Raw genomic sequence first — 138,279 nt, forward strand, 5'->3', positions numbered from 1 at the left:
AATAATTGACTGATGAATAATGCCATTTGATGGTGATAATAGTTGTTTATATGTGATCATGTGAATGCAACATAGAGAGAATCGTCGTTTTTCCTCCGGAAAATGTATAGGTTTTTCGTTTTTGTTTTTTTTTTTTATTTCTACAAAGTAACTTTGAAATGAAAATGAATCATTTTGAATTTAACAAAAAAAAATCAGTAAATAAAACGAGTTTACCTTGATCTTTTCTGGATGTTGAAAAAGCTATCATTACATGATGATGACGATGATGTTTAACTGGACATTAATGAATGAGTTTTGATGATTAAGTGCAAATGCGAGAGAGAGAGAGAGAAAGAAAATGAGAGAGAAAATGAAAGAAAGAGAAACAGACATAAAAAAAATCAGGTAAAGGTTTTTCCAGTACAAAATACTTATGATATATATCTAATTGAAGATTTTTTTTGGGCGAACAAAAAAAATGATAATCTCTTTTGTTGTTTTTGTTTTTTTTCATGGTTTTTAATTGTAAATGTAAATCAATCTGATTGATTATTATTATTATGTCATTAATATTTTCATCATCATTTTTTTTTTTGATGACCTTTATCGATAAAGTAAAAATTTGTTCCTTGTATCCATTTTTTTTCGTTGTAGTAGCTGTTGTTGTTGTTGTTGTTGTTGTTCAACAATGTGTTAAAGGTGATCATCATTAAAATCTCTGTAAATCTTGAGCTATTTTTTTTGTTCCTTTTCGAATGATAAATCCATTCGTTTTTTGTTTTCTATATTACATAACGAAACCCGTTATTTCAGCAACAACAACAACAACATTTCGTTCCATCATCAGCATTATTTTTTTTTGTTCATAAAATTCAAGAGCAGCAGAAAAAAAGTTTGAAGATTTTATTTTATTTTTTTTTACATTATATATCGATATTTATTATGGATTTTTATGAGTTTGTGTGTGTGAAGAAGATTTCATCACCAAATTAGTACTAAAAACCACAAAACGCACGGATGAACATTGATTTTTTTTTTTTTGGTTTATGCATGATCTCGAAAAAAAGATCAATATTGTTGTGGAAGAAGAAGAAGAAAAAAAAATCATCAAATCTGATGATGATTGGTACAATAAATTGTATCGTTTCATTTCATTTTTTCAATTATCATCCGCCGCCATCTTCATCATATGACTTTTTACATATTTAGAAATACGTATATAGTAGTAATGATGATGATGATGGTGATGATTAGGTGTGTGAATTTGATTGATTTATATATCGATAAAATAATGATGTAAATGTTGTAATTTTTTATTTTGTCCTTTACTTTCTTACATTGATGATTATGACGAGGATGATGATGAAATTTGATCACTATTCATTTTTTTTTTGCTTTTGCTTTGATACAATCACTTGAGTATAAAAATCATCAAATCAATTCAATTTAATTTTGATCGATAATTTGATACACATTCAATATAAATTTTTTTTTTTTTGGTATTGATTGTCATCGAGTTATTTATTGTATGCAGTGTATATAAACATCGCATACTCGTGTTCCAAATGTACCTGATGATGATGGATGATGATTAATATTTTGTGTGTGTGTGTGTATGGTGTATCCATCATCATTGAATGTCGTCATCATCATCAACAACATCATTCTGTTTGTTTGTGACTTTTGTCATGCAAATTTTTTTTTCTTGATTCTTTTAATATCATCATTTCTCATTGAGAGAGAGAGATAGAGAGAAAGTTGTTATTTTCAGCTTCTACAACAGCATTTAGTACCATATAATTTGGAACTAAACATTAGACAAACCGTCAACAACAATAGACAGTAAATTCATTCATTCCGGTTGTAATATAATGACTATTTTTATTTTTATTTTTATTTTTTCATTTATTTTCTTGCTTTGAATATAAAAATTGACAAAATAGTCAAATGTATCTGTACTCGTAAATCGATTTGCCAGCGGTTCATTCATTTATTTTTTTTTCTTTCGTTGCCATTTGTTGTTGTCGATTTATGTTCAATAATAATAATAGTTATTAATCGACAAAAAAATTAACCAAAAATTACATTATGACAAATTTATGTCAACTAATTCCAATAATCATCATCATCATCATAATAACAGATCGATCGATTGATTGACTTGGTTTTTTTTTTGCTTTTCATTTCGGAGGAAGGTTTTCTCTCTTTCTTTTGTTGTTTGAAGAAGAATTTGGCATCCATTTTTTTAGTCTGTTTAGTTTGATTCAGTATAATCGTACTTGAACAATGACAACAACAACAGCAACAACAAAAACCATGATTATTTTGATAACGTCATCATCATGAAAATGTTGGTTCGTTTGTTTGTTTGTTGTTTGTTTGTATTGTATTGTATTCCATTTTGCTTGATAATCGTGATTTATAATGTTTTTTTTCCGGTGTACGATAAAAATACCCAACTAATTGAAGCATTAGTATTGTACTATAGCAATATCTCATCATACATATATATATAGCAACGAAACCAAAATCTGTATATTTTTTTTTGGTGTTCGTTTTTCTTTTTTTTCTGTAGTCCTAATATGATTATGATTGTGATGATGATGAACAATAAATAATTTTATTCATTTACAGTAAAACCTTGGTTTTTTTTGGCTATAATTGCTTTCATACTTGATGGTTAATTGTCTTTTTGTTGTTGTTGGAATGTTTTATACCGGTATCTTTCCGTATACACACACGCACACACATTCAACATAATAATGACAGCAGGTTTTGTTTTGTTTTCTCTCTCTTTTTTTTCATTCATACCCCGTTTACGTCATTCATTTGTATTTTGTTCATTATGAAAATTTTTATGACCAGGACAGCTGTGTGTCAGTTGCTTTTAAATTCAAACATTTAATCATTCATGCATGCATATACACGTACCCATTATTGTGCTTGTTGTCATATTTTTTTATTCATTTAATTTAATAATGTGTCCGGCTGAAATAGAAATTGTTTTGTTTTTTTTGACAGAGAAAATCGCCTCAAATTAACTCTGAAGACAATGGTTTTGCCCATTTTCTTTTCTTTTTTTTTGATCAAATTGAATTTCTGTTTATTTCATTTGATAAACTCTATTTTTGTTGCTGTTTTTATTTTTTTCGGTTCTAATTTGAAATTCCATTTGGTATTGCTATTTGGTTTTGGCTAAAAATTTCACATGTTGGTTCATTTCGTTTGGCCAATATGAATGTTTTCACTTATGTGACAATTAGAACGTGAAAAATTTTCTAAAAGGTGAAATCATCATCATCATCATAATGTTTATTTGTCCCATTTGGATTTATCATTAGGATTTTTAAAGAGATCAAAGATAAAACACGGTAGATTTATTCAATGGGAAAAAAACAGCAAGAAGGAAACTATCTTGTTTTCCTTAAAATCGTTTTCTTTTGCTTTTCAAAAAAGTTGTTTTCTTAGCTTCAAATATCTCTAATACATGAACCATGCTAAAAACACATGAACACACACACAGAGACAATTGTGATTCAATAATAAATCATCAAACTACGATGATGACGACACTACTTTTCTCTTTATTTATATCATTCAATAATAATGATTTTTGGAACAGTTTTTTTTCGCTTCTGCTGTTGTTGTTGTTGAAAAATCGTTATCATGATTTACCTTGAACTAGTTTCATTTTTTTTGTTGTTTCTATTTCTTGTTTGTATCTGTTATTTTGACATTCATTTCATTATTTGATGATGATGTTTGTGAACATTTTCAGAATTAACAAACAAACGAGAAAAGCAAAATGTGTACGTGTACATAATGTACGTGCCATATGCTAATGATGACAATAATTTATTTTTAAAGGAAAAGAATTATGACAGATTTTGTTTTGTTTTTTTTCACAAATAAAAATTATGATGAGAATATTTTATTTATCATCAGTTGATGGTCATTTTTTTTTTTTTTTTTTGAAGAAAAAATTTTCTTTTTTTGGTCATTTCAAAAAAAAAACGAGATTCATTTTGATTATGAAACCACAAATGAATGAATGATTGATTTCAATTTCAAAGAAAAAAAAACTTAATCAATCAAATCATAACCCGATCGTTTTGCTGTTTATTTTTTTTTTATCATTTAAAATTTTTTTTAAAACATCATAATCATCGTAATGATGAGAAAATAGAATTTAAAAAATTCACATTTTTCATGTTCAAAAATCAATCAATCGATTATCATCATTATAATAATGTTGTTGTTTTTTTTCTATTTCATTTTCAAAAAAGCAGATTTTTTTTAACTTACTCACACGCACAATACACACACAGACATAGTGGCATCATCATCATCGATCGATCGATATATAAAAATAAAAAATAAATGTGAAAAAGAAAAATGTCAAAAAACGATAACAATAATTATAAAAATCAACACCATAATAATAGCGATGATCATCGTGGCCATAACAATCTAATGACTAATGTAATTGAAGTGGTGCGAAATATTAATAATAATAATAATACTGTTCCAAATAATCATCATCATTCACATCAATCAATGATTATGAAATCATCATCGATGAATAAAAGCGAAACTTCATCATTAAATCATGGCCTATTTGTTAATAGTAACAACAACAATAATAATAATTACAATAGTACTTCAACATCATTAACAATGGCACAAGTTGTTTCTACAAATCCAACAACAAAAACATCATCATCAACGTTATGTGGAAATACATCTAATATCAATGTGAATACAACAACAACGACAACAACAACAACAAGTAATAATAAAAAACATAATATTGGATTTCGTCTTCGGCGATTATTTTTTGGAACAAATTTACCGAATGGACCAGCAACAACAATTTCATCGAAATCGAAAATTTCGAAAGATTCAGGTAGTGGCGGTGGTAATGATTCTAATGAAAATAAGGTAGGTTTATTTAACAGGAAAAATGTTTGTAATCATTTGTTAATTTAACATTTTCTTTTATGTTTTTTTCTGCTTTATGCTGAAAATAGAATTTTATTCGACACAATCCTTCGTTACATTCGAATTCAAGCGAATCATCTTATGAACATCGTGCCATTGATTCACGACGTAAAAGGAATACATTGACACCGAAAAAAACGGATAATTGGCCATTTCATTCAATCAGCAACAACAACACTAGTCATTCGATGAAACAGCAAAATTCATATGAATGTCCAATATGTCTGTTAGAGCAACCATTATTTCAATTTCCCGAGCTTAAAACATGCCAACATCGAGCTTGTTTCAATTGTTTACGACAATATTTACGAATAGAAATTTATGAATCTCGTATCAACATCACTTGTTTACAATGTCAAGAATTGATGCATCCAAATGACATCAAAACACTTTTACATAATGATAATGTTACTATTGAAAAATATGAATCATTCATGGTTCGAAGAACATTAATAACCGATCCTGATGCAAGATGGTGTCCAGCTCCTGATTGTGACTATTGTGTAATAGCAACTGGTTGTGCCAGCTGTCCAATGTTAAAATGTGAAAAACCTGGATGTGAAACATTGTTCTGTTATCATTGTAAACAGGAATGGCACCCAAGTCAGACTTGTGATCAAGCACGTGCTCAACGAGGTCTCATCAATAGTAAATCAGTATTCATTAGTTCTCCGAATCCAACTAAATCAAATGTTACGTTCACATCACGTGGTAATGATTTGTTTAGTCAGGCTCATGCTTCTACATCGATGGATTCGTTTGTACCCAGAGAAGACATTAAACCTTGTCCATGTTGTAAAGTACTCATCATCAAAATGAATGATGGTTCCTGTAATCATATGACATGTAGTGTTTGTGGTACGGAATTCTGTTGGCTTTGTATGCAAAAAATATCCGATTTACATTATCTTTCACCATCGGGCTGTACGTTTTGGGGCAAAAAACCATGGAGCCGAAAGAAGAAAATTATGTGGCAGCTTGGCATGTTGGTTGGAGCACCCGTTGGCATCGCATTGATTGCTGGTATAGCTGTTCCGGCCATCATTATCGGAATACCTGTATGGGTTGGTCGTAAATTGTATTCTCGTTTTGAACGAAACCACATGTCTCGTCATAAAAGTAATTTCTTTGTCACCACTGGCGTATTGGCTTCAATATTTGTTTCACCGATATTGGCCGCTGTTGCCGTTGGAATCGGTGTACCATTATTGTTAGCATATGTTTATGGTGTTGTTCCGATTTCTCTTTGCCGTTCAGGTGGCTGTGGTGTTTCTACCTCTTCTTCAGGTGTTCGTATAGAACTTGATGAAGATGAAATTCCTGCTCCAGGTTTGTTTTCTGTTTGATCGAATTGATATGATTGATATCTAAATAATTATTTGTTCAATTTTAGCAGATGGTGTTAGCGTAGATACAGCACTTAGTGGCCGAGCAGTTACAAATCCAAGCATTGGTGAAGTTTCATTAGGAATGTCGGCAAGTTTAAGTATTGGTTCAAGTAGTCATTTAGATCGAGTTGTACTTGATATTCAACCGGATCGTGAAAGTTCATCGATTGTAGCCTGTGCTGGCAGTATAACAAGCAATTATATTAATAACAATAATAATGTTACCAACAATAACCAGCAAAATCATGGTAATAATATCATTGGTGGACAAATGAAATTAGAAACATTGGCCGATATCAATTCCAATAACAGTTTAAGTAGCCAGAATGTTGATTCATCGTCGGTAACATTAAGTTTTGGTGATCGATCTGTCAATACGAATGCATCATTGATTGATGAGGCTAGTAGTTTAAAAGCACATGCAGGATCATTACTTGAAGCTCCTACTAATATTCTATCCATTTCAAATAATGGAACACAATTATCATTATCTCCAGTTGAAGTTCATGTTATAAATGATAGTTTGGAAAATGACAAAAGTTTCACAACAACCAAGAAACATCAACCGAATCTGTTGACAAAAACATCAGCAGCACCTGAAACAACAACAACAACAATTCAAAATGTACAAGTACCAGTGAATCTTATTCTCAACAAATTTGAATCACGTTCATTGGAATATTTATCGAACAATTATTGCAATATTTGCCATAAATCGCACAAGCCATGCTGTCCAAATTTTCAACATCCAAACAATAAATCAATCAAACTTGATTTGAATAAAAAATTACAGCAACAGAAACCTATCACATTTGTTGTGGGTGAAACATCAAAAAATGATTGCTCATCATCGATTGTTGGTAATAATGATGGTGATGGTGATGGTGATAATCTGGCCAAACATTTGAAACCAATCAAAATCGATGATAATGAACGATTGAAAAAATCTATTGGAAAAAATACTGATATAAATCATGTTGATGAAAAAAATTCAACTGAACAGCAGAATGTGAATATTCAATTGGACAATAACAGTGTATCATCATATTCTTATCATCATCATTATAATCATCAAAATCGTGGCCCAACACCAACATTGACGAAAAAAGCAATGAGCCAAATATTTTATCCATCAAATTTTAATCAATACAATAATAATAATAATAATAATAACAACAACAACAACAATAATAATAATAATAATCATCATGACAATAATGAAAAAATTTCCAAATCAAATTTATCACATTCAAAAAAATTTTACAGCATACAATAACCAATTCATGAATTTATGTTTTGTTTTTTTTCATTCATTCAGTCATTCAAAAAGAATTTTTTTTTGTGAAACAAAGAATCGTAAGAATAATAATTTGCAAAACAAAACAAAAAAACATACATAAACCAATTGTGATACCTTTTTCATTTTTCTTTTTTTTTTCTTTTTGTTCTTTTTCATTTAAATGAGCCCCACACACATTTCGTTATCACAACATTTTTGTCAGACGATCTTTTTTTTTTCTCTCTCTCCCTCTCTCTCTCTCTTATATATGCGTTTGTGTGTGTGTGCGTGTGTGATCAGGGATCATTCAGCAATTATCAATTTCTAATAATTGAATAAAAAAAAAATTTTTTTTTTGTCCATTTCTTTTTTAGTCTTTGATTAATTTTTTGACATTGTCCTTCTTACTTTTTTTTTGTCTTCTTCCCCCCATCGCCATCGCCATCACATAAACATATTACACATGTATGTGCACACACACACCGTCATCATCATAATCCTTTTTTTTCTCTTTCTTTCTTTTTTTTTGGATATTGTATACAAATTTAATCAAATTTTATGATGATGATGATATATAACACCCAAAACCTCGCCTGATAATCTTTTTCTGACCATTTTTTTTTTTCGATGATAATGATTTGCTCTAATTTTATTCTTTAAAAATAATAATAATAAATTTATCTATATTATAAATGAGATTTAGATCCTGGAAAAAACCAAGTAATAATTTATTGAACCTTAATGTCAAATGCAATGTGAATTTTATGTGTGTGTGTGTCATTTTGCTGCTTGCTGATTACTTTTGGTGGTTGATTATGATGATAAGCAAAAAAAAAAATGATGATTTTTTATGATTTTCAACTGGTTTATATATATAGATTTTATGAAGAGAACAATTTGGCTGTAAAAAAAAACAAATTTCTCATCATCATTATCATTTGATTTGATAATTGTCTATTCAATTTTCATTAATATATGATGATTAATGAACGATAATATAATATATAAATATCGAATACTGATTCATTGTCACTTTCACTCTATTTATATATTTAATAGTAGCGCGTTAAACCATCGTGTTAAAATTGAAAATAAAAATTCGATTTTTTTTTCTTATTCAGTGAAATTTTAATCAATTTTTTCAACTGTAAATTAAAAATGGCAAATTTTGAATTGACAACTTCGATGAAAGAAAATATTAAAACTTTTCCAAAACAATTACAGGATAAAGTTTTCGAATGGCTTGAATGGGATAAGGTATATTTGTTGTTGTTTCAATTACCTTTCAATGATTAAATTTTTTTTTTCCTTATATATTCAAATAGGACGTTCAAACTTGGAATGAAATTGCCAAATTAATCGATTCCAATCAAGTGGAACGTTTAACCAAATTATTACTTGAACGACAATGTTTTGGTACGGCTGGTATACGTGGTATTATGGAAACGGGTTTTAATGGCCTAAATAATTTGGTCATCATACAAACATCACAAGGTTTGGCAAAATATGTAAAACAATTGCCCACTACTGCTAAGGAATTATTGGTGGTAATCGGCTATGATGGTCGCCATCATTCATTGGATTTTGCACGACTTACAACGAATGTTTTTCGCAATGCTGGATTTAAAGTGGCATTATTTTCGAAAATTGTACCGACGCCATTCGTTGCATTTGCGACAAAATTATTGAACGCTTCCACAGGCATTATGATTACATCATCACATAATCCTAAAGTTTATAATGGCTATAAAGTTTTTGGCAATAATGGTGCACAAATTTTATCGCCACATGATTCAAATATACAAATTTCTATATTGGCAAATCTAAAACCTTGGAATGATCAAATATGGGACATTTCCAATAATAATTTCAATTATGATGGTATTCAATTATTTGATCCATTACAACAAGTATCTGAACAATATTATAAACATTTAATGAATTGTTCTACACGCCATGATTTGGTAAGCAAATCGGATTTGAAAATAACCTATACATCATTACATGGTGTTGCCCATGAATATTTGGAAAAAATGTTCCAAGAATTTGGTTTTAAAAATCATTTTGCCGTTGAATCACAAAAAATGCCTGATCCTGAATTTCCTACCGTTCATTTTCCTAATCCTGAAGAAGGACAAGGTGTTTTTGTAAGTAATAATCATCATAAATCATTATAATTCAGAGTAGTTCATCTTTGGCATTTTTAATTAGGATGAATCATACAAGACTGCCGAAAAAACTGGAAGTTCATTGATATTTGCTGTCGATCCTGATTCAGATCGTTTTTGTATGGGAGAAAAACATGATGAATGTTGGCGTATATTTAATGGTAATGAAATAGGCGCATTACTTGGCTGGTGGATATGGAATGAATTTTGTTCATTGAAAAAAAATTGTGACAATAATTTTAAAAAATCTGATTGCTACATGATTTCATCGGCTGTTTCATCGAAAATTTTACAAACATTTTCAAAACAAGAAGGATTCAATTTTCTTGAAACATTGACTGGATTCAAATGGATGGCTAATGTTGCATTCGATTTAGAAAAAGAAGGAAAACAAGTTCTGTTCTGTTTTGAAGAAGCAATTGGATTCATGGTATATTTGTGTATAATAAATTAATTTATTATTTCCATGGTCTAGCTGTTTATTTATTTGTTCATTTTTTCTTTTTGTTTGTTTCATTTTATTAGGTTGGCACAAATGTTTACGATAAAGATGGAATTTCCGCTATGGCCACTATGCTACAATTTGCAGCATATTTACATTCGAAAGGGCAAACATTTTTGGACAAATTGAATGAAATCTATCGCACATACGGTTTTCATTATAGTCTCAATTCCTATTATCAATGCTATGATGGTGATAAAATTCGACAAATTTTCAATCGTATGGCCAATATTGATGGCCCTAATTCGGTAATTTTTGTTTTTTTGTTTTATTGACCAGTCATTTATGATTATTTATTTATCGATTTATTGATTTATAGTATATAAAACAAGTCAATGGAATCAAATGTGTTCGTGTTCGTGATCTAATCCGTGGTTTTGATTCATCAGCTATAGATCAAAAGGCAACATTGCCACCGAATTATATGATAACATTGTTTTTTGAAAATGGTTCCGTAATCACTTTACGAACCAGTGGTACGGAACCAAAAATTAAATATTATTCCGAAATTGTTGCTCAACCAGTGGAAAGGTAAATCAAGTTGTCAAGTTATTATTAATCTGAAAAAAAAAAAAATTTTCACTTTCATATAATTGCAGTGATTGGGAAAAAATCAAAAACAATCATCGAGAATTGATCGAAACAACCGTACAATTGTTACTACAACCCGATCTAAATGGTCTGATTGCTAAAAAGGATTGAAAACTTTTCAAACGTTTTTTTTTTCATTAAAAATTCTTTTATTTTTGTTTTGTTTTAAACATTGGAAAAAAATAATAATAATATAATATAACCACCAACATTGTTATTTTCCAAAACCGGTAAAAGAACATTGAGAAATAAGAAAAAAAATTCTTTCATAGAATAATGATTTGTAGAAAAATAGAAAAAAAAATTGTTGGATTATCAAATCCAAATTGAATAATTATATCATTGTTGTGTTGGTATTGTTGGTAATGTTGACTAATCATTATTTCAAATTGATGAGAATCCTTTTTTGTTGTTGTTGTTGCTGTAATGAGTGTAATTTTTTTCGCCCCTCTCCAATATAACAAAATAAATCTGATTTTGTTAATTTTCTTCATTCACAAAATCATTGTTAAGCGATGAAATACAATTTCGAATCAATTGAACTTGTGACTTGAATTTGGAAAAGAAAGAGAAAAAATCAGATCAGATCAGATTAGATTATTATTACAAATAAATCATTGTAAACAAACCTTTGCATGTTTTATCTCCAATTCGGTCAATTCGACCAGATACTTTCTGAATGCAACAACACGACGTTTTTTGAAATCATTTAGCTCTTGTTTGGCCAATTTGGAAATGTTTTCAAATTTTTCACATGCTTGTTGCTGTTGATTTTCAGCCTGATGTACATCACGATTTTTTGCTCGTGCACGTTCCAGATTACGATTAGCAGTTTCATAATTTGCCAAACAACGAAGACGACGATTCAATAGCTCTTTAGCGGCTGCTGTATCGCGCATATAATATCTATAGAGGTCAGATAATTTTAAATCTTCATCCGAAGCGACACGATTTTCCGTTTTACGAAGCTTTTCCAATGCATCGGCAATACGTAGATAAAATTTTGTCAATTCAGGCGTTGGTGTACATTCCGGTGAGTTAGCCATCTGTACTAATGGTGTTACGATTTTAATATATGAATCGGCCACAGCTAAAAAATTATTGCAGAATAAAATTAATCATTTAACCCAACCCCAAACAAACAAACAATCACATACCTTTATGTGATTTGACCATAGTATCAGCTTTCATTGTTTGATTTTTAATATTATTATAATAATCAGATAGCTGAACTCGTTGTCCTTCGAAAAATTCATCAATATCTTTCTGCGTAGTATTCAACACTAAACCATCGGTTGAAGAACGAATGTTGGAAAATAGACCGACTAATCGTTCTTTTTTATTTTTTCCTCTTACACTAAGCTGTGGAAAAAAAAAATTTTTGGTTTAATTAAAAAAAAATTCTTCTTTTCAAAGTTCTCTATTCTTACGTCATTTTCATATTCCAAAAATATACGAAAATTAGCATCATTACGAAAACAAGGATGATTGGCCAAACGTTGAAGAAAAACTTCATGCATTGCAACGGTTTTTTTGAAAGTAGCCAAATATTCAGCTTCTAATTCTTGTTTCATTTTAGTGAATTCTTCTTTGGTCATTGTTCCTTCACCTTCACCTAGTTTTTGTAATTTTTCACGTGATGCATCAAAATCTGGACGTGGTGGTGCCGGTGGTATTATATAACCAGCATAATCTTCATTTTCAACCAGACTATTGTGTAACCAAATGAATTCTTCATGCTGTCTGACCACTGAGAATTCATTCTTTTTAAATTCAGGTAATGTTGTCTGTACGAAAGAAAAAAATTTTCATTTATTCAGCTGCTTATGTTTTTTAAAAAATAAATACCTTTGTATGGACAGTGAATTTAACTTTATCACGTTCACTGAGTGCATCCGATATGTCCACCAACAATGATGTATCCGAAAGATCAATCGTTTCACTTCGTGGCTGTTTGAAACGGGAAAAAAATTCAAAATTAGAAAAAAATTTTATTCAAAATCAGCAAAAAAACCTTGACAAAATTTTCATCTAAATTTGAACATGAAAATTTAACTAAATCCATAATGATTTCTATCCAATATTGATGTCTATAGATTAGTCATTGAAAATCAAATGATTTTTTTTGACTTTTGATGTTTCATTTTGGCGGTAACTCCCCGAAATTACAATAATAATGAAAAATGTCATGATATTGGGTTCGAAGAACTTACTTTTATATTATTGGAATTATTTGTCGTTTCCAATGTGGCTGGTTGTTGTTGTTGTTGCTGATTTGGGATCACCATTTGATCTTCAGTTTCTGTCATCATGTCTTTTTTCTGTTCTTTTCTTCTAAATTGCTGACAAATTGGTTAGTTTTTTCTTCCACTTGATGAATGAATTGTTTTCTATTTCTGGTTTCACCGGAATTGAATATTTTCTTCTGTTTTTTTTTTTGTTCAATTTAATTTCAATTTAAAAATCAAGACCAACTACAAAATAAAAATCAAACAACAAAATAAATAAAAGGGGAGTTGATGGCCAATCATTGATTATTCATATGTGGTGGGCACATAAAAATGTCGAATGGTTGTTTTTCTTCCTCTTATTATAATTGAAATGAATGATGAATGAACATAAATATAACCGATTGCATTGATAAAAATGGTTGTAAATGACTTTGTCACACTCACTCATACACACACACATGTATTTTATCGTTTTTTTTGAAAAATGACAAAAAAAATTGATAAAATCAACTGGTTGCTCGGTGCAATATTGCTTGTTGTTCGATGAATGGGCGAGTTTTTTTTTGTTGTTGTTGAAAATATAAACACAACAATGACAATGATAAATTTTTACCCCGATGACGATGACAATACCGGATTTTTTTTTTGATTTAATGAAATTTATTATGAATTACTTGTGTTCTTCGAATCATCAAATAAATGAATAAAAGAATTTTTGATTTCTTTTTGATTTTAAAATGGAATGTTTGTCTGGGCGTTCAGAATTACGTTAATTGCCTTTATGGACCAAGAATCCTAATAAGGAAAAAAAATCAAATTTGAAAATGAACATGAACATTTTGTGCTTGTATACCAACTTTTTTTTGTGTGAGTTTAAATAATATGATGATCATGCAGAAAATGAAAAATTTTATTTTCGGAAAAAATTTTAAAAAAATTTACAAAATAACAGAAATTACAGGTTGGTAAAAAAAAAATTTTGACATCTATACATGCATTCATTCATGTACAGGTAATGTGTATATGTATATAAACAACATTTGAGCAACATACACACACAAACACAAATCATCAAAATCTCAATGTTTTCGGGGGTGTCAATATTGAGAGACGAGAGAGAGAGAGCAACGTTAAAAATAAAAATTTCAACAAATGTCACGTTCAAAACAATCGTTCGTTTCGTAAAAAAAAAACAATATTGTTTGGTTGGCGTTATAATTAAACAAAAAAAAATCGGTAATCGGTAAGTGGATTTAATTATTCTCAAACAGAAATAAAATTTGTTTTTTTTTCATTCATTCAAGGAAACACAAAAAAGTCATGTCATTAGTTCAACAGATTGAGCAGCATCATCATCATTATGATTGTTCCAATTCTATTGATGAACTTTTATCTGTTTTCAATCAAATGAATACATCAGAATCGATAATTTTTCTTCAACATTGGAATATAGAAATTTTAAAAGAAAAATTATTATTAATCAAATCACTTGAAGAATTGGAACAAATTTGGATTGAACTTTTATCTGCAACTCATATTACATCATTTGTTGTATATCATGAACTATTGTTGAAACTTTTGACTACGGTATTTGATGATGATGATGATGATGATCAATTTGATCGTCACGCAATTATTCTCAAAATTCTTATACCAAAATTGAATAATTATCCTCAAAGCTCATTATGGAAAAGTTTTCATTATTCTAACATATCGGTGGTGGATGAAAATCAATGTCTTTGTAATAGTTTAAAATGTTTGAAGAAAATAATATTCATCATTCATCAACATGATAATGATCAAATTTCTGATTTTTTTGATCAACAATTAGAATCAATATTGGAATCATATCATCAACATAATGTTGATCGAAGATGTTTTGCATATGAATTGTTGAAATTTTCTTCATTCATCGTTACTATCAACAACATCAGAATACCTTGTGTGATAAACAAACTAAAAAACTGGATTCAATCAGATTTTTTATTGAAAAATTATCTGCGATTCTTTAGCCATGCTCGTGATTTTGCAGGCAACATTCTAACCGGTCACCAACGATCATTGCCATCGGATCCAGAATTTAATTATGATTGTCCATTGATTCGTTGTTACATACTATTCGTTTTGAAAATTCTTTCCATAGATCCAACCTGTGAAAGATTCTTACAGATTTTTATCTCATCATCTTAATCAATTGAAATCGCGTATTGAAAACTGTGATAATAATAGTAAACAAAATGAAAAATTTCCCATCAAATGGTTAATTGAAATATTTATTACTGAAGATTCAGAATTATTTGAAATGTTCCATCAGATATTATTACTTTATTCGACAACAAAAAATCCAACAATAATTGATGATAATGAAAGTGAATTTCTTATCCACAGCTGTTTGAATATTTTATAACCAATTCTATTTACAATGATTCATCTGTGTTATTAGATATGCTTTGTACGGATCAAGAAACAGCATCTATTGTTTTGCGATTTCTTATTGCTTATTTAAGAATTTTACCATATCATTGTAAGAATAATTCTCAACCTTGGTTTGCGCCTATCGTTCGATTGTTTCATGAACTTGGACAAAGAATTCAAAAACTGGATGAAAAAAATCTATTTCCATACAGTCCTAAACCATTGTTACGTTTATTGAATAATATTTAAAATTGAAATTTTATTTATTCAATCATCAAAATTTAAGCTCATATTTTACAATTATTTTGTCGATAATTTTGCCATGCAATTTCAGTTTTTTGCCACAATTTTCTTATCAATTGTTCCCAATCTGGTTTGGTACCAATATCACCAATCCAATATGGATTTGGACATATGTGATCATCTGGTTTTCGTAACCATTTACGAAGTGGTCGTACATTATAAATATATAATGAATTCAATGGCACTGGTTGTATTGTCGGTGTTAAAATTTCCATCAATAATCCTGTAATATAAACATCATCAATACTGATAATTGGTATGAATGAGTGGGCATTTTGTGCCGCTTCATAAAGATCAAACGCTATGTCCGGTGTCATTAAGTAACCAACACCTGAACAATATGATGGAAATGTTTCATATGGATATGATTCCAATGATAATGACCATTTGCCGCGACGTTTTGGTTTGGTATTCGGTGGAAATAGACTACATGCAAGTAGATTTTTTGCTCGTAATGTATGTTCAACATTAATTAGATGATTTTTATAATTTACTAATGATTCTATCACAGTATATAAATTTAGATAAGCATCATCATCAAGTTTCATGATGAAATCCATATTATAACAGAATTCTATGGTCCAACGAAGACTGGCAACATGTTTATAAGTAAGATTTTGATAATGGTCCAAAAAATTTGCTTGAACAATATCCTGATAAACATTGGATTCTTCATTCACACGGTTCTGTAGTCGAGTGGAATTTGTAGCTCCTAAAATGAACACATAAATAATGTTGGCTTTCTGTTGTCGATGACCATGATGATGATCGAAATGAATTGAATCAATATGGCCCCAAGTTTCACGTATAATTTGTCGATGACGAAAATTTTGTACAGCCGAATGAATGATGATGACTAGATTTAAAAAACTATTGTTTGCGCTGAAATTTTGGCAACGATTTGAATTTTTCTTAATAAATTGAAAATTATTTAAATTCATTAAATGATAAATGGGAAATTTTTCGATTAAAATTTCATTCAATTTTCTTTCCGAATAAGATGATAATGTAGAATTTCGTTGAAGTTGTTGTTTTTTTGGTCGATCATCATCATCATTTTCTTTATGATGATTAATTCGAATAACATGACCATTTCCATTAATATTTTGACGTAGATTATTATTCAGGATTAACATTGATGATGATGATTTAATTATTTCTGGTTCATTATTCAATGTCGTCGTTGTTGATTGACTATTACTCAACATCCATACTAATATCAATGAAACGGTAAATAAACTGATTAAAAATGTCATCAAACAAGATATGATAATGGCCATTTGATGATTGTCGATGGAATCACATTGATGATGATGATGATGATGAGATGATGTTAAAAATTCAATTTGATCATCATCATCGCCACCACCACCACCACTATCATCATCATTATCATTGTCTTTGAATTTGGTCGTTTTTGTTGAAAACATCATCATCATTTTTTTCAATGAAAATGAAAACATAAAACCATTCACAAGGATGATAATCAAAATTTTTTATTCAATTTTCATTGTTCAAATCCATTTTTGGGAAACTGTTGCGCTGTTGATGATGAAGACTTTCGTTGAAACATTTTCAAATGTTAAATGATCGAACATTTGAAAAACGAATTGAAATGAAAAAAAAACTTGGAAACTTGTCCTATCGCGCGCGTAAAAAATAAAGGAGAAAAAGAAGGTGGTAACATCACCATTATCATCAACAGCGAAAAAGTAGAAAAAAAAACTAAACGAACAACTTTTCTGACTAGATGAAAAAAAAACTTTCAATCACTATATCAACCGTTTGTTTGTTTGCCATTTACTGTAACTTGACAAATATCATTATTATTTTGTCTGTTTCGTTTTGGTGGGTGTTGATCCATATATTTATTGCAGAAACAAAACAAAACAAAACAAAAAAATCCATAACCCTTGTTTGTCCATTTTTTTTCTGTGTTTCTCAAAGAAAACTGAATGTTTTTTTTTATTATTGTTTTTCAATAAATTTTTCCATTATCATCACTTTACTGAAGGGCTTAATATATGATGATAAAACAATGGCCAAAGAAGAAGAATAAGAATAAGAAGATGGATGACAAACAAGAACAAAACCAGAAAAAAATATGGATAGCATCCATATATATCATCCTAAAAAAGCTAATGATTGTTTGTTTTCTGTTTTATTTATTTAGTTATGATGAAGATAAATCATCATCATTGTCCATTATTTTATCAAAAAAAAGGTTATTATTTTTTTTCCTTTGGCATGAAAAACTTGAAAATTTGATTTTTTAGTGGAAAAAAAATGACTTTATGGTCATTTTTCATACACACACACAAATAATTTCAAGCTCGATAGATTTTTTTTTGTTTTGTTTTCCCAAAACCAACAATTCAATAATGAGTTGTTGTTGTCAATTATGGAATAGAATAGGAAATGAATTACATTTCTATAAAGTTTTGACCATTTCAATAATTTGAAAAAAAAATTTTTTTTCTCAGAAATTTAAAAGGCATATATATGAAAGGTTAAATAGTCGAATAATAATCATCATTTTCGAATGTATATATATAATTTGATTATGTTTATGCTGAGAAATGTTTTTAAATTTTTCCATGTTACCACCGCGTCACCACCACTGTTGTTTACAATGATGATGACGATGACCATATCAATGGTTTTATGATTTACTTTTGTCTTTGGAAAATTTATCACCATAATTTCTCATATCCTTTCTTTCTTTCTTTTTTTTAATCATCACAACTTCGAATTTAGTTTATGTTCTTTTTTTTTCTCTACCAAAATTCATTCTTCTTTTTTTATCATCATCATCATTGTTTTTGTTGTTGTTGTTGTTGACGATGTTGCCTAATGAGATTCGTATTATTCGCTGACAGATTAAACAATGATAATATAGCCAACCCATAATTGGTCATATAAAGGGTCATTGTTTTTTTTTTTTGCTATTTTCCCACCAAAGATTGTGTTTTGTATATACAATAATGACATGATGATGGTAATGGTCATTTTGAATGAATGAATGAATGATGGGTGATTGTAAATAATGAACAAAAAAAAATTCTGTTTCGTTTATCTCCAAAATACCAATTTTAATGTTCATGAATTCAATTGTTTGAAATGAAATCAATTCATTTCATCATTTTTTGTATATAAGACACATTGAATTGATGATGATGATGATGATGATGATGATCAATTTCATCAATTTTTTTTTGTTCGAATGAATGAATGAATTAGTTTTTCTTATCAGATGATTGAAATGTTTTTTTTATATTGTTCTTTTTCACATTTTTTTTTTTTGAAAATTGTATTTTATTTTTTACCAATGGAAATGAATGAAGAACAATGAAAATTTTTTAGATCTTGAAAGGTTATTATTACTACAGTTTTTTTTTCGTTGTTGTTGGTGTTCATTTAAATCTATTATATATTTGGTGTAACGTGATATTTTGTTTTGTTTTTCATCATCATCATCATGTTGATGAATATTTTTTTTTTCCAACTTGATAAAACCAAATATCACGAAGATGATGAATGTGTGCGAGTGTGTGTGTGTTTGTGTGTGTCTGTAATTCTTATTTCATCAACCGGGTAAGTAAGTACAAAGAAATATATTTTCAAAATAATAAAAAACCGGTTAAATTGAATCATTTTTTTTGTTGTTGTTGTTGTTGTTCGCTCCGTTTAATTTACACACACACACACGCATATATACCGTTTATAACTCTTCAAGTGATTCAATTCAAAATAGTAAGATTTTTCGATTCATATATATGATGATGATGATGATGATGATAGAATGTTCACATGAGGAAGAAGATATGAAAAAAAAACATTGACAATGTAATACTATAATCAATTTTACATTAACCATTTTCTCTCTCTCTCTCTCTCTCTCTCTCTCTCTCTCTCTCTCTCTCTCTCTCTCTCTCTCTCTCTCTCTCTCTCTCTCTCTCTCTCTCTCTCTCTCTCTCTCTCTCTCTCTCTCTCTCTCTCTCTTTCTCTGTGTCTTTTTGACTAAAATTACATTTCAAACAAAACACAAAACACAAGAGAAAAAAAAATGTTCGAAATCTCTTGTCAATCACAATCAACAACAACAACAACAGCAACAATCATTAATGATGATTTTGTTTTATTTTATTTTGTTATTGTCGTCGTCGTCGTTGTTTTTTTTTTGGCAAAAGCAGCAGTATTACGACACGTTAAATGATGATTGAATGAATGAATGAAATGTAGAATTGTGTAAATCCATTTTGAATGTTTTTTTTTATACATAATATAATAATAACATAGTCAACCTCCTAATGTATACAATGGATGTTTGCATCAATCTATTGATCGTCTATCGGTATTTTTTTTTCGACAAGAAAATAGAAAAATCATTGACATTCTAATTGTATTGAATTGTCGTTGAATGAACCACCGTTGCATGAACCGAATACACACACACAAACAAATGATTAACAAGCTTGTTTTTCTCGTATCGAATTGAATCGATTTTTTTTTCTCTACTCGAAATCGATCGATCTACAGATCGATTGATCGTCATCATCATCATCATTTTTGTTCATCACGGTTGATTTTTTGCTTTGTTTTTTCGGTTGAATGGCTGGTAGTAGTAATAATTGATTCAATACACACACACACAAACACCGTTATCATAATCATTTGATGATGTTCCATGCTTGTCAGTTAATAATAGTTGTTATTTACCACATTTTTTTTTCGTTATAAATATCGACAAGATAATTGATCGATACGATGATGATTCTTTAATAATAACAACAACAACAACAACAACAACAACAATCTAGCAGAATGAAAAAAAAAATGATGGCCAAATATCTAATCCAATATTGTAGGAATAATAATAATAAAAAAACATTGTAATTTTCTGTTTCTTTCGGTTCCGCTTCTTAGTTTTTACACACACACACACACACACACACACACACAAACCCAGCACATATCAAATGTATTTGTTGTTTGACATATGATTGTTTGTCGATCATATTATAACACACACACACACACACGCAAAATTGGATCCTATCGTCCAGATGGTCGCAAATTTTTTTTTCTTGTAAAATCTTCAACACTCCTTCAGGATGATGATGATGAAAATAAATGAAAAAAAAGCAAAGAAGCGCATATGAGATCAATTACACACATGGACACAATATGTTTATATTTTGACCATCACTAAATACGTTCCATGTTTATTTATTTTGCTTGTTGGTTGGTTGGTTGTCCATATGGTCCGAGTATTAAATAACACATGGATTGTTGTCGTTTTGGGTTGGCCATATTTTTTTTTTTTTTTTTTTGGTTGTTGTTTTGGTTTGTTCCAATTGAAAAATTTTCATTTCAATTCTTGACTCTGTTGATTTCTGGTCAGATTTTTCTTTTTTTTCTGGTTTTTGGTTTTTGAATAATAATAAAATATGTTTAATCAACATAATAAATGGACAATTTGGTTTAAATTGTTACACATTTCAGTGATTGTAATCGCATTCGGTAATTTACTCCATTTAATCCATTCATATTGTCATCCATTTTAATCTCAGAAGATTTGTTTCCTTTTTGTATCGACACAGGGCTATTATGTTTACTTGTTGGATATTGGACAGCATTCATAAAATATGTCCGAATCATTGCAACAACGCGTGGATTTCATCATTTACCATATGAACTTTATTTCATCTGTTCCGGTAAGAGTGGTTTTTTTTTGGTTCAATTTTGAATTTTTGTTTTGTTTTTGTTTATGTCAAATATATCCAAATATACTTTAGGAGCTTTGTTTGCCATTATCGGTAGTTTTATTTATACCCGTGTAACACGAACAATTGATCGATTTAATGAACGTTTATCCAATTATATCTTGTTTAATAACCGGTTGCAACCGCAACCGCAACCACAACTGCAACCGCAACCGCAACCAAATAGACAAAATCATCAACATCGAAAACATTATTATCCACATGAACAACAACAGCAACAACAACAAATTTCATCATCAATAAATAATGGTAATCGAGCCATGGTAATCCATATTACACATGATGTTGATAAATCATAAATGAGATGCATATATAAACATTTATATTGAATAAAAAAAGTTTTTTTTATAACAAAAAAAAATTTCTGTTTTTCACCATGGTTATTATTTATACTCCGTTGATAGTTTATCAATGAAGCAATTAATATTTGACATATTGGATGCCAAGGTAACCATTATCATCATCGTCATTCAAAATAATTGCAATCCATCATCAAGATCAATCAGGAATGTTATGTATTTTGTTTGTTTGTTTTGCATGTTCCATGACGACCATGATGATGATGATTTGTTGTTGGCCAAATTATTTATGTTGAAAGTGTGGTTGGAAAACTAAAAAAATTTTTCGTTATATTTCTGAAAACCAAAAAATAATTCATTGATTTAAAATGACCGAAGAAATTTCCAATGGTCAACATCATAATGTTTATCAAAATGATGATGATGATGATGATAATGTTGATAATGAAGATGATGAAATGACTACAAATGAATGTAAAAAAGATTCATTCAATGATGATGATGGAACAAAAAAACGTTCTGAATGGTTCATGAATGCATATATTTCAGTTGTAACAACTATAATTGGTATGTAATAAACTTTGATTGAATTTCCCACAAATTGATTGAATTTTTGATATACTCATCATCAGGAATCATTATAGTTGTGGCTGGTGCAATTGTAACCATGCTAAAACGTATTCGTTTCGTAAGTGGTTGGAATAAAAGTGGTGTTTATCTGGGCAAAGGAATTGCCAAATGGAGCGGTTCGTATATATATACTTGATGATAAATCCGTTCCAATGTGTTTGTGTGTAAATTGAATATTTTTGATTTTTTTTCCCACAGGTGAAATCACAATCATCGTCGGCTTAATTATTGCAATAATTGGTTACATTTGTTATCGGCAATGTTTGAAAAGAATTGATCTTTATATAAAAAATTTACAAGATGAAAATGATGACCAAAGAGTGATGAGAAAACATAATGATCATGATTATGATGAGATTCCAGCATCAAGATCATCAGAAGAGAAGAAACAATTTTTAGATTGACAAATTCTTTTAGAATAAGCCAATATTGTTTGTTGTCGAAATCGAATGATCACCATTTATTATCGGTTGGATTGCGAAAAAAAAGTTGAATTTTTCCATGTTCATTTCCAATAAATTTCCACACTTCATATTTTTAAAATTTTTTGAAGAGTTTTCTGTGTGTGGAATTTCAATATTTTTTTTCATTTCAACTTTGAGATCAAGTTATCATACACACACACACACTTGACACTTGACATTCGATAAGCATGAATGATGATGATGATGATAGCGTCTAGAAATAAAAATGGTTTTTTTAGACAATAATTTTTTAAAATAAATGGAAAAAATACTTGTTTCTTTCTTACACCAAAAAAAATTCAACAAGTGTCATTGATTCGTATGTCGAAATTGCTGTTGTTTTCGTTTTGTCAAACAAATAATAATTGATAAATCGAATAGAATCGAAATTTGGCGGCTCATTGATTACATATAGTTCGTCGGTATACGGTAAATTGATGATTTGATTCTCAGCATTCATTCATTCATTCATGATGGTAGCTTTTTTTCATGTGATTCTCATTCGTGATGATGATTAATCTCATTTTATTATTTCGTTTTTGTTTACTTGCTTTTGTTTTAATCATTGGGAGAATTTTTCCATTTGTTGCAACAATCATCATCTGTTTTGATTTATCAAAAAAAAAAAATTAATGATTCATGATTGATTGATTGATTGATCGATGATGATGATGATCTTGAATTTTCAATTAAATATCCATTCTATTTGACAATCAGCAAAAAAAAGAGATCAATTTAATGATCATCATCATCATCATCATATTACCTGTATGTGTGTGAGAGTTGTATGTAATGTCACCGAAAATAATCATTATGATGATGATGATGATCAAAAAACCGGAATGGAAAAGGCCATAAGCAGATGATTGTGGTGGACTTGTGGAATCCAACATACACTGAACGACCAGTTTTTTCTGCTGTTAAACCAAGAAAATACAAAATAATGATGATGATGAACATTTGAAAAATAAAGTGGAAATATTATCCATCCAACCATAAAATAAATACATACCGAAATCTATTATGGTTTCTTAATTATCATGTTTTTTTTCTTCATTTCTTTGTTTGTTTGGTCATCATTAACCATTGGTCATTGGCCATTCAATGAATCACCATATGAATCTCATATATCATATCAAGCATGATGACAAAGAAAAAAAAATTTGCAAAACTATTTAAATGAACTTGAATGATCAAATCCTGTTCTTCATTAGCCATTAAATGTTTAGATTGTTGAATATTTAATAATGATCAAAAAAAAAGATACAAAATCCGACGACGATGGCCACGACCAACCGATCATTATAATGAATGATCCGGATGATGATCGTTTGTACGTGGATGGTAAAATGAAAAGAAAAAATGAATAATCAAATCAAATGTTAATGTAAATATATGAATAAATACCAATAATCAAAATCACATGAATTGAATTTAAATGAGGTGGCATTTTTTTTTTTTCATCACTCATCGTCGTCGATCAAATAATCCGATTGGAATATATTAACATTCGATTTGATTTTTTTTTTCAAAGTAAAAAATAAAAATGCTACAATGTTATTTTTTGTTCACTGCATTGCCATCTGGCGAGCAAAACAGCAAATTGGTGAGATTTGAAATTTTATTTTCTCAAATTCAAATTCAATAAACAAATCTAATCAATCAATTCATCGATAAATGTATAAATAGTGAAAATAAAATTCATTCAAATGAAAAGCATTTTATTTTATTCTACTATATATATTCAAGTTTTGGTCAGAATTTTTTCAATTATTATTGTTATATTAACGATAAAAAAAAACCTCGACAACAGACAACAAAATATGAGTTCTCAATCAAATGAATCGAATGAAGATGATGATGAACAACAACGGCAGGAAAAAATTTCAAATTTCAATAATAATGATAATGTTAAGGATAATAATCGGAATAAATATCGATCTAAACGGACAAAATTTCAACGAATGAATTCACCACCGATACCTATATTGGAATTGAATTATACAAATCCATTAAACAATGGAATGAAAACAAGTAAATTAACTGTTCGAATGAAAAATTTGACAAATCGTAAGAAAAAAATGGCAAAAAAATATTCATCATTAAATGTTGGCGTTGATGTTGATGATGATAATGATAGTGATGGAGAATCAGTTCGATTTGGTCGTCAGGGACGGCGAAAAGCAAGTCGTCTATCAAGATTATCAAGGAATCGTTTCTATAGTAACAGAAGTATTAGCGGTGGTCGTGGTGGTGGTGGTGGTATGCGTCGAATGGAATCAAAACGTTCAGTATCATTAAGTAAAACAAGTATACAACGTGCACGACAATTATTTGTTAAACATTTGGAACAAATTATTATGGAATCAATGTCAAAATTAATGATAAAACAACAAAGAAAAAATCGTGAACCATCATCATCATTATCATCATCATCATCAGTACGACGTACGAAAACTAGAACAAAAACAATGACACCAATAAAAAATCGTCGAAGATTATTATCAAGAAAAAGTCGAAAAACATTAGTACAAAAAAAACACAATAATCGACCATGGAAAAGTATGACAAAAATTTCATCAAAACAAATGTTGCTTACAAAAACACCTGATGAACGTAAAACAATGATGCCACGTGAAGAGATTGAAAAAATTATTCAAACAATAAAAATATTGAAACCAAAAAGTATTGATGATTTTGATGAAAAAACATTACCATCATTACCACCATCATCATCATCATCATCGTTGTCAACAGCATTATCATCATCAACATTATCAACATCTGAATCATCAACAACACAACAATTATTGCCAGAAAAGAAACAATCGATTATCGATCAAAATAGTGATAATGATAATGATGATCATGATCATGGTAATAAAAATTCAACATCAAAAATATCGAAATTAACAAATGAAAGTAAAATTCAAACGATAATTAAAATTAAAACTGCTAAATTTTCAAACGAATCGAAAAGTATTGACAATGACAGCAACAACAGTAGTAGTAGCAGTAGTGGCAACAAAAAGTGTAACAATGACAATGATGATAAGCCGATTAAATCGAAAAAATTGATTGAAAATTCATCATCAAATATTAATGTCGACAGCAGTGGTAATATGAACATCGATGGGAAAGCCGAAGAATCATCCACTAAGAAAACTAAAATTATTGTGGAGAAAAAATGTGAAAATCAAAAAATTCAATCTTCCAATTTGAGCGATAATAAAGTTATTGATGATGATGATGAAAAAATTTCCAAACAAAACAACAACAAATTATTGGCGATTAAAATGAATGATGATGATGAAAATAGTGGTTGTAAAAAGACACCGACGATGTCGACGACGACGACGACGACTACCACCAAGATGGAAAAAGTTGATGAGAAAAAATAAATTAGTTTTTTTTCAACCGTTGGCGATGATAGATGGCGCCAACAAGTGTGATAATTTTTTTTTCATTTTTGAAAATTAAATTTTTTTTTGTTGAAAAAAAAAATTTTTTTAAAGTTTGTGTGTGAGTGTGAAGGTCAAGTTTAATCCATATGATACAAATGCAATGTTTTGTTGTTGTCGCTGTCGCTGTCGTTGTTGTTGTTGTTGTTCGGTCATGATGATAATGATGACCAGATTCAGACAAATAACCGAAAAAAAACATCATTCCCGGAACACTGAAAAACGTAATAATCCGATATTCAAACATATCTTCTCATCGTAATCGTTGACATGTGACAAAAAAAATGGTGATGATAATTTATGTAAATCTTTGTCTGTTGTTGGTGAAAGGCGTTTATGAACAAACACACCACAAGAATTATTAATTGTTATTTTTTTTTTGTTCGTTCGAATCGAATTGATGAATTGAATTAAAACTTTGAACTTTTTTTTTCTTTCTTTCTCGATTGTAATCAAAATTTATTTCATTCAACGATGATGTGACCAATGGTCAGCAATGTGTGTGTGTGTGATGATGACACGAGTCACAGATTAATGTTCAGGATGAATATATTTTATTTTCATTTCTTTCGTTATTTTTTTTTATTTCGTAAAGATAATCACGTGGTTTTGTCAGTGGGCCTTGTATGTTTTTTTTATTATATTTTGGTTGACCAATGGTCAACGTGTGCGATTTATATTTTAAAAAGAAGAAAAAAAAACGCGTGTCACCGTTTTTTTTTCATTAATCAAACACAACACGAATTATTAAATGATATATTGTATATTGTATTTAAGAGCGTGGGTGAGAGTTTAGTGTCCACCATATTTATTGTTGTTGTTGGTGGTGGCTTTGGTGATGGTGGTGGTCATCAGGATTAATCAATAAAACGATAATCATCATAATCATCATTATCGGATTGATTGATTGAATAAATGTGATATGTATATATAATGTTACAATGACCAGTAACCAGAAAGAAAAAAAAACCACTACCACCAAGATTTTATTTTTTAACATTAGCAATTAATCATCCGAAAATGATGAATGTGAATTTTTCTTCTGATTTTCTTTTCAAATCAGAAGAAAAAATGTGTGAAATATAAAAAAAAACTGAATCCACTGATGTCATTTAACATGTTTTTTTTATTCTGTCTATATATAGATAATCAACATAGAAAAAAAAACAAACGCGTGTCCTTTTCACACACACAAAAAAAAATGTTTTAATGATTGAAATCTATTTTCATTTCTCCCTTGGAAACATTTTTCTGATCTGTTGTTGTTGTTGTTGACCGTGATTTTTTTTTTACTGTTTTGTTTTTTGTTTTTGTTCTTCACATCAGGGAATCTTTTTCAGTGTGATAAAAAAAAAGTTTCAAGTTTCTCTCTCTCTCTCTCACTATCATCATCATCATTGCGAGAATGTCAATGTGAATGTAATTTTTTTTTCTCATTTTGATTTGTAATGAAAAATGAAAAAATCAATACAATTGAATGGAATTGGATTCTATTCAATTCTCAAACATACACACACACACACACACACTTTGTCGCTTTTGTTTTAATGACATTTTAATTGTCTTCAAAATATAAATGTGTTTGACTTGCCATCGTCGTCGTCGTCGTCGTCGTTACCGTCAATCACAGCTATTCATCATCATCAACATGGTCGTTACTATTAATGGAAACATACAACATGATCGCTATCGGATATATATTTATGGATGGTGATAATTCTCACAACACTTGATAGCGATCGATTCTTATCCGCATTCGTTGTTGTTATTGCTCGATAGAATCATTTTCATTGCTATAAATATAAATCACCCAAAAGATGAAAGATTCAAATGAAGAAGTATAAGATGGAAAAAAATTATTTTCAATGATCGATCGATCATCGTGAAGATTGTATCAAAATAGCCAAAAAATATTTTTTTCTATTTTCTGTGTTCGTCAATGTCAAATGTAACGGTTGTGTATTCGTGTATTCCAATTGAAAATCCTCTTATTTTATGTTGTTTTTTTTTACTGATTCAGGCAAATGATCCATATATACATTTATAATACAAACGTGTATTTGGTGACATGTTTTTTCTTTCGTTTTTCTGTGATTGTTGTTATGCTTATGTGACATGTCCAACAACAACAACAACTAATGGGAAATTTGAAAAAAAAGAAAGTGTCGGATTTTACATGTTGGATATAGTTGTTGTTGTTATGTATGTCCATACGCGTGTCCACCATCACCAACACCACCACCACCATCATCATCATAGTCATTGGCAGAAATCTATGAATGAAATGAATTTTTTTTTTGTCAGCAGCCAGAAACAAATGTTATTGTCACATCCGAAAAAAAACCGTCCATAAAATTAGAATCAGAATTTTTTTATTTTATTTTAGATTGATTTGATTTGATGATGTAATCATCATAGAAATAAAATATTTTGACAAACCATAAGTTTTTTTTTTACATCAATCTGCCTTTTACAATGATGATTCAGTAAATTTGATTCTTTTTTTTTTGTTGCTGCTGCTTGTCCTATGGATACACACGCGTACACACACACACACACACACACAAGCATTGATCGATCATGGTCAATTCATTATTGTCATCATCATCAGGTGATTGAAATAGACAGAAGTGACCACAATAACAACAGTTTGCTATACACACACACACACACACTTCATTGACCACACAACATTTTTCTATATATCGATTTTTTTTTTATTATAATCGATGATGATGGCGATTTATTTTTTCCTTTTGGTTGACCACCATAATGATAACAAGATGTTGATGAATGATTTGACAGGTCGTCATCATCATCATCATCTCGTCAATAATAATAATAATGATGATGATGATGATGATGACGAATATCCAATGTCCATATGTTGTTTGTTTGTGGCCGCATCCATGCAAGGTCAAATTTTTTTTTTTTTTTGGAAAATAAAATTTTTTTTTTTGTTTAAAAATATCCGCTTATCGTTGTTGTTTTTAGCTTTAGCTGTCACCATATTTTGTTACGGGACAATGATTCCATTTTATATGGGGGGGTTGTAAATTTGGAGGTTATCGTGTGATGTGTTCTTTTCTCTACAATGATGATGATGATCGTTTGACCAAAAATATGATACAAACAGAAATTATTGTCCACATATATAGGGGATTGTTGTTGTTGTTGTTGTTGTTTTTGGTTTGTTGTCCAATGTCACAAAGTGTCAGCATGTGTGTGTGTGTGTTTGTGTGAGTATTGCCTATTTATGTATCCAATCAAGCGAATGAGATTTTTGTTTTGTTTTGTTACGTTGGCCGAATGTTTTTCTGTTTCATTTTTTTTTTTTTTTTTTTGATATTTATTTTTCAATTGCAAAAAAAATCGAAAATTTTCAATCATAGAAAATGACAATTATTTACCACTTGATTATGTGTGTGTGTGTGTAAAATGTAAAATTTCTTCAAATCGTTCATGATTGAGATGTATAAAAAAAAAATTATAGTCTAACTTGACACTTGGATATGCAAAACAAATCAATTTTCAAGCGGGAAAAAAATTGTTTTAATTCAAAAATTCTGTAGCACTTTTTTTTCATTTGTCTTGGTGGCCACATTTATTGATTGACATTTGACCACAAGTTTGACATTTTGGTTTAGTTTGGCCAGATTTTTTTTTCATTTCCATTTATATATTCAATAATTTGATTAAAATGTATGTATGGATGGCAGTGAAGAAGAAAAAATGAATTCCAAATTCTGGTTGTTCACATTTGTTTGTGGTTTTAGCATTGTAGAATTATTCAGTGTGTGTGTGTTTCATTTCATTTTGATTTGGTCATTGACACACGTGACTATGTAACTCTTTCGAGACTGATTTTTTTTCTTCTTTTGGAACAAACAAACAAACAAACCAAAAATGCCAGATATTTATGTTCAATGATGCAATGAACACAAAAATCTTATATGACAAGTGATGATTTATGTGTAAGTGTGTGTGTGTGTGTGTGTATGTGTGAAATCAAATTGATACTACTCAACTAGTTCAAGTCCAGTAAAGTTTTAGTTCTAGTTGCAAGAAAAAATAAAAAAAAAACTTCTGACCATTTGCAAATCACAAATTTAATTTCTCTAATTGAATTAGTGGTCGTTTTTTGTTTGTTTTCGTTTGTTTGTCTGTTTATTTGCTGGAAAGTTTTCATAATAATGAGCCAGATCCATATAAAGAAAGAAATTTTTTTCAAAATTCATTATCTTGTCCTTGACATTGAATGAAAAAACAAGTTCAAAAAAAATTGAATTCAGTTTGAATTCAGTGAAAGTTTGCGGAAGTTTACCAAACTATTGATTTCATCATCTTCATCATCATTTCAGCATTGTGACAATAATAATGATGATGAACTTTTTTTTGTCATTTTTTTTGTTCATTTTCATTCAATGAATGAATGAATGAAAACATTTTAAACATTCGACAACAAAACCACCACCACCACCACCATGATGATGATGATTGTTTGATGTTTGTCCGATTGATTTTTCGTTTTTGTTGTTGTTGTTGTTGTTGTTGTTGTCGTTCCAGAAACAACATGTCACACAAAACAAGGTTGATGTGTATATGTCACTGAACCTGAATTCATCATCATCAACGATGATGATGATGACCTTTCTGACTATAGTGGCAAATGCAAATTTTTTTTTTCGTTTCGGTTTTTTTTCAATTCAAAAAAATTTTTTTTTCTTTTAAAAACAACTTTTAAAAAAAAATTTCTGTTCCTGAAACCAGATGCTTTTTGGTTTGTTGATCAACTATGGATGGACGGAAAATTAGACAGATGAATTGAATTTAAATTTTAAAAATGAATTCGTGGTGGTGGTGGTCAGGGGCTCAAGTTTCTTGCCTGTGTGTGTGTTTGTGTCGAAAAAAAATGAGAAAAATAATCCTCAAATCATTTAAAATCGAATTCATTTCAAATTGATTGAAATTTTCTTTTTTTTTTGTTCAATACAAAAACCAAAACGCTGTACATCATCATTCAACTTTTTTTTTTCGTTTGTGAGCATCAGAAACAAAACAAAAAAAAATCACAGAAATTTTCTTTTTTTCCAATTTCAAATTACAAATGAAAAAAAAATTTTTCTGATGATGGTCCCTGGACGATTCTTTTTTTTGTTGTTGTTGTTGTTCCAATGTATCTCGCTGTCTTTTGATTTTTTACGTTCGAATCGAATTGAATTGAATTGAATGGAAAACAACATTTTTTTGATTAATGTCAATTTTGCAATCAGATTTTTCAAATTTTTCACAAAAAAAAATCATAGTTTCAATTGATAAATAGCTACCATTAGTTTAATTAGAATGATCATCTTGTTGTTGTTGTTGTTGTTCGTTGGTAGAACAACAACAACAACAACGGCTAAAAATTGAAAAATTTTTGAAAATTCCTGTGAGGTGAATCAGTTTAAATATTTTATATTTTCTCGTTTGAAAACTTTTTATATACCGTAACCGATTTGATGATGATCATTATAATCCATTATCTATGGATCGACGATGGAATCTTCTTGTTTTTTTTCCTGCAGAAAAAAATACCCATTAATATTTGATGATTGTCAACAGGAAATTCTTTTTTCTTTTTTTTTTGATTCTCATGAATTTAAAAAAAAAATTATTCACATGTTTTTTCTCAAATTTCAATCCATAAAGTCATCATTTTTCAATTGCAATAGTAGTAGTGATGTCATTTGTTTACAATCCTGTCATCATCATCATCATCATCATTGGTTGATGATAATCAATTGGTTATTTTGCAATTTCAATTTTTTTTTTTTTTGGATCGATTTCATTTATTCATTTCAATCGTCATCGTCGTCGTCGTCGGTCACGTGTGGTTTATATTTTAAAACCGAACAACATAAAATTGGAGAAAGAAAAAAATTTTGAATCCGATTTTTGAAAATTTTTTTCAACAAAAAAAAACAGGAAACTTTTGAATTTTTATTATAATTTTCATTGAAACTGATCCAAAAATTTTGTTTGTTTGTTTGTTGCCAAGTTTCCAAAAATTGTTCTTAAATGAAATGGAACCACACTCTTTTTCTATCTATAGATGTGTACACGTGAACTTTTGTGTGTGTGTGTGTGTGTGTGTGTGTAGAATCAAGTTTTCAAGTTTTTTTTGTGTGTTTGTTACAAACTTTGTAAAATAAAAAAAAATTAAACTCAACAAAAAAAAATACGAAATTACCCTAGCGATTCAAATTAGGATGAGAAAAAGTGAGAGACGAGATGAATGAAAAAAATAAGGTGATTTATGACTTGTTACCGGGGTGCTTCTACTGCCGCTGCCACTAAATGAATATAAGAAGAAGAAAATGTAGGATGGTGACACGCGTTTACTGTTATTTTTTATTATCATTATATATGTTCCTGGATTAACAACAACAACAACAGAGTGAAACTAGAAAAAAAAACCCTAACCAATTAAAGAACGAACAGCAACAACAACAACAAAAAAAATATGCGATTTAACTGGACGATTTTGTCTGTCTGTGTATGTGTGTGTATGTGACATTTACATTTGGATATTATATTGACTTGAATCGAGGATGTCATTTTACATTTCCTTTATGGCTATTTTTTTTCGTAGTTGTAGTTACTGTTCCAATAATAATAATGGTTTGCCCGTTTGTTTAGTTGGTTGTTGGCTTCCTCAATTTTTCGCCATGATCAATATGTAAAAGGCAAAAAAAAAAAATTGTGGAGACCATGACTTTTTTTCAAACATAACGAATAAACATTTTGACTAGCAATAAAAAAAGATTAAGTCAAATGGGATATTCATTTTTTTTCTTGGTTCCATAAATTTTTCTCTATTTTTTTTTGTTTGAATAATTTTCATTTCATTTCAATCAATTGGATTCAACAGAAAAATAAAACATCTATATATCGTTTGCCATTTACCATCATCAATGATTTGCATATGATCCATTTTATTCATACATACACACACACGCACGCACACATTGATTAAGTCATTGAGTTTGTTTTTTAAATTCTGGAATGAATGAATGATGAACGATAAATAAATATTCATTTGATTATCAGCATTATTATTATTATGGCCATCAACATCATGATGGTGGTGGTGGTGATGGTGATGATGATGATTGTGAATATATCACATGCCGGTCAATTTAATCAGATTGTCATGTGGATGTATTTTATGTTTGTAAATTTTTATATCTATATATCGGATGTGTGTATATGTGTGTATGTAACATTTTGAACATTTTTTTTCTTCATTTGCTACAGCAATGGATTCAATGGCTCAATTTTTGTCAATAATCCTTTTAATGGCTATTGATAATAATCATTTTCATTGTGTATGTGTGTGAGATCGTTAACAGCATTTTTTTTTAATATTTTAAAAGAGAAAAAAAAATGACAAACACACACACACACACACATGACAAATGTACGCAAACACACACATATATAAATGACATTAAAATCATCATATCCTTTCGTCGCGTGTCCACATATTCCATGACAATCGAATTTATTATTTTTTATTAGTTTTTTTTTCGTTTGAAAATATTGAAATTATTTTGTTTTCTGTGAAAAACAAATTGAACGTTTTTTCATGAATATTTGAAAGAATAAAAAAATTTTTATCGTTTAAAATTGGAATTTTGATTTTTATTTCACGATGGAAAAGGACGTGACTAGAAATCGCAAAACAAACAAAAAGCAAAGGGTTCCGTTTCCTATCCGATTTTTTTTCTATGGGTGAAATTGGCCAATGATGGAACCTAATAACATAAAAACATTAATGATGATGATGATTATGATTATCATGTAATTTTTTTTTGTTTTGTTTTTTCTCTTTTTTACTTTCAATAAATACCAGAATATCGGTATATGTGTGTGTATGTGTTGGGTGTCGGTAATATAGCAATATCATTTATTTATTTATATTTATAATCTTACTAATCTGAATGAATGTTTGACACACGCGTTTTTTTTGTGTGTTTGTGTGTGTGTGTGTGATCATTATAATTTTTTTTTTCTCTCTCTCTCTATCACCAAAAAATTCTGTAAAATTCTATTACAGCAAGTTATAAGCCATTTACTTTAACCTCTTTTGTCTCATGTCATGAAGAATGAGTCAATCATCAATTGTTTGTTTGTAATATGATGATCACACGCCAAAGTGCCATATGAAACATTGACGTGTACACACACACACACACTGATGATGATAACAAACTACAAGATACAGAACAAAATTCGTTTGTACATAGAAAAAAAAAATTTCTTTGACTATATACACATATAGTAAGAAACGAAACATAATCTAAGTTTATGTTGACAGTTATGTTTATTTAGGTATCCGTAAAAATGTTCAAATTTTTTTGTTTTGTTTTGTTTTTCAATACTTACTGTGTCCCCAAGGAGAACCGAACAACATACAACAGACAAGGTCCATGTATATAATACTGTCACATAATATAACCGTTATCATCTCATCACCGTAAGGCACTTGATTCATTTTATCAAATTTTTTTTTTCATTCATTCATTCAAATGTAACAAGATAAATCCATGTGTATGCGTGTGCGTATGTGTGTGTATCACACGGGCTAATTTACCGTGGCACGTGGATGTTGTATATTTTTTTTTGTAGTGAAAAAAAAGTTTAAAATTTTGATTTTTTTTTTCATTCTTGTTTGTGCTTGTTTTGTTTGTCACTAGATACACACACACACACACACAACAATGGATGACAATCAATGATGATTACTTCTTTTTCTTCTTCTTCTTCTTCTCCTGATTCTGTGAATTATTTTATTTGAAAAATGTTATGATTATTTTATGATTATGATTATTATTATGGAATTTCATTTTCTTCGAAAGACGTACATACAGCAATGTAGTCACTACTAACTGGAAAGAATCGTGTGTTCGTGTGTGTTAATGTCATACACGTTTTCTCTATAGTGTGAGCTGATTCCAATATATTCCTTAAACCTATATAAAAAAAAACGTCGTCAACATAAATATGGGTAGTCAATGATGATACAATCGTTAGGAATTGTATGAATTTGACTTTTATTTTGGAAATTGGAATACAATTGACTTTTTAACCCCTGGTAACACACACACACACACACACACACACACACACACACAGACAGTTTATCCGTTATTTTTTTTCAAACTTTCTAAATTGATAATAAAACATCAACAGTGTGTGTATGTGTATTAACAATAACCCGATCTAGGCAGAAAAAAAAATCGAGAGCTAGATAGAGATAGAGTTACCCTAGAGACTGTTGGTGAAATTTATATTTATTTTTTTTTCTCATTTTCATCAAGAATTTTCATTGAATTGAATTGCAAATAAAAAAAAACGGTTTCTTGCGCAAGAGGAATTTGTTTTTTGCTTTTTCATTATTATTCCATTGTTGAGTCATTGCTTCATTTTTGTTTTGTCGTAGAAAATTATCCAGGAGTTTATTTATTACCAGTTGTTGTTGTTTTTTTTGCACAAACAAACAGGAATGGCAATTAAAATCAATTTGGTTCATTCGTTTTTTTTTCATCTAAAAATAGAAATTATTTATCGTTCAATTAGCGTGTGTGTGTGCGGATAGTGGCAATTGTCAATAGCCAGTGGTTTACTAACAAGAACGGCAAAAAAAAAACGCAATTTGCATATATAAGTAACCTTTAAAAAACATTTCAAAGATTTCATTTTATTTTTTGCCGCCAATTTGATGGATTTATTTCGATTCAATGGTTTTTTTTCACACACTTACACACAAAAAAATCGACACGTTCTTGGATAACAAAAAAAAACCACCACCACCACCAACAAATTATTGAAGACCAACTACCGATTTTTTACATTTGTATTTGACGAAATTATAAAAATGTGTGTGTGTGTGTGTGTGACTCTTTTCACACACGTCATACGATTATCGATTTCCATTAAGCACATCCACACACACACATTTTTTGTTGTTGTTTGTTTGTTTGTTTGATTATTGATGAAAGTTTTTTTTTTTTTTTTTTTTGACAAAAATTTGTATAAATTTTTTGTTGTTGTTTGAAATTTTTTTATTTTTAATTTACATAAGTGCTTCTATGTGAATAAAAAAAACCATTGAAAATTGATTGATGTGATGATGATGCTGGTTTTTTTTTGGAACCTGCTTTCACTCACACACACACACATACAGAGAGAGAGAGGATGGTTCCGAAACATCAAACAAACAAACAAACAGCCAAATCAATCCAAAAAATGGACCGAATCATCATCATCATCATCATCAACAGCAACTAAAAAGATTCTGAATCCAGATCCATTCAAATGGAAAAAGAGTTGTTGTTGTTTAAATGGAAAAAAAATATCAAACTGCTGCTGCTGTCAAACGAAAAACAAAAATGGCTGGTATTTTTGATGTTTTTTTTGAGTGTTTGTGTGTGTGCGTAGGCGTTCATAGTGGTGTAATAATTCACACACACACACATACTAACACGTTGTAATATGATACATCCATCATCATCATATACATAATGTAATAAACCCGTTAAAAGCCTGTTGTTGTTATTTTTGTTACATTACACGAAAAAAAATACGCTTACCATGCATTTATTTACAAGTCACAAATTATACATGGTTTAATTCACACCAAATATAAAAAAAAACATCGATTTTTTTTTGTACGAAAAAAAACACCGAAAAAAATCCTCCTCTCACTTTCACTATCTACGAATTATTACAACCGGATCAGTACTGCTAGTGGAGAATGTAAAAAAAAATTGAACAATCAAAATGTAAAAATTCTGAAGAATTACCGGTTCAGTTGTAGAAAAAAAATAATCCCATTTTTCAAGTAGAAAATAAGTTATCAATACCCGACACGGGAAACTCATTGAACCGATTTTTTTGGATGATTGTGTGGTGTTGATGCTGGTGGTCATCATCTGGTTTTGATGTTTGATTTTCAAAAAAAAATTTTGTATTCTGAATTTTTTTTAAATTGAAAAAATTCAAATACCGAGTAACCAGGAAACCTGAAACGATTTCCGTTCCTTTTCCCCCTACTGAATACCATACATCATTATTTTGATGATGATGATGAACTCAGCACACACACACACCACACACATACTCAGTATACATAATTAAAAAGTTTTTTTTTCTATTCAATCACAGGAAATTTTGCTGAATTTGATGAATATTGGTCTCTATTGTCATTTGATTGGTGATGATGGTGGTGGTGGTGGTCGTGATCGTCTTTTTTCATTTTTTTTCTCAATATTGATCGCCAGGAAAAAAAAGACACGCGCCATATCATCGTGTTTGTTTCATTTTAATGTTATGAAATGAAGAAGAAAATGGCTGAAAAATTTTTTGTTTCATCCAAAAAAAAAGTTTCATTTTTTATCAACAATAACGACGGATGGCTTGACCTGCTGCTTCTGCTTGTTCTTTTTTTTTTTTTTTTTTTTTGTATTTTTTTTGATTGACTTGAATACTGGCAGTGGTGATGGTGTGACGGTGATTGTGATTCAATCCAATCAAGAATAAAAGGGGGTCCTAGAGAGGATTGACAATCAACACACACGTACCATCAACAATGATCCAACAACAACAACAACAACAATCAGTTCAAACACCGAAAAAAGCCGTAGAGACCAATTGTCATGGATAATTAACAACGACGACGACAAACATTTCAAACTCTCACCATTTTCTCATTACTTTATTATATCCCATCCATTTAATATGTGACAAGCTGTTGTCAAATCTATAGCAGGAGAGAAATATGGAAAATTAATAAAAAAAGGTATCACACACATACACACACACACAAAGTGACCAAAAACGTACAAATGTTAATTGAATTGATTTTAAATATGTAGAATAATAATGTGAGAATGTATCGCATTAATCGATTCAGTTTTTTTTTTTGGATTCGGATTCGGATGATAATACAATCAATTGCAGTGATTGAATAACCGTATCTATAATAGGGAGTGAGTGAGAGAGAGAAATTTTTTTTTTGTTCCACTCCATATATAATATTCAATTACGAGAATTTTTGGAACAAACAAATAGAAAAAAACAACAACAACAACCATGACTAAACAAGTCTCACCATTCTCATCATCATCATTATTATGATGGCCCTTTTTCTGTGCCTCTAATTGACTCTCTCTGTGTGTGTGTGTGTGTGTGTGTATTTTGTCAATTTTGGTTAGTAGGTGGCTGGTTGTTGTTTCTGGATTTTCGCGTGTCAATTACATCATTCATTGTGCGAGTGTTCATTTGATGACAACTAACCAAACTTGGTGAATTTGATTCTTTTAAAAATTAATTTATTGAACAGCCAACAAAAAAACACGATAATGATATTCTCACCAAATTAACGGTGAACAGGAAAAAAATACCGTTTCAAAATTGATTTTATGGGATTTTTTAGGAGCGAATGAAAAAAAAACAACCATTATAATGTTGTGTTGTTTTCCAGGCAGAACACCAGCCAATTCATAATTCATTTTGTCCATATCATTGGTTTTTTTTTCGATGTGCTGCAAAGTTGGATTTTTTTGGACAGTTTTTAACTCAAAAAAATGATTCCAATATATGGAGAATCACCTCAGGGGAAAGATTTAAAATTTTCAAATTCGGACATTTTGACAAATGGATTCAAGTAGATGTAATAATCATTTTTTTAGAAATTTTTTTTTCGTATCTTGAGTTGAATGATGAATAATTTAGAAATTCTGTTTGTTTTTTCTTGGTTAACAAAAATTCCATTTTGGATTATTTCAGTTTTTTTCTTCAAAATGGACCTTTTGGAACAACAACTTTTAAATAATTAAGCAACGCAAACACAGACACACATCTTGTGATGAAACTTGGTCCAAAATCATGTTGTTAAAGTTGAATTTTTGATTTTTTTTTTGATTGTTCAACCAACCATTTTTGGGTGGAAATAGAAAAAATTTAGTTATCTCTCTCTCTCTCTTACTACGATGATGATGATAATGATGATGAGATGGTTGTATCCAGAAAAACAAATAAATTTTAAAAACTTTTTTTTTCTATTTTGGATTGCCCATCCATGATGACCATGTGGTGGTGGTGGTGGTGGCGATGGTGCTGTCCCAATTGGATCGTTTATTTTAGCCGATGATGATGATGATGAGGGGACAGTGTGTCTCTTTTGCCCGTGACTGAATTCGGATTCTGGTAGCTTTTTTTATTTATATTTTTTTTAATAATAAAAAATGGATACAATTTAAAGAATCGTCCATGTGGAAATGGAGTGCGAAATGTTTTTTTTTTTGTTGTCGTTGTCGTTGTCGTTGTCGTCCACGGTTTTCAACTTGTTTAGTATACCAAATGTAAATCATCATCAACATTTGAATGTGGACATTGTTCACAAATGGTCGGTCGGGATCCAATTATCCATTTTTGTGTACGGATATAACAAAGTAGTAGCAGTCAATTGAAGATGAAATAAAAAACGAACAACAACAACTTTATTTGCATCAATTTTTTGAAATGAATGAATTTTTTATTTTTTAAACGAGTCAAGTGTGATAATGATGATGATGATGATGATGATGGTGACCAACAACAACAACAACAACAACAAAAAAACGTCATACGAACTGGAAATATTAGAATATTTGAGTAGAATAAAAAAAAAATTTCCTAAAATGTGTTCATTCACCGTGTGTGTGTGTGTGTGTGTGTGTGTGTGTATGTGTTATGTTTATTCACATTCGCATCCAAAATTCATTCACAATGAATTTGTTGATGATGCTAATTTGCATTCGAATGAATACACATTTTCATTGCTTGGCAGTTTTTGATATAGTTTATATCTAGTTTTATTTTTGCAGAATTAATAAACTCTAATTCTAAGAATCAACTTCATTTTATTTTTTATTTTTTATTTTTGGTCCTGATCATGGTCGAAAGATTATTGTCGTAAATTAGATCGAAAGAGCGAGAATCATATATTCATTCATTCATTCAATTCAATTCAAGTCAACTAACAAGAATAAATTTTCCAGAATTCAAAAAAAACAACAACAACAACAGAATTTAAAGTCATAAAAATTTTTATGATCAAAAAACAAAACAAAACGAAAAAAAAAAACATTTTTCGTGTTTTTGGATCGTTCCACATATATATATTCTGCATTGCTCCAGAAGAAAAAAAAATTTGAACGATAATTACACACACGACTAAACAGATACGGCGGCTGGTTCACTTCATTCGACGATCGACGACATAAACTTTATCGAAATCCGGAATCATATATATATACTGAATAAACAAAACAAAAACGAAACCAAAAAAAAAATCTGCATCAACTTTTTTTTCTGTATATTTTAAATTTCAATTCTTGTTTGTAAAACAGAATCCGGTATTCAAAGGCAAAAGCAAGAGAGAGAGAAAGCGAGAAAAGGATTACCAAACAAAATCATATTGTTCATTCGAGATTCAAAATTCAATGAGCCTTGAATTTGTTGGAACAAGGGAAAAAAACGAGATTTCTGTTCTGTTGTTTTACCGTGTATGTGTGTGTGTGTGATTCATCCAGAATCGGTAGCGAGCAACAAAATTCATTCAGAATTCAATTCGGTAATTATTTCAAAATTAATTTTGTTTTTTTTTCTTGTATTCATCTCTTTGTTATACATCATTATCATTGAATGAATTGAATATTGTGGCTGGTCTGATGATGATGATGATGATGACGATGACTTTGCATCAAACAATCATCATCAACATTTGAATTGTAGTAAAGAGAAACAAAAAAACAAAACAAAAAAAAATTTGTTTGATGCACGTTACTTTTTCTTTTTCTTTTTTACTTTGACACGTGTTTATTTTTTTTATTTTTTTCAACTCAAGAGTTTCATTCAAAAGCATTGGTTTGATCAATTTTGATTGTTTGGTTGGAGTGTTGTTACTGTTGCTGTTGTCGTTTTAATTATTTTGTATTTTTGGTTCAAAAGCATGAAACCTATTTTTTTTTTCGTTACCAAAATAAAAAATCGGATGATGATTATGGACCACAAATTGTCTTTAATGAATGAATGGAACATAAAAGTTGTCGAAAATGTGTGTATGAGTGTGTGTGTGTGTGTGTGTGATTTAAATAATTTGATAATTAATCTTCGAAAATTTTTTCGTTCTTTTGTTCGTTGTCGTTTTTGGAAACGATGAAAGAATGGAAAAATGAAAAAAAAAACGAGAGAATACGACGTTGTTGTTGTTGTTGTTGTTGTTGGTGATGATGATTCGTTTTCGTTCGTTTCAGCAATAATAATAATAATAATAATTGTATATCACAACAGATTTGCCATTTGTTTTCGGTACCAAAGGCTTATGGATCATTTATTCAGACCACAACGATGATGATATGATTAATTGCAATAAATGTAATGTACATCATCATTATCATCATCTCTGATGATCAAAAAAAACCGCAAAATAAAGTCGATTAATCAAATCATCGTTTCCATTCTTCTCCATATATTCAATGATTAATGATGAATCAAAATTTTTTGTTTTGTTTCCACATTTTCATTTTTTTTTCATATGAAAAATTCATTTAATAATTCGTTTCGATTACAAATATGAAAGCATCGATAATGATAATTGTCAATCAATCAATCAATAATATAAATATATAGACATGAAAGAAATGGTCAAAAAAAAATTTGTTTTTTCTATATAAAAAAAAAGTTTTTGGAAAAAAAACTCCATCAATCTATATGATCAATCAATCAATCAAATGATTGGCATAATATTTCTACGTAATAATTTAGCTGCATTACGTAAAGCTAATGAAACATCATTCAGATGGCGCCTCAGTGTTTGTTTCAAACGATTAGTTTGTTGATCAATTCTTGTTAGCTCTTCACGTGTTAAACGGTTAGTTTGTTGTCGTTTTCGTAATTGTTGATCATTAATTTCAGCCATTAAATTATTCATTCCAGGAAATAACAATGTTTGATAGAAATCTTTATTGAATGTTCCATATAAAAGATTTTTTAACTCTTCATTTCCATCCATGGGCAATAATTTTTGAGCAAATGAACGTTCAATCATTATGATTAAATCATTCATACGACGAATGGCTAATGGTTGATCGGTAAAATTGAAATTTTTCATTTGATTTTGCCATTGTTCCGTTGCATTGTCAAATATTTTCATTGATTCACGTAGAAAATTGATTGATTTTTGTTCCTGGCTACCATCCACCGTCAATATATCACGTAATCTTTTATCCATAGATTGCCGTTGATAATCATCAAGAATTTGTCGTGATAAATGGCGAAAATTCACTGGTATAATAGTGGAACATGATAATGAATACAGTAACATGTTTATCAATCGTGTACATGATTGATGTATATGAAAATCTGGATCTATAAATGTTTTGACCATATAAAATGTATCATAATTTGTATGATATGCTGGATAGCCATTAACGGGATATTTTTTCTATATAAAAATCAATCGCGATCAATAATTATAAAATATACAATGAATGCAATTACATACCTGATCATGTTTGAAATGTAAATTTATCGATGGAATACCAAGACCATATGCAAATGGAACATGATCCGAACCAGAACTTAATATTTCTACATGAACATTATCTGTATTTGAATTGGCTAACCAACTATCGTATAATGTTTGATTTGATTCATTATCATTATCATTATCATTGTTGATTTTGTGTGCTGGTATACGTTTAGTTGAATCGATTAAAATCGATGCTAATGATGGTGATGAATCAGCATTTAAATATGGTCCATTAACACAAATATCTGCATTAATATAAGCTACAACTTCACGTTCAAGTAATTGTGCAAATTGTTCAGTCCATTCTGTGGAACCAATCAAACCTAATTCTTCAGCCGCCCAACTGGCCCATATTAATGATCGTCTTGGGCGCCATCCAGTTTCACGATGATATTTGCCAAATATTTTTGCACTTTCCAACATTGATGCACCACCACTGGATGCATCCAATGCACCATAGCTCCATGAATCACGATGATTGCCAATGATAACAAAACGATCCGGTTCAACATCACCATCCAAAATGCCGATTACATTATGGACAATTTTTTCCACCATTTCATTGTTGATTACCATTCGTAATCTAAATGAAAAGTGAAAGAGAAAAAAACGATAAATAAATAAACAAATAAAAGCAAAACGATAAAGAAGGCAAAATAATAATAATAATGATAATGATAAACACAGTAAATTATGATCTTCCATAACTAAATTAAATTATTATTACTAGATGAACAACAACAACAACAACAACAAAAATGAGAAAAAGGGAAAACATCATTTTCTAATTATTATTATGATGATGATGATGATTTGGACCGATGGCTATCTTTATAATCAACCAACCAACCAACCAACCAACCGACCGACCAACACACACACGTGTGATTTTAGTTCTTAAAAAATTATAGTGAATCGACCAGAAACAAAACAAAACAAAAAAAAATTTTTATGATGATGATAATAATAATAACTGTACTGCACACATATAAATTGCCATCAATAAATCACATGGTCCGGGTGAACAAGAAAAAAAAATTTTTTCGGAAAACGAAAAAAAAAATGTTGACAACAACAACAACAACAACAACAACATTGGCCGTTGATTATTATTATTATGAATGAATGTGAATGTGTTATTCATTCTCCTTTTGGTCCTGTTTATTTTTTGGTTCATAGCAGAGAGAGTGAGAGAGTGAAACATATTTTATGGAAAATGCAAATTTTTATTTGCAAACAAAATTTCAAAAACGAAAACGAAAACGAAAATGAGAAAAAAAACAACGAAATATAAACAAACACAAATTGTCAAATCATAAAATTATAGTTATTGCTTCAAACACAATCATCATCATCATCATCATCATCAACTATAGTTTTTATGATTATGGCTCTAATTTTCTTCTCGATTCGATTGTCGATTTTTGTTTCATATGATGATGATGTGTAAAGGGGTTGAATATGATGATGATGATGATGTGTTGTTGTTTATGTTTTCATGAAAAGCAATTTCAAACATTTATTTTTTTTTTTTTTTCGTTGGATGCAAAACCTTTATTTATGGACACACCAGACCAAACCTAACCGAACCAAACCAAACCAAACCAAACCAAATGGGACTCATTTTCATGATATTTTTTTTCTATTTATGGAAAAAATTTCACTGGAACTTTTTTTTTGCATCGTTATTGGTTTGAACTTTTGTTTTGTTTTCTATATTCTATTCTATTGTCTCGATGAAAGGTGTCGATTTGATTCAATCATTCATTCATTCATTGATGAAAATGGAAATTAGTTTTTTTTTTAGATCTGCACGTGAAAAAACAAATTTTTTTCGTGATTGTTTGACGATAAACGTTTTGTGAAGACAAAAAAAATTGTTTTACATAACACAAGTGACCAGATTTTAAACCATGTGGGCGCGTGTTTTTTTTGTGGCTACACAAACAAACATGTTTTCTGTTTGTCAATGATGTTTGTTTGGTTTTGTTTGTTTCAAGGTTTTAATTGGATCACCATTTTGGATCACACACAAGAAAAAAAAATTTGTTTACTTTCAAAAAAAAAAATCTTCATATTTTTTTCTCTTGTAATTTCTAGTAATTAAAATTCAAGCATCTGTGTCCACATTTAAACTTACTCTAAACTTGGTGATTGAAATCCAGGACCTAAACGATAGGTAGTGTTTAATTTGCCAGTCCAATTTTGAAAACTGATATCATCTTCAGTGCTCATTCCGGTCATTTGGCTAAATAATCAATAGAGAAAGGAGAAAAAAAAAAAATTTTTAAAACATTATTTAGCGGTTGAATGGTTTGAATTTTTTTTTTTTTTGGTGAAAAGTTTTAAAACTCAATGATCCATTATAATGGTGGATCATCACAATGAAATTACATTGGCATTGTGTGAATGTGTGTATGTGGCATACAAATAGTATCAATATATATATATGGTCTGGCTACTGTGTGTGTGTGTGTTTATATTCGTTGGCCAAAAAAAAAAATTGATTGTGCCACGAGACTATTTATGTATCCGCTACGAAAAAAAAAATTTTTGATAAAATTCTATGCATCGGCGCGTGTTCTCTAACAATCGATTCAATTCAAAAAAAAAAATCATTGTACTCGATGATGCTGATGATGATAATGAAAGGTAATAATTTATTCTTTCTCTTGGTGTGTGTGTGTCTGTGATTATTATTTATTTATTAAAAACTAACCAAAGAAAGATGATAATGAAAATAAATGTTCTGCTGTGTGTGTATGTGTGTGTGTGTGGGTGTATGTCGGATGTATTGAATTCTTATATTCTTCAAGTGGCAACCGTTCGATCATCATGATGATGATGATGATTATGAATACGTTGCCCGACAACAACAAACAACAACAACATTGTCAATGACACACACACACATACAGTGATCTATGAATCGATTGATCAAATGAATGAATACAATGAGATTTATTAGGCGCAACTAATTGCCCACCATCACTACCCATCGTTTTTTCAACAACAACAACAACAACAAAAAATCGTCCTCAAATGGACAGTACAAAGGTCATATGGTTATTATAATGGACATACACACACACATTTATATCAAATGGACACTATGTAACTATACATGGATCGGACATTATGATGAACAACAATAACACGTGACTCTCTCTCTTTCTCTCTCTCGAGCTTTTTTTTTCTTCATTTAAGAAGCAAGAAAAAAAAATTTTCAAAGACACCACACATACGCACACACGTTCATCCTGTAATATGTTGATGATGATGATGACCAATGGTCATCCATGACGACCATGATGAGAAAAATAAAATTATTACACCGTCTCTCATATCCAAAGTGTGTGTGTGTGTGTGTATAGTGGATAGAATCACAGATTTCTGATTCTATTGCACACACAGACAAACATTGAACAACAACAACAACAAATCGTATTTTTTTCTGTAAAAAGTGTTTTTCAATAAAAGAATGAAAAATCAAATTGAAAATTGTCAAATTATCTGAGATTCAGATGCTGATTATCGTTATTGTTGTTGTTGTTGTTGTTGTCGTTGTAAATTGATAATAAATGTCATCATCATTATCATTCGAAACATTGATTGTTGTTGTAAAATGAGAAAAAAAAGATACGGAGAAATCAGTGATTTATCTTGTCGTTGTCGTTTTGTTTTGTTTTCAATGGACATTGTTTTGGTTACCAAAATATAATCAATGTGACACGATTGACCTCTTTCGTTACTTTGAATTTTTTTTTTTTTTTTTTTGAAACATTCAAAAACACACGCTTATTGTGATTACAATCGATTAGATCAATGTTTTTATGAAAATTTTTTTCAAACCAAAAAAAAAAAAAAACTTACGAAAATATCATTTGTACATCATCATAGCCAATTGGTTGTGCCGGTATACCGGGCAGATGTACACGTTCATTATCATTATGATCTTCACGAAATCCGTCTAGAGATAGAGAATGAGAGAAAAAAAACGTGATACGAAAAAAAAGATAAATCAAATTTTTTTTCAACAGAAAAAAAAATTTTTCAATCATTACCAATAATGGATGGAAATCCCGGTGTTAACGGATCACCCTATCGAATGGATGAATGAAAGGATTTAATATACAAATAGAAATTGAAATCGATCAAATACAAATACAATTGGTCAACACTTACATCGTTTAAACGTATACTACCACTTTGCATTGCTTTACCATTTAACCATATTGAATTTGGATATAATGATTCAGGTTCATTATTATTTGATGATGATATTGATTCTGGATCGGAAAAAAGTATCACCGCTGCACAGCCAAAACGTTCAGCATTTGCAACTTTATTGCCACGAAATGTACGGCCATAACGTATGATGCAGATTTTTCCATTAACATCAATACGAAAATTATCCAATTGAATGAAATCATCGATCAAACCATAATTACAATAAACAGGTTCGGCAATAATATCACCACTTGGTGACCAACCATTATATGATGGTATTATTATACTTTCATCCGGTCTTAATGGTGGTTCTTGATTATCGATAACATAAACAGCATTTGTGGATTTATCATTCAAATAAATTCTATTCGGACGATCAGGATTTGTATATGAAAGTAAAACTTTATATGGAATCAAATGAAAACGATCCAGTCCAGCATCACGAAATGTATTCTTATAGAATTGTGCCAATTCTTCATCACGTTTTGTACCGGCTTGATGTGGTTTTATTGATAATAATCTATTTTGATTTGGTATTTTGGAATCAATCAACCAATCAATTGATTAAAAAAAAATTATCGATAAATAATACATACTGAATATTTTTTCGAATACTATCTGGATCTGGTCCTTGTATCAATGCCCGATAAACAGGATCATCATCATTTTGTGCATCATAATAATTTTTGATTAAACGTTTATATTCATTAACGATTGCTGCATTTTCCGGTGTCATTGTCGGTGGTATTGTATACATTCCTGGTGAAATGAAATGATAAATGTGAAAATTTTTTTGTTGTTGTTGTTGAAACTTGAAAAATCTAACGACTTAATCTAAAAAAAAACACCACCAACAACAACAACAACAACAACGGCTATGATGAAAATAATTAACAAAAAATTATTAATAATAATTCTCCACTGCCACTGATTAGTTGAAAGATCATTAATAATGGTGGCCAATTTTTTTTCAGTGAAAAAAAAAATAAATGGTCGACAACCAGAGAGAGAGAGAGAGATGATAATCATTCATCCATTCATTTATATTTAACAAGCGAATTTTTTTACAGTCTCTATCTGCTAATTAAGCACTAATCATTAACATTATCATCATCATCATCATCATCATTAACCAATGGTCACAAAAAAAATAAACTTGTCTCTCTCACCAGTTTTTTTTGTCCGATGAAAGAATCATTAATCTTTACTCATTATTCTGGATATGTTTTTGCAATTGGATATTCCTAATGCAATGGTCATATTATTCATCATAATTAGTTGGTTTTTTGAATTGGATTTTTTTCCTTTTTTTTTGTTATTCAAAAAATAAAGTTTTCATCATTTATGGACATAATAGTGTGGGTGGTTAGTGATGATGATGATGATGGTAATTAATCTCGATCACACTTTTAGTCATACGAAACAACAACAACAACAACAACGAAACTTACCAATGAAAATGCCCAGAATTAATGCAACAACACCAATGGTTAATACGGCCAACAGTGTTGGTGATACAGCAGCCATGTTTTTATTTTTTTTTCTTGTCTAAATTCGGATTTCACCTAAAACATAGGGGAAAATGATGAAACTCTTTGATTACTAAAAAAAAAGAGTAAAAAAAAGCAAAATAAACACACACATACACACATCCCTAGGGTATACCGAATGAAATTATATTAAAAAAAACCCGTTTGGATGTCAGGAAATGATGATAATGATTAACTATGATTGTGACATGTATGTATGTATGTAACCCGTTCGGTAAGAAGATTACCCATTGTATCCTATTTTCTGATGGTTGGGATTTTTTTTCCTGATATCCGGAGTACGTGTGTGTTTGCGTGTTTGTCGGTTTGTGAATGAATTCCCGTATGATAATAAGTGTGGCTAACCGTAGCAACAACAACAACAACAACAACAAAATAACAGAATGACTATGGTCGGGAATTAGTGATACTCGAACTGAAAAAAATTAAAAAAATCTCGACACATCTGATTATGAGTGCGGTTAGGTGAACGAGACAAGTAATTCATCTTTGTTGTTTCAGAATCAACTAGGCAGAATAAATGAATGAGCAACAAAAAAAAAACTCGAGAATTTCGATTCTGATTCCCAAATCTTGTCTGTTTGGGGTAATGGTATCGATTGTTTATTCTCAAATTCTTTTTTTTGTTTTTTTTTGTTTACATTTCTACTGCAGCTGTGTTGGTTCATTCATTGTGTACATGCTAAAAAAAAAAATTACAAGAATCATGAATTTATCCCCTTTCTCTCTTGCTCTCCATCTATTTATCTATCTATCATTGAGACTAATTAAAAAAAATGTGACAAATGTAAAATCTTTTTTTTTTATTTGGAAAACCAAAGAAAGAAAAAAAAATTCATAATCTAAAATAAACATTGCCAACACACACACACATATAACGTATGTTTTTGTTTTTCATATGTAAAAAAAAAAAAAATATCACATGGTTGATTCATCATTCATGTGAATTTTTTTTTTTTTTGATTGAATAACAAAAAGAGATAATAATAATTAATTAAAAAGTTTGAAAGAAAATTTTGTGATGTAAAATCGTTTTTTTTTTTTGTTTTGTTTGAATGCATGAATATCTTATCTAATTAAAACCAGAAAGATTCAAGCCGAATAAACTGAAAAAATAAACAAAAGAAATTCTAATTATAGAATTTTTTTTTCTGTTTGAATTTGAATTTGAAATTTGGAATCCCCGGTATCCGACGACGACGATGATGATGATGATGATGATAGTGGTAACAATGATCCGGGTATCGGATCTCAGATAACAATGACTACTACTACTATAGCATTTCATATTTGCATTAATTAATCAGAAATGAAGAAAAGCATTTCATATAATAATGAACCCGGGAATGGTTGTATTACAAGAAAAAAACATTTTTCCAAAGCAACCGAATACCGAAAAACCACATTTGTATGCAAAAAAAAAAAAAAAAAAAGATTTCGCATCATTGAATCGGACCAGATGCGGCACGGTATACTGACATTTGTTTTTTTCTTTTGGAGAAAAAAAAAACATCATACAAACGAAACCAGAGAGAGAGAGAGAGAGAGAAAGAAAAAAATCTATCCCGACCGGTCGGGGATCGAACAACAACAACAACAACACTGAATGAATCCGGATACGAAGAAAAAAAAAGCATTCATTCAAGTGAAAAGTGGTGAAATTATCGAACGCAGAACAAATAAGTTTTTTTTCTTTTTCTTTTTCTTTTTTTGGTTTTGGTTTTTCCAAAATCAACTCTAACTAAATACTAATTCTCTCTCTCTCTCTCGTGTGGTTGTTTTTTCATTGTTAATTACGGTATAATTGTACATTAATGAATGGAGTCATGTTGTGTGTGTGTGTGTGTCATATGGATTCTGTAATTTTTTTTTTGTTTAAAACACAACATAACGAATAACGAAATTACACAGAATATACACAGACAGACAGAGAGAGAGAATGCGATTACATATCAAATTTGAATCCATATTTGATTGAAAATGCAAAGCAAAGCAAATTATTTCATTCGTTCATTCATTCATTCATTCATATTTTTGATGGATCTGACTAATTAAGTAAAATTTTGATTTCAATCAAAATCAGAAAAAAAATGAATTTGAAAAAAAACGTTATTTGAGATCAAAATTTTCAAATAAATTCAACATATTGAAATGAAATAAAGGTTTTGTGTTTCGTGTTTTTAAACTAACCTAAATCAACCCGTTCTTTACATTTTTTTTTTCATTTCACAATCTCCTGGGTGGTGATAATGGTGGTGGTGATGGTGGCGGTTACGAAAATTGCATTAATCTAAGAGATTTATAACCACGGACCATATCCATCATTTTGTCATTTGTCTATTTGTGATTTTAGCTTTGACTGTCACATATTGTGTGTGTGTGTGTGTGTGTGAGACCAAAGAGGCACTAAGAATATGTTTTTTTTCTTTGGGTGAGGGGGGGGTTTGGATTTGGTTTCCACGGCAAAAAAAAAATTAACTAACGTAATTAACACACAAAAATGAAAATGAAAATAAAAAATTCTTTGCATCATCATCATGATTATTATTGTTGTTGCTGTTGTTGTCTTGTGTCAGTGTCTATGGAAAATTTCACTAAAATTCATAAATCCAAAAGCAACAGCAACACACATTAACAGTGGCATGTCAAATTTTGAATTAAGAATTTTTTTTTTTAAATTTAATTTACTTTTTCATTAATTCGATTAATTAAGAAATTTCGTTTTTTTTTGAGAGCGAGAGGGAGAGAGAGTGATTTAATTCATTTTTACAACTGATGATGATGATGATGATGAAGAGGCGAAAATCATATTTTCTCATCATCATCATCATATGATAAATGTTTTGTGTGTAAGTGCGATAGTCAAGTGTCGAATAAAAATGTGTGTGTGTGTGTAAAGTGGATAAATGAATGAATCTTTCGCTAGTTCGTTGATGATGGATTAATTTTGTATTTTTTTTTTCGTTGTCGAATGAAAAAAAACTTGGCTCTATGAGAAATCAAAAGAAAATTGTGTGTGTGTGTGTACGTGCACTTACCGTTTTTTTTTTTTTTTTTTTGAAATTTCAGAAAAAAAACGTTTTTTTTCTGTTTTTGAATTCTAATCAAAACAACAACAACACTTCATAGGAATCACGTCTGCAACAAAAAAAAATTTTGATGATTTTCAAGATTCTTGGTGAATGTTTTTTTTTTATTCGAGTAAAAAAGTTTTCATTTTGTGCTGTTTTTTTTCTTCACACTTTCAAATGACATTCACTGATTTTATGTGATGATAATCAATGGTAAACATTTGAATGAAAATCATCAAAAAAAAAATAACCGAGTAATAACCAGAAAAGAAAAAAAAACTGTAGCAAATTGATAATCAATCGTTCAGTCGTATTTTCAATGATAAGAGCAAACAAACAAAACATCAAAAAAAAACTAATTTTATCAATCAGAAAAGTTGTGTAAGAAAAAAAAGACATGAATCAAAAATTGCGTTCACATAACGCAAACAATGCCGGTAAACAAAAAAAAAAAAAAAATTTTTATTCATTTTGATATGGATAACATCAAAACATCAAAACATCAACAACAACAACAACAACAAAAATGTTTACCACTTCTTTTTTTTCAATACCGAATTCACTTGTACACAAAACTAATCCAGATCATCATAGATGGATGTCTTCATTTTTTTCAAGAAAACCAAAAAAAAAAAAAAAAAAACTAAAAACATTTTCTTTGGCCAGATTTTCTGTTTTTGGGTGTGTATGGCAGCAGCAGCAGCCACAGCAGCAGTACAGCATAGTGGTTGTTGTATATTTATAAATCTGATCATCATCATTTTGTTTGATTCATTTCACTTTTGCCATGTTTAACGATTTATTCTTGAAATGAAAAAGAAAATTAATTCTTTGAAGAGGGCAGCAGCAGCAGCAGAAGCATCAGCTTGTAGTATGATGGTGATGAAGAATATTTTTAAGAAACATATGCACACACACACTATGTTTGTTTGTTTGAAATGAATTGGATTGTTTTTTTTTTTTTGGTGAAAAACAACCTGTCCGAATGAAAACAAAAAAAAGAGTAAAATTTGTACACGCAGATTTTTCTGATGAAATTTCTCTACGCAACAAAATTTGCATCGTTTCTTTTTTTTCCCAAGGACCACCATATTTGCATCATTTTTTTTGTTTGTTTGTTTGTTTGGAAAATTTCAAATGACCAAATAAAGATTGATAACAATTGAATAACGAAGGAAAAGAAAAAACCACTTGAATTTCATTTTTCACACACACACACACACACACACACTTTTTCTTTGCTTTATTTCCAAATGGTTACTTCCTAATTGATCATCATCATCATCGTCATCATCGATTACGACATTTTTTTTCTTTTCTGTGGCCAATCATATTTTTCACAAATTTTGAAAATTTTTAAAAATTTTCATTTCGACATTGACAAATAAATGATGGACAAATTTTTTTGCAAATCAAAAATCTATTTCAAATCAATTTTTTTCAAGAAAAAAATGAACAAAAAATACGGAAGTAATGAATGTTGATGAATTAGTATCAAACAAATGATTGTCAATGATTTTTTTTTTCTATTTTTAAATCAATCAGTCATAGAAATGGAAATTAAAACGATTATAAATATGTGATGATGACTTTGGAAAAAAGCCATCTGTGTGATGATGATGATGATGATGATGACAACATTGTTGATCATTTGATTTTTGTAATTTGATCCGAATGAATTATTGTTTGTTGCCAGTAGAAAATAATGATGATAATAATGGTCGTCTATTGAATCGTCAAATTCGTTTCTATTGAATTTCCGGGTATTTCGCCATCGCCATCATCATTTGATGTGTCTTGAGACAATAATAATAATAATAACCAATGATGATCATAATTTGATTGATTTTTCTTTTTTTTGAAAGTGGAAAATGATCAAACATTTTTTTTTTTTTGGTCATTTAATTTCAATTTTGCAATAATTCCGTGTATGTGTATGTGACATGTATGTGTCATAAACATTGAAGCTCTACATTCAAGTCATTAATTGGAAAAAAATTTTTCGTCTTTCGCTAAGACATGATGATGATGATCTAAGTCTTCTTTTTTTCTCTGAAATTTCCACTACTAATTGGCAATTTATTGTCGAGAAAAAAAATCATCATCATCATCATCATCGTTTGTATACACGATGGTTGTGACATCTGTAGTATGAAACAATTGGAATGAAAAAATGTCAAACAAACAAACAAACGAACAAAAAAAAAACGGTAGATAATGATGATGAAGAGAGCAAACAGACAGACAAACAACCGATGATCATCTTTGCTCGATTTTTTGTGTCTGAATGTTGATGACAGTTTTTTTTAGCTTTTTATTGAAAATAAAAAAATTTTTTTTTCACGAAAAAATTGAAAAAAAAATTTTTTTAATCACCATCATCATGAAAATACTAAAAGTAAATAAATACTTTGGCAGCCAAAAATAATATTCACTTTTCATTCGTGATCCATTAATAAGCTTTTTTTTTGTCCATTTCATTTCAAAATTTTTTTTTTGTGAAATCGGATTTTCACCCATCAACCAATTGAACTTGAATGTAAACTGAAAATTGTATTTCAGAGAAAAATAAAATACGATTTTTACAAATATCAAAATGGACATTGTTGTTGATGATGATGATGATGATGATCCCTCGATAATAATAAATTTTTTTTCTCTGTTTGTCTGTTTGTTGACCAACGACAACAACAAACTTGTACCGGACATTTGTGATCAACAACAAAAAAAAGCCTCTGTGTTTTTTTGTGTGTGTGTGTGTATGTGTGCCTTTTGTATTTGATTTAAGCTTCATTCATTCATTCATTCATTTGGAAACAATATGGCCATCATCATCATCATAGTCATCATTCTAATGTATCATTTTCATTTTATCCGATATATATCGTTCATATATATGTATAAAGCTTATTATCCATTGTGTGTGTGTGTGTGTGTTTGATGTTCATCATCATTTGATTCATTTAGTTCAAGTTTGAGTTTTATTAGTATTCACTATCTATCCATCTCCATGTATTTAAGGCAAACTTTGTGTGAAATGTGCGTGTATGTGTGTGCAATGAAAGTGAAATTATTATTAAAGACTTGCACACTAAAAGATGTACAAATCGATGACCATTTTTTTGAGCAAAGAGTGAGAGCAAAGTAGAAAATTCCACTCATATCATCATTGTTTTTCATTGACTTTGGATTTGGTTTCATTTTCATTTTCATTTTTTGTTGGCCAAAAACAAAAACAAAACAAAAAAATGTGAACGACTGTCAATTCAATCTGTCTATTTTTATCATTATATTGGGCCAAATTGGACACGCAAATGTTTTTTTTTTTTTTGTTGAAATGAAAATGAAGGCCACTTTAAAATGTTTATTACTGTTGCCATTGCTACTACTTTTGAAAGACAAAACAAGAGATCATATCTGTATCGAATTATTATTGCGATTTTTTTTTTGGAATTTGAAATGGATCAAAAAAAAAATTCAAAAAGATTTTTTCCGCTTTTTTTTGAAAAATGACGAGTGGACAACAACAACGACAATCGCTAAAATGAGAAATGGTAATATTTTTCAAGTGATCATCCATCGTCGATCAATCGATGGATCGATCCGATGAACAAAACAACAACAACAAAAAAGTCCAGGTGGCCCATTTTCATCATCATCATCATCATCAAAATAACCCTTTTGTTTGGATCGATCAATGATTGTTTCAACAAAAAAAAATTCCTACTACTAATCGATAATTGTGAAGAGGGGAATCCTTTTATATTCCACCACTACTACCGCAAAAACATGAATTACTAATACAATGTGAATAAGTAAACGACTATGATGACAAATTACACATTGTTTGTAATGTTTGATAATGGTAAATATATTACAAATCGGTCCCATAGATCGTCGTTATCATCATTAATCATCGTATCATCATGTGATGGTGGGTGATTGTAGTAGTAGGCAAATGAATTTCTGGAACCAAAGAATAATTATTATTGTGGAACATGTGTGTGTGTGTGTGTGTAGGGGCCACATGAATGCATTGATTTTGATGAAGAATTCAAACATTTTGGATACAACCAAACAAATATAAACAAATAGCAATAATAATTATTATCATCATTTTTTTTTGTCCATAAAAATGAATGAAAAATTGTGAGTAGTGAACATGCATGCAGATGTCATGATCTAAAAAGAGATGGAGAAAGGATTGCAGCATGATTCAAACACAAAAAACAAAAACAAAAATAAAAAAAAAATTTATTCAAATAGATTCGATTCATTTATTCATTTCATATTTCGTTTTTTTTACATATTTCTAACATTATTATTAATTGTTTTTATATGCAAATCATCAACATGGAGCATCATCATCATCGTCGAATGACTATCCCTTTGGATTCTTTCACTTTTTTTTTTGTTTTGTTTCTTCTCCATTTGGAATCGTCACCATGCATACATCTGTCCTCATGTTTGTTTTTTTTTCATTTGTTGCTGTTGTGTCGTTTGCATCCTAAATGAATGATTCGTGTGTATGCAAAATAGGAAAAACGATTGAATTTACTTTCATTTTCTCGTCTAGAATATTCATTGTGACAATAATAACTGAAAACTAGAATGGAAAAACATGTTTTTTAGTTATTAACAACAACAACAACAACAACAACAACAACAAATGAATCATCCATAAATGTATGGATATCGGAAAACATATCGGAAAACAAAACAGGAAAAAAAAGTTGAATATGGAGAAACCTATCAACTGAATGGTGATAAATTCAGGGATTTTGGATGTTTTTTTTTCCACAATATTGGCACATATTGATGATTTGATTTGTTTGTTGTGTGAATTGAATATTTTCAATCAAAATTTATTGAATTTTTTTTTTGATTTTTTAAAAAATTTATTTTTTTTTTCATTTATTGATCTGCAAATGGAAAAAATTGTGTGTGTTCCATTTTTTTCGCATTTGTTTGATTGTTCTCGAATCCTAGTTTTCCATTATTGTACACACACAACAACAGAGCGTTTTTTTTCGTTGGGAATTCCTGGCGAGTTTTTCCATTTGATCCATTTTTTTGGATTTAATTTAATTTTTTTTTTTTTGTCAATTGAAAATGCCAATTTTCGAATGAAAGCAATCAATTTTTTGTTCGCAAATCCACATCATATTACCAACAATGAATTTTTTTTTCAAAAAAAAAATGAAATTTTCAACAAAAAAAAATTCATCAGATTTAATTATGAATTTCATTCAGATCAAAGAAAAAAAAACTAGAAAATTTTTCAAATATGCTGCTGTTTGCTGCTTCTTTCCCACTAGACACCCACCACCACTTCCCTCTCTTCTTCATCATTCTCTTTTCTCTCTACTTTATGATGATGGATTTTCAGTCAATTCTTTAATACGTTTATATGCAGCTTCAACAGCGGATGATATGCCTGATGGAAAATCATCTTTATCCAATACATGTATACCATATATGGCTGGTCCACTTGGCGATGCAAATGTATCACGTAAATCGCTTGGATTTTTACCAGATACCAACAATGATACTGATGCTGATCGTAATGCATCGGCAGCTATTTTTGTTGCTTTCAATTTGTTTAATCCTTTTTTAAATGCACCATCCGATATTGCCGTAAGGAAATAATAACAAAATGCCGAACCACAGCCAGCCAATGCACAAGCAATGTCCATTTGATTTTCTGGTGTAAAATCAAATCTTGCTATCGGTGTTAATAATTCACGAATAATTTGTGCACAATATTTTGAATCTAAATCAACATCTAATGATCCATAACCTTGTCCATAGCCAACTGAATGATTCAACATAATACGATGCATTTCAAGCTGATATTTATCCGGATGGTCAGGATTCAACAATGTTTTCTTAATATCATTCAATGTAACACCACCAATCAATGATAATATATAAAGTGGATGTCGTTGATTTGGAATGAAATTCGTTGTCAATGCCATTGGTCTTAGGCCACCATGTGCATAACATTGACGAATTGCATTACCATGAATGCAAAGAAATACAACATCACAATCCATTTTGCCAAATATATCATAATTACGTTTAGTGACCGTACAGCCAAGCTGTTTAAAATGATCATGATTTTTACCAGTTTTTGATGCAATATAAATTTGTTTAGCCGGTACACTGGCTGATATTTTTTAAAATGGGAAAAAAATTAATTAAATTTAAATTTGAATGATTGAAATATTTCACCACCAACTTACAATGCTCAATTAAACCTTTCACAATCATTTCGGTCATTTTACCGGCACCAATGAAACCGATACGACAATTTTGTTTGGTAACTTTTTCACCTTTACGACGTTTAGCTCCTGATCCTGGTTTTGAACCTTGACTTGATCCAGAAGTTTTTTTCTCCTTTTGTGTTGATTTGTCTTGTTTACCACCGGCGGCCTCTTGTTCATCAGCTCCTCCTTCGGCTTCATCCGCTTCATCATTTACATCTTTTTGACTTTCCGATTCCAAAGATTTTTTTGAACTTTTACCCTCAACACCTTGTTGCTGTTCATCTTTATCGGCTGATGGCTGTTGTTGTTCCAACGATGGACTTTCTTTTTCACCATTTTGTTCTGCAGGTTTTTCCGTTGTTGATTTTTCACCAGTAACGGATTTTTCTGCATCTTTTTTTTCCGATGTTTCAACACCGGATTTTTGTGCAGTTTGAGATTTTTCCGCATTATCATCAGCTGCTTCTTCTTTTTTATTCGAAACACTTGAACTTTGTTCAGACATTTTCACACACTTTTTTTCTTGTGACAAAAACAAAATTCAAAATAAAATATCAAATAGAAACTTTTTTACTTTACTCTTGGGTTGGTCGATTGAAAAACAGGCGAAATAAACGAAACAACAACAAAAAAAAAAATACACAAAATCAAAAAATTAGTGATTCTAAACCATGAAATGGTTAGGGATTTTTATATAGAATTGGCAGCTATTATTATGATTCAAAAATCGATCGAATTGTAATGATTGAATTTTCTAATGAAAAAAAAAATTCTAAACAAAATCGAATTTTGGAATTTGGCCATTTCAAACGTTTTTTTTTTTTTTTGGTTGTTGTTGTACCAACGATTTTAACCCTTATTTTTTTGTGGCAATAACAATAATCTTCATTATCATTTAGATTGAAAATTAGACAAAAAAAACAAATTTTTTTTTTTTCTCTCTCTCTCTCTCTCGTCCAACTGTCAATCATAATCATATCCCGACTGGTGTGGTGTGAAATGATCAGCAAATTGAATGGAAAAATCACCCTGAAGCGGCCTAGTTTGTTTTTTTACCTACCCCATTATATCATCATCATCATCATCAGGATAAATAAACAAAATAAAAAACATTACACACACACACATACATGTCAATCAAAATCAACAAAAATTGGTCTAATGTTCGAATACAATATATGGACGGGTTATTATTTCTGGTCTGGATTTCATATTTTTTTTCTCGAATTTAACCATAATAAATTACAAAAACAACAACAACAACAACAACAACAACATTATGTTCATTATATAATATAAGAATCCATTAACAGCAATAATCTTGTTTTCATACACGAAAAGAATATTCTAATGTAAATTAGATACACGCGTGTAAATGGTTTATAAAAAGAAACATCTTTTGTGTGTGTACATGTGTTGCGTTTTTTTTTAACAAATTATTCCAATTTATCCGCAACCCTTAAGGCCATAAAATCATATAGTGATGGTGGTGGTGGTGGTTTTTCTATTTTTGGAAAAAAAAGTTTTCATTCAAAAAAAACGAGAGAGAGAGAAAAACTTGAAAAAAGAATCGGTTATTTTTCATCACCCACAATATCAATTGCCCATTACATTTACAATGTTTTGTTGTTGTTCACTAGTAGTAGTACAAATGTCATCATCAATTTTCATTTTCATTATCTTGAATCGAAAATAGACAATAATTTTTTCGTTCCAGGGATCAATTTCATCACATGTATGGTATTTCTATCCAGGGACAAAATTGACACTCAATCATTCACACACACACACACACGGGGATGTTGACACCGTATATCTATGTGTGTGTGTGTGTGTCAGTGTGCGTGGAATTAGATACACCTGCGTCTGTGACCGGAATGGAACAAGTTGTGACCAAAAAAAAAAAAAAAAAATTGTTTAAACAAAACAAAAAAAAATGATAGTTTATTTTTCTGAAAAATTTTTGTCCGTGATTCATTAAATGAATCTGAATCTATCTATTTATAATCCAGTTAAACAGTGTTGCTGTTATATTCGGGTTTCATCACCATCAACAACAATATTGCACAGAATAAAATGTCAACATTATCTCTCTCTATCTCTCTTTAAAATGGGCAAAGATTGATCTTTTTTTTTCGCCTGTATAATTTAGTCCGAGAATGACCTCCACTTATACACACACACACACACACACAGATACGGATTTCAGACCATATTAAACTACTACTGCTAATATATATACTCGAGAGACTGGAAAAAAAATTGGCAGGTTCCAAACTATATTTATGTAGAAAATTGACCAATTTGACTTTCAAATTTTTTTTTGCTGTTTGTTTATTTTAATTTCATGTGATGGTGATTTAAATTCAAATCAAAAGCAGAATGCAGAATGAAAATAAATTTACTTTTAATGTTCCAGGATCTGACTCAAACACACATACACATACACACACACAGGCACACAAATGTTAAATTGTCCATTGTCCATTGGACATTAATGAATAAATTTTGAAAAAGAATCTTCATTTATTTATTGATCTGAATATATCTGTGATTAATTTATCGTTTTTTTTTTGGTTTTGGTTTTTGTTTTTTATTCATTTTTTATTAAATATTTTGTTTCCGTTGATAATAATGATACTGGCTGATTTTGATGACTACTACCAACAATAACCGGCGTATCGGTAAACCAACCAAATTCACCTTTTGTTGCTGAATATGCGCCCATATCTAACCATGATGATGTTGGATCAACATTGTTGTCCTGTTTCTGTTCTTCATGATGATGATTTTTTGTTCGTTTCTGTTGTTGTCGTTGTTGTTGATGTTGATGATTAGCAGCTGGTGTTGTTGCTGCTGTAGCCAAAATTGATTTAGATTGATTATTTTTTTGATTATCTGATTGCGTGTTATAAATTTTTTGCTGCTGTTGACTTGCACTTGTTTCAAATGAATCTTGATAATCATTTGAACCACCACCACCGCTACCACCATCAACATTGCCTTGATCAATACCGATTGTCATGAATAAATTCTTTGTTTCCGGCTCCATTTCATATTGATAATTTGGCTGTTGTTGTTGATAATGATAATTATTTTGATATTGATATGAATGATCAACAGCAGGTGCAACTCTTATAGATGTTGTCAATTCTTTTGAACGTGATTCTTTACCATTTTCATGATTGAAATCAACCCAATTTGAAAAACGTTTCTGTGGCCATCGTCTTTGTAATATTTGTGGCTGTGTATTAAACATTGTTGCTGCCGACGTTGTTGTATATGCTTCAATCGGTAATTGTTGATGTGGATGTTGTTGTTGTTGTTGTTGTTGATGATGATGATGATTGTTATGATATGGAGTTGGATCAAAACTCATTGATATCGATGGTAATTCGATCGGTGTTTGTGATGATTCTTGTGGTTGAAAAAAATGTTGTGGTTGTGATAATGGATGATGATTAAATGAATGATGACTATTAATATGATGATATGATGATGGCAAACGATAACGATTTGTCATTGATGACGCTGGTGATGAACGATAATTATTAAATTGTGTATTAAATGGTGAAAATTGATATGGTGATGTTGCTTTCATTACCGGTGCTGATTCTACTTCATAAACATCATCATCCGATGTTTGTAAACTACTACGTAACATATGTCCACGCATATGTGCTTGATCTTTAGCTACTTGAAATGCTTGAAATGGATGCCTAATTGTTGCCTGTTCCTGTTGTTTCAATATTGTTGCATAATGTAAATCACGTTCCGGTGTTTTAATCATATATCGATGATTTTGACTCATCATCGGTGATGTTAATGGATTCGATAACATTGTTAACAGATTACGATTATCTGGTAAAAATTCCGAATAAAATTGACTATTCGGATATGATGATGCTGATGATGATGATGATGATGATGATGTTTCATAACCGGGTGATGTAAGCGAAAAATTTGGATCAAGTTGAAATTTATCCAATTGAAAATTACGTCGATATAGACCACCACCAACACCACCACCAACAATTCCACTACGATAATTATTACGTATTCGTGATGCTGAATGTAGATAGATATTATTATTGAAAATTAATGTGGCCAATAAAAAAAATTTTAAAAAATTTTGGCCATCAACAATAATGATGTACATGATGATTTTTGAAATTGAAAATTGGTGATGTAAAAAAAAAATAAACAAAATTCGTTGATGAATATTTCAGACAAAAAAAAAACTACAATTCACTAATTTGATTAGAAAATTTTTAAAAATACACACACATACGCACACACAAACAAATTTTGTTGTTGTCAAATTCGATAATCAATACATATCGAATACACATTGACTAATGAGAATGAGTTTCTGTGTGTGTGTGTCTGATGTTCTGATGTGAAACTGGTTCAATTTTCAACAACAAAAAAAAATTGTCAAAAAAAACAATCATCATTGATGACAATACAGACTCTTTTTTTTCCTACCCGAAAATGAACGATATTCTCTTTTCATTTTCACCAATCAAAAAAAAAAAAAAAAATCTCAATGAACTTAGTGATTTCTTTTCCATTTCGTTGTGATTTCTCTCACACTTTTTTTTCTTACTCAACCCGTTTTTTTTTATTTCATCCCCATTTATAAAAGAGTCGGACCATATACTATGTCAATTTGGAGTGAAAATTTAAAAAAAAACATAGAAAGAAACGGGAATGATTAATGTCATCACTATTGTCGTCATTGTCATTTTTTTTGTCTGTAGAAACAAACTAAACAAAAGAAAAATTTTTCTTGGTTCTGTGATAACCAGTTTCTTTTTTTTTTTTGCTCATATCTAAAGAGAAAAAACAAAATTTGGTCAATCAATAATAAACTTATTGAACACACACACACACACACACACATATAATGGTCAAGCAATTGTGTGATTGAACCGTGAACAAAACGATGAACAACCGTTCGTCATCATTGTCATTCAATTATTTTATCCGATTATTTTTTTTTTGCTGTCGTTGCCGGTGACGATGATTGAACCAAATAATTGGAAAACAATCAATGGATATATCGCTTTTTCCATTCCATATAAACAATGGAATGATCTATGAATAGCAAAAAAAAAAGATCGTAGTAGTCATCAATACAAACACCTATTTTGATCATCATCATATATTGAAGATTGATCGGAGAAAAGTGATTGTATCCAAAAATATCTTCCAACTGGCCAATATATTCTCAATTTTTCAACTTTTCTAATCGCCACCTTCTTTATACCAGCCATCATCGCACAAACAACAACGAAAAAAAAACTGGATCAAAATCAATTGATTGCTTCAAAAAAAAACAAAACTAAAAAAAAAAATTGGATCAAAAATTCGAAATCAAAAAAACACAATTGAACCGAAAATACTTTCTCTTTTCATTTTTGAATCATTAATAATGATGAATGAAAAAAAAATGAAAACAATTGTGTTTGTGTGTGTGTGTGATCAATTCTTATGATCAAAACAAAAAAAACAATCAAATCAAATCAAATCCAATCCAATCAATTTTTTTTCATTCCTTTAGGCATTCTTTTCAATTTTTTTTCTTCAGATTGATTTAATTAATCTTTTGCTGTCGCTTTCACTAGTTTTTCATTGTTTCCATTTCAAATTAATCGATTTTTTGGCTTTTCAATACGAGAATGTTTTTTTTTCATTATTGGGTCACCCCACTCGTTTGAACAACAACAAAAAAAATTCTCATTCACAAGAGAAAAAAATCTCTGTGTTTGTTTGTTTGTTTGTTTTTCAGAGTTCATGATCTTTAATATCTTGAATTTTTGATGATGGTGGTGATAGTGGTGGTGGAACCTGAGTTTAATTTTTTTTTCTATCTAGTCATTTTCAATCATGTGGTGTTCAGGTCAGAAGAAAACTTTCATCTTTTTACATTGAATGAATGAATGAATGAACGAGAATTTTTTAGAACAGAAAAATTTTCACCTTTTGAATGACATTTTTTTCCATTGTTGTTGTTGTTGTTGTTGTTTATTTAGTTCAATTTTTTTCTCCATTCATATTTTCACAGCATTGTGTTTGATCGTTGATGTTGTTGTTGTTGTTGTTGTTTTACAACGACAACAGCGATAAAAATCAAAAAAAAAAATTTCCGGAAATAAATTTATGTATTCACTAATGATTTGATTTAAACAAACAGAAAACAAAGACAAATTAGCCAAGAAAAAAACGGTACAGAGTAGATGGAAAGGTTGTATATTGGATCATGGTCGATTATTATCATCATCATCATCATTTCATTTCAATGGTGAAATATGAATGGATTTATATATTTTTTCCCAATTAACCAAGTCAACCTGAACGTAAAATTCAAACGCTAATTATATCAATGATTAATATCAGTTAAATACGCTGATGATATCGTTTTTTTTCCGCCGTTAAAATGATAATTGCAACAACAACAACAACAACAACAACAACAACAACAAAAGTCAATTATTTCTATTTGGAGAACTAAAAATAAACTATTTTTTCCATCCAAAAAAATAATGATTTGCATTGAAATTGGATGATCAGCAATGATTACAAGGCACAGTGAATTACTATTTTTTTTTTTCATCTTCTACTACACAGGTGAATCAAAATGCAATAACCAATAGAGGTTGTTGATTGTTCCAGAAAAAAAAAATAAAAACAGTAGCAGCAGAAACGATAAAAAAAATCACATAAAACACTAAATTGGCAAGTTTTTTGTTGTTGTTGTTTTTTTTTTTAATGTCATCGTGTCGATGCTTGTTGTTGTGAGTTGATTTGATTTTTTTTTCTCACACCATCACACAAATGTCACAGACATGTGTGCGAATGAAAATCACGGTTTCAATTTAGCAAATGATGATGATGACGATGATTATCGCTAACTATCATTAATTCATTTTCATTATTATATTGCTGTTACAATTATGTCGTTGTTGTCGTTGATAACTTTTAAAGTATACACTTGAAACTTGTCGATATTTTTTTTTTACGTGACGATCATGATGGTGGCACGCGAATGACAATTACACACATGTATAGACATTATGAACAAGGGTCAATATCTCTCTCTCTCTCTCTCTCTCTCTCTGTTTGTGTTCGTGTGTGTGATTAGAATATGTAATTAAAATCGTCACATATAGACAATGAATGAATGATTTTGAATAATAATCATCATCGTCATCATCAACATTTTTTTTCATTTAATTTTCAATTTTTTTCCTTTTTTCTGCTACTAATTGATTGAATATGATTGCGGAGAATTAATCCCAAAAAAAGTCTGCTACTGATGGTCACCGTGGTGATAATATAATAAGAATTCAAAGAATTCTTGATTCTGGAAAATCAGCATCACCAGGAATGTTTTTGTCGTTGTTGTTGTCTGTTTTTTTTTTTAATTACATTCTGTTTGTTGTTTTTTCTCATTTTTCATTTCATTGATTTGATTGATTGTTATAGTTAGGTTTTTATACCTGTCATTATGGTGTGTGTGTGTGTGATGAAAATTATTCAGCATCCTCTCTCATCACCATCATCATCAGTATTCGTATTACATAAATATCATTTTCATATTATTCATATGGCGTTTTTTTTTATTTCATCGATAGTGAAAAACAAAAAGTACACAGATGTGTGTAATATTGCAGCAGGTTATCGATTACCACCACCACCACCATCACCGTCAACACCACCATTATCATCAAATTTGTTTTATTCTCTGGTTGGCTTTTTAAATTTTTTTTTTTTTTTTTTTTTTGAAAAAAAAGTAAAAGTTTTTTTTTGATCGCTCGGTTTGTCATCATCATCATCATCATCACCGTGATCATGATAATCACTTTGTCTCTTTTGTATTGAATTTAAATGCGTTTTTTTTTTGTTTTGTTTTGTTTCGAACTAACTCGGTCCCCATTATCCACATGTTCAAATCACATTTCACTCTCTCTCTCTCTCTTCCATTGGTTTTGGATCGATTTTTGGAACCTTTTGTTATTATTATTGGTTTGAATGAATGAATGAATGAAAAAAAAATGTAAATTAATCAAATTTATTCAGGCGTGATGAGTAGTATACTATAGTGTATGTGTTTGATGATTGCACAATTGGCCAAACCACGAATATGATGATAATATATGTGATATGGACCGTAGTAGTAGTGGTAATCATCGATGAACAACAACGAAAAAAAAAATGGCCAGCAACTTTTATTTATCAACAACAACGACTATATGATCAAATCGAATAAATTTCAAAATTGACAAAAATCAAATTTTTTTTTCACCAAAAAGGTTGATACCTTGTGTTGTTTCATTTATGTTGCATAAAATAAAAAACGAAACATTTGGTTGGTTTCGATGAAAATGAAAAGCGAAAAGCGAAAAGCAAAAAAATTTCAAATTCAAATGATAAATTATATTAATTCACCCCGATCATTATCATCATCATCATCATTATAACCATACAATTTTTGAATATATTCAGCAAGCAAGCAAAAAAAAAAAAAATTTTTTGTTTCGATTGATTGAACATTTTATTCATTCAATTCAATTCAATGAGTAAATGAATGAATGAATCGAATGGGTTTCTTTTCAGCCATTGATTTTGCCCTTTTTTTCCATTTTCCACTGTTTTTTTTTTTGTTTTGTTTTTTGTTTCACGGGTTTATTATCACTGTCAAAAGGTATTCAAATTATCATTATCATTTCATTTGGAGAATATCCAAATGAATTCTTTTTTTTTGATTCTTTTGGTTCTGGTTGTTGTTGTTGTTGCTGTTGTTGTTTGACATATGATTAATATTTCTTTCTCTGGTTTCATACACGTGGTCGGCGTTAAAAAACGCAATCATGCAAAACTTGGTGTTTCATTTTTATTTGATTCTGATCAAGAGAATGGGAGAAAAAAAACAACAACAACAACAACAGTAATAACCAGAATGATGATGATGATGATAATCACAAAGTAGCACCTGTCATTGTTATTTGTTTCCAACACCAACCAACCAACCAACCAGTGTAGAATGAATGAATGGATAAATGTTATGTTAGCAACAACAGCAACAACAACAACAGCGGCAAAAAGTCAATTTGTTTGTTGTTTTTTTTATGGGGCAACAAATGTTGTTGTGTTTAGTTGTGAATATTGAACACAAAATCAAGAAAAAAAAACAACAGCAATAAATCGAATGAATCAAATCAGAATGGGGGGAGAAACAGAATAAAAAATGGCCACAAATCCAACTGTTAAATGGCATTGGCCATTAATTATTATCACTATCGTTTTTTGTTCCACTGAGGTTTTAAGTTGATAATGATGATGATGATGATATTATACACACATTAAAGTCCAAATTATTTAATGGACTCTACAAGAAAACTATCAATGATTATCAAAGTCTATAAATCAGCCGGATTTCTATTATTTTTTTTTTTTTTAGTTTCATTCATTCATAGAATTTTTCATATATGCAAAATTAATCGACCAAAAATCCATGATTTCCACATCTTCCAAATGTTCATTTTTCTTTTCATTTAAATAAATAAATGAATCAACCATGATGGTGATGATGTTTTTTTTCATTTCATTAATTCACTTTTGATCATTCATAATCAATTCTGGTAGCATTGTTTGGTTGATTGGTTTAGTATTGCTGCTGATGTGGCCAGTGATGGTGGTCATCGTTATTATCACCATCATTAACCCGAAAACACGAATCATTAATTATCATAATCTTGTTATGATGATGATGATGGAAAAATAACCACTGGTTAATCTTATTTGATTCTGGACATCAAAAAAAAAAAAAATATTTGTCACGCAAACTAATCATAATCCAATGTCTAGTGAATTCATCATAAATTTAAGTTTGTAATGACCAAATTTTTGTTGTTGTTGTTGAACATTTGGTATACCATTTGGCAATCATAGATAGATGGATAGATAGATAAATAAAAACCAAATAATAATGGCGGTCATTAGTTTTGACCAATATTGATTCATCATTATAAAATGACCTTTTTTTTGTTGCTACAAAAAAAATGATGATGATTGTCACAATTGTTTGACCTTAACCACTAAACAAAAAAAAACTAGAAAAACAACAATGATCCATAACCATTTGATAATCATTGTTGCGTATCAACAGAAAATTTTTTTTTCCTTTTTCATATTTTTTTTCTGATGAACACGTGGTGAACACACATAGACACAAAATTATTATTACAATTGCTAATTGGTCTCGTGTCTCGATTTACCTTTTTTTTTGGATCGATTTTTTTTTTTTTTTTGGTTGTATTTGTCAAATTCATCATTATTCGTGTATATAACCAAACAAACAAACAAACAAACAATGAACACGTGCACGCACACGCAAATAAATTCACCATCAATGATGATAATCATCATCATAATGATAATTTCAGTGATTTTTTTGACAGGTACACCTGGTGATTGTATAACGGTACCTGATGATGATGATGATGATGATGATGATTACAATATACACACAGTGGTGGTTTGGTTAATTTATGGTTACATAATAATAATTTCTAGTTCACCTGTGTGTGTGGGTGTTTGTGTGTGGTTATTATTTGTTTTTTGTTTTGTTTTATTTTATCACCAATGGTTACCTTGGAAGAATAGTACAATATTCACTTGAAAAAAAAATAAATCCACGACAATTTCAAGACAAGAAAAACAACAACAACTTTCTTGACAAACAGATGGCGTACCTGAAATTTGAATTTTTTGTTTTTAATTTTGTTTGAAAATTTTTAAATGCGGAAACGTTTTTTTTTGTTATTGCTGCAGCAAAAAAAAAGTAAATGAATCACAAACACAGAAAAGTTCAACATTTTTTTTTTTTTTGGCCACCATATGTGCAACAAATAAACGGTACGTGTATGCAATATATATATGTTCATATATATTATGTACATTCATGCGTAATGTCAAATACACGGAAAATCTGTCCGATTCTTGAATATTTGTTGTCATTCATCCGATTCATTCGATTCGATGATTCTGATTTGTTTTTTTTTTGTTTTTTTTTTGAAAATTTTAACTTTTCTTTTCAAAAATAATAATTGAATTTAACTGTAGTTTAAAAAATTTCATTTCAAAAAAAATTGAATTGAAATGAAAAACTTCAATTCACGCCTTGATGGACAACAATCATCATCATTGTGTTGTGTGTATCAGTTAGCTTTTTTTTCAACTTTTTTTGTTCTGGTGATTTGATTGAATATGCTGACATTTTGATGTTTTTTTCCCTTGATGATTTCATTTTCATGTATGGTTGACGATTCTTTTCTATTTTTTTTTCTCTACGATTGGATTAAAAGCATTAGCGACAACACTTTTTTTCTGATCAATTCTGACCGATTCCAGACATGCACTCACACTCAGACACATATTGTTGGTTCGATTTCGTATCGATTCTTTTCCGTTATTGGCCAATCATCTTCTAGGCACCAAAAATAAAATAAAATAGGGTCTATATATAATAAATGTCCACACACACAAACGCACAAACATTTTTTTCCTGTTCCACGATATAGGATCATTTTGTTTGGATCACTCTATGGTTAGGATTCTGCGCCCAAAATAAAAAAAAATTCTGTATGATGATTTGACGCCCATTTTCAACATACACCAGAATCGTAGAATTTTCTTTTTGGTTTCTTATTTCAAATTTGTTTGTTTATTTTATTTAGAATAAAAAAAATAAATAATGAACATTTAACAGATGAATTCAAGAATCAAGAATTTCAAAGTGTGTGTGTGTGTTCACAACTAAATAGAGATAGTTCAGGTTATTGTTGTAATTCTTTTTCTGTAAATAAATTACAAATGTTGGAATATTTTCTCTTGAATGTATGAATGAATGAATGATAATGAGACAAAAAAAAATTATCGATGAAAACAATTGAATAATGAATGAGGTTGTTGTTGGATTTTAAATTTTTTTCTTCTTCTTCTTGATTTCTCCATAGTAAATGAAATGTAAAATGATTTTCCACGATGATGAATATCACACTCTCACATGTTAAGGAACTTTCTTTTTTCTTTTTTTTGATTCAACGCCATCTTCGATTACCATTACGCATTGATGATGATGATGACGATGATGGATCATTTTGTCTTTCATTGTTTTGATCATCATTATTATTATTATTATTTGGTTGACGACGATTATTATGATGATGATTATCCATAAATGGACGCATACCTTCAAAAAATTCAAATGATACAGGTTGATTTGGATTCGGTTGCTGTTGTCGTAAACGTTCTAATTGTTCATTCATTTGTACACGTTCATTTTGTCGTTGATAATAGCGGCGAAGACGTTCCGAATAACGGCGATCCAATTCTTCTTGTTCACGTAATTCACGAAACCAATCATTATCTGGTGCAAATTGTCGCCGATGTGTTGCAGCACGATTACTACTACTATTATCATTGCTACTACTTTGATTAATACTGTTATGATTACCGATATTACTACCACCACGAGAACCAGCACCACCAGCACCACCACCACCACCACCACTATGATCACCATTACCATTAGTAAAATTATCTCTACGTCTACTATGTGATTGGCGCCAACTTGTTGTTGATGGCGTTGGTGTTGTTATTCCACCTCTTTCATTTCCAAATACCGTATTATTTTCATGTTGATTATTATAATAATAATGATGATGATGATGATTTGATTGATTATTTGAATCCTGATTATTATTATTATTGCTACGTCTATTATTATTGATCATATTGATGCTACTACCAATGAAACTGTTGCTATTTCTATTACTGTTGATGCCGCCGCCGTTGCTGCTGCTATGATTTCTTCTACTGTTGTTGTTGTTGCTTCTGCTGCCAGTATCAATCGTTCTACAAGATCTTTGTTGTTGTTGTTGTTGATAATGGTGATTTGCATCATACTGATCTTTATATAATAATCAAATCAAATTATTATTAATCAGTCAATCATCATAAAGATTATAGAAAAATAAAAAAGAAAAAAATCGATTGATCAATCGCGTTGATCGATATTTCTATTTTTTATTTACCTCTATTGGCCATTGATCTGGGGCCAAATTTGATATGTAGAAAGAATAAAATACTTTTGATTACTGCATTACTATACACACACACACGAACAAACACGGAAATGAAAAGTTTTTTTTTAATTTTTTTGAATTTTTTAAAATCCAATGATGATTGAATTCAGTGTATTTTTTTTTTTTTTGGCTAGATTCTGTTGTCGTTGATGATGGTGAATGAAAAAGACAACAACTACAACAAAAAAAAAACTGTCTCTGTGTTTATTCAAGTTAGGTTTTTGTCCGTTGATGAACACATTGTATGCATTTTGTTTGATCAATAATAATTGATTGATGATTATCGTTTGATTTGAATAATAACGTTGATGATTTTGTTGTTGTTGTTGCTGCTGCTACTGCTGCTGCTGTCATGATGTTTTTGATGATGATGATGATATGCATAAGAATTTGTTCGTTTTCAATGTTTAACATTGTTTTACATCAACAAATAGGTAATGGAATGGAAAATCTTTTTTTTTTCGATGATGCTGATGATCAAAATGAAAGAAACAAAAAAGAAAAGAGAAAAAAAAAGAAATTAATAATTCCAACAACAACAACAACAACAATATTAAGTGTAAGAACAACAAAACAAAAAAAAGTCACCATAAACAACCACCACCACCATCACCGCCACCACCACCACAACAACAACAACACCAATAATCATTAATGATGATGATGATGATAAACAAATTGACAAAACATCAAAATGAAAACCAAACCAAACCATAAATAATCGACATTTTTTTTTTTTTTGAAGAAATGATAATGATATGATGATGATAGTAGCATGTGTGTGTGTGTGTGTATGACATTTCTTTCTCTATTTCATTAAAATAAACGACATTTTGATGGATGTTATCAAAGACAAACATTTATGGATCATGGTTCTTCCTCATTATTATCATCATCATCGATACAATCAAATAATCATTCATTAGTAGTAGTAGTAGTAGTAGTGGTGGTGGTGATCGTGGTGGTGGTTGATAATGATGAAAATAAATAAATAAATTATATTTAAAATAAAACTCAATCAAAATCAAATTAATGGTAACGGTAATCAAAAAAAAAAAAATTTTTTTTTTGTTTCGTTTCCATGAATCATTTTTCTCTCGCTCACTTTTTTCTCTAATTCATCAGAATCATGGATGATAATCACGATGTTTTGTTTGTTTTTTTTTTGTTGATAACCACACTTGATGATGGACTTATATGTCAAAGTTTAAATTGATTCATTCACTACACGGATACACATATATAGATTGTCACCAGACATTTTTTTTTGTTCTTTGATTGATCAATTAATTAATTGATTAATTATCTGCAAAAAAAAGGTGAAACAGAAAAAAAATCTGTGTGTTTTGATGATGATGTCTAAAAAAAACAGTCTTGAACACAAAGACAGAAATTTTTTTGTTATTCAAAATATAATCATTTGATGACCTTCGACCGGCCAATGAAGAATAAGTAAATGGTTACCACCACCGCCACCACCACCATCGCCAATAATAACAACAACAACATGAATGAATGAATGACAAATAAAGACTATGACGACGACAGAAATGTGTGTTGTTGTTGTTGTATTCGTTAAGATTTTTTTTTTAGGGAAAAAAAAGAAAAGAAAAAATTCGAAGGTTCCTTATATTCAGGCCATGTTTTTTTTGTGTGTATAATACCCCAATACATTTACCATAACACACACACACACACACAAAAACATGGAGAATAGAAAAGCGTCACCAATTTATTTTTTATTTTTTTGGTTGTACACACACACACACGGAAAATAAAATGCGAAAATCTTCGTTTTTTTTAAACCATTCGATAATGATATATGTAAAACTACCACATTGAACATTTACAACAACAACAACAACAACGACGACGACGACGACAACAACAACAACAACAGCAGCAATACTGGTTATAGTTTTTTTTTTGTAGCAATCCAACATACTAAACTACTAACCAGAAAAATAAAAACGCGGGAAGAAACATTGAAGAAAACAAAACAAAACAAAACAGAAACAGAAAATCTTTATATTTTCAAAGTTTGTTGTTGTTGTTGTTGTTTAGGCCAAAAATGATTGTTGGTTGTGTGTCTGAGTGTGGATTTTTTTTTGCTTTGAAGATTTCTAAAGATTGAATAAAAAAACACGTTACTTTTATAAATAAACAACTGTTGATGATGATGATGAAAACACGCGGTAAAAAAAAATAAAATAAAAACAGCAGCAACGAGAAGAAATAAAACATTTACCCGAAAACAAAATCGAAAGAAAAATCTCTGGTTTGTTTGCTTGTGTGTGTGTGTTGGTTGGTTGGTTGGTTGGTTGGTGGAATGAAAAACAAAACAGAAGAAAAAATTCACATCACATAATTAATTAATTAATGATTTGAAATGATGATGATGATGATGAAAATGAAGAAAACAATTTTTTATAACCGAAAATGGAAGATGATGTTTGTATTTGAAGAATAAACGTTAGTTTTATTTTTATTCTTAAAGAGACCACTGGTTTGTGTGTGTGTGTGTGTGTGTGTTTGTGTGTTGGTGTATGAAGATTTTGAATGAAAATGATTGAAATTTTGTTCTTTTTTTTCCTATGTCCAATTTCTGTCTGTGTGTGTGTGTGTTTGACGAACGAAGAACGACGACGATGATGATGATGATGATCAGTCAGATGAAGAAGAAGAAGAAGAAGAAGAAGAAGAAAAACGAAAACTACAACATATCTATAGCCTAGTGAAAAAAGAAAATATTAGTTTCAATGGCCAGGTTTTTTCTTCTTTTTTTTCTATTTAATGGTTGTTGATTATCGTTTTTTCTTTTTTTTTCGGCTTTTGGTTGTGTTGTTGTTGTTGTTTTTCTTCGCTTTGTTGGTTGATTTTGGTTCTGTGTATTATTTGTATTCGGGTGTGTGTGTTTTTTTTTCTTGCTGTATTATATGTATGGGTAATATTGGTTGGTTTTTTTCTTCTCATTTTTTTTTTTGGCTTTCGATTAATGATCAACCGAAAAAGCTTTCTTTCTTGGCCATGTGTGTTTGAGATGGTTTAATGACTTTAACAGCAGCAACAACAACAACAACAACAAAAACATGCCATTTTCATCATCATCATCATCATCATTCAAATTCTTTCTTGTTGTTGTTGTTGGCCAAGTGTTTTTGCAAATTTTCAACAACAACAACAAAAAGAAAGAATAAATATATAATTTTGCCCCTTGTGTGTGTGTGTGTGTGAATTAGAGATTAAAAATGTTGTTATTGTTTTCATCGTTGATGTTGTTGTTGATGATTAAAAAAAAAAAATTTCATTTCCAAGAAAAAAAAAATTCGTTGTTGATGGTTTAATGTCGATAATGATGATGATGATGATGATGAGAATGATGTTAAATGTTCAAATAAATTGAAATTGGTCAATAAATATTGACAAAAAAAAAACAAAATTTATTGATTGAAATTATCGATAGTTATTGATGATGATGATGATGATTATTGTTGCCAACATGATTGAAATTGATTTTTTTTTGTTTTTTTTTTTTGATATTCATCAAATGAATGAATGAATGATGATGATTACAATAAATATAAATAATCTGAAAGAATTGAAAAGAATTTTGTTGTTGTTGTTGTTGTTGTTCAACAACTATCGACAATAAAAGAAATGAATAAAAAAAAGAGGCGATCAATTGATTTTTGTTATTTTTTTCTAGTTTGAAATGAGAATAATTCAATGCTGATGATGATGATGATGATGATGATGGTCATCATCATTTGATGATTTTGCCATTTAGAAAATGTAATGAAAGGGTCATTCAAATTTTTCTTTTTCTTCTTCTTCTACTTTTTTTTGTTAATTCAAGAATAAAATGAAAATTTCATTAAATCAATAATTATGGCACCAAATTATTATGATTATAAATTTTTTTTTTTTAGTTTTTATTCGGCCATTAATAGTAGTAATAATGGAGATATAATAAATAATAATAAATTGATTTATTATTTATCATATATATAGCCATCAATCGATTGATGGACGATCGATTATCGACATCTCCGCCTACACGTGTTCAGATTCAGTTTTTTTTCATTTAATTTTTGGCTAGTTTTTATTATGGAAATTATTTTTTCAATTTTTTTTTATGCTTTTGCTTTACATCATCATCATCATCATCATCAAGCAAAAAAAAAATATCATTTCAAAATTGAATGATCAAAAAAAAAAAAAAAAAAATTTATCCAGGTTTTTTATTTCAGAAAAAAAAATTAATGATAATGATGATGATGATGATTAAAATAAAACAAAAAGGCTCTAGGGTAAATTTTTGTAATTTTTTTTTCTTTGGCTGTCTTCTTCAAATACTTTTTCTTCTTAGGTAATTTTTTTTCCATAATGTATTTATATATACACTATTAGTGTATTAAATGAAGTGATTTTTTTTCGTTTTTTTTCGCTCGTAAAAGAAAAAAAAACGAAAAAATCTCCCTGGGTTTATTGGATATGTATGATGATGATGATTTTCATCGTCTTTGAAAATGATTATGGTGATGATAATGATTAGCAATCCATACTGTATATGTGTGTGTGTGTGTTTGGCTTTTTTTTTAATCAATTTTTTTTGTTTCTACATTGCTTTCATTACCTTTTTTTTTCTTCCATTTTCTGCGGATACTAATACTACAACTACTCCTCCTACTTTCTCTATCCATTTATTTTTATTTTCTTCTCCTTCTTCTTCTTCGTATTAATTAATTGCATTCAAGTGCAAAATCATTATAAGTTTTGTTTTCTACTTTATGTTTTGGAACAAACATTCTTTAAGATAATATAAGGGCATACACCGATATTCGAAAAAAAAGCAATAGGGTGAGACACAGATGAAAATCAGTCTGAAAATCAAGATCATGATCATGATAATGATGATGATGATGATGATGATGAACAAGGAACATTTTTTTTTATTTTCGGTTTATAAATTGCAAGTTTTTGAGCCTGAATGATGAAAATTAAATAAAACAACATCATCATCATCATCATCATCATGTGATATGATGTTGTTATTATGTATAAAAAAAATAAAAATCAATGTCTCATATATCAATGTTTAGTAATGGATCATCATCATCATCATCAAATGTTAAATGAAATGGCAGAAAAATGCATGCACACAGAGGGAGAGAAACAGACACTTTTTGGAACAAATTTTCTTTTTCTCCATATCGATAATGATCATGCAATTTTTTTTTCACACATGTCATGTGTGTGTGTGTCCATAACGAAGTAAGAAAAAAAATTGAAGAAAAAAGAACAAAAAAAATTTTTTTTTTTTTTTTATTGAATGGAAATTCACCAAACCGTAATGAATATTAATCTAACATACATCGTCATTGAAAGGCATTATTTTGGTTTTAGTTTTTTTGTGGTGGTGGTGGTGGTGGTGGTGGTGTTTGCTGTGCCATTGGCAATTTAAATTGATTTATAAAATTAATGATGATGGTGGTGGTGGCGGTGGTGAAATTCATCAATTTGTATGTGAAACAAGTGTAAACGATACATGTGTAAATGATCATGACATGGTGTTTTTTTTTTCTTTACTGATTTCTGGTTGTTGTTTTTTTTTTTTTTTTTTTTGGTTTCGTTTCAAATGGACCGGTATTTTTTCCCATTACCATTAGGTCAATGGTAAAACCAACAACTGGATTTATATATTTTCATGAACATCATAATCATTAGCTACAGAACATTGACCAGCAGCAGAATGAAAAAAAAAATATATAGACGACAAATGCTTTGAATAACAGATGTAAAAAAACCGATCAACAATGATATGAATGATTGATTAATCACTTGGCTAGTTTTTTTTCCTGTGTGTGTCTGTTGCTGAAATGAACAAAAATCATCATCAAAATCACCATTTTTTTGTGGTTTGAAAACAAAAAAAAAAAAATTTGTCAACAAAATTGTCTGTGCATTATTAGTTTGGAATGAAAAATGAAGAAAAAAAAATTATTTTTAAAATCTTTCTGCCATGCAAAAACTATTATTAGAAAACGATCAAATCAACTAACGGCTAGACACCAGACACCGGAACAACGACGACGACGACAACAACAACAACAACAAAGTTCTTTAAAAAATTTCATTTTCATAATGATGATGATGATTATATTATAACTCTTTTCATGTAATTTTAAGACTAAATAATAAGTGAATTCATTTCTATCGTTTGTTCTTTGTTCTTTGTTGTTGTTGTTGTTGTTGTTTCGGCACATATTCTATGACAACAACAACAAAAACTAAAAATATTAAGAATTTAGACGACGACAACTAGTAAGCCCAGATAATTGAATGAACAAAAAAGATTTTTTTTTTCTTTTGACGACCATAAATTATCCGTCGACGACTGCGACAGTCGAGATATATTTTGTTAATTTCTAGCTGGACATTTTAGTTTTTGTAATTTTTCTTTTTTACATTGGGCTTTTTTTTTGTCGTTGTTGTTGTTGTATAAATACAATTGATTGACCTACAACCCACCTGGAACCTATGTGTGGGAAAAAAATGGACCAAAGTGTTAATAGCCGGTATATGTGTGTGTGTGTTCTAGCCACCAGCCACATTTGGATCTTATTTTGGTACCTATAAAACACCCATTTTATTTTTATTGTCCCATTAACCCAAAAGACAACGTTTAGTACAACGACAACAACAACAACAATCGACAGGTCTCATTAATCGTGTTTGAACAATTGAATTTTTTTTTTCGTTGAATTTTTGTTTGGATTGAAAAAGGAAAAATATTTTTCCCGAATGCCCGAAAATCTTTGACCTTAATCCTTTTTGATTTGGAATTTTATTTTATTTTTGATTTTCGATTTTGTTTTGATCGATCAAGTCAAATATTTATCCACAAAGAAGAAAAAAAATATTCACTTCAACGTAATGACTGAGGAAGAATTTTGTAAATGAATCGATAATGGTGGTTGAAAGATTGATTCCGAGAATTTTTTTTTTTTATTATCAACTCAACTTATATATCTTCCAAGTGATTAATAATTTTTTTTGTTCGTTTGAATCGGATGCTCTTTAGCATAATGATTTCTTCACAAGGGAAAAGATGGAAAAAAATCACTTCATTGTCCACCATTGTGTGTGTGTGTGTGTTTATTGATATTTAGGATTTTTCTTTTTTTTTTTTGCTGCTCTTTTCTTGTTGGTAATTGACTTGAACTGATATATTTTTCTTTGGAATTCAAATTGATTTTTTTTTTGCTTCCGAAATCGGATTAATTTTTTTTTCTTTCATCCTACTACTACTGTTGAATGAAAATAAATGCTAATAGATTCTAGGATTAATCGACCACATCGTGGATCGAACGTTTTTACATCCGATCATCATTGATTGAGGAACCCTTTTCCGTTCATTATAGATTTCCAATGAAATCGATAATCATCATCACCATCATCATCATCATATATAATGAAATGACAAATACAAACACGCACGTATGCACACACAAACACAAAAAAAAACAAATAGTATTTGGTCATTATTAAGGAAATGATGACCAAAAATATGTTTGTTTGTGTTGCATTTTTTTTTCGTTTTTAGGTCAAAATAGTATATTTTTTCCGCTGCTATTTTGATGATGATGATGATAATGTGCGTTACATTACGTGAGATCATTGTTTTTTTTTGTTTTGTTTTGTACTCTCGATTATTTATTGGCATTTTCTTTTGTTTTTCTCATTTGTTACGAAATTGTTTCAACAACAACAACAATTGTGTGTGTGTGTGACATAATAAGACTGACCATTGGTCAATGGTTGTGGATATTAACAACAATGGTGGTGAAAAAAAAACTTTTTCATTTTTCATTCAAATACAAGAATATAAATTTGATACTTTGAACAGTAACAATAACAATAACAATAACCGGTCATTGTAAAGTGACCATTTATCAACATAATAATACACAATAGCTGTGTGTGTGTGTGTCTGATATTTACCATTTGGTTTGTTGTAGGTGTTGTCGTTGTTGTTGTTGTTGTTTTTTTCAAATTCAATGTTTGATCCTGAGAAATAATAATAATGTTTTCTCATCATCGATGGCTTTTTCGAAAAATTTTTTTTCCGGTTTGTTTGCTTGTTTTTTTTCCCTGTTATCATCCATATATAATGAATTTAAATTAATTGATGATGATCATCATGATGAATTGAACAACAATCATCTTAATGATCTTTTTTTTCCTTAATGATCTGATTTTTGGAAAAGAGAAGAAAAAAAAACATGAAAACCAATGAATGATTGTTCACACGCGAATCCAATCGAATATTTATATATATATATTGAAGTGGTGAAAAAATTATGTTTTTTTTCCATTCATCATTAATCATTTCAACAACAACAACAACAACGATGACGACGACGACAAAAAAAAATCTCTGATCATTACAATGACCATTGGTCAGTGGAGAAAAAAAAATGAAATGAAATCAACACAATCGTTGATCATATTAAAATCATCATTATATTTATAAATTATGAAAAATTCATAGAATACATGCATATTCCACACACTGTTTGAAAACAAACAAACAAACGAATAAATAAATAAACAAAATATAATATAAAACATGTGTATATCGATATATCGATATATTGATAATAATAAATTGCCTACGCGTGTCCATGTCGATGTCAATTGAATATAAAAAAAAATGAAAGAAAAACCTATGGAAAATTGTTTTTGTATACAATACAGAACAAACAACAACAACAACAACAACAACAAGAATGAAACAATTTGTGTGATAATGATATCAACAACAACAACAAAAAATGATCATATCTACATGTATCATATGACAAAAGTGGCGGTGGTAGTAGTTGTTGTTGCTGCTACTGCTACTGATACTGCTGATGTTATTGTTATATGAATAATAATGAATAAATAAAACGAAAAAATTGAAATTCTCACCAACCAACTCTAGCTAACCAAAAAAATCAATAGATTATCATCATCATCATCATCATCATCATTTAATATGAATGAAAACGATAATGATGATGATGATGATCCATATTTCACAGTTAATAGTCAAGAGTTTTTGTTTGTTTGTTTGCGTATGTGAAATTGATTTGAATAAATAAATGATGACAGCGGCAACAACAACAACAACAACCAGTATTCATTACCCTTTAATAATGTCAATGTTGTTTTTGTTATTCAATAGACAACAACAACAACAACAAAAAGAATTGAAAATGAAAATAATGTGAAACGGATGTGAAAACTATTACCGAATCATTGTATCGAGTGATAGAAACAAAATCTAGGAAACCTCCACCCCCCACACACACACTCAAAAACAGCAGCAGCAGCAGCCAATGCAAAAACAAAAACCTGGACCCTATCCATTATCCTTTTAGTCGAGCTAGAGAAAAAAAAACGTTGTTGAATAACCCAAACAAACGAATGAAATAAAAAAAAATAAAACTCATTTATAACCTTTTTTTTCCACTGGACCACACTGGACATTTGGCCCAGTTTTTTTTTTTGGTTCCTCTTTCTCTCTCTCTCTCTCTTTTTTGCGTTTGGTCAATTATTCATTCACACACACACACACACACACACACACACCGGCAACACTCTTAGGTCACAATCATATTCATAATCGATTGTGAAGTGGTTGTGGATAACAAAAAAAAATGAATAAACAACGTCAACACTAAAATAACGATGTTGATGATTTTCTTCAAATTCAATTCAATTCATGGCTGTTTGGACATATATACACACACACACACGCGTTTCGTGTGAATTTATTTATTTATTTGGGATCATTGTTGTTGTTGTTGTTTTTTCGCAACTTTTTTTTTCATTTCTCTTCACAATTGTGATTATTAATCACAGAAATTTGACATTTTCATATTGTTTTTTGCGTTGTCGCTACTGTTGTTGTTGTTGTTGTTTGCTACTCGTGGCCAATTTCAAGCACGTGGATTCAACAACACCCACACACACAGACACACAGTAGTGTAAAAAAAAAGTCAAGAGGTTTTCTGCTGCTGCTTTTGTTACATTTTGATTTGGTTTATTTTTTTATATCGGAATCGAAAAAAACAGAAAAAATCAGAATTCAGAGACTGTCCTGTCTTGTCTTTTTTTTTGGCGCTACCACATTCTGATTAGTTATTGAATTGAAATTGAAAAAAAAACAACAAAAACAAACCAAGTGGAATGCCCTTTAATCATCATCATCTGCAACAAGTTTGAATTTTGAGAAAAAAAAACAAACAAAAAAAATTTTCAATTTTTCCATTTGTTTTTTTTTTCTTTTCTAATTCATTGGAAAATGGCCATAATCATGATATGATGAACATCATTAACGATGTCTTGTTGTTTGATGGAGAAAAAAAAACAGCAACAAAATCAGTATAAGTGGAATAATTTCCATTGAAAAATTTTTTGTTGTTGTTGTTGTTGTTGCTGATTGTTTGTTGATCGTTTTAAAATTTTGCATAAATTTTTCTTTGGAAATTTTTTTTTTTGTTTCTCAATAACGATGATGATGTACGATGTGTGTTCATCAACACTACTACCACTGGATGGATTATTGATGGATTGGTTTTGTTGTTGTTGTTGTTGTTTTGTTTTCTTCTGTTTTTCGTCATCATCATCATTATGAAAAAAATACGTCAATAGGAGTTGTTTGTTTAGTTTTGGTTTTTTTTCATCGAAAAATAGAGAAAAAAAAATTGATCCAAAATAAACAAAACTCTTGACATAGACACACACACACACATAGACACAGCAGAAGATTATTTAGTTTTATCCCGGGAAAAAAACACCCACAAACATTTATCAGATCAGATTTATGCAATCGAAAATAAACAACAACAACAACAAAAAAAAATCGCGCGTGTGATGCGCGTGTTTTTTCGTTTTGTTTTGTTTTGTTTATGAATATAATATGGCCAGTTTAATCTTGGTCAAGTGGTCATCATCATCATTTTTTGGTTATATAAACAAACAAAAAATCAGTCCAATAATCGAATGAAAATTTTTTTTGCCGACTTTTATATCACAATATCAAATGCTAATTTTTAATAAAGATGAAAAGGAAAAAATCAAATTCAAAGAGTTTATTATTAGCTTGATAATTGTATCGAATTCATATCATTTGAATCAAATTCGGTGTGTGTGTGTGAATGTGTGTGGAGACCTGTGGGAAAAATTATAAAACTGTGTCTGTCTGTGCGTGTAAATGTTAACAAAAGAAATGGATTCATAAATATTAAATAAATGAACACACAGAAATAAAAAAAAAATTTCATTTTGTATTCAACGATTGATTTTCTATATGTGATATCCTCGTGTTTATTTGTGTGTGTGTGTGTGTGTGGTTTTCATTTATATAATCGACAGACACACACACAAACAGACAGACAATAGAAACTGATTTTAATTCCAAAATACGTTATGTTGGATTGAATCCCACACACACACACATTTGCAAAAAAAAAAAAAAAAAACACGAGTTCAATAAAGAATCAATGGAATGACATTTTGTCATCACAGATCTCATGTTACATAACATGAAATAAAAATTGCCCGTACTTTGTTTCCATTCATGATGATTACTGATTTTTTTAAATGGCCATGGCACAGAAAAAAAAACCTAGTAGCAGCAAAACAAATGATGGATTCAATTAGTTGGACACATGAACAATATGTATGGATTTTATAATTTGATAAAAAAAAATCAACAACAACAACATTGACATTGACATTGAATATTAGCCATCAGTGAACAATCATTGATTCAAAATATTTGTTGACACAATTGTTGTTGTTGTACCACACTAATTGAACATCATTCATGATGATGATGATGAGAATTGTGGTTGAAAATGAGAGAGAGATAGAGAGAGAAAAAGTTAATAATTCATAACCTAAGTTAATTTAAATTAATCGGCGAGAAAAAAAAGAATGGCACGGTTTCATTGTTGTTGTTGTTATTGCTATTGTCGTTGATGAGTGTGTGAAACTCCATAGGACCAATCATCATCATTATCAACATCATTTATCGTACATTTTTCCCGTGTTTTTCACATTTTTCGTTATCGTTTTCTTTTCTTTTTTGAACAATAGAAACAACCATAAACTGTTGTTATTGTTGTTGTTGTCGTTGTCGTTTGATGTTCAATTGTCGGGAAAATGATTTTCATCTCTCTGGATAAACATGTATAATGAGAACGCACAGAGAGAGAGAGAGAGAGAGAAAAAATATGATTTGCATCTCTTTTTTTTCATATTAAATTTTGAATTTTTTTTTTTTTTGGTCCACTTGAAAAATTTTCCTACTAATTGTTTGTCGTTTGTTGTTGTTGTTTGTAGTAGTAGTAATAGGTTGATCTTTACTGGATGGATGGATGGATGAATTGAATGAATGGATGGTGGTGGGTAGATCATTTTCATATGCCACGTGCCCATTATATCATTTTTCTTTTTTTTCCATCTTTCTGGTTATTTTTTTTTGTCATTTCAAAAATTTTCAATAATTTTTTCAGCGAGAAAAAAGAATAAAGTTCCACGATAATGACTAAAACTGAACATTTGTGGAACATTCTTTTGGTTTTCCATTTTTTTTTTTTTTTTTTTGATTGACTGATTCTTATCCGGTCATCATGGTTTATGATGATGATGATGATGATGATGACAAACACAGGTGTATTGAACATGGATCAAATTTTCATCTCTTCTCAATCATCATCGATGATGGTGGGCAATAAACATGGAAATTATTCACAATTTTATTTGATATGACATGATGAGATAAGTGGAATATTGCGTGATAAACAGGTGGTATTACTCTCAACAACAACGACAATAACGACAACAAAACTACACAATTTCATCACCAAATTTTTCATAATTATAGCCTGTATATCTAGTATTTTCCAGTAATAATAATCGATACGGATATATATATTATATATATGGTTATCCACCACCATTATGATTGTAATTGGATATTATTTCACGTTTGTTGTGATGAAAAAAAAACTTAGTTTTAGTGATCCCTGGTTTGGCTGCTCCTATCCCCTACAATTGGCCCTTAGAATTGGCTTGAACCACGAATATAAAAAACATACATTGATTGCCACTTTTTTTTTTGTTCCATCGTATCGGTGAATGATTGGCCACCAGAGAGATCACTTTAAATATTTGCCAATCACCAGAATCTGAACACCAGAAAATAAACCTTATACATTCAAAAAAAAGGCTCCACAGCTAATTGAAGACAATGTGTGATGATAACATTACATAATCGATAACAACAACAACAACAACGGACAAAATGGAAATTTTTCTCTACTTCAAGTGCAATTTCTGTTTGGAAATGGAACCCTAACAAAATGCAAAAAAAAAAAAAAATGTCATCACCCAAGAAGAATATAAGCCAGGTGACACGTAGGCGTTATTCCATTGTCACCACCACCACCACTACTACTGCTAAGCATCATCATTATTATGAATTAAGGATTGAATATGAAAACACTTGTCCTTTCCATTACCCAGAATAGAATTTTTTGAAATTGAAATCCATTTTTTTTTTCTCATTCCATTTGTGTGTGTTAGTGTGTGAGATACACTTGAAAAGTACTTTAGAAAAACAAACATTTTTCAAACTAAAAAATGATCATTATTCTAATAATAATAATCTTCTACCATGGGTTAGGCTTGAAACTAAAATGAAATTCTCCAAATAGATTTTTGTTTCATTTCATTCATTCTCTATATGGTGGAACACCAATTAAGTCATCACACAATGGGTAGTTGGAAAAAAAATTCACTCATTTCAATGAGGATTAATTGCTAGAAAAAAAAGACGAAAACAATTAGTAAATCATTCGACTTTCAAATGATGATGATGGTGATTACTTGATCTTATTTATTTGTTGAATCGATAATTGAGAAAAAGGCGCAAGCCAGCTACGATATTCTAATGAGAATAATAATCATAATCATTACGATGATGATGATGATGATGATGATGATTACTTGACATGTTCATCTGATGTGTGGGTGTGTGTGTGTGTGTTAATTATGAATATGGATTAAAGGCATTGTTTAGTTGAATAATAAAAAAAATTTAATTGTTAAATGAATTACAATGGAAACGAAAACATTATTCTGTTGATGAATAATCATGATCATCATCATCATTGAAAGTTAATGAAATTGAAATATTTTTTTTCTCTTAATGTTGGATCGAATCCAAGAATAAACCCAGTGTGTGTAGGTGGGTGTGTGTGTCAATTTGTTTGATTAAAAATAATGATGATAATGGCAATAACCCACCATGCAACCACATTGTATATCATTTTCTGGTTCCAAATGATTCATATCATTAATTTGATGATGATGATGATAATAAGCATAATTTGTTGAATAAGAATGGTGAACCAGAATGAAAAAAAAGGATTCAAATTCAACCAAAAAAAAACGAAAAACGATAATGAATTTGATACGAAAAAAACGTGATTCATTTAAGTATTTTTCTTCTGTGAATCGATATGGATTCTGTTTCAATAATCTCGCATTCTGTTTGCATGTATTAAGTAAATGACCAGAAAAATAAATAGGAAATCATGCATGCATGGACTGAAAAAAAGTAATCATCATTTGCATCTACTTGGATTTTTATTCCTTTCTTTCTTTCTTTATTCTACAAAATTTGACTATTTCTATTTCAATGCTTGATGATGATGATGATCATCGTCATCATCATCATCAAAATGATCGTTTCAAATTTCATTTGTTGATGATGATGGTGGTATGTGTTTGTCTGCTTGTATGTGTGTGTGTTCATTAATTTAATGGGTGACAATTTTGATTTCCGTTGAATGGACCGTATGTGTGTGTGTGTGTATGTGTATGTGTCGCTTTTGATATATTCTGGATACAAACAAAAATTAGATTCATTCATTGAAAGAAAGAATTTATCGAGAATAAATAAACAAACAAATTACCGCCTGTCTAAATATATGTGACTGTATGTATGCGTGATGAACCAAAAAAAAAAAGAAAAGGGAAAAAATCAACCAACGAACAAAAACAACTGATTTGACCAATCTCAAATGATCCGTTATGAAACAACTAAATGATTTGAAAATGTGACTAGGAAAAAAAACCAGAATTTGAGAATCAAAACAAAACAAAACAAAAAACTGAAGAAACAGGGGAAATAATGTCATTTACTTGCGCATATTTATTATTCTGAATGTTTTTTTTTCTGGATAAAATATTTGATTTTTAGGTGAATGTCATCGACATAACACACACACACGTGTTTCGTTCATTTTTTTCATCGAAAGGCTTAACATACACAAAATTATTAGTCAAGGCAATCTTTATCAGCTGCTGCTAATGCTGATGATGATGATGACGGTTTCATTTCATAATCATCATCATCATCATCAATATTCCGGTCATGTCCACTCGATTTGATTTCAAATCCCAGTGAAAATGAAGAAAAAAAAATTCGTGGAAAAAAACGAATATTTTTTTTCTTCTCTGAAATATTGAACTAGCTATCATCATCATCATTTCCTGAAATGGACAGAAAAAAAACACGAGTATCAAGAATAGCATAGGATTGATTCGATTATTGTTGTTGAATGTGCCCCGATTTCCGGTCATTTGGTCTTAGAAAAACAAACAATTTTGAAATGACTAAAAAAAAATCACGAAACTGTTGGTCTCTTGACAAATTTTCCAGTGAAAAAAAAATCTGATGAATTTTAATTGAAATTCGAATTGAATTGCTGCCGGATGTTTTGTTCTTTATTCTCGTTTTCTGTGCTGTGTGCATTGATGATTCTAAAAATAAATTCATCATCAACCTTGATCCTTTGTTGTTGTTATTTCTCATCATTTGAAATTGGTAGAAAATGAAATCGTATTGGTCAAATTTAAAAAAAAGAATCGATCAATTGATCGATTGATTGTATTTGAGTAGTTGATAGTAATTCTTTTCAATTGTAAATTGTATGCTGTTGTTGTTGTTGTTGTAACTTTGGAATTCTGTTTTTTTTTCATTTTCGTTTTTTATCCAATCATTGAAACATACACACACACACACACATACATACATAATATTTATAAACACGTGACATCATCAAATGGCCAACGAGAAAAAAAAATCATCATCATCATCATCATCCTCATTGATATCATTCACATTGCACGTGTTTGTCTGTATATCTCATCTCTCTCTCTCTCTCTATCACTCAGTCAAATTGTCAGTCCACATATATCGATCGATTGTTGCCATTGCTCATTTATTATTATGATGATGATGATGATGATGGTCCATTCATTGTCCGCTGTTTTTATTTCTAGATTGAAACAAAAAAAAACGAACATTTTTTTTTTTTGATCCGTTTATTTTTATTTTGAACAAAATAAAACGTTTTACCTGATCATATGGATTGCATTGAATTTTTTTTTTTTTTTTTTTTTTTTTTGATTGTCAAATGATGATTTTTCCAATTTGATCATGTTGATCCTACTCATAAAATGTGGGATAAATTGAATATTGAGTTGTTGTTGTTGTAGTTGTATACAAAATCACCATAGTAATAATTGAAATAATTTTCAAGAAGGATGCCACGTGTACAATCTATATATATATGTGAAAAATTTACAATGATGATGGTCGGTCATTTACAAAAATTTACATCCGAAAAAAAATTGAAAAAAAAAATTTGTCGACTGTGGTCAACTACAGATGATGATGGTACTTGTTATGTTTATCATATGAATTTATGAATGTAAAAAATGACAGTAGACAGTAATTAGTAAAATCATTTTTGATCATCGATGATCATCAATTATATCGAGGTGATAGACCAAAAGATTGTAGGGAACGAGGCTAACACACACATACACACACACAGACAGTAACAAAGTAATGAATTTTCTATTGCATAATATGAATACATTCATGCATATATAAAAAAAAATTATTGACTATAGTTACAAAATAGTTATCGAATCGATCATACTTATTGATTTGTGATGATGATCGATAAAGAACGCGTGCCACACACTCACCAATGACCAAATCAAATGTTTTCTCATTTTTTTTTATTCATTGAATGAATTGAATGATCGATTGATTGTACATATATTTTTTTCACTTATTCGCAAATGAAAAAAAAACAATAAATTCTTCAATTTGTTGTTGTTGTTGTTGTTTTTTTTCTCTCTACAATTTACTAGTCTGAGGTTTATGGTTTTCATTGGAACAAAAAAAAAAAAAAAAAACATTTCACTTTTGTTTTGTACACCATCACCATCATCTAAAAATCTTTTCTCCTTTTTTCTTATTATTTTTCTGAACTAATTTCTTCAAGATTTTTATTTTTTCTTCACTGCTGCCATAGATCGGGTTAAATGTGTGCATAAATTATCAGTCTAGCAAAGTATTCAAGTATAATGGGATTTCAGTGAAAATTTTTGTTTTTGTTTTTTTTTCGTTGGAAAAAAGAAAATTTGTCGACAACAGCAAAAAAAATTTTTTTTTTTTTTTTTGGTCTTTTGTTCACTCATTCACTCTCATATTTCATCATTAAACAACCATTTTCATTTTGATACATTGTATCCAGACACATTAAATTACCAAATGAAATTATGGCAGCTCATTATTGTTCATTTCTAATTTTCATTTTTTTTTTCTGCAAACACATCTGGACCATCATCATCATAAAACCACAACATAATAATCTTTATTATTAAGATGGAAACTAATCTTATGTCAATAATGGCAAACTAAAAATTATGTGCAAAGAATAAATCACACAAGTGGTAGAAGAAAGAAAAAAAAATTATCTTAACGTGATTATTAACAAGAAAACAGGACACAATATATATATATATATTTACTTTTCTGTCAATTTGGATTCATTTTCTTTCTTTTTTATCTAAGTTAAAAAAATGAAATCCTGGTACATTACCTTTCCAAGTATGTAACAGTTTTTTTACAAAAAAAAAGAAATCTAAATGGAAAAAAAGGTAACATTTTCAATCATCTTAAATTGTTGTGCAAAAAAAAGCCAAATTTTTGCCATTTAATTTACTTGCGTGTGTGTGTGTGTGCGTTTTTTTTTCGTTTATTGGTTTGGTTTCCAATGAATTTTTTTTTTTAGTTTGTTTGTTTTTTTTCAGTGTTATTTCATCATCTTCTTCTTCACTTTTTTTCCAGTTTCAAGAATCTTTCATCATCATCATTAACTTTTCATCGACCATTGGGTTTAAATTAAACGAGTAAGTTTTAACATGAAACAAACATCTGCATCTTTTATTCATTGATCAATCAATGAATGACGGTGTATATTACATAATTGAATTTCATTGTCTGTGTGTGTGCGAATTTGATTGATGACATGATACGAAATGGTCACCTTTGACTTGATGATGGTGGTGATATATATTTTTTTTCATCGGGTTTTTTTGGATTATTGGATCCAAAAAATGAAATCAACAACAACGAAAACAACAACGATCGAAACATTTGATTAGATTATATTGAATGGACAACAGACACACAAACACACACCGGACGATAAAATAAAATCCATCCATCAATCTGTATTGATTTTTGGGGTTTTTTTTTGTCTCTTGTGTTGTTTTAACAGCACAGAAAAAAAAAATTCAGTTCCAGAATGAGTCTGCAAAAAAAAAATCTCTGAAACAAATTAAATTTCTGTTTTTTTTTTTGTTTCTTTTCAAACACTGTATATATTTATATATGGTGTGTAATTAATCTCATAAATCATTATCGAATGTCATTCGTAGTTCTATGACCAATAGTGAAGTAGTAGTGACCAGAACTAAAAAATGGCCAAAAACGAATAAACGAATGAATGATTGCATGAATGACATGTCATATGTCATGTCACCAAGCCAATAAGATGGAAACAAAAACAGCCAATATTTTTTTTCCCCTAGTCATTTTCATCACCTTTTCATTTCAGTATTATTTTTTCAGTGAATTTGAGCTCAAATTCTGGATTTAGAATTTTTTTTTCAAACTAAAGTGAAAAACAAATCCAAGCCATCAGCAGCGGTAGAAAATGAAAAGTTTTTTCACTTTATTTTTTCAAACAAACAAATTGAAAATTTTAAAATTTTAAAATTTTAAAATTTTCAATTTGTTTTTTTGCTGTTATATGGTTTCCGATAATGAAATTTTCATGTTTGTCATTCAAAATCTCACAATGGATGGTATGAAGAAAAAGTCCATTTTCCAACAAAAATCGATTGACAAAACAAAACAAAACAGAAAAAAATTGAAAGTTATCAACTATATATACACACAATGTGTGTTGTTTTCACTTTTTTTTCAAATTCATTTTATTTCGATCCAGAAATAATAATAAAAGTAAAAAAAAAAAACAAATTCGACACCTGACACGATTGACATGAAAAAAAATATTCACTTATTTGAATCTGTTGTTGTTGTCGATGTTGTCGATGTTTTTGCCCATTCCAAAAGCAGTTCCAAAATGGATTCTCGCTGACAAACAAACAAAAAAAATCAACAGCAGAGAGAGAGAGAGAAAACAAACAAATTCTCGAATGAATCAAATGAAAAATAAATTCTTTATTTCATCGTTCGTTTGGTTTTTTTTCTGAAAGCCAGTTTCAATAATAAAAAAAAATGATGTGAAGAGAAGAATTACATAAAAATCGAATATTATTGATTATTACAAGAATGTATATAAATGTACAGAATATATGTGTGTAAAAAAAAAAAATTTTTTATATATAGATTTCTTCATTATATAATAATTGCACATTCGATTTTTGGTTTTTTCCCCGGTTTGTTTGGACAATTTAAAATGAAATGAAAAATTTTCAAAAATTCAAAAATCAAGAATGATAATGGCCAAAAAAATGTTGTAAAGTTCGAAAATAATTTCCAAACATAATATCGAATGTAAATGTGCATATATCCATGATTGTTTGTTTGACCAGATTTGTTATATTTATCATTATTATGGTCGTTGTTGATGATGATGATGATGATGATGATGAATGTGGCAATGATGATGATGATCGTCGTCGTCGTAATTGAAATTCATTGCTCATTCTTCGTAATTGTAATGCTGATTGTTGTATATTGACTAGTTGTTCATTATTGAGATCTTGTTCCTGTTCTTGATAGTGGTGTTGATTTTCGTTATTATTCGAAACAATTCCATCCACAAAATCCATAATCTCTTGCTGTTCTTGTTGTAATTCCCATTCACTTATTGGTATTGCTACCAAAACGGATGGTTGTTGTTGTTGTTGTTGTTGTCGGAGAATTTTTACGTTATTTTCATTCATAAAATTCGGTATATTTCCAATCGATTCATATATAAATCGACATTGTTCTTCTTCTTCTTCATTATCATCACTATTCGTGTAGCCAATTGTGTTACTTGATCTTGGTCTTGTTGGTGGTGGTGGTTCATATGGTGTTGGATTCAACAATCGGATATTGTCATCATCAGCATCAAGAACGTCGTCCATTTGAAAAATATCTAGAGAATAAATGAGAAAAAACAAGATTATTTCTGCTTAATTAAATTATTTTTATCTAAAAAAAAACAAAACAAAAATTGACTACGCAGTTTAAAAAATCGACATAGACTTTGGCGACATCTATCGTACGAGATACGTACTAAAAATGAAAATGAAAAAAAAATCAAACCAAATTCAATATTCAGAATTTGAACAAAAATTCAAAAATCAAAAATTTTTTTTTGTTTACATTTTCACTAAACTCAAAAAATAAGAAACACATGCGTTTTTTTTCGATGATAAAATTCAATTTTTATAATTCGAGCATGTTTTGCGATTCATATATGATGTTCTGTAACATACCATCATCATCATCATCATCATCATTATCAATCGATAATTGTCTCTGTTGCTGTTGCGATCGTTGTCGTCGTTGCTGATGTTGTTGTTGTTGATGTTGTTGTTCATTATTATGATTAATTTGTCGAAATTGATTAACAGGTAAATTAATTGGTGCACATGAACAATCGGATGATAGCAATGGCGGTGGTGGTGAACCAATTAATTGATCAAAACAATTTTCATTCAACATTTCAAATGATTGACTAGTTAACATTGAATGTCGTTGTTGTTGTTGATCGTGATCATCATGGCCATCATCATCATCATTATCGCTACAATTCGATAATATCGTTATACAACAACAAAGACGATATAAACAATGGCGACAAATTGATGATGAATTATTTTGTCTACGACGATTTTGATTATTATTGATTTTTATTGGTTCTGACGATGATGGATGATGTTGATGATGATCATAATCATCATCATCGTTATAATTTCGTGGCAGTGATGACATTTTATGTTTATTAAATTGTAAAAAAAATAATTCACAATAAATGATAATTAAAAAAAATCAATAAATCAATCAATTCGAAAAAAAATATAAAAAATACATTGAAAACAGTAAAGTCAAACTCTAAAAAAAAAATTTTTTTACAATTACAAAAGTTGCAGAATTTCTTCAAAATTCATAAAATTCTGGTGTTTTACATACACACACAAAACACAATGTTGGAACTTTGTTGTCGTTGGTTTGATACAAAAAAACAAGAATGATGTTTCATGGGCGACAAACCATCGATTTTTATACTTTTTTTTACAAATTATGAAACATGCGCACTAAATATAAGAAGAACCCTCTTTCATCGTATTGGTTAATCCAAAACATTTTAGGGTGGTAACCTTTACTACTGTTAATTGTATGAATGTGAAAATTCAAAAAAAAAAAAAAAATGTGAATAATGTTTCAGTAGTGTGTGTGTATTTAGATCAATTCTAACATTCACACATTCACACATAGACAGTTATATATAGCTAAATTAATTATTTGTGTGTGTGTGGGCTGGGTCAGCATTCCCTCTCTTACTACACTATTTTTTTTTTTATTATCGTGCCACTATCAATCAATTTTTATTTATATCTATCTAACTGCTAATCCATGGACAACAGCCATCATCATTAAAGGGTAACAACCATCGATTAGGAAATCATCACCAATATGGTTGACAACAATCATCATTAAATACTATGATAAGATGCTAGAGAAAAAAAAAGTTAAAATTCACACACACACAAGTCAAATAGTGGTGGTGGTGGTGGTGGTGATGGTGCTACCAAATTTACCTATGCACATATATTTGTCAATATCGAATGATTATTGCATCAGATTCTAGGTAAATTGTTTTTTTTTTGTTTTCTTTTACTCTGATTTTCTTCATCTACGCATCATTCCATTGATATGAAAATATATTTGGTTGAAAAACAAATATCGAAACGAAAAAAAAAACAATAACAACATTCCATACACCAGAAGTGGTGATTTTGTTTTTATTATTGAGAAATCAATCTTATCAATAAAGTGAAGCTTTATCAATCAATTGTCTATTTCGATCTTTCTATAAAAAATCATATTAAAACAAAAAACCAAAACCAAAAAAAAAAAAAAAAAATGTCACCTTTGATCATCGAGTATTTTTTGTTGTTTTTATTAAATGCGTTTGTTATCAAATCAAAAACATTATTATTATTATTTGATTATTACACCACATCACAGATAATCATAATTTTTAGACTGCTTGTCGCCAAAAAAAAAATCATCATCATTATCATCATCGTTATCATTATTTGGAAAATATGGAAACAAACAAACAAACAAACAAACAAAAAAAGGCAATAACAAATCTTAGTGTGATTGCAACAATTTTTCTCTAAAAATTTAATTAATTTCAATTCCTTTCTTTATCTCCCTTGATCAACTTCCAAAAAAAAACCTCTTCAAATACCTGAAATGGCAAAAAAAAAAAAATTTCTTTACACATCTGTTCCATTAACCATTGATGGTTAACCCTTTTTTTTGCATTTGACATAAATACATTGAATCCATAAAATAATAACGATAAAAACACTTAATAGTTAGTCGTAGTAGTACGTGAATTGATCATAAAAAAAATGTCACCACCAAAAAAAAATAGGGCCTCAATTTGACCATTTGCAAACAAAAAAAAAAAAAAAAAAAAATGATACAATGTTTATGAATGATTTATACTTTGTTATACTTTGTATCCTTTTTCCTTCTTTCATTCATTCAAAAACGAATTTGATGATGATGATGATGGTTATGTGTGTGTGTGTGTTTATCGATATGTTAAATTCCAGAAAAACAAAACATCCATAACAACGACAGCTGTTCAGCTTTTTTTTATTTTCTTTTTTTTCTGGGTCATAATAATAATTTTGTCCCTCATTCCATTTTAATTTGATTGTGTCATTTTTTTTTGTTGTTGATCTTGTTGTTTCTTTGTGTGTGTGTGTGTGTGTTACACTTGCCACATGATGATGATGATCACACATAATGTTGTTGTTTGGTAGTGCACGTTTTTTTTCCAGTGGCAAATTTTTTTTTCTCTCTTTAGCTAAGAGATGTAATCATCATCATCGTCATCATAAAATCCAAAAAGAATCATTTACTACTTTAGTAACCAGAAAAAAAATGATGATGATGATGATGACCATGAGAGAAATAGAGATGAGGTCACAAGATGCAAAAAAAAAATGAAATGAAATAAAATAAAACAATCCCAAGTGACCAACTGAAACCAAGTGTCAAATATATTCTCTCGTTCTCTCTCTCTCTCTCTCTGCTTTGTCTAGTTGTTATTCAATGGTGGTGGTGGTGGTGATGGTGGGCCACCAAACACAAATCCATAAATTCCAGAAAAAAAAGAAATATAAAAAAGTCCATTTTTACTATGCATTGAGTTGATTTTATTACCCAGAAATAACAGAAAGTTCCAGCATCGTTATTTGTCTGTGTGTGTGTGCATGTGACATCCAGAATCAAAAAAAAAAAAAAAAAAAAACGAAACGAAACGAAACTTTGTAATTCTTTTCATTTGGAAACAATGAAATATATGTGTGTGACGCAATTCATGTACTACTCATTGGAATTAAATAAACGATAAAAATAGATTCCTTCACATCCTGTATGATGGTGTGATTGTCATTTGGTTTTTCATTTCTGGTTGCACTAATGCTACTCTATCGTTGTTTCTGGTATCCATGAGAGTGTAATGTGTGGTCGTTATGATTATATTATTGTTATTATGGAGCAAAAAAAATCTCTACGTTCTCTCATAAGTTTTTCTTTTCTGGATTCTTTTTTTTCTGGTTGATTTCCACAAACATATCAACAATTAATTTATGATCCAGACATTGAACCACATGACCAATGTCCATCCATTGAGAATGTTTTGTTTGTTGATAGTTTTTTTATCTTTTCTATTTAATTTTCTCATCTATGGAATGAATGAATGGATGGATATCTATGGATTTTCTTTTTTTTTTATATTTTCATTTTTCGATCAGTGTTTGATGAGAATGATGCACATAACATCCAAATATCATGACACACACGCACAAAAATCACACCATTTTTCACGTAATAATATCCACACACAAAACAGTATGAGACACGTGACTTGCAACCAAAAAAGTAAAGTAAAGCCAAAAAAAATGATGATGATGAGTATTGAATATATGCAAATAACGACGATGACGATCATCATGTGAATGTTTGAATTCTTTGCATTGCAAAAAAGAAAAAAAAATTTTTTTTTATTTGATTTCAAATAGAGGCTATTTCGAGAAACGAAAAACGAAAACCAACTCGATTTGAGTCACAGGTTTCTGGTCAGTTTTTTTTGTTATTGTTGTTGTTGTTGTCATTATGGAACGATCCATTTTGGTTTAGTTTCGTTGGATCGTTTCGTCATAATGATTTTTGTCGTTGTTGTTGTCCACATATGATGACAATGATGTTCATAATAATTGAAATTGGTAACTTTGTTTCAAATTTTCTTTTTTTTCTCGTGATCCATATTAATCCCGTTTTAATTAGTTAAACAATCAAAAAGTGGAAAGACCAGGACAACAACAATGGACACACAATAATAATAATGAATATAGTGGACAGTCATTGTGCACTAATCTCATGTAGGACATTAAACAGAGCGAACAACAAAAAAAAAATTCGTGAACAGAATCTGTGTGTGTGTGTGTATGTATAATTTTTCTATTTCAACAGAGCTTAATTTGCATTTTTTCATTTTCATTTTCATCCACCCGTTCCATCTCTATTCTTGTGTGTGTGTGTGTGTGTGTTTATACCAATGATGATCATCCAGATGTCATCATCATTTGTGATTTTTTTTTATTTTTTTTTGCCTTAGTAAATTGAATTAATTTTTTCGTTCTATTTAGATCGAAATAGCTCATCATCATCATCAGCAATGCCAACTAACTGATTGTGATTATTGTTGATGACACTGGATACACACTAATGAAATTCATTTAGGAAAACATTCCAAGGACAACAACAAAAAAAAAAAATGATGACAAATACAAACAACAAACTACGTATACCGTAATAATGATAAACCATAAAAAATCAAACAGCCAACCAAACAAATGGTTAAAGATTCAGATGACTCAGTATATCAAGTGGATGAGAATGAAAATTTGTGGTGCCATCATTTTATTATTGTTCAACTTACTCACTTTTTTAAAAGTAAAACATCCTGATGATGATATTAACCATGGCGACCAACAACAACAACAACAACAAGAAATCATCATCATCATCGATGTAAATCATTGATGACTGGTGATGGTATTAAACCACCATAGCGACCCAAAAATAAAATAAAAAACGACGACGACAATGATGATGATGATGGTACACTCTGGTGTTATCTTTAATCAAATCATTGTGAAGGGATAGCAAAACAAAACAAAAAAACAATGAAAATAAATTCTTTTTATGCCATCTCTGGAAGAGAATTTTTTCTTCAACTTTTTTTTCAGCATCATCGTCATCATCATTATTTTAATAATGATGATTGTATTTCTGTGGTCAAACAAAAAAAAAAAAAAAAAACTATTACACAACACACACACACTTATATACACAAACATAATTATCATTTAGATCCAGAATAGAATAATCATCATTATCTATACTATTTCTTTCAAAGCCATTAGTTGTTGAATATTATCGTTGGATTTTGCACTGAATAAATGTCTCATTGGTGATTTGATAACTTTTTTTTTCTCTCTCTCTCTACATTATTAACACCATTTAACGGTGAATGAATGTATATGAGGGTGGTATGTTTGTATTTGTTTATGTGTGTGTGTGTGTGTGTGTGTGTGTGTGTGGTCAATTGGTGTAAATCAAAGTGTCATCATCATCATCATCATCATCATTTGCAGTGATGATAGTAAGTGAAAAACTCAAATAAACTGTCGTCTGTGTGTTTATGTGTGTGTGTGTTAAACCCAAAATATACAATCCATGAAAATGATTATTACCATCATCATCATCATCATCATCATTTAGATTTTTCGCATTTTCACTAGTAAGTAGTGTTAGTAGTAGCCTAAAGTTAATTTATGATTGTCATTTACATTTTGTTTTTTTTTTCCAAATGAAAAACAAAAACAAACAAACAATTAACCAGATGAACTGAATCTAAATAAAATGGTGACAATAATAATAATAATCAGAATCAGAATCAGAATCATTCCAGTGGGCTATAGCCGTTTGTTGTTGTTGTTGTTGTTGTCATTTGGAGAAAAGAAAGAATAGAGAAAAAAAAACATTGATAACTCTTTCATTGAACATTCTGTGAACATTCATATTTTATTTCACTTAAATAAATGATTGGATGTGATTGATTTGATGTGTATCCATAACTGGTGACCATTGGTTAGTTGGTTGACTGTTTTGTTGTTGACCTTGACCAAGGTCAAATTGAATATAGAGTTTATTATTTTCATTTTTTCGTTTTGATTGATGTCATATTTACTCAATCCTTTTATTCAATATGTGATAATATGATAATGGTGGGCATAGGAAAAAAATTTTTTTTTTTTGTTGTCCTTGTCCATATATTTATGATAAACAACAACAGATGTTTTGTGATTCTGACAATAAAAAAAAAAATGAAAATGAAAATGGAAATGAAAAATATTTTGTGTATTTAGCCATTTAAGCATTGGTGGTCAAATTTGGCATTGAAAATGATTCATTTTGATTGGAAAAATTTTTGCCAAATGATGATGGTGATGATGAATCACGATTTTCACCATATAAATCATTCATTGATCCATTTCGAGCTGATATATCCTCAATATTTGTACGATTTTGCCAATACCCATCATCATATTCATATGAACGTGTTGAATATGATGTTGTTGAATATGATGATGTTGAATATGATGATGTTGAATTGGAATTTGATCGATTCGTTATCGATGATGTTTGATCCATTGATCGCTTTTCCATTAAATTATCATTAAAATCACTTTCATCATCGGTTGACCAGAAATCATCAAATTTTGGTCTTTGTATCATTTTCATTAATGGATTCTTTTCCATTATAATTATTTTCGGTTGTTGTTGTTGTTGTATTGGATTGTTTTTCATATTGTCCACATCATCATCATAATCATTTGCATTGAAAATAAGCATACGTGGACGACGATAATTTCCATATGGACCTTCAATATTAATACCACCGGATGGTAACATTGTTTTATTATTACGTCTTTCCCAACGCCATCGACCATATTGAATATCATTTATCACATGGATGCCTAAACCTTGTTATGAATAAAATTACCCGATTAGATAACCGCTGCAATTGAAGCCAAAAAAAACCGGAAAATATCTTACGTTTTGCTGTAACCAATACCAGAAAAAATAGAAATATCAAAATTTTTCGAAACATTCTGCACACACACACACAAACACACGCACATGCACACGGAAACAAACAAAAATGAAATTTTTCAATTAACCAAATTCATTGCCTTTTTATATGTGTAACCAGCAAAAAAAAAAAAAAAAAAACACTTGTTGTTGCATGACAGCTGTGTGTGTGTGTGTGACCAACTTTTTTTTTGAAATTGGCAATTTCACTTTTAATTTTAAGTTCAAGTGTAATATCAATTGAAACCAACTGTATAATTTATCGGATCATCATATTTTGTCATTTTTTTGTTTTCGTTTTTTTTTTGACAATGTCAAAAACAAAATGACATTATCATTCAATTTCCACTTCATATGTTCAATTTGATGATGATGTTTCCAATGTTTTTTTTTTGTTTCTTTCAAAAGATAAATTTTATTTCAAGAAACAAAAAACAAAACAAAAAAATTCATTTTTTCCAGTGTTTTTTTTTCCCCAATAGATGAAGATGAACTGTCTGTGTAATGGCCTGATCAAAAACAACAACAACAACAACAAAAAAATTAATTCCAGATCCATATACTGATGATGAGCAATAAAGAGAACAACAACAATAACAAAAAAAAAGGCAATCTTAGCTGTCAGATTTGATGTAGCCAATGGAAAAAAAGGAAAAATTTACGATTTGTACTTGAATCGCAACCATACAGTAAAAATCAGAATAAATGAAATTCTCATAACCATGAATTGTTGTTGTTGTTGTTTATCGCCATATATTCGATTCAATTCTTTCACACAATAACCAACCGACCAACCAACATTCAAGTGGTGCGTGTGTGTGTGTGTGTGTGTGCATTTATTCGTCATTGCGTCATAAATTTTCCATTGGAAAAAAAACAACAGAAAAAAAAATAGAAATTCTTTGATCCTTGATTCTTGTACACTGTATTTTTTTTGGCTGGATGAAAAAGAGGACAACACAAAACAATCGATTTGCCCACTACTACCACCATTAATTTAAATATACACACGCACCCACTGCAAACTATCAATATCAAAATTGTCTTTAAATTATATTCGTTTGCTTGCTTTTTTTGTTGTTGTTGTTGTTGTTGTTGTAACAAGCAAATTATTGCATTTGCAATTCTTTTGCAATTATAATAATTAGAATAATTGCTATAAAAGTAAAATGTGATTTAAGTGTGGTGATCGACATGATGCATTGGCTATAAAAATACACACACACACACACACGACATTCGTTTATTACAAAGCAATTGGTTGACCTAACCATTGCCCAAAGTATTCATCCGATTGCTTTTAATTATCATCAAGTAAAAGTAGAAGAAAATTTAGCAAACAAAAAAAAATGAAATGAAATAAAATGAATGTCTGCTTTTAATGGGTACAAATTTACTATATTGCTGCTGCTGCTGCTGCTATTGTGTAATGAAGGCTAATAATACAAAACACAATACAGAACACGCATTCAATTTAAAAACGCGTGTCATCCATTTCGAGATGGCCAAAAAAAAAAACGTATTTATTTTTGTCACACAGACATAAAGATAGACATCGTCATTGATCACCACACACACACACACACACACACACATACATGCAATCGAAATATCGAAATTATCGCTGTTTAGATTTGAAATCTTTGAATTTCATTTTGCACATTTTTTTTTGGTCTCGACAGAAAAAAGTGCCAAAGATATATGTGTATGGTGAATGCCATTCGATCATATTTGAAATACATACGATATTAAGTTGTTGTTGCCGCTGTTGTTGTCATTGTTTTTTTTTTTTTTTTTGGCCTTTTCGTTTAATGTCAATGTACGATGAGGATTGATTTCTCGTTTTGCTATTTTTTTTTTTGAGTTGTCCGGTTTTTCTGTTTAAAATTTATGATCCAAACAACGACAACAGCAACAAAATTAACGAGAGAGACAGACAGACATCATTTTTTTGTGCATCATATTTTTTTTTTGGGCGCGTGTTTTTCTCTTTTCTCTATGTGGTGAAATTTTTTTTTTTGTTAGAAAAAAAACGTTGATCCTTAACATAAAGTTTAATGACCACCACCGCCACCACCACCAAATGAATGACACACACACACAGAACCGGCAGCCGCAGCCATTATCAGGAAGAGAAAGAACGTGAAAAAAACAATTTGGTTACATAATAACTAATTTTTTTTTGTTTCTTTTGAAATGAAAAACAATAATAAAATCCATCAAAGAAACATTAAAACAATTCATCAACGGTCAATAACGACGACAACAACAACGGTTTTATTTCCATCACCATCATCATCATCATTTATATAATGGTGATAATTTTTCAATGATCCATGATTATTATGGTGGTTGGTATTCGAGTTGAGAATTTTTTTTTTTTTTTTTTTGGGAAAGAATCCATTATTATCGAAAACAAGCCAATAACAATGTAGCAAAAAAAACCACACACACACACTTGAAAAATATGGCAACAACAACAAAAAAAAACCTCGAAAAATATCCAGATCATCATCATCATTATCAACAATAACAACAGCAACAAGGTTGATTGAACCACCAAGGTTGAATAATTTTTATCTACCAAAAAAAAAAAAAAAAAGAAAACTCACTCACTTGCACGGTGGCAATCCAATAATGATTAATAATGACAATATTCATTATCATCATTTGGGCGGTCCAGTAGGTACAAAACATAATGATTTGTTTTCCATCAACAACAGCAGCAAATTTCCAAACCAATGAGTGTGAGAGAGAGAAAAAAAATGATTAATTTAAGGTTAATGGATTTATGGATCAAATGGTTGTTGATATCCAAAAATGTTTATCACATCACATCTCAATGCACAAAACACAAAACACAAAACAACACATGACAACTATGGCTATAGATGGATATGAAAATTGATAACCAAAAAAAAAAAAAAACTAAATCCTTGTCATCATCACTGAAACAGAACAGTCATCGACATTTTGTCATTGACAATGGCAACAAAAAAAAAAATATGCATCCATATGTAGAATGTAGAAAAAAAAGTCCAGTAAAAGTTTCTTGACCGCGGTCATGCAAACAAAAAGGTAAATGGACTTTTGATTTCTTAATTTTAGTTAATATTTAAAAGCCAAAAAAAAAACGTGTCGCCATTCAATCAAAAGAGATTATTAAGGATTTGTGTGTGTGTTTGTTTACATTGCTTCATTGATAAATCTGGTCTTTTCCGTGTATAACAAAATATATAATGACAATGATGAACAAATTAGCAATTTGATTTCCTGTGAAAGGCAAAACAAAATAAAAGAAATCACATTATTACGTAATTTGATATATGTAATGATGATGGTGAATGGTCAAAAAGAAGAAAATCATTTCTTTTAGTCACACATACACACACACACATGTAATGGTACTTAATTTAATTTAAATTATTTCGTTTCATTCATTCATTGTCATTTGTTGTTGTTGATGATAATTAATTCTGTGCACGATGATGATGATGTAATTCTATTGTCCACTATTCCATTGTTGTAATATGTGTGTGTGAGTGTTTCAAATTGAATTTCTTTTTCTGATGAGGATGGTGATTCTCGAAACACGGAGAGAGAGAGAAAAGAATGTTTCCTCCACTTGAATATCACACATATTTTTTTTCTTTGGTGGAAGGAATTGAATTCCATAAAAAAAATGGAAAAAAATAAAACATTTTTTTTCGAAAGCAAAAAAAACATAATTTTATTATTTCAATCCATTGAATTAATGTGAATTAGAGAGAGAGAGAGAGAAAGGATCTTGAGATATATAATATTTAGTGAGCAAATAACAACAGAATCTGAATCCGGAATTTTTTTTCTCTCATTCCTCATACACACACACACACACACGGACAGAATATGACAGAATATCGAAGCTCTTGTGAACAATGAACAATGAACAATGGACAATGACGATGGCCTCTATCACTTTTCTTTCAGTATAATAATGATAATAATAATAATAACCATTAATGTATGGTCAATCGAGCACACGAGTCCCATAGAATGGAAAAAAAAACAAAACGAATGCATCCAACAAGCAGCAACAACAATAATAATTTTTTTTTGTTGTTCATCACAGTTTGATTTAGTTTAAATTTTTTGCCTCTATTTTCTTGATAATAGTAATAATTCCATAATGATTCCAAATGGTTATTATTATTATTATGGCTGTGATTCAAATGGAGAATATTGAATGATAAAGATAATAAATTATTATAATGGTGGCAAATGGAAAATGAATTCTGCATTTTTTTTATCTCTTCTTCTTCCTCGTTTATTCGAATTGCGCAACGGAGAAAAGAATATAATGAGATTCAATAAATGTGGACATTGGAATCTTGGATTCTGGATTTTGTCACGGATCATTTTTATAAAGAGGAATGGAATTTTTTTTCACTACTAATTGTCAAAGAGTTTTCGATGAGTTTTTTTTGAGTAAATACAAAACACATTCACACACATTGACAATCAGAAACTGTCAATGAACAATGAATGACGAAAGAGAGAAAAAGAAAAAAATCAAACACAATCTAGATAATCAGATGTTTGAATGAATGGATACTTTTTGATCAAAAAATGATGACGACGATGACGATTCATTCATTCTGTGTCCATTATTCTCGAAAAAAATAAAAGAATAAAAGAATACGCGTGGCAATAGACAATAAAAAAAACTTTGAAAGATTCGTGAATCCCATTATTTTATTATTATTTGAATCATACGTTTGATCGTACACAATATCATCAAACAATCGATATTGAGAAAGAAGAAGAAGAAGAAAAGATTGTGATCAAATGAATCCAAGTAATATAACACACACACACACACACACTCATGAATGGTGGTCACATGGATTCAAGTGTTTTTTTGTGTGTGTGTTTGGTTTACGTTTTTTTTCCTGTCATACTGTTTAATGGGGCCTTATTGGTGACATTTTTTTTCTTTGATTTGAAAACATGTTGTTGTCTACCCCTACTGCCACGGCCAACACCACCACCACCACCACCACCATCCTAGATTGCCTATTTTTTTGATGATTGTAAAGTTCACTGCTTCATTATACAATTCGCATGGCTACATTTAATTGCATCGAGGCTTTATGCATGCAAGCATCATTGATGATGATGATGATCATAACACCTCAGTCGGTGGTGTTTAGTGGTTATTGTGATTTTTTATGGCAGAAAGCATCTTCATTCATTCATTCATTCAATTCAATTCTTGTATTCGTCCATTTTTCAATTGTATAATTTAATTAGCATTTGACGCGTGTCTTTATGTATTGTATTTTGTCACAAATTTTATATGACATAAAAATGTTTCACATATTTAAATTAAATAAGATTTTCATTCATTCAATATTCTGTTATTTTTTTCCATTATTCTTGATCATCATTCATCATATAATCAATGGCCAATGAGCCATGAAGATGATTTTTTTTTTCATTCAAAATAAAAAGAATTTTCTTCATGTTTTGACAAATTCTTTTTTGTTTTGTTTTGTTTTGTTTTTTTTCAGTACAAATTAGATTGACACATCATATGCCGAATTCTTATGAACAAATGGAATGAAAAAAAAAAAATTCTTTCATAGTCATTTAGTCAGTCAATCAAAAAACGAAACTCTTCTTTTACCATTATTTTCTTCTGTTGTTGTTGTTGAATAATGTAATGACACATATGTCATGTTATCCAAATGGTTATTTTTAGTTTCTATTCTGTCGTTTCACAAAATATTTTGTGTGTATGTGTGGTTTTCACTTTGAAAATGAATCAATTGGTCTTGTATAACCAAAACACACAAACACACACACACACAGGCACATTTTAAAAAGCTGTCAAGATTTTTTTTTCTGTCTGGCCGTCGTCGTCGTCTTCGCCGTTATTGTTGTTGTTTTTGTTATTGTTGATTATTATTTGTCATTAGTTCGATAATATCATCATTGAGAATCATAAATAAACTGTGTGTGTGTGTTTGTGTGTGTGTCAAAATAATGTTTTTAAATATAGCCAGTAAAATTAAGAATATGGTTTGTTTTTGTTTTTGTTGTTTTTTTTTCGCATTTATTGATTGTCATCAGAAACAGAGAAAAAAAACCCGAAAATGGCAAGACGAAATGAAAATTCATCGCCATAAACATAAATTTTGCATTTTGGCTTTTGTGTTATTTTGGAGAAAAAAAAATGAAATATTTCACCCAATTCAACATGTTTTTTTTTTAATAATAGCGGTGTACACGTTTAGTTTCAGAAAAAATTCTTTATGAAAAAAATTTTTCAATTTCAGAATAAAAAAGAATTTGAATTTTTTTTTTCATTCTTGATTGTCATTGATTGTGTAAAATTCTGAATCAGTCACCAAATGAGAGAAATACAACAACCAGCGACACATTCGCACACACACACACACACACGTTTTTCCACTTGAATGTTTCAGGAATATTTTCAGAATTTTTTTCCAATTTTCAACAACAAATCGGAAAACAATTTTCCAATTTTGAACATTCGGTATGTGTGTGTGGTGGTGGTGTTTATAATGTGAAAAAAATATTCAATTTTTTTTTCTTTGAAAGACTTGGACTAAACAATGAACTTGTTCATGAACAAAAAAAAATTTTTTTCATGTTTGACCTTTGTCCTCTCTCTAACTGCAATGTGTCATTCAGCCAAAAAAAAAAAAAAAAAAAATCATAGCCCGACAAACAGATTCCTTCGATGAAAAAGTACAAAAAATAGCTAGAAACTAATCAAATTCTTATTAGATCATAATTGATATATATATGAAAAGCAGTAAGCCACCGCTCTTTTCCACTATTTTTTTTGGATGAAATCAATGAACTTTTAGCAATTTGACTTGCACACTATTTGTGTGACATTCTAGTGTGTGTGTGTGTGTTGTGCGATACGCATTGTTACACATGCTAAACACACACACATGAAAAACGGTACAACAATTCAATATTGGACATCCAAAAATAAAATCAACGACAATGGACAACAACAACAACATACATTTGTGTGTGTGTGTGTGTTTGCATACTTCTTGTTTTTCATGATGCGCCATCCATCTATCCATCCATCGAATTTATGTGTGTGTGTGTGTAATTCAAAAGTAGCAAAAAAAAAAAAAAAAAAGAAACATAATCAACAACAATCTAGTCATTCATCCATCACCCACCATAGGAACAAAAAAAAAATACAAACGAGCAAATGAACAATATATATATCCATCATCGATCAATCAAACTAAAAGTGCAAAAAAAAATGGATAACACACACACACAAATGAATAAAATATTGGAGAGCAAAAAAAAAAAAGAAAAAATTACTTTGCACAATGATAATCTTTTTTTTTTTTTTTTTGTACGAAAAACGGAAAAAAAATCTTGATGATGATTATTGTTATGTTGTTGTTGTTGTTGTTGTTGTGTTTAACACAACCATGATTCAAGTGTTGGATCGAGGTGATCGATCGATTTGATTTTTTTTTTATATCCATAAAATTCGCATCTAGATATAAATATGAAAAACATATTAAACTTGTAAAAAAATGTCATTATCATCATTGTCGTCGTTGCTGTTCACAGGACATTATCGATTTCCGTATTCGATCCATAATCGTGTCATTAATTGTTTGTCATCATCATCATCATCATCATCATTGGGATGGTTGTCATCGCAAATAAATAAATAAAAAAAAATCATGACTTTACATTATGGTGATTATTATGGTGTGTGGAAAAATAACATTTTTTTTTGTTCCTTTTCTCGTCTTGTGATTATCCAATTGAATTTGACATTCAAATGAATCTCATGATTTGATTTGTGAAGGATGTGGTTCTCTTCAGTAGCAAGAGAGAAAGAGAGAGAGAGAGAGAGAGAGAGGTCAAGATCAAATATGACAATGGACAGAGCATTCTTTTTTTTCTTTATTTGGCCACTTTATTTAATTTTCATTGGAGATGGCCACATATTGATTGTATGGTCTATATGGATTGAAGTGTAGAAAAAAAATGTCTCCAACGAATCTTGAACAAAATGAAATGATTGATCGATAGATTTACAAGAACAGAAACAGAAACAGAAACACAATTGAACACATGAATACCTAATCAATGTTTCCACACATTTAGATTTAAACATGTGTCTGCTTAGTGTGATTGTGTTTGATCAACTAGAAATGCTGACAAATATACCAATCCAGAACCAAAAAAAAAAAAAAAAAAATTTCCCTAATTAGAATACATGAATTCATCATCATCATTATTAAAACGAAATTTCCAAGTTAATTAAGCATAAGACACATGACAATGATGATGACGATGATGAGGTATTAATTTGATTGATCAGCTAGCTAGCTAGCTAGCTATCAAGCAAAATGAAATGAAATAGATAGATATATAGATAATGCTAATCAATCAAATGGTTGGATGAATCCGTTATCGTATGCAAAATAGAGCTGAATATTGTTTTTTCGCTTAGTGAAACTTCATCCATCCATTCATCCACTGATGATGATTATATATTTTTTTTAAATCTAATTAACGAATGAAATATTTAAAAAAATGCAAATTAACACGTGGTGGTAATTAAAAAAAAGGGTAAAAAAGTGAAAAAAAATGAAAATTTCGCTCAAAAAAAAAACAAAACAAAAATTGAGAAAAAGAATTATCTTTACGCGTGTTTCACACGCGAATTTTTTTTGTTTTGTTTTCAAATGCCAAAAAGATTTTCTTCTTTGTTCTTGATTAAATTATGATATCAGAATAAAATGAAAAACACACGCACATATATATAGACACATAACACTTATCGGCTACCATTAATCTTAATGGAAGTTAATGGATTGATTTTATTATTATGATTATGTTTTATGTGTATGGCTCGTGTGTGTGTGTGTGTGATCGTCATTTTCTTCGATTCGATTGGATTTTTTTGTGTGAATAACCATGAGAATGAGATCTGCAAAAAAAAAATTTGACCGAATTTTGTTTTTTTTTTTGTAGTCGTCGTCGTCGTTTACAAATGTTGTTGTTTATTTATTTATTTTGATTACTAACGAATAAATAATGTGAAATAAATGATGATGATGATGATGATAGGGTTTCATTCATTTGGACAATCGAAACAACGACGACATATTTCCTTTTTTTTTATTCACCCTATCGTATATTTCTCGGTTGTTTTGGGTCGCGTGGGTGGGTGTATGGCTGCTGGCTCTCTGATTCACATCAGACATGCATGGAACATAAAGGGCTTGTTAGACGAGCGTGTGTGAGAGAGACAGAGTCAAGATAAAAAAAAAACATTTCAATTGTATCGAATTCAATTGAATCAAACGGTTATTTTCATTCAATATATTTATTCATATTTCTCATTTTGGTTTCAATTGCGAAAAGCAAAAAGTATGAGAAAATAAAGAGAAAAAAATCACAATAATAATAATAATAATAACATGTAATTTGAATACGATCAATTTATATCAATTGATTCTTCATTGCTGTCTGTTTGTTTATTTTATTTTTGATGATGATGATGATGGTTTTTTCTTTTCTCGTTGTTGTTGTTGTTGTTGTTGAAACCATATGATAACAAACAAACAAACAAACAGACAGACAAACAATTGAAAATAACCCGAAAAAAAATATTGCACACAGGTGATGGTGATACATTTTGGTTCATGTTCTAGATGATCATCATGGTACAAACAAATCAGTACAGATTTTGTTATTTGTTAACAATTTAACCGATTTATTTACATATATATGATGAAACGATGACTTTGATGATCCATCAGATTATTGAATAATAGACAAAAAAAAATAATGATAACCTTGTTTTTTTTCGTTTTTTTGAATGAAAAAAAATAAATAAATAAATAAATCTCCTGCTGATTTGATTATCGTAGACGATTTTTTTTTCATCATGATGATGAACAACAAGATTTTGTCTTTATAATGACATAATGATGTCTGTGTGTGTGTGTGTGTGTGTATGTGTGGGTGGGTGTATTGAATTGAATTGAATATGTCAAATGCAACAACAACAACAAGCTAATCACAAAATGTCAAATCTATTTCCGAAATAATATCCTTAACTCGTGTGTAACATTTCAACTTTACTCTCTTTCTCTCTCTATAGAGTTACACATACACTATTTGTATTTGTCTTGTCATGTCTTGTGTTCATTCTGCCGTGTAACCCCCATCGGAAAACGAGAAAGTTAAAGTGAGTAAAGATTACGGGGAAAAGATTCTGGATTTTAATGTTTTTTTTTCTGTCGGATTGTTTATTTGTTTGTTTGTTTCGGGTTGAATAAAATACCCTTGACTTGTAGTCGGCTTTTTTTTGGTGGTAGTATTGGGGGTGGAGGGAAAATGCTGATTATCATCATCATCATCATCATCATTGACGGTGATGGTGGTATATATGCTGTTGTATCCATCTCGGAAAATGACAACAACAACAACCAGAAGAAAAAAAAATAGAAATGTTATGTGACACGTGACCCCAAAGAAACAGAACGAGGGGTAAAAAGAGTGAAGATGTATGAAAAAAAACCGTTTCAATGAAAATCGGTTTGTCGGTGGTTTCAATCGTGTTCATCATCAGAAATCATACATTTTGTTGTTGTTGTCGTTGTTTTTCATTCATCCACCCACACACACACACACAGAGTACTTTCAGGCCCTCAAAAAAAAAAATCCATCGATACAGATCCAGATAATAATAATAACAAGCATGCAATTCAATTCAATTCATTCAGTCTGTCTGGTGTACACAATTGTTTTGTTCTTCTTTTTTTTATCAATACAAAAAAGAGTTTTTTTTTGTCAGTGAGTGAAGAGAAATGAAACCAAAAAAAATAAAACTCGAATTCAAATTAGATCCAGATCAGATTCAAGTGGATACAAAAGGATGAGATGTAGATACAGTGAAGGACTTGCAAAAAAACCAATGCGTAGGTTGATGGTGATCAATAAATCAATCAATCAATCCAATGAAGGATTTTGATGTAGTCATCGTCGTCAATTGATGATGATGATGATGATGATTTTACCCACGCGATTAGTTCTGAATTACAATTAAAATTAAGGTCAATCAATAATCGGTGTATATAATCGGCCATTGATCATATAACCGGATAATATAACTCGATAAAATATTTACATTCAATTATTGATTTGTGGTCTGTGGTTGATTATCGATTTTTTTTTCGCAATTTCTGATTGGCCTAATTTTTTTTACATTTATTGATCCATTCATTGGAATAATTTCAATAAGTTATCATTCAACAAAATCGAAAACAATGAATTGAATTTAAAATGAAAAAAATGGGAAAATTTCAACAACAACAACAACAACAAAAAAATCTGCAACTGACGAGTATGTAGTGAGCATTAGCATCCTTTCATCATTATCAATTCAATGGAAATAACGAGCAACAACAACAATAACAACCGAAAAAAATAAAGTTTCAATTACACGAATAATAATGTTCCATTTTCAAATGATTTTCCATGTGATTGAATCACCGGAAAAAAAATTCATATTTTTCATTTGATTGTCGTTGTTGTTGTTGTTGTTGTCGTCACCGTTACAAAATTGAAATTGTGTAGCTAGATCATTAGATGCAGAAAAATGGGTTAACCATTATGACACGAGTGTGTGTGTGTGTGTGTTTGTATGCATCGATTCAATGAATCAATGGATTGAGATGTTTTTTTTCTCTGAAACATGAACAAAATTCAAATTACAAAATATAATGATGGTGGTGGTGATGGTGGTCTTGTTTATTATCAATAAAATAAAAAACAAAACGATAATGAACGGGTTAATTCTCAATATATAAAACGTTAAGAACTGTGAGAAAACCATGTAACAAACAAACCAATGATAATTATTATCGATGAAAAAAATGGAAATTTTCAAATATTTTTCCTGTTACATAATCTATGATTTCATCCGATACATGTGTGTGTGTGTGTGTGTGTGTGTGAGCAACATTCATTTGTGGAAAATAGAAAACCTTATGTAACAAACGTGTCTTTTTTTGTTGTTGTTGCTACTTTTAATCCTTTCGCAGTCATCATCGTTGGGATTTTATTTTTTATTTTTGGATTAATCCAATTGTAAAAACCAAACATCGTCGTCGACATCGTTTATTGACACAGATAATCAGTGTTTGGTTTTCTTGGATTTTTTTTTACTTGTGTTAGTTCGTCGTTGTTGTTGTATTGAATCAGTAAAAAAAAACCACAAGTGAGCAATTAACACTTTTGAATTGAAAATTGAATTTGAAATCCCCATACCCATAATTGGTTGTTGTTACACAATCCGAAAACAATTGTCATTCACTCCTTTTGCCCGACTCACTCACCGACAGACCGACCGACCAACAAAAAAATCTCTTCAATCACCCAAATCAAACAACAAATCATAATAACCCGTCCGGATTCGACAACGACAACAAAATATTTCTACCCGTTGAAAATAAGTAAATATGAAACAAACAAATGCAAAGAAAAAAAAATCATTTCCATTGATTCATTTGTTCCAGACGAAAAAAACATCATGAATAAATATATGTGATTGACACATTTGCACTTTTGATATACCAAACACAACATTTGAAATTCATTGAATTTGAATACATACCCCAAATATATATTTGTCATACATGAATCAAATGTGACAAGTTGTTGGCCAGAACAAAATAAAAACCAAATGAATGAATTTGTCAATTTCAGAAATTGAGAAAAAAAAGAGTTATATTTTCTCTTCAGTCATGTCATGTGTCATATATCATTTACATGTTTTTTTTCAACATACACAACTTATTCATGGTTATTCATAACCATAAATTTGCATGTTAATGTATACACACAAAGACAAAAAAAAAAAAAAAAAAAAAATTAATTGAAATGGATCGCTGTTATTTATTTCATTCCTTCTGTTGCAGTTGTTGTTTACTGGTGTTGCAACTTTTTTTCTTACACCAGTTCACGGTTGTTTACAACCAAAAAAAAAAAAAAAAAAAGTTGCAACACCAACCCTTCTCCGAGCAAAACAAAAAAAAAAAAAAAAACAAATGTCAAATTAACGCTTTTCAATTCAAGAATTTACTGTGCCAATCAAAGGAATGAAAAAACAAAATAAAAAAACGGTGAGAAATCCAAAAATTTTTTTATCAGATTTCACACTTTTCCATTGATGATTGACACACACACACACAAACACTCAATTAATTTTCGACCATCGATAATCTCAAATTACATGAAGATAATCTGTTTTTTTTTGTTGTGGTAAATTATTCATTGATTGTCAACCCATAAAAACGGGTTATATTTTTGTGTACACGTGTGTGACATACATTTATTTATTTTTTTGTTTTGTTTTGTTTTGTTTCCATTATCGATCATATTGATCGATATCGAAGAAGATGAGAAAAAAAAATCAGAATCAAATTCCAATCGAATGTCACAACATGACATGCATATGTTCTCACGTGTGTGTGAGTGTGAGTGTGTGATATTCTTGATATTCTGTGATGATCATGATGAATGAACCACTTTATCATTTGAATCAATGTGCGAATACATTTTCAATTATTATTTATTATGAATGAATGAATTTTTTTTTTCATTTTGGATCAATCAATCGACCAAATCTGCACAAAGAATCGCATGTTACATTTAATTAGGAAAAGATTGAGTATGGCAAAAAAAAACCCGACAATCACCAATAACATGAAAAAAAACTCTATTAACTGGAATGATATTTTATTTCCAGATTGATTCTGGTTTTTTCGTTTTACCCGATGATGATGATGATGATGATGATGACATACGTTCACATCATTTCAGTCCAATATGGTATGTCGTGTGTCCAGTTTTTTTTCTGTTATTGTTGTTGTTGTTGTTTTTCGAGATCCATCCGATATTGATAAACATCAAATAAACTATATTGCATATGTGTAATGGACAATTCATTCACCATCCATTGGTCACATGTCACTCAATTCTTCACCCTTTTTGTATTTATATGACCATTGTCCATTGTCTATTGTTGTTGTTGTTATATATCGTATCTCATCATCATCATTATAACTGATTGTGTGTGTGTATGTCCAACATGTGAATATTGTATAGTGTGTGATCTGTTTTCGTTGTTGTTGTTAATATTATCATTGATCATCATTAAAATCAATTGTCATCATCATCATAATCATTGTCATATGATTTACAGTGGTTTAATTTGTTACAGAATTTTTAATGATATGACAGAAAAAAAATTCCAATTTCAATTATTTTATTTTCAAAAACAAGCCCACCGATTATAATCGTTTCAACAACAACAACAGCAACAACAACAACATTGATCAATTATTTGATTTTGTCAAACGATCCGTATGAATATACAAACGGGTTCAAAATTATCCGATGATCACCGAGAGAAATTGAAAATTTTTCAATTTTTTTTTTTGCAACCATGAACTCTTCATCATTATCAATGCTGCTAATTTGTTATTATTATTATTATTATCATTGCTACTGTTGAACGAGTTTGAAACCCAAATTTTTAAGTATTTTTGTTGAAATGGAAAAATTTTGAAACAATTTTCTACATTCACTAAATCATAATAATAACAATATATATTCTGATGATGTATAAAATAAGAATCCAATTGATGATGATGATGATGCTGGTGATGATAAAAAGGTTTGGATTGGGTTGGGTTGGCAAGAGAAGAAGAAGGAAAAAAAAGAGAAAGAAAGAAAGACACGTGTCTCAATATTTCCATTCACTTTTCTTTTTTTTTCATAATAATGTTTTTCTGTTTTTACAATAGTTCTGATCTTCATCATCATCGTCATCCATATCATCATCATCATCATCATCAACGACATCATTTATAATAACAAACATTTGCTGGGGAGACCGACCGACACATACACACTGCTACGGTAACGAATGGTGGTGGTGGAATAATGAAAAAAAAAAATACCCCGTATATACACGGGCTAAATTCTACCCTTTATGCTGCTGCTGTTGTTGTTGTTGTTGTCGGTAAGGTTCATTTTCAATGAAAAAATGTTTGTCGTCGTTTTTATTTTTATTTTTTTTATATTCAAATAATGAAACTTTTTTCTTTTTGTTTTGCCCAAAATAGTGGTGATTCCAAATGGAATAATTTGATTATTATTTTGTAGAGATGTTTTCCAAACCGCCCCCCACACACAACCGACAGAAAAACGATATTGAAAATGTATTCCAATTCTTTATTCTCGTCAAAGAATCCAACTAATTTTAAAGAGGCTTATCCGCCTACTAATAATGATTTCAAATTTTTTCGAAAATTGAATTTAAATACGGGCAAACAAAACAAAAAAAAAATGAAACATCTTTATGCTTGAAATGATTTTGAAATTGGAAAAAAATGAAAAGAAAATTCTTACTAGCAACAACAACAACAACAAAAACAACGACGACAACAACAACAGTGGAGTGAAATGATATCATCATCAATTCCGGTGCTAATCGCATCACCATCATCACCGAGCTTGATCAATTGATGTGGAAATTAAATGAATTCTAACGATAATGCAAATCATTATCATTAAAAAATTTCTTCATTCTAAATTCTGTATTTCAAATTTCTGCTTGAAGCAAGAAATTCTTTTTCTAAAATCAAAAAAACTGTCTAGAATGTCGAAAAAAAAATTTAAATTAAATCAAATCTTTTCATCATCAACGATAACAACTCGTTTTTTTCTGGCTTTCGGCAATATTTCCATCTCTTTCTTTCTCTCGTTGACTAATTGATTATCAATATTCAATGACTTTAGGGCCATGATCATCATCATCATCATTGTCACATTTTTATCATGATGAAAGCAAAAAAATAATCAAAGGATTGTCAAAAAAATGTCAAAAATAATTCCAAGCTACACAATTGCAATTAGTTTAATTGAAAAAAATGAACAAGTTAATTTACGAATTCTTTTAATTGAATTGTCGATGAACAAAAAAAATCATTCGCCATGTCATTGTCTAGTATCATCATCATCATCACCATCATTACCATTATCGATACGAAAATTAAATCATCGAAAAAAATGGATAAATTTTGTGGAAAATTTTTTTCGACAAAAACCAAATGATTGATGATCATTTTTTTTCTGTCTGTCTGTCTGTCTGTTTTTTTTTGATCTTTTCATTTGTTTTCAAAAGAAAGATCTGTATCGTTGATTATGTCACTATTTTTTTTCTTTCTTTTTTTAATCATTGAAAAAAAAAATTTTTTCAAAGTTCAATTCGCACACATGAACCATCTCAACTCGAAATCGATGAATCATTATGATGATGATGATGATGATGATGAAGATCACAAGATATAAACTAATAGTTGGAGAGAAAAGAGAGAGAACCAGAAAGATTTATTCAATTTTCATCATCATTTCCATAAAGTTTACTTTATGTATTTTAATTTCGAGCACATCTCTTGTTTGCATAGAGTGAGAGAGAAAATTCATCATAAATTTTTTCTTTTCTCATATACAAACAGATCATATAAAGCGTCATTTTTCTTTTCTGTTTTTTTTTACTGAATTAACAAACGAGCGAGAGAGAGAGAGAGAGAGAGAGAGAAAAAAAAAATCACTTCTGCGATCATGTTGATAGATTATTTGTACAATATTGATTCTTAATCATTGAGAAAAAAAAAATGAAATGAAATTCTCAATCACAGTGTTTGGCGTTTTCGTTTTTTTTCAAATCAATTTATCATTGTCTTATTTTTTTTTTGTCTATAGAATGAATTGATGCAAATGTTTACTCGACTCACAGTTATCATCATCATATTCAGATGCAAATTTCATTCAATATTTTATTCAGTGAATTCGAAGTTATGAATATGTACGATGGATGAAGAAAATTTTTATCAAAATATCAACAAAAAAAAATTGACAAATTTGAAAATTTTACAAATTTTCATTTAGTTATTTTCGACAAGAAAATGTTAAATGAAGAGGAATGATCACCATGATTCGGTATGATTTTATTTTTTCTTGTTTTTAGTTGATTGTTTATTTATTTATTCATTCATTCATTTTAGTCAACATTTGTCATCGAATGCTATTTTTGGATTACATTGCTGGTCGATTATTTTGTCAAAAGAAAAAAAATTTTCACTAAAATTCTGATGAATTTTTCAACAACAACAACGGACAACAACAGCCTAAATAGATTTCAACCGACCGAATATATACAAGCCACAATGGCAAGCAAGAAGAAAAAAAATAAGCCAATGATTTATGGATTTCACTCTCTTCCAGTCTCTCTCATAGTATCTCTTGACATTCAATTGCCACATATTTTTGGCCAGTTAAATACATCATCAACATGATGATGATGATGATGATGATGAATTTTACATTCAGATCCATACAGTGTGCAAGAGATATACAAAAATATCAACAATCAGCGACAACCGACAATCCAAATCATTAGCAATGCATGCACAGTTATTAATGTTGTTGAATTTTCAACAACAACAACAACAACAACAACAACAACAACAACAACAACAACAACAACAACAACAACAACAACAACGACGACGACGACGATGACGATGACGATGACGATGACGACAGCCAAAAAAAAAACGATTATTTCACAATTTGCTGATAATAATGATTGAAATATTGTCGTTGTTGTTGTCATCGACACACATCACAGCCACAGAATACATTTGCATAAAATGCGGAAAAAAATTTGGACAAAATGATCATTCAAATACCAGAATTTATTTAAAGCAAAATGGAAAAAAAATTATATTCCAAATTCTTTATTCATTCAATAAATAAAACACAAAATGGAAACAAATAAACAAAAAAAAAAAAAAATTAAACATCAATGTAGCGAGCAATAAGTCCCAGTGTTCAAGTGCCAGTTTTGTTTTCCATTTCAGGTTCAATTCACATTTATTCATTCATTCATTCATTCATTGATTTGAATTTTTGTTTACATGTTGTAAACATTATATTTTGACACTTTTTGTTTTGTTCATCATCATCATCATCATCATTATAATACAGGATATTTTCAACTAAATAGCAGTATTATAGTAGCAGTAGTAGTAAATAAATACTACACACACACAAACACACATGCACGCACAAATCATTATGCAAATCATTTACCATCATTATCATCATTATGATGATTTGATGAATAATAAAAACGATTTTAAATCAAATTATTTACAGCTCAATTACAGCTCGTTATTATTCTGGGGCTATTGTTACATAGTGGATCGATTCATCTATCGATCGATGAGAAACGCTCTCATGATGTTGACCCTTGTTGTTGTTGTTGTTGTTGTCGTTTTTTTTCCTGTAATAATTAACTCTTTTCATTCATGACAATGACATCCTGAAGTGTGTATGCGCGTGTGTGTGCGTGTGTAAAAAACATTGAAAATTTTTCTCATCAACGATAAAAATCAGAAAAATAGCAAAAAAAAAAAAACAACAACCATTGAAACAAACAAAACAAAACAAAAAATCAATCAGTCAAGTCACACACACACATTACACATGATATGCAATGACTTGACAAAAAAAACCGTGTGTCTTTCCAATCATTGTGTTGTATATCCATTTGAATTCTGGTAACAAAACCATCTTTGTTCCATCATCATCATCATCATCATCAATTTGAAACTTTTTTTCGCTCTCTCTCTCACTTTCCGGGATTTGAAATCAAAAAAAAAAAAAAAAAAAAAATTTCAAATTTAAAAAATTCAATGAAAATAAATTTTTAAATTGTTTCTGGTTCTAGTTTGGTCCCCTTCCTAGCTAGTTTAAATTTTTTTTTTACATGAATCGATATTGAAAAGTGTAAAAGTGTCTGTGCACACGGCATACATACACATTTATAATTGTGAATTGACTTGATTGTTGTTGTAGTTGTTACTGTTGTTGTGACTTGATTGTGACACTTTGTTTTCTGAAGTAAAAAAAAAAAAGATTGTCGTGTGCCATGTTGTACTTTGAGAATGAAACAAAATAAAATAAAAAAAAGTTACCGTAAACTATACCGTATTTTTTAACCGGCTTCAATGATGTTGTTGTTGTTGTTGTCCATATTATTATCATCACCATCATGGTCGTCGTAGTCGTAGTCGTCGTCGTCGTCGTTATATAATTGAGCTTATTATATTTGTTATTGACCCAATACAATACATTACCAATATATCGATGTATTTGTAGTACTTTGGTAAAAGAAAAATAAAAATTCGAGTGTTTTCAAGTGTGAGAAACATTATCATCATCATCATCATCATCATCTTATCACCATCATCATCAACATCTATCGCTCGTCTATCGTAGACGATAACAACAACAACAACAAATCACGTGCCATAATCTGATGATGATGTTGTGGATTGAATGAAAATTTTTTTTTCTGTTTGTTTGTTGAAAATTTTTTTCATTTAAAAAAAAATTAAAATTAAAACTGTTTGCCGGAAAATTTCTAAAAATTTTTTCTGTTCAAATCTAATGTGATCGATGTGTGTGTGTCTGCGTGTGTGTGTGTGATGTGTTATCTTGATCGAAATTTTTTTTCTCCTGTGCATCCGCCGATATTTTTTAATCGTAGCTAATTGGTGAAGAGTAAGAGATGCTTGAATTTTTTTTTTTTTTGGCTTCCAAATTTTGAAGCGTTTCAAAAAAAAAAATTGGATTATTTCACCCCCCCCCCCCCAAAAAAAAGTATCCATAGATCGTTGTACAATGTTTGAATATCATCGAATCGATCAATCGATTCAATGATTTGATGGACCTGTCCCGGGCAGCATATTTTCTTCTTCTTCTTCTTTTCCTCACTATACAAAGAAATTTTTTTTTTGCGGTTTTTTTTCTCCATTTACATCCCATTCCATTATTTGATTGCCTTACGGTGTGCTTGTGTGTGTGTGTGTGTATGACAAATCAAAGTGTCAAAGTACACTGTGTATGTGTGTGTGTGTATAACCGATGATTGAAGAGTTCCTGTTTTTCTGCAAATACGGGAAATATTACAGTAAAAAAAATGGAATTTTTCAATTGCTTTCGTCTGTCTTTGTCATATTTGTGTGTGTATGGTCAGAAAGAAAGAAAATGGTTCGATGTTATATTTGAACAATGTTTGAAAAAATTTCAAAAAAAAAATTTATTTCAAAAAAAAGAAATTTTCAAGTATCGTTCATTCAAACAAAACAAAAACATGGAATAAAAAAAAAAATTCAGCTAGCCACCGCTATTCACAAAGAGATTAAATTGAATACATACACTGTGTGTGTGTGTGTGTGTGTGTGTTGGCAAATAATCAATTTTGTTTTTGACACTTTTTTTTTCTGTCCATCCATTCATTCAACAATCATCGCTGATCATCATCATCATCTACCCAGGACCAACGACCATCATTGGAATGTTTGAGAATGATGATGATGATGATGACATTTTTTTTTGGCATTGAAAAATTTTTTTTCTCTTTCTCTCTCTCTACTTATTTATTTGTTTGTTTACCGACAAGATTATTGGATAAATCGAGCTCTAAAAGTGTTTGCTTGTTTGTTTGTTTGTTTGTTTATTTGACCAAATCGTATGACCAATAATCATTCCTGGTGGATAAAAATCATCTATCATTTTCATCGGATTGGATCGATTCGGTTTCAACTACCATCAATTTTAATTATGATATATATACGAAAAGAATGAATTTTCAAAAATTTTTTTTTTGAATGAAAATTTTAATTTTTCAATTTTCATCATCATCATCGTCGTCGACCATCATCATTAATAAGGATTTTCATCGAAAAGGTTTTTGTCTCCTCTGTTTATTTGTTTGCGTTGGCTAGCTAGCTAGCTGGATCAAATATTCCCGGCTACGATTCTGGGATGAAAATATGAATTCAAAATTTGTTTTTTTTCAAAAAAAAACAAATTCAACAAAAAAAAAAAAAAAAAATATCGACCAGAAGAGTCCCCACTGTCACCATATATAAAGAACTTATCATTTGTCATTATTGGATGACAATTTTTTTTTTTACTTTTTCTCTCCTATTACACACAAACATCACTGTTTGTCATCATCATAATCAGAATTATGACAAATAGTTTTGTGTGTATGATGAATCCTGTATTCAGAACATTATGTGACAGACAAATTGTTGTTGTTCGGAAATTGGTAAATATTTGCATTTTTTTTCACCAAAAAAAAAAAAAAAAAAATTATGGAAATTATTATGTAACGGTAAAGATGGAAGATGGAAAGAAAAATTTATTTCCGAAAATTGGACATAAAAAAACAGTTACCGTTCAAATTCAAATACAAAAAAAAAAAAAAAATAATAATCCCAATGTACGATGTTTATATCATCCGAGTATGTCATAACCAACAGCCACAGTGTAGATAAAATTTCCAATTTTCAAAATTCAATAAATTTCCATGTTTTTTATTTTGGTTTGAAATGAAATATAGAAAATTTATTCCATGTGTGTGTGTGTGTCGGTGGTTAGTTTTAAAAATGCAAATTTAAATTTAAAAAATTTTTTTGTTGTTGTTGTTGTTGGATTCGATTTCAAATTAAAATGAATCGATTTTTTTTCCTTTTGGTTGTTGTTGTTGTTGTTGTTTTATTGTTTGGTTGATGGTTGGAACACCTCTTCTTCCCCCCACCATCACCACAGTCGCTGTTATTTTCTGCAACCAAAAAATGATTTGATGGATTGATCAAAATGGTTATGTTCCAGAAAGAAATAAAAAAATGATTCTCAACTGTGTCCCAAGTGTGTATGGTGCTGATAAAACCAGAATTTCGTTTTTTTTCTTTTTCTGGTTGTAGTTGTTGTTGTTGTTATCATTATTATTGAAATTGGAAAAGCTGATCAACAACAACAACAATCAGACTAGATTTTTTTTTGAATAAATTTTTATTCGATCAAAATAACTAGAGAGAAAGAGAGAGTGAATCGAAAAAAACAAATTTAAATTCGAAACATAACTTATTGAATGATTATTTATTCAGAAAAACCAACAACAACAACAACAACAACAAAATTTCCAATTCAAAATCAATCACAAATAATAAACATAAACACACACACACACACACATCATCGATGATTTGTGATAATAATCAAATGAAAATCGCCGAATACGTACTATATGTATGGCATTGATTCAAACAAATCATCAACTCATTTTACATTGAATTTCTTCATCATGCATGCATGAATATGATGAAAAACAAAAACAAAAAAAAAGTGAAAAAAACAAAAATAAAAATGGAAAAATCGTGAGTCAATTTTTTGTTGTTGTTGTTTTTTTTTCTGCAATTTTCATTTTGTGTGTGTGTGTGTGTGTGTGTGTGTGTTTAACCTTCATTGTTTTTGTTGTTTTTATTATTCATTCTTATTTTAAATTCAAAACCATCAACCACCACCACCATAATCATAATGACAACTAAAATGAATGAATAAACGAATGTGTTCACTTTATAAACCGGATCATCATCATCATCACCATCATCATTATTATGATGATCCAGGTAACAGCATTCATTTTTGTTTTTGTTGTGTTTTTTTTTTTTGGCAACAATATGATTTCTGGTTGTTGTTGTTGTTGTTGTTGTGATTGTTGTTTGATGATTTATTCACGTATGGATAGAGAAAATGATTGAATAATAATTTTTTTTTCTTTTTTTTCATTCCATTGTCATCGTTGTGTTCAAAATCACAAACTGTCAATAATAATCACATTATGATTCTTTTCTGATTTTTCAATTCAAAATTTTCCCCTTTTTCTCCCCTCTGTCAGTCAGTCAGTCAGTGTGTGCGTGTGTGCACGAATAGATGATTCATTGAGTTGTTTTTTTTGTTGTTTCTTGTTGCTGTTCTTGAATGGAAAATCTTGAAATATTCAACAAGTTTCAAGTTCAAGTTTACAATGAAAAAAAATAGCTGATCCGTTACGATCCATATATCATCATCATCATCATCATCATCATCTGGGAATCATATCTGACATATCTTTAATGATGATGTTTTATCTCTTCTTAATGATGATCATGATGATGATGACGATATTACGACCAAATGGAAATTTTTTTTTCTTGTTTTGTTGTTACAAATGGCCGCTCGTGTTAAATTATCATCCAATACACAAGCAAATATTGGCCAATTATGATCAGTTGAATGAATTCTAAGCAAATGAAACAAGAAAAGAGAAAAACAAGAAAAATCATCCATCCTTACCACTAGAGAGACAGAAAAAAATAATTAAATGGTCGTTGAATACAACAGCAGCCAAATCATCATCATTATTATATAATTACGAGGCACACAATGTGTAATCAAACCCTTTTTTGGCCAATTTTTTTTTTGGGTAAATTATTAAGTAATTTTATACTCTTTGATTTGTTAAAATTTTCAAATTTGAATCTATATTGATTGAAATTGGCAATATTTTTTTTTGTATTGAAACCAAACGCCAGAGCAAAAGAGATTATCATATTAAAACGATTAGTATATCATATATAACGGTAGTGGTTAATTTTCATTTTCATTTTCATTTCATTTTTCTTGTTATTTTCTTCAAATAAAAACAAAAAAAAATTGAATGAACACACACGAGTAATGGTGCATTGTCTTTTTTTTTTTTTAATTTTCTCTGTTGTTCACCTTGTTGTTTTTTTTTCTGTTCAAGGTGAATGAAATATTATATTTTCATAAATCCATCATCACCATAGTTTTCTTTTTGCTTTATTTTTTTTTCATTCACTTTTTACTTAATTTTTTATGATTACTAAATTCAATAACACACACACACTCACACTATGATTGTGCACCCTCCATTTAACGGTAGTTTTTTTGTTGTTGTTGTTTTTTTTTGCTTTATTCGTGAATTTAACGTGTGTTTAACCCTTTCTTTTTTTTTGGTTTTTTTTCTCCATTGTCATCAACGTGTTATGGATTGGTCGGTGATGGCCACTCATTATTATATTGAATGTTTTGACATTTTAAATGTTGAAATCCAAAACAAAAATTAACAACAACAACAACAAAAACTGAATCTTGTGATTAATTCATTTTTTTCCACAAAAAATTTTCATTCTCGTTGATTGGCGTCCATCCATTTTCTCATTTTGTTCATTTGAAATTTTTTTTTGTTTGTTTTTTTTTGTTTTTGGTGTGTGAATGTGCGTTCAATTCAAATTTCAATCGTCATCATCATCATCATCATTTTTTTCACAGCTTTTTTTCTGTTGTTATTATTATCCAAATCCATAAAGTTGTTCAATGACAAATTTTGTTGTTGTTTTTCCTCTTTTTTTTTATTTTTATCATCATCATCATCGTTGTCGTCGTGATGATGATGATTAAGATTGTCAATTTTTTTGTTGTTGTTTTTTGGTTGGTAGAAACAGGAAAACGCAACAATAACAACAACAACGAAATAATAACGTTGAATAAAACGACGAAGCAAATCATCAATAATCATGTGACTTAAATGTGAATCTATGAATAGAAAATAAACGTTCAATTTTTTTTCTATTTTAATTCTGAATGATATCATTTTTTTTTTTGAACATTTCGATCGAGAATCGACAAAAATCGAATCATAGTTCAATTTGATCAGTAAATGTCAAATTCAAAACAAAAAAAAATTTTTGTTCATTCCTGCTACTACTAGAGTTGTGTTGTTGTTGTGTAATCACATTGTATCTATCTCTGTGATTTGTTGACTAGCTCATTACTATTGTAGAGTTGAAATTGTACAGCCAAAAAATGAGAGAAAAAGAAAGAGAAATGCATTTTTTTTTTTTTTTTTTTGGTCTCTCAATTTTGTAATTCAACCGACACACAAAAAAAAATGACATAACATTCTTTTGTACGTAATTTGAGTGTTTTATTGGTTATACTGGAAAATTAGAGTGAAAAAATAACCAAAATACAAACCAAGCGTAAACCACGATCATGATCATGATCTTGATGATGATGATGATGATGATGATGATTATTGAAGAAAGGTTATTATCCATAATCATAATCATTATTATAATCATCATTAGAAAACAAATCTTGTGTGTCACCACCAACTACAACTATCACCACAATATATATATAAGTATTATTACTATTGTCACCATTGTCGTTGATCATTATGATGGCGATGATGATAATGATGATGACCATCATTATCTTTTCTTTTATTTTCTTTTCTTTTTTTTACAGCCATCTGAAAATCCCATATAGCATAGCAGATGTATTATGGTGGAAAAAAAAGGTTTGAATTTCCTAGTAATCCTCATGGCTCTAATATATTTGATCATGATGATGATTTGGAAACAAAACAACAACAACCACAACAAGTCAATGTGGGGTTGAGATAACAAACATGAAGAAAAAAAAAATTCTCAAACAAATTGTCGCTCCTTTAGTTTTTCTATTTTTGATATTTGATGTACAATTCTCTAATGATGATGATGATAATGATTGCACATCATCAATTTGTTGATGATTTTTTATTTTATTTCTTCTCAGTTCTGTTCTGTTTGGTTTGATGTTTTGTTTGAAATTTAATCCGTAATTCACACTCACACTCGCACACACGCATAGGCACATTAGCAGTGACATTTCAAATTCCTCCATTAAGCGGGATTTTTTTTCTCGCTTTCAATAATAATAATGATGATGATGATGATGATTCCATTTCATTTCATTTCAAATATTAAAACAATGACCAGTCGTTCGTTTGATTCGGATTGGTTGGACAAATCGATTGGATTTTCTTCTTGTTTTTATTTGAAATTTTCAGTTTTTTTCACTTCAAAAAAAAATTATGAGTCATTTCGTTTATTATTCTAAATAGAAATGGAAATCGATCGATCGATCGATTTGATATGATCTGATGATGATGATGATGATGATGATTGTAATTTAAATTTAATTGAAAAAAAAATTTCAAGCTTTATAAGAGTGAAATTCTTTTTTTTCTGCGACTTTTGCTGAGACGTGTGTCATCATTGTCGACCATTTTTTTTTGTTATCCATATATTTCTGATCCATAAAAATGGACCAGTCTCTCGTTGATTGATTCATTTATTGGCTCATTGGTTTTGTTCATTGGATCCACACCATTACCAAATATCGTCGTCGTCATCGTCATCGTCGTACTCGGCACACTTGGATACATTTCGTAATTTTTTTTTCTCAATTTTTTATAAATACAAAAAAAAGCTTTGGATTTCCAAAATGATTAATTATTATTTTTTTTTGTATCCAGAAAATGATGCGGTCCACACACACACACGGCCAGACACGACGATGATGATTCCGGCTTTTTATATTGTTGACCAATGAAAATTGAATTTTTCCAATTTTTTTTTTTGAAAATGTTTTAACAGTGCTTAATTGACTTCGTTTTTTATTTTTTTTCTTCTCAATACAAACTTGTGATGATTAATTAATTTATAACAAACTTTTAGTGATCACATCGATTTTTCTCTTTCTTTCATTCGATACTCTTGGGTCCGGCATTTTTTGATCATTAATTTTGATTTATAAAAAAAAAAAAAATACAACCAGCGTGGTGATGTTTAAACATTTGAATTTTTTTTTTCGTTTTTGTGTGACCAATAACAACGAGATGAGATGAAAAAAATCGACAAACGACAGCACATTTGAACGTATGCGTTTGGGTCAAACAAGTGAATTGAATGAATGAATGGAAAAAATCGATATTTATCGAATTTTTTCTTGCTGGAAATGAAATTGATGATTTTTTTGTTTGTTGTTGTTGAGAAATGATGATGATGATGATTTATATTCCACTTGGTATCCAATGGCCATTGTTGTTGTTGTTGTTGTTGTCAAGTATATTTTCTTGCGTCCATGTAGAAAAAAATTGAAATTTGATTCTGGACATCATCATCATTGTCATCACAAAAATATCAAATAACTTGACCTTTTTTGGCTCCATTGTGTTGCTGTATGTGACACATCAAATTTTTTTTTTATTCATTAACTTAGCAACAAAAAAGAAATTAGTTTTCTTTTTTTTTGGATAAAAAAAATAACCTCGATCTAGGGACCCATTAACAGGATGTAAGAATCACACGTGCCCACAAATGATTGTTGTTGTTGTTGTTGTTTCTGGTTGTTTGCTGTTACTGTTACTGCTGCTGCTGACCAATGTCCATAAATTCTAATTTTCATTCAATAGATTGTTTTCTAAATGATCCAAAATGACCAGAATGATGTTCTGATGTGTGTGTGTCTGTCTTAAATTACATTAAGCTTTTTCATTTGTTTGTTGTAACAATGTTCAACCTTGGTTGGTAAGTTAGTTGACCTGGTCGTTATCAATAATTTGTCCATAGAGAAAATTAAATTTCCATCAAATGAAACAAACAAAATAGAGAGAGGAAAATTCGTTTATTATCCATGATGATGATGATGATCGGCAAACTTTCCATAACGATATTTTTATCGATTTTAATTATTTTTTTGTGTCCATCGTCATAGTCATTATTATTATTATTATTGAATGACCATTGGAAATAATAATAAAAAATTTTGTTTGTCAATTCATTGATTGAATTAATTCTGCTAGAATTTTTTTTTCTCGGCAATTTGATTATCATAATGATCGGATGGTTTTAATAAATGTGAAACGATAGAGAGATGGATAAATGTAAGAATTTTTTTTTCACTCCACATTCGTTCATTCATTCATTTTCTAAATTCACAATTATTTTACTACCTTTGAATTGATACGAATTGCTTCTGGTAATAATGGTGATGGTAGTAGTGACCAAATATAGATTAATTGAGATGGAAATATCGAGTGATCATAATCGTCATCAACTACAGCTATAACATACCATATCTATCCATAATCGTCATCATTGCTATCCAGGGAACAACGAAAAAAAAAACAAAACAAAACAAAACATTTGAAATGGAAAAAAATTCGAATCATTTTTTTTTCGTTCAGCTGGACATTGGTCAGCCATATCATTTTATTTTCATAAATTCACTTCACTTGTTTTATTGAATAGAATATATTGACCACAATGTTTTTCGGGATATATATTTTTTCTTTTTTTTTTGTTCCTGGATAGATATATATATCGGAAACATGAACAATAATGAATTCATGGATGCAGAAAATGTTTTTAATGCATCAATGGACATTGGCTATTTTTATTTTTATATTTTTTTTCCACAATATCCAAGATCTAATTGAATCGATGGATTTTTATTATTATGGCTGATCCACTATATATATATATTTTTTTTTAGCTGATGACCATCATCATTTACTACCATTTTTTGTTGTTGTTGTTGTTGTCTGAAGTGATACTTTATTTATCGATGGACATCAATGGATGGACACACTTCAACACGTGTGGACAAATGAATGCACAGAATCTGTTGTTCAGGTTGATACGTGGTTGTTGTTGTTGTTGTTGTTCTTCCGATGATTCTGTAGTTTTTTTTTGTTTGTTTGGTTAGAAATTTTTTTTTATTTTTTATTTTATTCTCAATTCTAATCTAATAAATGAAATTCTGGAACATTTCATTTTTTTTATTCTTTCTTTATTCTGAATCATATCATTTTTTGTTGTTGTTATTTTGAACTATAGTTGTCGACTTTGGCACTTGAAAATTGTTTTTAATTGGATTTTATTTTTCACTTGTTCATTGCTTCCAGTCTATTTGTAGTTTGGCTCACCAAATTTTTTTTTCTGGTGGATTCTGGTGGCAATGAAATTTCACATTTTTATGACAAATTTTTTTTCGATGTGTTTGTGCGTGTTTGCCACACACACACACACACAAATAACAATAATAATTCGTAATTTTTTGCAATTAAATTTTTTTTTGTTTTCAAAAAAAAAAAAAAACACAAAGAAGAATAAAATTTGTATGATCCTGGAAAATTTTATGCTTTACGCTTCAATAGTGACCCTTCGTACTTTTGTTGTCGTCGTTGTTGTTGGTCAAATTCTCAATGTTCAGATGACAAACCAAATGTCCATTTGTTTTTTTTGTTTGGAAAGAGAATCATTGAAAAATAAAAAAAAAAAATTTCATTTGGATTTAGATTTTAAGCCAGCGACCACCAAAAAAAGATGTTTTTTCAGTTGTTGTTTGAAATGAAATGAAAAAAAATTCTTTCGATGATTTTAACGCGTTTTTTTTCCTTTTTCGTTATTATTGGAATCAAATTATCGTTTTTTTTGTTTTCTTTTGCTGAGACGATTATCGCATGGACGAACAATTTGGGATTTTCGTTTTGTTGTTGTTGTTGTTGTTGTTGTTGTTTATTTTGATTTTAAAATGAGAAAATTTTTTTTCTTCATTCGATTTTAAATTACATTTTTACCATTGCTTGTGCGATGATGATGATGATGATGGTGATGCCAATTGGATTTTCAATGTTCACGTGTTCATGGTGTGTGCGTCCAATTTGGCATTTTATCCAGGAATCAATGACTTGATCACGAATGATTAATCTATTTTTTTTTTATTTTTGATTACTAATTCCATTGGTAAATTATGGTACCACATATGATGACTTTTATTCCAAAATTTTGGATACCTAAGTTTTTTTTTTCACTGCCAAGTTATTGCATAGCGATAATTAATTTCTCACCATTCTGTGTATTATTTTATTCTACCATTTCATTTGATCAAGAATCAAGAATAATAATTTATTACCATTGTCATAATTTTCATTTTCATTTTCATTTTTCTACATTCTCAATTCTATAATTGTTTTCGTTTGTGATCATCATCATCATGATTATTGTTACTATCATCATTTGCATCATTGGTGGATGATGTTTCTTGCCATTGCATTTTTTCACAGTTTTTTTTGTCTGGTATCGATTCTGGTTGGAAAAAAAAATTATTATTCATATTCACACATTCAATCATACAGTCTGTTTTGTCTGATATGATTATTGTGTCTCTGGGTTTTTTTTTGTTTGTTTGGCTGTTATTGCCAGTGTTTCATTTACTATATCAAATGAAAAAAAACATTAATTATATGTGCTCAGCATCTATGTGAAAGTATATTTTCATATATGCAAAAAGTTTAGCATCAGCAGTAGTAGTCTGGAACTAAACTAACTGTGAATCTGACTGACTGAATAAAAAATGTATTCAAATGACTAATACATGAATTGCAAAAAAAACCATGTTTTTTTTCTCCGGGTGTCAATTGGAATACAAACACACAGAGATATACAAATACAGAGAGAAAATAATTCTGACACAACCAGAAAAAAAGTCCATTTTTCATCTTTAAGCTTTTAAGACAAGTTTATGTTTTTTTTTTCAATTTTCTGGTAAGTATATGTGTTATTAGAAAATTACAAACTAACAAACTAACTAACTGACTAACTAACTAACCAGCAAAATGAACAAACTAACTACTACTAACCGTCAAGACATGTATATTGGTACCAAATAAATAAATGAAACAAATTCATACAAATTCGCAGTGGTACAACAGCGGATTATATAACCGGACCAAAATCACAATGTGTCTAAATATTGTGCTGTGTAGTTTTTTTTTCTCCATTTCGTTGTTCATTAATCCTACACTTTTTTTTATTTTATTGAAAAAAAGGCTTGATGATGATCCAAATGATTTGTCGATTGGCATTGAAATTTATCGAATTTTTTTCTCTAGTTTTTTCAGTGAAAAGTTGCTGTTGTAGTAGTAGTAGTCGTCATTAAAAATAATCTTGTAATTAACTGATGTTTGAATTTGAATTTTACGATTTCATTGCCATTTAGCAGCCGTTAGTGGCGATAACAATAACCGTGTGTGTGTGTACAACAAAATGGCATTGATATGGGTGTTCAATGTGTGTGTGTTTACATGCAATTTGTCAAGGGTTTTTTTTACCAGTCATTTTTAAAACATTTAAAATGATTGTAAAAAAAGGGGTGGTTGCAACATTTTTAAAACAATTAACGTAACGTACGGGTTGAAAAATCAATAGATTGAAACGATACATGAATGTTAAGTGTGTGTGTGTGTGAAAATTCTGAGATTGATGATGATTGCCATTACCGGATAATCCTTTTTTTTATATCGTTCCACTCTTCATTTTGTTTCAAATTCTTTTCCCATTCAATTTTCAAAAAAAAAAATGGACAAAAAAGGGTTTTCGTTCACGTTCATCTTTTCATTTGAACAGCAAAAAAAAAAATCAAAAAACGTGTTGGCCATTAATTATGATAACAATTAAAAACAAAAAATCAAATCAAATAACAATGACTATGGAATGAGAGATGAATCATTTTTTTTTGCATCGTAAATGAAACATTTACGTTTTGTTTTGTTCCATTGATCCATGAATGAATGTGTGTGTGTGTGTGTGTGTGTGTATGTAATCACGTGCCATTAATTTATCATCAGAAAATGTCATATTTTTATTTCATGTTGATGATTTGTAAGTTTTTCATTTAGAAATTCAAGTGTTAAGACCAATAATAATCATCATCATCATCATCATCATAGAAATCAAGATTAATTAATATGTAAACATTGAAATGAAAGAACAATCAATCCATGGTGGAAACTAACCGCTCAATGTTCTATTTCGGTTGATTTCCCAAGAACAAACAGAAATAAAAAGTTTGAATAAAAATAAAGGATTTGAATGTTGATGGCCTTCTTCTTTACTATGATTAAATAATTTAAAGCTAAAAATTTAACTAGACCTACCGCACTCTCAGACACACTGAGAAAAATCATGTGTGTGTGTGTGTGAGATTGACAGATTTTTCTCTCCGAGAAAACACAATGTTTCTATTGATAAAAAAAAAAAAAAATTTCTGACTAAAATAAATAACACCATCACCATCATCATCATCATCATCAATGATGAAGTGAATTTTTGATGAACAAAGAAGTGATTATTATTTTAGATGGATGGAAAAAAAAATCTTATGTGTGGCTCGTGTCAGTGTTAGTTTTGTTTTTACCAACAATTTCAGCAAAACAAAAAAAAACGTCTAAAATTCTTGACAAATGTCTAGTTTCTCTCTGGGTGTGTGTGTGTGTGTGTGTGTGTGTATAGAATCTAAAAATCAAATTCAAAGACAAATTCATATTCTTTGTGTGTGTGACATTTAAATTGAGCATTTGACGATGCTCTGTATTTATTTATTTATTTTCATTATTCAGTGAAACAAACGAACGACAAAAAAAAAATTTGCATGTTTGTCACATGATGCAAAAAACAACAACCATCCATATAATGATGATAATGATAGACCTTTCGTCAAACAATGGTGATGATGATATAGAATATTCTGATGATGAATTGGATGTGCAATATTATTATCCTTGTGAAACAAAAAAAAAAAAAAAACATCCATCATGAACTAAGAAAAAAAAACAACAACAAAAAAAAAAATGAAATTGAAATTGAAACTGGTTGGTGCATTGGACCATATTGAAAACCAGAAACCCGTTCTTTCTGTCTCTCTCTCTCTCTCTCTCTCTATGTATTGGGTCGTATCTTTTTTTTCTGTCGTTCGGGTTGTTTTTGTTGTTTCATTTTTTTTCCAAAATTTAATTTTGTTGTCTTTAGAGATGAGAAAGAAAAAAAATTTTTTTTGCATTTGACATCCAATGATGGATTTTGTTTTCAAGTCTCAGTGTTCATTTTGTTGTTTATAAAAAAAAAATTATGATTGATGAGGTTATATGTTGAATTTTTCAAATTTTTTTTCTCGATTTTAAATGTCAAATTCATGTACAGCTGATTACTACACATTGGCGCCATGGTGTAAATGGTTATCACTTTGGACTTTGAATTTTAATTTTGGATTTTCAATAATAATCATCAAAATGTACAACATGGATGAATATGAATATGAAAAAAAAAAATGGTGATCCAACAATCCGAGTTCGAATCTCGGTGGTGCCTATGAATTAGGAATTTCTTTTTAGATTTTTCCACTTAGAAATACTTACTTGAAAATAAAGATGCTCTAAGCAAAAAATAAAAAAAAACGAGTAGCATTGCCTGATGATCAAGATGATTATGATGATCACCTCACACACACATCAGATGCAGAGTTATTTTTAACAGTTAAAAAAAATGCAAACGTTTCTGTATTTATTTATCGCTCACAATGATCATCAATACACTGATGATTCCAATTTTCTTTTGATTAATTGAATAATTACAGGTTCTAAGCATCATCATCATCATCATCATCATGATCATTTTTGATTGATTTCACAAATATATCAAATGACGGCCATTCAAATTATGTGGTCGTGTGTTCATTCACATTCACCATAACAACAAATGAATGACATTAGTTTTAAATTCATCATTTAACAATGATAAATACAACCAATGGTGGTTTAGAAAAAAAAATTAAAAAAAATTGAAGAAATCGATCATCAATAAATTGCTTGAACCAATTTAGCTTGATTAATATCCACTAATTGGATTCTTTTTATTTTTTTTTCTTCAAAATGTATTTCACCATACCGATATAAATCATTGGAAGTAAAAAAAAACTGACCATGATGATGAAAAATTCATTGCTTCATTTCATCCACAAATGAAAAATATTATCAAATCGATCCATTTGTTCTGTTCGTTTTATTTGTAATTGAATCAATTTAATAAATTACCATTGATGATGATAATGGATGTTGGCGAACAAAAAAGAAAAAAAAAATGATTACTTTACAAACGGAATATCAATGTTAATGATATGATATATCCAGTCAGTCAGTCAGTCATCATTTTCGATTGATGATGCTAATCATCATCATCAATTGTCCAGGTTCTTAGAAATGTTTTTTATTTATTCATTTCCCATCTTTGACGCCTGGTAATTTGTTGTTGTTGTTGCTGTTGTTGTGGTCAGCTTCATTGGACATGTTATCAATTTTTTTTGCTCATTTTAAAATAATTGTTTTCTGAAGTTTTTTTTGATGAAAAAAATGAATAGATGATGGCTAGTATAATAAGTAAGTTTTCTGTCCAGGGATCGATTGTTTGATAGCTGATCAAAACCAGTGAAGAAAAGAAAAAAAATTAATTGCATTGAAAATCACCAACCAAAAAATAAAGAAACGGGAATCAATTCTCGAGCGCCCGAATTAAACTTGTGGTTGTTGAATTCAAAAAAAAAAAAAACAAAAAAAATCACTTGACCTTTAAATTATCACTTGCACTCTGAAATGATTTTATATTTTATTTTCTGATCATTATTATCATCATCATCATCATCATCATAGTTAAATAACCACAACAACAACCACCACCACCACCACTGTACACAATTGCCAATATTTCATTGATGATGATGATGATGGGTCATCGTATCCATCCATCGACTTCATCTTATGGGGCATAATCTCTTTTTTTTCTATATATTCAATGACGACAAACGATTCACATTTGGATGGTGATGGTTGTTTCTTTCTTTCAAATTTTTCGTTTTGGATGGATGGATGGATGGATGGATGGTAAAAAAAAAATTGGCCCATCAATTATTGGCCTGTTGTTGTTGTTGTTGTTGTTTGTTGCCATATCGAATTGAGCGAAAAAAAAATGTGTTTGAAATAATTTTTTTTTCTTTGCATCATCATCATCATTTATCTGTCTATTATGTAAATGTCGTTTTTTTGTTTGTGTGTGTGTATAGATGTGGTAGAAGAAGAAAATAAGGAAGACAACAGACACATTTATCGTATCCATGTATGCCATATCATATTGTATGTATATATGATTGGTGGATGAATTATAATTTAATTGGTGGTGATTAAAAAAAAAAAACACTGAAGAAAAATTGGACATTCAATCACAAACAACCCACATCTTAATTGTTTTTGGCCAATAGGCATATATATTTGGTAATTGGTAAATAAAATTGAATTCAATTCAATTCAATATTAAATCGATTTTTCAAAATTTTGAAATTGATTGATTCTCCACTCATTGATTGTTGTTGTTGTTGTTTTGGTTGTTTTATATTCAGTAGATGATTAACTTTTTCATGTTTTATGAGCAAAGAAAACCTATTAATCATTTGGTAATCAAAGAAAAAAAAAATTTCTTTCTCTCTCTCTCTCTCTCTCTCTCTCTCTCTCTGTATAACTAGATATGTGTGTATGATATAAATTCACAAATGTCACACACACACACACACACACAAACAATTTTTTTACTTTTGAATTTTTTTTTTGGTTTTTTCTTGCCCAGAGAATCGATGATAATAATCGATTTATCATCATTTTCGCATACAAACACACACACACACACACACACACACAAAAGAAAAGAGATAGAAAAAGATGTATTCATCATGAGGGTTAAGAGTTCATCGTCATAAGGTTATATGTCATATAACCTTTGTATGTAGTAGTAGTAGTAGTAGCCATATTCGGTAATCTGTGATGTGATTTTTTTTTCTTCTTTTTCTTCTTCATGATGATGATGATGAAAAATAAAGTTCCGTAAATGTAAATGTGACTGTTGTTATATTCCTTTTAATTAATGGCCTGTGGTTTTTCAACAAAAAAAAAAAAAAAGATTCTCTTTTTCTTTCTTTCAAAATCTCACCTGACATCAGAAATTTTTTTTTTTTTGTTGCTGGTAGTTTTCTCCATCGCCTTTTCAAACAATAACAATCAATAATCAGTGTTGTTGGTGTTGTAAATTGTAAATCTTTTTTCGCTCTCTCTCTCTTCTAGGCTTGACAATCACCTTGTTATCGAAATCTTTTTTTTTCTTGTATCGAAAAAGGTCAAATGGTTTTTGATTGTCCAGAAAATTGATGTGTCTTTAGTGTCATTCGCTTCTTCTATTCAGCATCTTGACACCTTTGTGTATGAATTTACCTTTAAAAAATCAAACTGACAAAATTTCTATTGACTAAATATTCGATGGTTTTGTTTTGTTTTTCTCTTTACTTTTACTTTTTATTTACTGGTGAAAAAAAAACACAGTGGACATTATTATCACTTACTTATCTTTAACTTTGAATTTATGTCTTTTTTTTTCTTGTAAATAGCTAGCTAGCTTGGTGTGTGTGTAACCCACCACAGTAGCTTTACTACGATGGATATAACCAATAATATATGAACCATGATCACCACAGGTCATCTTTTTCATCATTCTGATTTGATAACAAGAACAAGAACTGTTGGTGGTAATCATTATTATTATATGTCCATCGAACTTGTAATTAATCAAATCAAATTGAATAAAAAAAACCATAAAGATTTCGGACAACAGAAAAAATTTTTTTTTTTTTTTTTTTTTGGTAACTTGAGATTATTGAATTTTGTTGAAAACCAAAGAAAAAAAAAATTTTCTTTTAATCCTCCTAAAAATATTGGATTTTTGCAATCACCACCACCATCACCAACAGTTGTCAAATCATTCGTTTATTTTTTTTCACCCATAAAAAAATTAACTATGACCTTCTCACACTTACGCCACCACCCCCATTAATTAGGTCATTCAATAGTTAATTTTCTGCTTTTCTGGCTTCCCCATTTTGTTTATGGTGATGGTGGTTAATGGTTTCGGTTTCATTTTTAGTTTTTTTTTTATTTTTTTTCGCTTAAATTTAGCCATTAGGATTTTTTTTCATTCAGTTTCAATCTTGTAATTAATCAAATGTCGCACACATTGGCTTCGGTTGATTAGTTGATTTGTTGTTGTTTTTTTTCTCTTTTTTTCAAAATATCTGGATCAATATCTGGCCATTTTTGTTTCATTTTGATCACCAACAACTTAATGCTTAAACGCCTACATACACACACAGACACAGAAAAAAATTAACACATGCAAGCAGTAGATTGTTTTGAATCTTTATTACAAACAAAAAACAACAACCACCTACGCACAATATTCAACATTAGACAAGTTGATTTATTTCATTTTTCTCTCTCTCTCTCTATCTGTTTTACTGTTGTAATTTTTCATGATAATGTTTTTTTGTCGTTGTTGTCGTCGTCGTCGTTGTTGTGGTTAGTTAGTTAATAGCAAAAAAAAAAAAAAAAATTCTTGTTCTATCCACTAATCGATTCGTATTGGTATTTTTTTTTGTTTATTTGTTTGTTTGGTTATGCAAGGTCCATTTAAATCATTGTATTTTAATCAATGTTTTAAATGTGTCAACCGTGGTCAACATTCAAAAGTCGATAATTGTGTGTGTCTGTGTGTGTCACCCATGAAAATATCATCATCATATACGTTTAAAAGAAAAGCAAAACAACAAACCCCTTGACACACTTAATTATCAAGATGAGTAATGTTTGTCCGTGTGTGTGTGTGCGTGGGTGGCTTTTATACCCTTTTTGATTCTTTTTTTTTCTTCATTACATGAATGACTCATTCAAATGATTGTGATATATATTTTTTTTTTTTTGGTCCTAGAAAATGACGACGATGACGGCAAAAAATCATTTTTTTTCTGTCTGTCTCTCTCTCTATCGATTGAATAATGATCATTTTATTACCATGATTCCCGATTGATTATGTTGTGCGTGTGTGTGCGAGTAAGTGTCAATTGTTTGCAATACAGGAGTAGAAACAAAAAAAAAAAAAATTTTTTGCCCGTACTCAAAGGCTATATATCTCTATATATCACAATTACCGATATAACCATATGATTTGTATTGATCCGATTTACTAACACACACACACACACACACACACACACACACACACACACACACACACACACACACAGCAGAAAAAAAATGAAAATTACATTGATTGGATCCAGCCTTTTTATCTCTCTCTCTCTTGTGTATATTGGATTTATATTCATCTTTTATTCGCTGTATTTATAATGGATCAAAAAAAAAAAACATTGAACATACGGTATAGAGATCCAGGAACAATCCATAAAAAAAATTGGCTTATGTTTTATATGATCGGCCAAAATAATGATTCAAATATCATTTTTGTATATACAAATCGGATACAACCTCTCATATAATAATAATTTCATGGCAAATATAATTTAATTTACAAAAGCGAAAATTATGATTTTCAGATTTTCATATTTTTTTTTTTGATTTATGTTTTTTAGATGATCGCTTAATTGTCCGCCGGGCTTGATATATTCATATTTTCGGTTTTTTTTTTTTTTTTTTTGGTTATTGTTGTTGTTTTGCCTATATAAATCGGATTGCCCAAAAAAAAAAAAAAATTGTATTCAGGAGACCAATGACTACTACATGCTACTACTGCTGCTGCTGTTTTACGCCAACGCAAACCACAAAACGCATATCAATCATAAACTGAGACATTGACACTTGCTTGGTTATATATATGATTTCATTTTATTCAGATTTGTGATATGTTCCAAAAAAAAAAATGTTCCATTCATTATTAGCTTTGCCCAAAGAGTTATAACTCTTTTTTTTTCTTTGGTGATCTGATGTGCGATGTTTGGTGAAATTGTCTGCCATTATAACTGGTAGTGGATGTGGATTCTTTTTTTTTTGACATCCAAATTTTTTTTTCTTTTGCTTGTTTGTTTGTTTGATTGATTTGTTTTTAGCGTTTTTTTTTCGTTCATATATTCAATTTCTCGACTTTTGGCAATTTTTTTTTCTCGTGTATTAGTATGGGGGGTATCGCGGATGATGATGAATTGTGATCAACAACAACAACAACGACCAGTCATATATATATGGAAATAATAATTTTCATTCGGTCCAATGGATTCAATTTGACTCGATGACTCGATGATGATGATGATGAATCCTTTGAGGTCTAATATTATCACCCACACACACATACACACACACATGCTATGATCATCATCATTGTCTGGTTGTTTTTGTTGTTGTATTTTTGTC

General features: G+C 29.6%; 13 protein-coding genes and 2 long non-coding RNA genes across 30 annotated transcripts in view; 6 read left to right on the forward strand and 9 right to left on the reverse strand.

The window, feature by feature from the left end:
- LOC124493078 (uncharacterized) overlaps positions 1–8,012 on the forward strand; it is a 12,004-nt gene extending 3,992 nt beyond the window's left edge. For 3 of the 12 annotated variants that reach the window (XM_075733306.1, XM_075733302.1, XM_075733311.1), the window contains 3 exons: positions 4,272–4,923; positions 5,013–6,312; positions 6,377–8,012. In XM_075733306.1, coding sequence (XP_075589421.1) covers positions 4,378–4,923; positions 5,013–6,312; positions 6,377–7,647 — 3,117 coding nt within the window. In that variant the 5' untranslated portion in view covers positions 4,272–4,377 and the 3' untranslated portion in view covers positions 7,648–8,012. Of the gene's footprint in view, positions 1–1,443; positions 1,843–2,058; positions 2,333–4,268; positions 4,924–5,012; positions 6,313–6,376 lie in introns of those variants that run through there. The other 9 variants (XM_075733336.1, XM_075733333.1, XM_075733332.1 and 6 more) reach the window with 7 other exon arrangements.
- A 524-nt stretch (positions 8,013–8,536) lies between these two features.
- Positions 8,537–11,120, forward strand: Pgm2a (phosphoglucomutase 2). Its single transcript, XM_047054080.2, has 6 exons — positions 8,537–8,907; positions 8,976–9,797; positions 9,862–10,248; positions 10,344–10,568; positions 10,640–10,851; positions 10,920–11,120. Exons 1-6 carry the CDS (start codon positions 8,809–8,811, stop codon positions 11,020–11,022), a joined length of 1,848 nt encoding a protein of 615 aa, XP_046910036.1. The 5' UTR covers positions 8,537–8,808; the 3' UTR covers positions 11,023–11,120.
- Positions 11,037–14,226, reverse strand: Snx6 (sorting nexin 6). Its single transcript, XM_075733363.1, has 7 exons — positions 14,000–14,226; positions 13,125–13,937; positions 12,760–12,861; positions 12,342–12,698; positions 12,069–12,273; positions 11,541–12,001; positions 11,037–11,460 (listed from the first exon to the last, which is right to left on the reverse strand). Exons 2-7 carry the CDS (start codon positions 13,221–13,223, stop codon positions 11,392–11,394), a joined length of 1,293 nt encoding a protein of 430 aa, XP_075589478.1. The 5' UTR covers positions 13,224–13,937; positions 14,000–14,226; the 3' UTR covers positions 11,037–11,391.
- On the forward strand, positions 14,206–15,806 carry LOC124491773 (uncharacterized). Its single transcript, XM_075733371.1, is given in 4 exon segments — positions 14,206–14,385; positions 14,447–15,329; positions 15,331–15,526; positions 15,529–15,806. Coding segments are annotated over 3 exon segments (1,341 nt in total). The 5' UTR covers positions 14,206–14,385; positions 14,447–14,462.
- Positions 15,802–17,418, reverse strand: LOC124491771 (uncharacterized). Its single transcript, XM_047054472.2, has one exon. It carries the CDS (start codon positions 17,321–17,323, stop codon positions 15,845–15,847), a length of 1,479 nt encoding a protein of 492 aa, XP_046910428.2. The 5' UTR covers positions 17,324–17,418; the 3' UTR covers positions 15,802–15,844.
- A 3,853-nt stretch (positions 17,419–21,271) lies between these two features.
- On the forward strand, positions 21,272–22,007 carry LOC142597747 (uncharacterized). The gene is made up of 3 exons (XM_075733369.1): positions 21,272–21,383; positions 21,464–21,577; positions 21,659–22,007. Exons 1-3 carry the CDS (start codon positions 21,311–21,313, stop codon positions 21,943–21,945), a joined length of 474 nt encoding a protein of 157 aa, XP_075589484.1. The 5' UTR covers positions 21,272–21,310; the 3' UTR covers positions 21,946–22,007.
- On the reverse strand, positions 21,952–23,641 carry LOC124491774 (uncharacterized). The gene is made up of 2 exons (XR_006958975.2): positions 23,312–23,641; positions 21,952–23,253 (listed from the first exon to the last, which is right to left on the reverse strand). It is a non-coding gene; the product is annotated as an uncharacterized LOC124491774 (long non-coding RNA).
- Positions 22,314–22,979, forward strand: LOC124491772 (uncharacterized). The gene is made up of 3 exons (XM_047054473.2): positions 22,314–22,512; positions 22,578–22,691; positions 22,774–22,979. Exons 1-3 carry the CDS (start codon positions 22,314–22,316, stop codon positions 22,977–22,979), a joined length of 519 nt encoding a protein of 172 aa, XP_046910429.2.
- Positions 23,642–42,087: 18,446 nt separating the features above from the next.
- Positions 42,088–52,209, reverse strand: LOC124493102 (N-acetylated-alpha-linked acidic dipeptidase 2). Of its 4 annotated transcripts, none has more exons than XM_075735179.1 (9): positions 51,940–52,209; positions 48,803–48,916; positions 47,948–48,110; positions 47,307–47,871; positions 47,186–47,222; positions 46,995–47,091; positions 45,262–45,369; positions 43,095–43,704; positions 42,088–43,034 (listed from the first exon to the last, which is right to left on the reverse strand). In XM_075735179.1, the coding sequence occupies exons 2-9, from the start codon at positions 48,876–48,878 to the stop codon at positions 42,318–42,320; spliced, it is 2,373 nt and encodes a 790-aa protein (XP_075591294.1). In that variant the 5' UTR covers positions 48,879–48,916; positions 51,940–52,209; the 3' UTR covers positions 42,088–42,317. The 4 variants fall into 4 exon arrangements, with proteins under 4 accessions (XP_075591294.1, XP_075591295.1, XP_046912124.2 ...); XM_075735180.1 differs by having other exon boundaries at positions 48,803–48,942; XM_047056168.2 differs by lacking the exon at positions 51,940–52,209 and adding an exon at positions 49,002–49,020.
- A 4,974-nt stretch (positions 52,210–57,183) lies between these two features.
- Positions 57,184–58,877, reverse strand: LOC124491387 (pyrroline-5-carboxylate reductase 3). Of its 2 annotated transcripts, none has more exons than XM_047054018.2 (2): positions 58,218–58,877; positions 57,184–58,141 (listed from the first exon to the last, which is right to left on the reverse strand). In XM_047054018.2, exons 1-2 carry the CDS (start codon positions 58,744–58,746, stop codon positions 57,342–57,344), a joined length of 1,329 nt encoding a protein of 442 aa, XP_046909974.2. In that variant the 5' UTR covers positions 58,747–58,877; the 3' UTR covers positions 57,184–57,341. The 2 variants fall into 2 exon arrangements, with proteins under 2 accessions (XP_046909974.2, XP_075591285.1); XM_075735170.1 differs by having other exon boundaries at positions 57,184–58,137; positions 58,214–58,871.
- A 1,935-nt stretch (positions 58,878–60,812) lies between these two features.
- On the reverse strand, positions 60,813–62,619 carry LOC124491739 (uncharacterized). Its single transcript, XM_047054435.2, has one exon. It carries the CDS (start codon positions 62,398–62,400, stop codon positions 60,835–60,837), a length of 1,566 nt encoding a protein of 521 aa, XP_046910391.2. The 5' UTR covers positions 62,401–62,619; the 3' UTR covers positions 60,813–60,834.
- A 7,433-nt stretch (positions 62,620–70,052) lies between these two features.
- LOC124491631 (uncharacterized) lies at positions 70,053–72,073 on the reverse strand. The gene is made up of 3 exons (XM_047054309.2): positions 71,984–72,073; positions 71,345–71,865; positions 70,053–71,220 (listed from the first exon to the last, which is right to left on the reverse strand). The coding sequence occupies exons 2-3, from the start codon at positions 71,355–71,357 to the stop codon at positions 70,349–70,351; spliced, it is 885 nt and encodes a 294-aa protein (XP_046910265.2). The 5' UTR covers positions 71,358–71,865; positions 71,984–72,073; the 3' UTR covers positions 70,053–70,348.
- Positions 72,074–89,481: 17,408 nt separating this feature from the next.
- LOC142597748 (uncharacterized) lies at positions 89,482–115,399 on the forward strand. The gene is made up of 3 exons (XR_012832379.1): positions 89,482–89,731; positions 114,197–114,414; positions 114,518–115,399. It is a non-coding gene; the product is annotated as an uncharacterized LOC142597748 (long non-coding RNA).
- LOC124492050 (uncharacterized) lies at positions 91,047–93,098 on the reverse strand. Its single transcript, XM_047054817.2, has 2 exons — positions 92,339–93,098; positions 91,047–91,995 (listed from the first exon to the last, which is right to left on the reverse strand). Exons 1-2 carry the CDS (start codon positions 92,835–92,837, stop codon positions 91,340–91,342), a joined length of 1,155 nt encoding a protein of 384 aa, XP_046910773.2. The 5' UTR covers positions 92,838–93,098; the 3' UTR covers positions 91,047–91,339.
- On the reverse strand, positions 98,208–99,367 carry LOC124492049 (uncharacterized). Its single transcript, XM_047054816.2, has 2 exons — positions 99,276–99,367; positions 98,208–99,202 (listed from the first exon to the last, which is right to left on the reverse strand). Exons 1-2 carry the CDS (start codon positions 99,328–99,330, stop codon positions 98,589–98,591), a joined length of 669 nt encoding a protein of 222 aa, XP_046910772.2. The 5' UTR covers positions 99,331–99,367; the 3' UTR covers positions 98,208–98,588.
- Positions 115,400–138,279: the final 22,880 nt, after the last annotated feature.

This window comes from Dermatophagoides farinae, chromosome 1 (assembly GCF_024713945.1).
Source record: "Dermatophagoides farinae isolate YC_2012a chromosome 1, ASM2471394v1, whole genome shotgun sequence".
Taxonomy (NCBI): Eukaryota; Metazoa; Arthropoda; class Arachnida; order Sarcoptiformes; family Pyroglyphidae; genus Dermatophagoides; species Dermatophagoides farinae.

Coding starts and splice junctions, on each gene's coding strand:
- LOC124491772 (XM_047054473.2), top strand. CDS start 22,314: ATGACCGAAGAAATTTCCAATGGTCAACATCATAATGTTTATCAAAAT. Junction 22,513..22,577: donor AGTTGTAACAACTATAATTG/GTATGTAATAAA, acceptor ACTCATCATCAG/GAATCATTATAGTTGTGGCT. Junction 22,692..22,773: donor AGGAATTGCCAAATGGAGCG/GTTCGTATATAT, acceptor TTTTTCCCACAG/GTGAAATCACAATCATCGTC.
- LOC124491771 (XM_047054472.2), bottom strand. CDS start 17,323: ATGTTTTCATTTTCATTGAAAAAAATGATGATGATGTTTTCAACAAAA.
- LOC124491739 (XM_047054435.2), bottom strand. CDS start 62,400: ATGTACATCATTATTGTTGATGGCCAAAATTTTTTAAAATTTTTTTTA.
- Snx6 (XM_075733363.1), bottom strand. CDS start 13,223: ATGATGACAGAAACTGAAGATCAAATGGTGATCCCAAATCAGCAACAA. Junction 12,862..13,124: donor ATAATTCCAATAATATAAAA/GTAAGTTCTTCG, acceptor CGTTTCAAACAG/CCACGAAGTGAAACGATTGA. Junction 11,461..11,540: donor TGGAGATAAAACATGCAAAG/GTTTGTTTACAA, acceptor TCCAAATTCAAG/TCACAAGTTCAATTGATTCG.
- LOC124492050 (XM_047054817.2), bottom strand. CDS start 92,837: ATGTCATCACTGCCACGAAATTATAACGATGATGATGATTATGATCAT. Junction 91,996..92,338: donor TGATGATGATGATGATGATG/GTATGTTACAGA, acceptor TTTATTCTCTAG/ATATTTTTCAAATGGACGAC.
- LOC124491387 (XM_047054018.2), bottom strand. CDS start 58,746: ATGTCTGAACAAAGTTCAAGTGTTTCGAATAAAAAAGAAGAAGCAGCT. Junction 58,142..58,217: donor GAAAGGTTTAATTGAGCATT/GTAAGTTGGTGG, acceptor AAAAAATATCAG/CCAGTGTACCGGCTAAACAA.
- LOC124493102 (XM_075735179.1), bottom strand. CDS start 48,878: ATGGCTGCTGTATCACCAACACTGTTGGCCGTATTAACCATTGGTGTT. Junction 48,111..48,802: donor AATTCTGGGCATTTTCATTG/GTAAGTTTCGTT, acceptor TCATTTCACCAG/GAATGTATACAATACCACCG. Junction 43,035..43,094: donor TACATTTCAAACATGATCAG/GTATGTAATTGC, acceptor ATTTTTATATAG/AAAAAATATCCCGTTAATGG.
- Pgm2a (XM_047054080.2), top strand. CDS start 8,809: ATGGCAAATTTTGAATTGACAACTTCGATGAAAGAAAATATTAAAACT. Junction 9,798..9,861: donor AAGAAGGACAAGGTGTTTTT/GTAAGTAATAAT, acceptor ATTTTTAATTAG/GATGAATCATACAAGACTGC. Junction 10,569..10,639: donor ATATTGATGGCCCTAATTCG/GTAATTTTTGTT, acceptor ATTGATTTATAG/TATATAAAACAAGTCAATGG.
- LOC124492049 (XM_047054816.2), bottom strand. CDS start 99,330: ATGTTTCGAAAAATTTTGATATTTCTATTTTTTCTGGTATTGGTTACA. Junction 99,203..99,275: donor GGTATTGGTTACAGCAAAAC/GTAAGATATTTT, acceptor ATTCATAACAAG/GTTTAGGCATCCATGTGATA.
- LOC142597747 (XM_075733369.1), top strand. CDS start 21,311: ATGTTTAATCAACATAATAAATGGACAATTTGGTTTAAATTGTTACAC. Junction 21,384..21,463: donor AGTGATTGTAATCGCATTCG/GTAATTTACTCC, acceptor GTATCGACACAG/GGCTATTATGTTTACTTGTT. Junction 21,578..21,658: donor ACTTTATTTCATCTGTTCCG/GTAAGAGTGGTT, acceptor AATATACTTTAG/GAGCTTTGTTTGCCATTATC.